Source organism: Panthera tigris, chromosome E1, assembly GCF_018350195.1.
Source record: "Panthera tigris isolate Pti1 chromosome E1, P.tigris_Pti1_mat1.1, whole genome shotgun sequence".
Classification (NCBI taxonomy): Eukaryota; Metazoa; Chordata; class Mammalia; order Carnivora; family Felidae; genus Panthera; species Panthera tigris.
The window spans coordinates 9119843-9225732 of record NC_056673.1 but is presented as its reverse complement, the minus strand read 5'-3'; the positions used below and the strand labels follow the sequence as shown (position 1 = coordinate 9225732).

Here is a 105890-nt window from a genome sequence, read left to right as displayed (position 1 = left end):
TGTCCCTCACAGTGGTCGGTAAAAAGAAAAAAAATTCCTTGGTAATAACTTTGATTACCCAGTGAAAGTTTTATCCCATATCTATAAGTTATAATGTCTTTTTGCCTGCAACTAATAAGAAGTGTGTGTTTGAGATACTTCAAGACAGTATAAACACCTTGCTCCTCAGTATAATTTCCCGCTGGTTCCCTAATGTTTAACATTCATGGATGATTCTTGCGTGATCCATTTTTACTATGATGATGGCAAAGCGATAATATTCCAACACTAGTAATTTCCTCAAGTTTACAAGTTGGCCCTTGATGTTGTCCTTTATGAGGGGGTCATTCCACATCTATCTGTGTGTCTATCTATTTTATAATCATCAGTATTAAATTATTTTTTTAAAGTCTCTTTTGAGGGAGAGAGAGAGCGAGCGTGAATGCCAGTGGGGGGAGGGACAGGCAGAGAGAGAGGGAGAGAGAGAGAGAGAGAGAAAGAGAGAGAATCCCAAGCAGGCTCTGCATTGTCAGTGCAGAGCCTGATGTGGGGTTCGAACTCACCAACCCGTGAGATCATGACCTGAGACTGAGCTGAAACCAAGAGTCGGATGCTTAACCGACTGAGCCACCCAGGCGCCCCTGTGGATATTGTGTATTTTACAAATTGAAGGTTCGTGGCAAATCTAATGATGCCATTTTTTTCCAACAGCATTTGTTCATCTTGTCGTCTCGGTGTCACATTTTGGTAATTCTTGCAATATTTCAAACCTTTTCATTGTGATATTTGTTATGGTGATCTGTGAGCAGTCATTTTGCTTTGCTGGAAGCTCAGGTGATGGTTAGCATTTTTAGTAATTAAGTATTTTCATATACTTTTAAAAGCTTATTTATTTTGTTTTGAGAGAGAGAGAGAGAGCTCGAGTTGGGGAGAGGGAGAGGGAGTGAGAATTCCTATCAGCGCAGAGCCTGATGCAGGGCTTGAACCCATGAACCGTGAGATCATGACCTGAACCAAGGTCAAGAGTCGGACGTCCGCTCAACCGACGCCTCACCCAGGTGGCCGGCAATAAGGTATTTTGAAATTAAGGTATATGCGTTGTTTTTTTAAGACATTATGCTATTGCACACTTCATAGGCTACATATAATATAAACATACTTGTATAGGCACTGGGAAACCAAAAAAATTCATGTGGCTGACTTTATTGCTGTGTCAGGAACAGAACCCACAATATCTCCAAGGTATGCCTGTACATGTTAACTTCATTTACATGTTATGATTTTTCATAGCCATGAAATTGCCGAATAACAATGCCAAGTACTTAACTAAAATTTCTGTTAAGGGGCACCTGGGGGGCTCTGTCGGTTAAGCGTCCAACTTCGGCTCAGGTCATGATCTTGTGGTTCGTGAGTTCAAGCCCCACGTCGGGTTCTGTACTGACAGCTCGGAGCCCGGAACCTGCTTCAAATTCTGTGTCTCCCTCTCTCTCTGCCCCTCCCCTGCTCATGCTCTCTTTCTCTCTCTCTCTCTCTCAAAAGTAAATAAACATAAAAAAAATTTTAAAAAAACACTTTTGCTAAATGGGGTGCCTGAGTGGCTCAGTCAGTTAAGCATCCAGCTTCGGCTCAGGTCATGATTTGTGGGTTTGAGCCCTGTGTCCGGCTCTGTGCTGACAGCTCAGAGCCTGAAGCCTGCTTCGGATTCTGTCTTCCTCCCTCTCTGCCCCTCTCCCACTCATGCTCTGTCTCTCTCAAAAATAAATAAAGCGTAAAAAAAAATTTAAAAAAATAACGATTGCGTTCTTTAAAAATGTTAATGACCTAAAAGACAAAGAAAGGTTGAATCCTTGTTCCAGGTTAAGAGCTAAAGGCATGATGCCTATATACAATATATGATCCTTAACTGGATCCTACGCGGGAGAAAAAATACTACGAAGGACATATTGGTTCCGTTTTTCAAAAGTGCAATACAAGCAGTACAGTGGATAAAAGTATTACATCCATGTTAAATTTATTGAAGTTGATAACTATACCATGGTTATGTAAAATAATATCCTTATTATTGGGAAATGCACAGTGAAGTGTGCAGAGGTAAGAAAGCATAATGCATGCATTTGCTGTCAAATGATTCAGAAAAAAATATGTATATAGAAAAAGGGTACATGATAACACAAAAAGAATAAAATGTTAAGAATAAGTGTATCGGGGCACCTGGGTGGCTCAGTTGGTTAAGTATCTGACTTCGGCTCAGGTCATGATCTCGCAGTTTGTGAGTTTGAGCCCCACATTGAGCTCTGTGCTGACAGCTCACAGCCTGGAGCCTGCTTCGGATTGTCTCCCTCTCTCTCTGCCCCTCCCCCACTCACCCTGTCTCTCTCTCTCTCTCTCTCAAAAATTAAAAAAAAAAAACATAAAATAAATAAATAAACGTTAAAAAAATTAAAACAAAAACGTTTGCAAAATGATTTGCCAATGATGCCTCAATGAAGCAGGGGAAATCACAGTTTTCAATTAAAAACATCAAGTCAATTGTTAACATGGTCTATATTAAGGTGTAACAAGATTACACATTTCAAAATAACCGTCTGGCCCTGGGTTAATATCAAGATGTTTTCCCACCAAGGACTTGCCCTTTTGAGTAAGTAAATGCGTGTCCTGAATACGATCCACATAGATGAGGGTGAAGGCTTGAACTACCTCCTCGCCTGTGTGTGGCTTACGACTTAGGACTTCTGAAGTGCGTCTTTCCAACTGGTCTCCCGGGAAAAGAAGGATGCAAGCCGTGAGGGTCCAGCAACATGCTTTGCAATACCCCATCTTACAAAACCTCGTCCTGGGGATGCTTCAACAATCCTGGGACCTCATACCCGGTCAGAGTGGCTGAAATGAACAAACCAGGAGACTATAGATGCTGGCGAGGATGTGAAGAAAGGGGAACCCTCTTGCACTGTTGGTGGGAATGCAAACTGGTGCAGTGTGGAGGTTCCTCAAAAAATTAAAAATAGAACTACTTTATGACCCAGCAATAGCACTACTAGGGATCTACCCAAAGGATCCAGGAGTGCTGATGCTTAGGGGCACGTGTACCCCAAAGTTTATAGCAGCACTTTCAACAATAGCCAAATGATGGAAAGAGCCTAAATGTCCATCAACTGATGAATGGATAAAGAAGGTGTGGTTTATACATACAATGGAATAGTACTTGGCAATGAGAAAGAAGGAAATCATGCCATTAGCCATAACATGGATGGAACTGGAAGGTACTATCCTGAGTGAAATAAATCAGTCAGAGAAAGACACACATCATATGTTTTCACTGATTTGTGGATCTTGAGAAACTTAACAGAAGACCACGGGGGAAGGGAAAGGGGAAAAAATAGTTACAAACAGAGAGGGAGGGAGGCAAACCATAAGAGACTCTTAAATACAGAGAAAAACTAAGGGTTGATGGGGGGTGGAGGAGAGGGGAAATGGGTGATGGGCATTGAGGAGGGCACTTGTTGGGATGAGCGCTGGGTGTTGTATGTAAGCCAATTTGACAATAAATTATATTGAAGCAAACAAACAAGTAATCCTGCACCTGCCGGAGTCTTCAACTGGAGCGCCACCTGGTGGTGATTGGACTCCGTTCCCCCTGGGAAGCTTCCTACCTTCTAAATTTTTTTTTTTTTTTAACGTTTATTTATTTTTGAGACAGAGAGAGACAGAGCATGAACGGGGGAGGGTCAGAGAGAGGGAGGCACAGAATCCGAAGCTGGCTCCAGGCTCCGAGCGGTCAGCACAGAGCCAGACACGGGGCTCGAACTCACGGACCGCGAGATCATGACCTGAGCCGAAGTCGGCCACTTAACCGACTGAGCCACCCAGGGGCCCCAGCTTCCCGCCTTCTAGAAGCGACCCTTGCCCAGCCACCTGAGAGCCAGATGCAGGCTCCTTTGGGACACTCTCTCCAGACCCTTTTTTCTCGACCACGACCCCGTCTCCCTTCTGGTCGCACACTGATAGCTGGCTGATGCTAACTAAAGAGGTGCGAAGTGTGGGCTGCTGCAAAGTGTGTGTGTGTGGGGGGGTGTCCCAGGGGCAGCCAGGGAGAGGGGAGCTGGTGAGTACTGGGGGGCTGGGTGGTAGCCATCAGCTCCCATGCTGGCTTCCCTTAGCCCCTTCCTTTCTGAATTGGTCGCTGCCTAGAGGAGCTGCACCGGTCTTCATGCTCCCCAACATCTCTGCCGTCCAGATTCTGCAAAAATTCCAAGGCAACCTTGCCATCGACACGCTCCAGGACAAGAGTCTGGATCCAGAGTTTCTCTCTCCCCTTCACTGGGGATGCCTGAATGATCTCTCTGCCTAGACTTGGGGGCGAGGGATGGGAGTGTCCACGCAGCTGAGAGTCGGCTGGGACTAGAGGAGGTGTCTTTTTGGCTTGGAAGGTGCGGGCGAGGAATTGAGGAATTTTCTCGAGTTCCTAGAAAGTGGGAGGTGCTCCTTTGGGCCCAGCCCTTTCTCACAACTCGGAAAGGTCTGAGGTTGGTGAGGATGTCCTTTGTGTGTTCTCATACCTGTTCTAGGAAGTGGGTGGGGGGGCTCTGCTCCATTTCTCACCCTCTGAGTCTCTCACAGAGCCATTGGCTCTCTCTGGGCCTCCCCAGGGAAGGTCGGCCTCCCCAGGAGATTCTGGTTCAAAGTCCCGGTGGTCAGAAGGCTGAGGGCAGTGGAGGGTCGCTGGCGATAATTGGGTCTGTGTGGCCCCGGGTCTGGATTTCAGGCCACGTGGAAATGGAGACTGGGAGCAGTTCTCATCACAAAGTGACCAGAAAGGTCGCGGCAGCTGTCCCTCACTCCCCTCCCCTCTCCCCACCCCCCTTTCGCTCCCTCACCGTGAGGGGAACTAGCAAACCATACATATTTTAAGGAATGATAGAAAACAAAGTCACTCTATGATTTTTATCTCACGCCGGTGCCTGTTTAGAACGCCCTCCAAAGCGAATACCGAGTTCCGTTTATTTCCAATCCAGATTCCTTGGAGCTCAAAAGCAGTTGGCTTAGGTCGTGTCAGGAGAGCATTCCTCTGGCTATTAAATAAGCAGTTCCCGAGTCCCAGGCTGGCTGGAGCTAAGTAAGCACCCTCACTGGGAGGGACCACGGGGCCACAAAATGGATCAAATACTGTGTGGAAATACTCTGCCATCTTTAAAGTTTCCTTTCCTTTCCTTTCCTTTCCTTTCCTTAAAAAAATTAAAAACAAAAATTTTTTAAGTTTATTTATTTTGAGAGAGAGCACGCAAGTCGGGGAGGGACAGAGAAGGAGAGAGGGAAAGAATCCCAATGCAGGACTCGAACTCAACTCACAAACTGTGAGATCCTGACCTGAGCTGAAGTCAGCGGCTTAACCGACTGAGCCACCCAGGTGCCCCTAGAGGAATTTAAAAAAAAAAAAAGAAAGAAAAAGAAAAAAAAATCCAATGTGTTGGGTCAGGTGGGACAAACCTTTGAAAGCAAGTGTAAGGCATTTTCCCCAACTTTGTCTTTCTACTCTTCTGTACCTTTTCTTTCTAGGAAATGATACTTTGCCCAGAAAAAAAAAATACTCTTGCCTCGGTTTTTCTAGAAGTTTACGCTGATTCTGTTTCCTCAATGTTGGACGAATAGGTACTTGTTCATCTGCAATAAATGAGCTGAGGGTTAAAACTGATGGCCGAAGATCTGCTTTTATAATACAAAAGGAGATTGTAATGGTCAAATGTTATCCAACAAGTAGACCTTTTAAAATTTGATTCATAAATGTACGAAAAGAGAATTTTGTTGATTCACATGAGAGACTTGAAGGGCATTGGGAAAATGCTGAGATTAATAAGGTTTGCACGGAACTAATTCTTAGGCTGTAATATCTACAAAAGAGATTCTTTGGGTGTAAAATTCTTGAAAGGAATCTAGGTGTTTCCAAGTTTTTGTTTGCGTTCAATTAAAATGCTAATTATAGGAGATTTAAGTGAACAGAAAGGTGTTTTCTGTCCTAGCCAAGGAGGTACGATCCATTTCAGACGTTCAAGTTAAAACTCATGTTGAGATGCGGGATCTCAAGTACTGATTTCGTGGTTGTTTACTGGCTCACAACAGCAAGGGGACAACACAGGAAAGGGGGAGAAAACATCACTGCAATAAAACCAGTACGAAGCCTGATGAGGGGCTCAAACCCACAACCCACAAGCCCATAGCCTAGGCCCGACTTAACCCGCTGAACCACCCAGGCACCCCTAGGGCAGTGGCTTCTAAACTCTGGAAATGGGGTTGAGACCTCCACCTTCAACCTGCCCTCTAGCTGATCAGTCTGAGAAAGGGCAGAGAGCAGGACCAAGCTAGCCACACTCCCAGTTGACTTGCTGAGTCTAATTTCAGTGAGGAAGAGGTGAAAGCAAGTGTTGTTTGTTTAAAAAAAAAAAAAAAAAAATTATGTTTCACACCCAGTGCAGAGCCCAATGTGGGGCTTAAACTCATGACCACTGAGATCAAGCCCTGAGCTGAGATCAAGAGTCAAGATGCTTAGCCCACGGAGCCACCCAGGCCTCCCACAATGCCCTCTCTTTAAAGAGAAGTGAAATTGCAGAAAAGGGAATCCCGGATGACAGACAAATCTGAGAAGATACCCCCCAAATGTAGGGAAAATGGGAAAACACAGGAAACACTTTTGAGAGATTACAGATGCAGAGTACAGAGAAGCATAAGTATCTGTCCACATGGTGCTAATTAGCCACCATATGGAAGGGTGGATGGCATTTATGGGAAAAGTCTAGAACAAAAAAGAACAGAAGCAAAGTGGAAAAACACAGCAGAAAACTTTACTAAAATGGCTGAATGAAACATATTTCTTAGAACTGTTTTAGTTTCCTCCATTCCTGGGCTAACGTCCTTGTTCTCCGTCACAGCGTCAAGGTCTTGAGCAATGCGATTTAATGAGAGGTTTTTGATCATAGGCTAGCCAACCTCATAGGTTAAAAAGAACTCATTGAAAGCTTATTTATTTATTTATTTATGGGAGTTGTTTCTTTTCCTATGTTTAAAAACAATTTACATTTCATTTTCTGATAACTAGTTTTGTCCTGTACCTGTTTTCTATTGTTGTTGGCCTTTAAAAAAAAAAAAAAAAAAAAAAAAAAAAAGCTCTTCTGGTGACAAGTTCTGTGACGGGGCGGTGACGGAGGGGGGGCGAGGTGCCCCTGGAAGTGGCCGGGGTGCCCTTCAGGGGAGTCCCCACCGAGCGGCGCCTCCTGCTGTCCCCAGACCAGCCCCCACGAGCTAGGAAAACGACACCGCTCCTCTCCTGAAGCTCAGGTCTCTGGCTTGTCTGCTGCAAGGGAATTAAGGAGCGGGATTTGACCGGGCGTCATGGAGGGGTCGGAATTACAAACACACCTCGTATTTCCTTGCGTTGGAGAGAAAACGGAGAGCCGTGACCCCGACGTGACTTGAACACGCAACCTTCTGATCTGGAGTCAGACGCGCTACCATTGCGCCACGAGGTCACCGGACTCCCGTGACTTTTGATCTTTTAAGACTCTTCCGTCCTACACCCCCCGGTCTCGTACCTGCCGGGTTCCTTTGCCCCCGCGGGGGGAGGGGGGGGGTGCCGCAGGGCGGACAGGGCGCAGGCGCAGGCGGAGGGCTGCACCCCGCGAGGCCCGGGGCTCCCCCGCCGCAAGGCCAGTATCCGCGGAGCCGCCGCCGCCGCCGCCGCCACCTGCCGGTCGTGGTGCTTGATCTCCGCCTGGGACAGGCTTCAGGGGCCCCAGAGCGGGCCGGGCTGCCGTCTCCGGGGGCCACCAGAGTTGGGGACCCGGCGGGGGCCCGGTCCCCGGGGGCCGGGCAGCTGGAAGGAAGCGGCCGCACAACCCGCAACCGGGTCAGCGACAAGAGGCGAGGGTTGGGAGGACGCTCGTCCCCACGGACAGGAGTAAAGGGAAAAAAAAAAACAAACCCGAGTGACTTTGGAACTTGGCATAGAGAATGCTCACGAGCCCCTCCCCCGCCCCCAGCTATAAAACGAAGTCTCAGTTTTGAAAATGTGGCTCTTCTAGAAAAGGGTAATAAAACTTGAAACCCATGATTTCTCGGATAGTATTTGGAAGTATTTCTTTCCATTTCCTTCTTCCCGGCTCCGCACAAATGCCCAACGTTTAAAGCTTGGTGACTGTTAAGTGCACCACCGTTTCAGAAAGCTGCACAAAACAAAGGTACGACTTAATGAATCATCATCGCCAAGAGGACACCCTGACCACCGCCAGCCAGGTCAAGAAACAGAAACTGCCCGCCACCCGCAAGGTCTGCGGGTGTCCCCAAACGCCCCGTCTCCCCGCGGCAGCAACCACTCTCCGCCTTTATGCTAATCACTTCCCGGCTTTTCTTTACACCCTTTGTCACCCAGGGGCGCCTGGGTGGCTCAGGCGGTTGAGCGTCTGATTGCAGCTCAGGTCACGAGCTCACCGTACGTGGGTTTGAGCCCCGCTCAGGGCTCTGTGCTGATGGCTCTGAGCCTGCTTCATTCAGATCCCGTGCCTCCGTCTCTCTCTGCCCCTCCCCTGCTTCTGCTCTCTCTGTCAAAAATAAAGATTAAAAAAAAAAAGTTTTTTATATTGTTATCACCCAAACGCGCATGCGTAAACACTACAGTTTCCTTTGGTTTGATGTTAAAGTCGCTTTTCATCGGCTGGTGGTTCCCCCTCCCTCCCTTTTCCCTTCACAGCGTCCCCCCAACCCCGATGAAATGACGTCGTGACCTCAGTACCTCCCAGTGTGTCTTATGACTTAGATCATTTACGTAACGTGGTTTCTGCTGTTTCTCCACCGTTGTGCTGTTTCTCTCTTTGTAATTAATAACCACTTGGGGGTAGAGGGGTCTGGGTGGCTCAGTCTGTTAAGCCGCCGACTTCAGCGCTGGGTATGATCTCACGGTTTCGAGAGTTCGAGCCCCAGGACTGGCTCTGTGCTCGCCAGCTCAGATCCTGTAGCCTGCTTTGGATTCTATGTCTCCCTCTCTCTCTGCCCCTCCCCCGCCCATGCTCTGTCTCTCAAAAATGAATAAACGTTAAAAAAAACCCCACAAAACTATTTGGGGTAAGTGCTCTGAAACCATGCAAAATATCCTCTTCCTCCTCCAACTTGCACCTGCTAATGTTTATCATCCATCTTGACTGCAGCAACGATTACTGTGGTGTTTGCCTCGTGGTGATTTTCTATTTCTTTTTTCCTTCTACATTTATCAGCATAATCCTTCCATAAGAAAGAGCTGGTTCTTCTCTCCCATTTACTTAATACATTATAGACTCCATTACTCTTTTGCATCAATACAGACTCATGGTTTATTTATTTTTTCTAATGTTTATTTTTTGACAGAGAGAGAGAGAGAGCAGGGGAGGGGCAGAGAGAGGGACAGAGAATCTGAAACAGGCTCCTCGCTGTCAGTGCAAAGCCTCACCAGGGGCTCGAGCCCACGACCCGTGAGATCATGACCTGGGCCGAAGTTGGTCACTTAACCTACTGAGCCACCCAGGCGCCCGGGGATTCTTTAATCCTATGGGTTCAATCCACAGAATATCATTTCTTATTTTGTTTCCAAAATTATTCCAGCTTTGGTCTTCATGAGCTCCTTCAGGTTGGCTCAGGAGTTTTTTTTGTTTGTTTGCTTGAGCACTTCGTTACTTTCCGGCACAAGATAAGCCAAGTTCATCTTGTAGGTTTCCCTTGTGGGTCCTGGAATCAACCATTTCTCCAAGGGGCCCTGGTTCTTGTTGGAGAGTGGTGTTTGAAATCAAGATCTGGGTGTTAGGTGTGCCCATTGAAGTTTGGAGTCATTTCCCTTTTCCTTATCTGTGACTTCTCTCTTTCACCCTGAGAAGCCCAGCTCTCATTAGTTATAATATATGTACTTGCTGTAAATATATATGCATATGTATGCCTGTGTATTTATGCATGTGTGCGTATGTGTGTGTTTCAGAATTACTAGTGTGTATACCTGTAAGAAAAGATTCATTGAAAGGATTACCTTCGGGCACCTGGGTGGCTCTGTCTGGTAAGCGTTGATCTCAGCTCAGGTCATGATCTCATAGTTCATGGGTTCAAGCCCGAGATCCGGCTTTGTGCTGCCAGCTCAGAACCTACAGCTTGCTTTGGATTCTGTGTCTCCGTCTCTCTCTGCCTCTCTCCCACTTATGTGCTCTCTCTCTCAAAAATGAATAAACATTAAAAAATAAAAAAAAAAAGATATACATACATTTACCATATGACCCAGCGATGTATATTATTTATACAATAAAAATGAAAATATGTTTACACAAAAACTTATACATGAGTGTTCATAGCAGATTTATTCATAGTAGTTCCAAAGTGGAAACAATCCAAATGTTCATCAATGGGTACATAAATAAATAGTGACATATTAATACAATGGGATGCCACTCATCAATAAAGGGGGATGAAATATTGACATACACAACATAAATAAATCTCAAAATTTAAGCTGAGTGAAAGAAAGTAGGCACAGAACAGTATATACAATGTAATTCCACTGGTATAAAATTCTCGTAAAGACAGTTCTCACATATAGTGACAGAAAGCAGATTAATGGTTTCTTGGAGTCAGGTGGGAAGAATTGTCTGGAAAGGGATATAGAACATTTTTGGGGTGATGAAAATGTTATATTTCTTGATTTTAGTGGTAGTTAAAGTGTGTATTTACCCCAACTCATCAAAATGTAAAGTTAAATTTAGTGCAACTTATTATATGTATAATTATGACTCAATAAAGGTGATAAAAACCTCTATTGGATGCAGTGAAATGGATTCGTATAGACAAATTTAGATTGTTAAATGAAAATATTAGCCAAAAAGAAAGGCTGGAAAACATCAATTATCTAAGACTTAAATTTCAAGACGCTAGAAAAAAAAACCCAGTGGATTAAATTCAAATAAAATAGAAAGACTCGTGTGTTTAATGGTCATTGATATTTCTCTTTTGTGAAATATTTGCAAGTTTTGCTCACTTGAATTAGGTTGTTTTTAGAAAAGAGCATGAACCACTGAAAAAGAAATCAATTATATAGTAGTTAAGAGGTGACCTTTTGAAAAGATTAATAAAGTGTTAAATCCCTAGAATGCCTAATCAAGAAAACAAAGAGACCTCACAGATTACCAATGCTGAGACAGAAAAGAGAATATCACTTTAGATTCTACTGATATTAAAAATATAACAAGCAGATATAAACTATTTAAAGCTAATAATTAGATATTTCAATGAAATGATATGGAGATTAAATATTTACCAAAAATGACACAAGAGACAGAAAATATCAATAGTCCTATGTCTATCAAAGGAATTGAATGTATAATTGAATTTTTTTCTACACAGGGACATCTGGGTGGCTCAGTTGGTTAGGCATCTGACTCGGTTTCGGCTCAGGTCATGAACTCATGAGTTCAAGCCCCGTGTTGGGCTCCATGCTGACAGTACACAGCCTGCTTGGGATTCTCTCGCTCCCTCCCTCTCTGCCCCTCCCCTGCTCACTCTGTCTCTCTCTCTCAAATAAATAAACTTAAAAAAATTTTTTTTAAATAAAAATAAAAAAATAAAACTTTCCTAAATAGAAAATTCCTAGCCCAGATGACTTTACTGATGATTTTTACAGAAAATATTTATGGGAAAAAGAATACCAAAACTAATAATGCACAGTCTTACGCAAACTCTTCTGGGGGACAAAAAAGGGAAGTGATTCCCAATTAATTTTATAAGACCAGCATTATTCTGATAGTAATCTCTGACAAAGCTACTACAAGAAAGGAAACATACAAAACAAGGACGTAGACATAAGATCCTATATAAAAACTTAAAAATCTAATTCAATAATATATATATATTTTAATTTTTTTAAATGCTTATTTTTAAAAAAAATTTTTTTTAACGTTTTTTATTTATTTTTGAGACAGAGAGAGACAGAGCATGAACGGGGGAGGAGCAGAGAGAGAGGGAGACACAGAATCGGAAGCAGGCTCCAGGCTCTGAACCATCAGCCCAGAGCCCGACGCGGGGCTCAAACTCACGGACCGCGAGATGGTGACCTGAGCTGAAGTCGGCCGCTTAACCGACTGAGACACCCAGGCGCCCCTTAAATGCTTATTTTTGAGCAAGGGAGGGGCAGAGAGAGAGGAAGACACAGAATCCGAAGCAGGCTCCAGGCTCTGAGCTGTCAGCACAGGGCCTGACGCGGGGCTCGAACCCACTGATGGTGAGATCATGGCCTGAGCCGAAGTTGGATGCTTAACAAACTGAGCCACCCAGGTGCCAATAATATATTAAAAAGATAATATACAATGACTAAATGGTATCTCTTCCAGGAATGGAAGATTGCCTTAACATTCAAAAATCAATCCATTGGACAAACTTTGAGAACATTACGCTAAGTGAAATAAGGCCAGTCACGAAAGAACAAAATTTATATGAGGTTCCTAATGTAGTCCAATTCAAAATAATTAAAATAGAACAGTAGTTTCCAGAGACTGAGGGGAGGGGGCACAGAGGATTATTGTGTAATGGGTATTGAGTTTCAGCTTAGAAAGATGAAAAGTTTTGGATAGGGATCATGGTGATGGTTGCACAATATGAATGCACTTAATTTCATTAAACTATATACTTAAAAATAGTTGAGGGGCGCCTGGGTGGCTCAGTCGGTTAAGCGGCCGACTTCAGCTCAGGTCACGATCTCGCGTCCATGAGTTCGAGCCCCGCGTCCGGCTCTGGGCTGATGGCTCGGCGGAGCCCGGAGCCTGCTTCCAATTCTGTGTCTCCCTCTCTCTCTGCCCCTCCCCTGTTCGTGCTCTCTCTCTGTCTCAAAAATAAATAAAACGTTAAAAAAAAAATAGTTGAGATGGTAAATTTTATGTTGTGTGCATTTCACAATTTTTTTAATTAAAAAAAATCAATCCATATAACTCAAGCACATTAACAGAATGAGAAAACCATATATCATCTCAATAGATGCAAAATATGTATTTAGTGAAATTTAACCCCTCCCCATGATAACAAATCTCAGCAAACTAAGATTGGAGGAAAATTTTCTTAATCTGATAGAAATTATCTACAAATTTACACCTCATGTCACACCTAATGGTAAAACGTCTAGGGTTTTCTTTTAGATTCTGGGAAAAACGCAGAGATGTCCACAATCACTACTTCTGGAGGCCCTGGCCAGTGCAAAAAAGCAAGAAAAAAAAATGGTATAAAAATTGGAGGGATGAAGTAAAAAATTTTACTTTATTGCAGATGACATTTTGTATACAAAGTCCAATAAGATAAACTTAATTATAATTAACAATTGAATTTATCAAGGTCACTGGATAGAAGGTCAGTTTGTAATATAATATGTTATAATAATTGTAATTATTATGTAGTTTTGTTCATTCCTTTGGGTATAATATGAATCTATTACATGTTATATATAATATTATAATACATATAATATACTATAACATGTAATATATAAAATATTTATATCATTTATACAGTTGCACCTTGAACAATGTGGATGTTAAGGGTATTGCCCCCCCAATCAAAAATCCACATATAACTTTTGACCTCCCAAGAACTTAACTAGTAATAGCCTACTGTTGACCGGAAGCCTTAATGATAACATTAACAGTTGATGAACACATATTTTGTATATTATACTATATACTATATCCTTGTAATAAAGTAAGCTAGAGAAAATTAAGTGTTAAGAAAATCATAAGAGAAAATACCTTTACAGAACTAAAATTACTGATACTGTAAGTTTACATGGTCTGTTTACAAGATGAATCATTTGTCAGTACCTGTTAATATTGTCTTATATGATACAAAACACTGTGATGCTATATGCTTTACTAACATATCTCAAAAGCGAAATGTGGAAAAAATGTACATTTATTTACAGGTATTACAAATCATGCACTGAAAACAAAAAAGCAGCAATATGATGGCTTTATTGGTAGCCCAGCATGATTGTTTCATGGTAGCTTAGCCTGTATATTACTGAATAAATTGTTATAAAATTCTTATGACATAGAGTATTACAGTCATATCCATGATACAGTATTGGAAACATTGTTACATTTTTTGGAAAATTACTTCCCTGTGATGATAGGCTGATACACAGGTTCTCCAGCAGGAATGTATTGTTTCAGGATTGATGGCTTTCACAGCTTTTTCTATAACAGCAATGGCATCTTCAGGGGTGTAATTCTTCCAGACTTTTATTCTGTTCTTGGCGGACTCTCCCATAGCTGACAATCCTTTCCATAGAGTACCATGTGCAATGAGCCTTAAAGGTCCTTGTGATCTAGATGTTGCTGTGTTTGGGGGAAAAAAGACCACTTAGACACCTTCAGTGTTGAACTCATGGGGTTCTGGATGGCCAGGGACATTGTCCAGTATCAAAAGAACTTAAGGGGTGCCTGGGTGGCTCAGTCGGTTAAGCGCTGACTTTGGTTCACGTCATGATCTCATGGTTTGTGAGCCCTGCGTTGGGCTCTGTGCTGATAGCTAGGAGCCTGGAGCCTGCTTTGGAGTCTGTGTCTCCCTCTCTCTGCTCCTTCCCCATTTGTGCTCTGTCTCTCAAAAATAAATAAACATTAAAAAAATTAAAAAAAAAAAAGAACTTAAAAAAATTTTTAAATGTTTTTATTTTTGAGAGAGACAGAGACAGAGCATGAGCTGGGGAGGGGCAGAGAGAGAGAGGGAGACACAGAATCTTGGGACACCGGGTGGCTCAGTCAGTTGAGCGTCAGGCTCAGGTCAGGATCTCGCGGTTTGTGAGTTCCAGCCCCCCGTCGGGCTCTGTGCTGACGGCTTGGAGCCTGGAGCCTGCTTCGGATTCTTGTGTCTCCCTCTCTCTCTCTCTCTCTCTGCGCCTCCCCAGCATGCACTCTCTCTCTCTCTCTCTCAAAAATAAATAAACATTAAAAAAAAAAAAAAAAAAAGAATCTTCAAAAGGCTCCAGGGTCCAGCTGTCAGCACAGAGCCCAATGCGGGGCTGGAACTCAGGAGCTGTGAGATCATGACCTGAGCTGAAGTTGGACGCTTCACTGACTGAGCCAGCCAGGTGTCCCTCTAAAGAACTTTAAAAGGAAGTTTCCTTAGTTGCAAGGCGTTTCCTGACTTCAGGGACAAAGTACTGTTGGAACCAGTAAAAGAAGTTTTTTTAAAAAAGGGGGAATCCAGACCTTCTTGCTGTACAACCAAAAGAATGGCAGCTGCTAAATAGCTTTTCAAAGGCTAGCAGCTTTGGGGTGTCTGGGTGGCTCAGTTGGTTAAGTATCCGACTTTGGCTCAGGTCATGATCTCAGGTTCGTGAGTTCGAGCCCCCTTTCGGGCTCTGTGCTGACAGCTCAGAGCCTGGAGCCTGCTTCGGATTCTGTGTCTCCTTCTCCCTTTGCCTCTTGCCTGCTCACACTTTCTCTCTCAAAAATAAACAAACATTAAAAAAAACAATAAAGGTTAGCAGTTTATAGGTAAGGGCAGTCCTGATCATGAACCCAACTACATTTGCCCAAAATGTAGTTAGCCTATCCTTTCATGCCTTAAATCCTGGTGCTCGATTCTCTTCCTAATAATGTGGATTCCCGCCCCTGCAGAATGGGGCACTTCTGTCTTTATTAAAAAGTTTCACTGACATTCTTTCTTCTCAATGATTTCATTAATGGTGTCTAGGAACTCATCTACTGCCTCTTGGTAGGCAGAAGCCACTTCTGTTGACATTTTAAAAGCCAAACCTCTAGAATGATCAAACCATCCACTGTTGGCATTAAATTCTCCAGCTTTAGATCCTTCACCTTCCTTTTTCTTTTAAAGTTGCCATATGGACTTGGCTTTTTCTCAAATCATAGTAGAGTCCATAGGTATGCCTTTCTTTTAACAATTCTACACCCACATAAAAGCTGCATTTTTGGGGTGCCTGGGTGGCTCAGTCGGTTAAGCATCTGACTCTTGATTTTGGCTCAGGTCATGATGTCATGAGTTTCAGCCCTGTATCGGGGGTCTGTGCTGACGGCACGGAACTTGCTTGGGATTCTCTCTCTCCCTCTCTCTGCCCCTCCCCTGTGCTCTCTCAAAATATTTTTTAAAAAAACGTTTATTTTCAGTAGGATAAAAAGGTATTTCACAAAAAGTGCAAAGTTCTCACACCAGCTGGCTTAGGGGCAGTGATGGCTTCATGAAAGTTTCTTTTCTTTTTTTTTTTTCTTTTTCTTTCTTTCTCTTTCTTTCTCTTTCTTCCTTCCTTCCTCTCCCTCCCTCCCCCCCTTTCTTTCTTTTTCCTTTCTCCTTCCTTCCTTCCTTCTGAGGATTATACTGGATTCATTTGTCTTGGAATGGCAGGCAACTGCAACTGTGGACCTTAATCACTGGTACGTATCAAGAAATTCAACTTTTTCTTATAATTTCATAACCTTTCTTTGCTTTTGGGGAGCACTGCCACATCATTAGTGGTGCTCCATATGGGTCCCCCGGTATTACTCCAGGTTTACAGTATTTCACTTAGACATGATGAAAAATATGTGAGAAGTAGGGCAGATGACTTTTTACGGTGATATACAACTTATTGGAGATGAACTGCTCAGTGACGATTAGTGTCACAGGCATTTTAAGTAGATACTCACTACACTGGGCTCAACTCAACAGCAACAGGAAGTGGCTATGAAATTATTACAGTAGTAAAGTATGTACTACAGTTAATTTTACACAGTTCTCATTTGCTGCTGCATCTTTTTGTTGACATTTGTCTTGAATGCAAATGGTGCTATGTATGGTCTGCTTGTGTGCAGAAGTTTTGATAAATTTTAACTTTTTACAATAGATTTGTGTATATTTTATGGTAGTGATACAATAGACTATTATCTACATATATTTTGTACACTTGTACCCTTTTCTTAAATTTTCAATTATTTCTAGGCTACATGGTTCACCTGTGAGTTTTTTAAATTGTTGCAAGTCTCTTAAAATTTTTTCCAACACATTTATTGGGGAAAAAAAAAACCCGTCTATTACATGGACCTGGACAGTTCAAACCCATATTGTTCAAGGACCAACTGTATGTATTTAATAAATATTAGCAAAAATCAGAAAACTAAAATAATAGCATTTATAACATCAAAACCCCAAATACATAGGACTAACTTAATAAAAATGTTCAAAACGTCTGCACTGAAAAAATACAAAAATTGCTGAGATTAAAAGATGTATATAAATGAAAAGCATGCTCACAGACTGGATGTCTCAATATTGTTAAAGTATGCATTCTTCCACAATTATGTATTTGATGTAATACTCATTAAAACCTCAACTTTTTGGTGTGGAGCAATTGAAAAAAAATCATTCAAAAATGCATGAAAATGCCAAGGATCTAGAATTGCAGTGGCAACTTTGAACAAGAACAAAATTAGAAGACATACACCACCAGACACCAAGACTTGCTATAAATCTGTTTACACTAAAAACATTTGGTGTTCCTTAGAATGTAACAGAATAATTTAGAAATAGACCCCCATATAATATAATCATTTGATTTATCATAAGAATACCACTACAACCCGAGGGGGAGGAGAGAATGTCTTTTCAATAAATGATGTTGAATACGTTGTATATTTGTTTGGAAAATATTAATTTGACCTCTACCCCAGACCACACATAAAAATTAACTTCAAATGGATTTGTAGACCTAAAAATTAAAAGTAAAATAGTAGAAATGTAGAAGAAAATGTAGGAAAATATCTTTTGTGACCTTGGATTACGAAAAGATTTCTTAAACTAGGCACAAAAAGCAGTAAGATTATTTTTTATTAAAATTAAAAACATCTGTTCATTGAAGGACATCATTTGGAGAGTGAAAAGGCAAGCTGGAGATGTTTGTGATATAAGTATCTAAAAAGTACCTTGTGGGGCACCTGCGTGGCTCAGTTGGTTGAGTGTCTGTCTTTGGCTCAGGTCATGACCTTGTGGTTTGCCAAGTTTGAAGCCCACATTGGGCTCACTGCTGTCAGTCTGTCAGGGCGGAGCCTGCTTCAGATCCTCTGTCCCCTTCACTCTACTCCTCCCCCGCTTGCACTCCCCCCCCCAAAAAAAAATATTAAAAAAGCACCTAAAAGGAGACTCAACATCATTAGCCATAAAGGAAATGCAAATTCAACCTATAATGAGATACTGCCATACATTAGAACCGGGCTTACCTCTCCATTGAAACTGCTCTTGTATTAAATTTTTTTTTTTTTTAACGTTTATTTATTTTTGAGAGAGACAGAGCATGAACGGGGGAGGTTCAGAGAGAGGGAGACACAGAATCTGAAACAGGCTCCAGGCTCTGAGCTGTCAGCACAGAGCCCGATGCAGGGCTCGAACTCACGGACCGCCAGATCATGACCCCAGCCGAAGTCGGCCGCTTAATGGGCTGAGCCACCCAGGCGTCCCGAAACTGCTCTTGTAAAGGTAGCCTGTGCCATCTCTGTCCCCTAACCCTGTGGACACTTTTCAGTTATGTCATTTGAACCTGCTGACGATGCTCCTCTTCTTGAAATGTTTGGCTCTAAAGCAGGGCAGAAGGTTTTATGTGTGGTGAGGGTTAGGAGGTAGAAAGAAGCAGCCGACAGAGTAGGCATCAAGTCATGTCAACTGTTTAACAGCAAGGTTTCTTAAGGATAGTATGTCAAGGTGTAACTCTAAACTTTCCAATCAGAAACCCATACATTACATCCAAAGGAGGTATGTCTCTCGGTAACAATTCATAAATTCCATTATTAAAATTCAATCAGAAATGGTCATTTTAACCAGTGTCAAATTATTTACTTGTAATGGGAGGTAGCTCCTATCATTTATCCAATATCTCCTCCCCAATATTGGATATATACATATTCCAACATTGTGGGAGGAGTACTGTGATTCTCTTTTCTTCAGCCTCCACTGAAGAATAGCTCATCATGTCTTGTCCTTTTTGGGTATCAGGTCCATGGTTTGTTATGGCCTTCTGATATCAGGGCCATAGCCTTTTGGTTCTCATCTTTGTTCCAGGACTCTTAGTATTTCCAGAACTCCCAAGACTTCCTTTTTTATGGACTCGGGTGTCTGGCTGTTTCCCCTCTCTCTATTCCATCATGGAATGTTCTATGAGGCTGTACATGGAACTTTTCATCACTGTGACCTTTTCTTTGGTGCCATGTTAAAGGTGGAGCTTCTCTTGAGGCTTGCAGTTTTCTGGTTTATAGCCTGAACATAAGTTCCAGATATTCTTGGGTACGTGTCTCATTTGTCTGAAATTACTACCTCTTCTAAATGAAACCGAGAGGGTGGGTGTAATGAGGTGCTGGGTAACTTGTTTGGAATCTATGCAGCATCAGAACAAATTCCCATGCTCTCAGATTCCTGACTGTCCCTACCCTGCCAATATATTAGGGTAATTCTTGGAACATAACAGGTGTCCAGTAAATTACCTTCACAAGTGAAATAGGTGTTTCCTGTTTATGTTAAATATCACATGCTTGTTGGGAAGAAAAGCTTATAAAATACCTATATAGAAGTACTGCATACTCCCCAACTCTAAAACAATCGAACTTTTTGGAGACCATCCTTCATTCATAGTTCTCAGAAGTTCATACAAATACAGTTTTACATAGAATTTTATGCCATACATGCTGCACTTACATTACAAAAAAATTTTTTTCCAGTCCTTTCCCCTACTTCTCTTCTCCCTTCCTTCAAGGTAACCAATAATAACAGCCTCGTATATATTCAGCCAAGTATATATACTTGTTTCCATGCTCATCACATACACATATATACATAAATGGGTATGATCATTTAACAAAAAATGAAGCTCTGTACACATAAAGCTCTGCAATAAAGCAATTAGTTATTAAAAATTGTGGAAATACCTTGAGATCAACTAGTGTAGATATAACTAACTTTAAAAATTACTCTCATGCTGTTCCATAGAATGGCCATATCACACTTTATTCAACCATTCCCCAATTAACGGGCATTCACTTAGTCTCCACTTGGTTTTCTACTTGGCCTCTACAAACAATACTTCAACAAAAATCCTGACTTATGTGTATTCTTATGCACTGATGCTGTTATTTCTGTGGGGAAGATCCCCAAAGTGAGACTGCTAGGTCAAAGTATTTTTATTTTAAAATGTTACTAAAATATTTGAATATATATTGCTTAATTGCTGGTGGAAATAGAAGTTGATATAACCGTTTGTGTTAAGAGTACATGGTTTCCCAAATCCCACTACCAAAAGATCTCTTAATTTTGCCAACTCCATTCAGTGGAGGTGACATCTCATTGGTTGTTTTAATTTGCATTTCCCTGAGTACTACCTTAGGTTCATAATATTTTCAGAGATTAATGGCAATTTGCTCTTCTATGACTAGCCATCTAGTTCAGACAGATTAAAGACTTTAATATAAAATATAAAATTAACAAAATCTTAGAAACAAATTTAGAACACTATGTATAACCGAGGTAAGATTAAGGAGACTCTTTTAACTAAAAGAGTAAATTAATCTAAAAAGGAAAATAAATATCTATGAAAAATTAAAATGTGGCAACTTCTTTTACCATATAAAAAAGCATAAAAACAAATGCTAGATTAAAAAATTTTCACACACACATGACAAAGGATTAATATTTCAAGTATATAAAGAGCACCTCCAGATTTATAAGACAAACCAATAGAAAAATAGGTAAAAAATTATAGGCAATTCATTGAAGATAATTTAAGTGAACAAAGTATGAAATCTGGGTGAAGGCTTTCATTTGTCCATTATTTTTCTCTACTGTGAATTTGCTTGTCACTTCTAAGATTTAATGTGAGTTTTCCACACTTTTATGTTTATAAAGTATCCCTTAAGTGTGTGTTTTCTGGTGAATTGCTCCTGAAAGTTTTCCCACATTCATAAAAGACACGGTTTATAAGATTCTCCTTGTAGAGCTGGCATCTGGATGAATGACTTGTTACTTTTTATATTAACTGAGTTTCTCTCTGATGTGTTCTTTGATGTACAGTAAGGCTTGAGCTACTCCTAAAGGCTTTTCCACATTCATGACATTTATAGGGTTTTTCTCCAGTATGCATCCTCAAATGTACAGTAAAATCTGAGTTGGTTCTGAAGGCTTTTCCACATTCTTCACATTTGTAGGGCCTTTCCCCAGTATGAATTCTCTGATGAAGAGTTAGCTGTGATAGAGTGATACAACCTTTTCCACATTCCTTACATGTATAGGGTTTTTCTCCAGTATGTGTTCTCCAATGCACTGTAAGGTAGGAACCCCTCCTGAAGGCTTTTCCACAGACATCGCATTTATAGGGTTTCTCTCCACTATGGATTTTCTGATGTTCTGTGACGTGTACCATCTGGCTAAATGCTTTCCCACAGTCATTACATTTAAATGGCTTCTCTCCAGTATGTGTTCTCTGATGGGTATTAAAGCCTGAGTTACTTGTGAAAACCTTCCCACACTCATTACATTTATAGGGTTTTTCTCCAGTATGCCTTCTTTGATGTACGGTAAGTTGCGAGGTGTTAGTGAAAGCCTTTTCACATTCATTACATTTATATGGTTTTTCCCCAGTATGGGTCCTTTGATGTACGATAAGGTAGGACTTAGTCCTGAAAGATTTCTCACAATCATAGCATTTATAAGGTTTCACTCCAGTATGGATTTTCTGATGCTCCTTGAGATTTACCATTTTGGTAAATGCCCTCTCACAGTCAGTACATTTATACGGTTTCTCTCCAGTATGAATCCTCTGATGCACAGTTAAGTGTGATTTTATTCTGAAAGACTCCCCACATTCATTACATAGATAAGGTTTTTCTTCAGTATGAATCCGCTGATGTATAATTAGGGATGAAGAACGCATGAAGGCCTTTCCACATTCATTACATTTATAAGGTTTCTCTCCTGTATGCATTCTGTGGTGTACGGTAAGGCATGAATAATTAATGAATGCTTTTCCACATTCGTTGCATTTATAGGGTTTTTCTCCTGTATGAATTCTTTGATGTTCTGTGAAATTTGCTATGCGATTGAATGCTTTCCCACATTCATTACATTCATAAGGTTTTTCCCCAGTATGAGTTCTTATATGTACAATAAGGCTGGAATTACTTCTATAGGCTTTCCCACATTCGTTACATCTAAAGGGTTTCTCTCCAGTATGAATTCTCTGATGAACATTAAAAATTGTGGTATTCTTGAAAGATTTCCCACATTCATTGCATTTATATGGTTTTTCTTCAGTATGGGTCTTCTGATGTACACTAAGATAGGACTTATTCCTAAAGGCTTTCCCACAATCATTGCATTTGTAGGGTTTCTCTCCACTGTGAGTCTCCTGATGTCTTGCGAGTTTTGATTTATCACTGAAAGCTTTCCCACATTCAGTACATTTATAGGGCTTCTCCCCGGTTTGAATTCTCTGGTGTTGATTAAGGCGAGCACACTGGCTAAAAGATTTTCCACAGACATTGCACTGATAAGGTTTCTCCTTAGTATGAATTCTCTGATGTACCATAAGCGATGAAGAAGCAATGAAGGCCTTTCCACATTCGTTACACTTATAGGGTTTTTCTCCAGTATGAATTTTTTTATGTTGACTGAGATATGAAGGCTGGCTGAACATTTTCCCACATTCGTTACATTCATAAGGTTTTTCTTTAGTGTGCGTTCTCTGATGTTGAATGAGTAACGACCTGTAACGAAAGGACTTTTCACAGGTACTACATTTATAGGGTTTTTCTTTATTATTGTATTTTTTTCCTAAAGTAAGTTCTGAAGTAGGCCTTACAGCTTTGCTGCCTTCTGTATCCTTGCAGATTTTCTTTCCTAGATGGGTATCTGTAATCAAATCTAAATTCTCAGTGAAATTTTCATGTGTTTGGCATTTGCTGTGGGGCCCTTCTGTGATAACTCCTGCTTCTGGAAAAACAGATCCAAATCTAAATCCTCTTTGACCAGTGGAAATTTTCTTGTGAGTAACTATTCTTCGACTCAAATGATTTTCCTGACTATTTTGCAATCTCAATATCCTTTCATTCCATTTCCATAATCCTCCCATTCTGGGGTTCCACAGACTGTTCTCTGTGAGTTTATCTATTATGGTCTCTTGTGATACATCTTCAGAAGTATTTTCTGTTGATACAACATTCTTGGCTGCAGGTTTGGTCTCCAGCTCTGGGGGAAGAAAGATAAAAATCAAATCAAATGACTCCTATTTCCTAAGTTAGGAAGATCTCAGTAAACAGGATAATAAAAGGGAAACCCGAGCTGATAATGAATACAAAGTTTTAACTGCTTCCAAACTGGCCTTATTTTCTAAGGAGGAGATAGGTTTGAGGGAGACTGGTTGAGCCAAGAACCAAAGTAACAAATTCAGAGTTTTTCCCCTACTAAACAAATTCATTTACGGTAACCCCCTAGAATCTAAGCCTCTCAAATACTTCTTTTCTCATTTCCTTTATAGTCAGCATTTATAGAGCATTCTTCATAGTCACGACTACTTCCTTTCTTTCCATTTACTCTATAAACCAGGCAGTTGTTTCCAACCATACTTTCTATTTGTTTTCATTCTTTGTTTGCTAGCTTTTTTGTATGACGGCTTTCTCAAATTTTCATGTGAGATCAGCTTATTCAAGTCTTTGTATGTACTTATTAATCAAATGTTTATGGAAAAAGACACTTTGATTCTTCAAAAAGTAGTCCGAACAGTAAGTTAGTAAAAAATGGTATTTATAGCTATTAATATTCTAAATAGTGATAATAATTATCACCAAGGGTAGTTTTGCAACCTTTTTATATCTTAACAACATTCCTGTATGTCTGTCAAAAATTGGATCAAAACTACTTATACCTTGAGTTTTAAAGTAAAAAACTATCCACAAAAGGTTTTGATCCAGTTTGTTTTTTTAAACATTGAGAAAAAATTGCCTATAAATGAGTTTGCAAATTTATAGAATTTGCAAATTTATAGTTTGCAAATTTATAGAGTTTGCAAATTTATAAATTTTTTTTAAGTTTATTTTGAGAGAGAGCATGAGTGGGGGAGGGGCAGAGAGAGAGGGAGAGCATCCCAAGCAGGTTCTGCACTGTCAGCACAGAGCCCAACGTGGGGCTCAAACTCATGAACTGCAAGTTTATGACCTGAGCTGAAACCAAAAGTCTGACGCTTAACACACTGAGCCATGCAGGCACCCACGTTTAGAAATTTAAAAGAACTATAATAGTAAAATTTTACATTGTATATACAAACAAGTTGTAAGACCACCACCCTGCAGTGTAATCTTTTTCAAAATAGGCCAAGTTTTAAGTTTAGGGCCACCAAAGAGGACAACTCTAGAACCCAGCTCTTTTAAATGTCTAATTGAATTAAGGTAACTGAGAACTGTTAGAACCTTTATCCTGGCAGCCTGCCAAAAGCAAACAATCCTCTATGAAAAAAAGATTACACAATCCAGAACCTCAAATTATTGTTATAGGTTTTCATATCAATGCTTGACAGTGAAAAATAATAGGCACACAAGGAGACAAAAGTCTAATTAGAAAAAAGTCAAGAGAAGAAACAGATCTAGAAGGAATCCAGACAGTTGAGGTCTCAGACATAAACTTACAAAATAATCATGATTAGTATATTCAAGAAAATAAGACAAGACCAGTAATCTCACCAAATAATTGGAAAGTATAAAATAAGAACCAAATGGTGATTCTAGAACTGGAAAATAACTCAAAGGATAGGCTGAAAAACACAGATTTGACACGTGAGTGTTAGCAAAATGGGAAACAGGTCAGTAGAAAATATGCATATTGAGGTACAGAATGATGAAAAACTTGAAAACTTAATTTCAAAAGACATTAGAGACACATGGGATAGAGTGATAAGGTCTATCACAGATGTGAAAGAGTCCCAGAAAGCTCGAAAGAGAAGTGAGAGAGAATGGGATGAAATCAAATTCAAAGAAATAATGCTGAAGCATTTTCCAGAACAGAATCAAAAATATCAAGCCATAGATTTTAGAAGCCAAATGATGTATGGAAACCAATTTGACAATAAACTTCATATATTGAAAAAAAATAAATAAATAAAAGAAAAGAAAAGAAAAGAAAAAAAGAAGCCAAATGAATTCTAAGTGGGAGAAATACAAGGAAAAAATAATGGAAACTAAAAGATTTTGGGGGCACTGGGGTGGCTCAGCCGGTTGAGTGGCTGACTTAGGCTCAGGTCAAGATCTCGCAGTTCCCCGTGTCAGGCTCTGTGCTGACAGCTGGGAGCCTGGAGCCTGCTTCGGATTCTGTGTCTCCCTCTCTCTCTGCCCCTCCCCTGCTCACGCTCTCACGCTCTCTCTCTCTCTCAAAAATGAATAAACATTAAAAAAAAAACAAAACAACTTTAAGAGTTCTATCAAGGAGCGCCAACAGATCAGAGGTTGCAAACTACAGCAAATCTGTCCCACTACATTTTCGTGTGGCCAGTGAGATAAGAATATACATTCTTAAATGGTTGAAAAATATATTAAAAGGATAATATATTGTGGCACATTAAACTATGAATTTCAAATTTCAGGGTCCCTAAATAAAGTTTTAGTGGAATATAACCACATTCTTTGGTTAACATTTTGTCTTTGGAGGCTTTTGCACTTACAATGGCCGAATGGAGTAGTTGCAACAGAGGTATTATGTCTCTACAAAGCCTAAAATATCTACTGTCTTGTCTTTTACAGAAAAAAGTTTACTGACTCCTGAATTAGACAGATGACTGACTTGTCAAGGGAGTCGATGTAAGACAGGAAATAACGGAATGATACCTTCCAAAATGCTGAAAGAATGTAAATGCCAACCTAGAAGTCTATTCTCTAAAAATGAAGACTAAAGATATTTTTAGACAAAAAAGAAAATGGAGGGAGTGTGACACTAGAAGATGTGGGTAAAATAAAATATTAAAGGGTACTCTTTAAACAGAAGAAAAATAATCCTAGATACAAGCTCAGAAATGAAGAGAAATAGGAGGAGAAAATATAGGCAAAAACATAGGCAAATCTAAATGAACACTGACGGAACAGAACATTAATAATGCTCTTATGAGATCTGACATATAGACACAGTTAAAATACATAATTTCAACAACATATAAATCAGGTTAAATGAAATAAGTGGTTGTAAGATTCTTGTGTTGTTTAGGAAGAAGGACAATTTACATTAGACTTCTGAATGAAGGATGCATGCTTTAATCTCAGAGTTAACCACTGCACAACTAATTTTGGAAATTTATAATTACCAAGTAAATAGAAAAATAAGATAATAAATCTAAATGCATGCATGGGGGAAAAAAGAGTACAGAACGTGCAAGACACTTGCACAGTTAGAGGATAGATTTAAACATTATGTAACTGAATTATATGTATAGGAACTAAATACTCCAAGAGATAACAGACTGTCAGATTGGTTAAAAGAAAAATCTAACAATATGCTACTTATCAGAGAAACAAAATACAAGGATATATAACAGATGACCGTGAACAGAATTAAAATGATATACGATAAAACAATAACCAGAAGAAAGATGCTGTAATAATATTAGGATGAGGCAAAACCAGTACAGAGATAAAGACACTTCATGAGGATAAAAGGTCCATTTTAACAGAAGGATGTAGCAGTCATAACTTTGTATTTACCTAATAGGACAGCTCCAAAATACATAAAGCAAAAATTAAAGCAACTAAAATAAGAAACAGACAAGTTTACAGTCTTACTGGGAGACTTTGAAAAACCTTAATAACTGACAGAATAAGCTGACAATCGGTAAGCACATAGATTTTAGCAACATAATATATTTGGTATAACTAAAACTGCACTTAATACCAATAGGCTACACATTTTCTCCAAGTGCACATACAAATGTTTTCAAAAATTGGCCGTGTGGTAACGCAAATTTTAAGAAACTTATAAAGACTGAAATCATCCATAGCATGTTTTCTGACCACAGGAAAAGTTAAGGTAACAAGAATACTCCCTGAACTCCAGAGTTCAGATATCTCGGTGTGTATTCTTTCTTTCATAGCAATTATAGTTCTTTGCATAAGTTCATAACAATCTGTTTTCCTGGGGCACCTGGGTGGTTCAGCTGGTTGAGTGCCTGATTCTTGATTTTGCCTCCGGTCATGATCTCACGGGTTTGTGGGCTTGAGCCCCGCACTGGGTTCCTCGCTGACAGTGTGGAGCCTGCTCGGGATTCTGTCTCTCTCCCTTCCTCTCTGCTCCTCCCCCACTCATTCTTTCTCTCTCAAAATAAATAAATAAACCTAAAAAAAAAAAAAAAAAAAAAAAAGAATACTAGAAAATCCCAGATGGTACAAGATGAAGAAAAATGCTTCCAAAGAGCACAAGGGACAAAGACATCACAATGGAAATTATCAAACGTTTTGAACTCAATAATTATGAAGCTGCTACATTAAAAAAAAAAAGATGTGATGTAGTCTGCTTTTCTTTTTTTGGTTTGTCAAGAAGAGTTTTCTCTTGTCTTTTAATGGGGTGTGATGCAGTCTAGATTGCCTTAAATAAGCTATAAAAAAAGAGTGGCTGAAGATCAACGATATAAGTACCCAACTCAGGAAGTTAAAAAAGATCAGCAAATGAAATGCTAAAAAGGTTAAAAATAATAAAAGTAATAATAGAGAAATCAAACACACAAAAAAGTTATTTTAAAAGCCAAATAAGATTGGGGCACTTTGGCTTAGGTCATGATCTCCTGGTTCGTGGGTTTGAGTCCCACATCAGGCTCCATACAGACTGAATAAGAAAACAGAGAGATTAAAAAAAAAATCAGTATCAGGAATGAAAAGGGAAACATTACTTCAGATCCACATAGACATTTAAAGGAGAGGACAGTATGCCAATAAATTTAAATTTTAGAGTAAATGGATCAATTCCCAGATACATATAATTTACTAAAACAGAAAGAAATAGGAAATGTTAATAGTCCTATAGCTACAGAAGGAATAGAAACTATAATTAAACTCCTTCCCTAATAAAAGCATGAGGTCAATGTGGCTTCCCTAGTGAAATCTATGTATCTTTTGTTTTTAATTTTAAGCTTTTTTATATGTATCTTTCCCTCTCTTACAACTCTTTCTTATCCTCACTATAAGCTGGTGGCCTCGCTTCATATTTTACTGAGAATTCAGAGCCTATTAAAATCGAATGCCTTGATCTTCTCACCACCATTTGACCTTTTATCTACGCCTGCCTTCTCCATCTTTCCTAGTGTTATAACAGAAAAGGTGGCCTCTCTGCCTATCAGTGGTGAAGCCCTCCTTCCTTTTCCTTTCTTGAGTTTATCCTCTTTAACCTCCTCAGACATGTGAACTCTTCAGTGATCCCACTGGTCTTCCAAAGTCAATTTCTCCCTCTCCATCAGGGTATCTTTCTTATTACTCAGTCATGCCATAAATACTCCCATCTTAAATACAAAACAAGAGTTTTTTCCCTCATTCCGCACTTTCCTGTAGCCACTGCCCCATCTCTCTTTCCCTCTTCATGGGGGGAGGGGGAAATCCTTCTCTAAAGAGTCGCCTAAAACTGTCTCCAATGTCTACTTTTCATTCACTCTTTTAAAAATATATAGTATTTTCAACAGTCAACGTTAACGAAAGGAACGGAAGATGATACATGGGTTGGAAGAGCCAATATTGTTAAAATGTCTATACTACCCAAAGCAGTCTACAGACTCAATGTAATCCCTGTCAAAATACCAACAACGTATTTCACAGAACTAGAATAATCCTCAAATTTGTATGGAACCACAGAAGACCAGAAATAGCCAAAGCAATCCTGAAAAAGAACAGAGCTGGGGGTATCTCAATCTCAGATTTCAAAATACATTACGATACAGGAGTAATCAAAACAGTATGTCACTGGCACATAAACAGACCTAGATCAATGGAACAGGATAGAGTCCAGAAATAAACCCATGGTTGTATGGTCAATGAATCTATAACAAAGGAGGCAAGAATATACAATGGGGAAAAGACAGTCTCTTCAACAAACAGTGCTGGGAAAACTGGACAGCTACGTGCAAAAGAACGAAACGGGACCGCTTTCTTACACCATGTACAAAAAATAAATTCAAAATGGATTAAAGACCTAAATGTGAGGCCTGAAGCCGAAACATTCCTAGAAGAAAATATAGGCAGTGATTTCTCTGACATCAGGCATAGAAACATTTTTCTAGATCTGTCTCCTCAGGCAAGGGTATCTAAGCAAAATTAAACTACCAAACTAAATACCAAACTAAAAAGCTTCTGCACAGCAAAGGAAACCACCAACAAAACAGAAAGGCAACTCACTGAATGGAAGAAGATTATTTGCAAATGACGTTATCTGATAAGGGGCTACTATCCAAAATACATAAAGAACTTGTACAACTCAACACCCAAAAGACCAATAATGTAATTTAAAATGGGCAGAAGACATGAAGAGATATTTTTCTAAAGACATCCAGATGGCCAACAGACACATGAAAAAATGCTCCACACCACTACTCATCAGGGAAATGCAAATTAAAACCACAATGAGATACCACTTTACACCTGGCAGAATGGCTAGAATAAAAAACACAATAAACAGCAAATGTTGGTGAGGATGTGAAGAAAAAGGAACCCTCACACACTGTTGGTGAGAATGCAAACCGGTACAGCTAATATGGAAAACAGTGTGGAGGTTCCTCAAAAAAATTAAAAACAGAAATACCATATGATCCAGTAATTCAACTACTAGGTATTTACTCACATAAAACAAAAAAACTAATTTGAAAAGATACACGCACCCCTATGTTTACTGCACCACTATTGACAATAACCAAGATATGGAAGTAGCCCAAGGGTCCATCAATAGATGAATGGATAAAGAAGATGAGGTATATACACCTCATTTGTATATTGTATATAGAATGCAATATTACTCAGTGATCAAAAAAGTGAAATCTTGCCATTTTCAACAATGCGGATGGACCCAGAGGGTATAATGCTAAGTGAAATAAGTCAGAGAAAGACATATACCATATGATTTCGCTCATTGTGTGACGTAAGAAACAAATGAATAAAGAAAAAAAGAGGCAAAAAACTCCCAGACTCCCAGAGAACACACTGGTGGTTGCTAGAGGGTAGGTGAGTGGGATGATGGAGGAAATAGATAAAGGGGGTTACGAATACACTTATCTTCACGAGCACTAAGAGGTGTACAGAATTGCTGAATCATAATACTGTGCACCTGAAATTCATATAAAACTGTATGTTGGGGCGCCTGGGTGACTCAGTCGGTTGAGTGTCCGACTTCGGCTCAGGTCATGATCTCGGTTCATGGGTTCGAGCCCCGCGTCGGGTTCTGGGCTGACGGCTCAGAGCCTGGAGCCTGCTTCCGATTCCGTGTCTCCCTCTCTCTCTGCCCCTCCCCCACTCATGCTGGCTCTCTCTTCCTCTCAAAAATAAAGAAACGTAATTAAAAAAAATAAAAAAAAAACTATATATTATAGTTGAACAAAAAAATACATAATATTGACATATGAAAAGAATACATGTCACACATACGTGAGTTATGCACGGCATCATGATAAAATGAATGTTCAAGTGAACTAGAATCCATTTCTTTTGTTCCATCTCCACTATTACTTTAATCAAAGTTATCACCTCTGCTCATACTATTGTAACAACCTCTTAACTGATTACCTGATTTAATGCCTTCAAGTCCAGTCTGCGCAGAGTTACTTCCTAAAAAGCCCTGATTAAAGTCTGTCAATGCCTTCACACTCTCTGATTAAAATCCAAACTCATTATCGTCACCTACAAAGCCCCGGATGGGCAAGCTGTTGCCTAGCTCTGATACCAGACTCCCTCTCACAGCAGCCTCCTTTTGAGTTCTAGAACACATTTCATTCTTTTCCGTGTCAGGTCCTTTGCCTGGTATGCTTCTCCTTTCCTCTTCCTTTGGCCGGTTGTTTCTGAATCTTCAAGGCTCAGCTTAAAAGCCCCTCTTCAGAAGCCTTCTGCCCACACTCTCTGAGGGAGGTACCCTCATCCCCATCCCAGTCACTCTTTCATATCTCATATCTCACCCAGTTTATCTCATAACTGAAGGTTGTTATATCTGCTATTTAGCTTGTTTTTATTTATATACTTGTCAACTTCTCAAAATATAATCTTCACGACGGCAGGGACCTGGTCCATCTTACTCATTGTTGTAGACCTAGTACCTAACCCAGTACGCAGGAAAGAGATGTCTGATAAATATCAATTAAATATATGAATAAATACTGTATTTAATTCTCAACTGATACCTAGTTTGTATTTTCAATTAGTTAAGAAACTGGAGGAGAACAGGAGGGTTCCCCCAAAGTTTTGGCAGGCTTGCAGGTTCACCTGCAAGTTAAAGAATGAATAAATAGGTTTAGCTTAAAAGAAATCAGTGGTGGGGGACCTGGTTGGCTCCGTCAGTTAAGCATGAGACTCTTGGTTTCAGCTCAGGTCATGATCTCACGGTCTGTGGGATCTAGTCCTTGTGTCAGGCTCTGTGCTGACAGTGCCTGCTTGGAATTCTCTCTCCCTCATTCTCTGCCCCTCCCCGACTCGTTTCTCTCTCTCTCTCTCTCAAAATAAATAAACTTTAAAAAAATCAGCAGAGGGGTGTCTGAGTGGCTTAGTAGGTTAAATGTCTGAATTTGGCTCAGGTCATGATCTCGCGGTTCGTGGGTTTGAGCCCCACACGGGGCTCTCTGCTATCAGCTCAGAGCTTGAAGCCTGCTTTGGATTCTGTGTCTCCTTCTCTCTCTGCCCTTCCCCCACTTGTGCTTTCTCTCTCTCAAAAATAAATAAATAAACATTAAAATCAGGGGTGACCCTTAACAAAGCATTTTTAGGAAGATTAATGAAAGAAGAGAGGTCAGATAATAGTTAAACAAATGAGAAAAATGTAAAGTTGACTGAGAGGATAGAACTGAAAGGGAGGTTTCATGCATGTTTGAGTGAAGGAATAATTATGAAAATCATGTCCTCAAGACAGCAACATCGGATGGGACAGGAACCAAAAGTAGAGAACAGAGAGAGAGGCAAAAAGAGAGAGCAGGCAAGGTGGGGGAGAGATGATACGCCTCCAAGTATTTCAGATGTTCTGCTCCAGCCATAACCTACTAACTTGCAATAAATCCGATCCTCCTGGTTCTTTTGAACTCACCTGGATAGGGGGTTCTTGCAATTTCCCTCACTACCACCCACGGTCCTTTGCCATCCTCCAGGTGAGATATCATGTCTGGTTTGGAAACTGCAAGCCCTTGTTAGAGAAGAACGAATAGGATTTGACTGTGTTTAGGAGTAAGAACTATTGCCAAACTCAGTCTCAGCTCTTAATCTTCTGTGCAGAGTGGCTATTACGGTAAGTTCTAGAGATGGACTGTCCAATACACTTTTCAGTACTCTCAGGTGGCCATTTAAATTTGAATTAGTTAAAACTATGTAAAATTTAAAATTCAGTTCTTCAGTTGTACTAGCCAGATTTCAAGCTGTTAGTAGCTTCGAGTGGCTAGTGTGTCCACATTGGACAGCACAGATACAGAACATTGCCATCACAGCAGAACATTCTATTGTACACTGGAGTTATAGAGAATTACAAACATTATCTCAAAGGAGTTCAACACGATGATCCCAGGTTTTCTGGGATGATAGAACATGGGAGTAATCTGAGTTTAGGAAGAAAATGAATGCATTTGTGTCTTTCTTTCTGGAGGTACTGATAACTATAGCCCTCATTTATAAAAGTGACCAGAAAAAACTTTAGTCCTAAATCTGGGGACTGTCAACAATCTCCAAGATTCCAACGAAATGTGTATTTCTTACTTTACAATGGGCAGACCCCTTAGTTAAGCACAAGGGATGGCAAGGCTCCCAGCAACACCCCCACAATATAAGAGTTTAATGCCTAAGCTCTAACCCCAAATTCATTTAAGTACTTTAAAGGTTCTCTATCTTCAGCAAACCCGGTCAAATAAACCCGGTCAGTAAACAAACAAAGATGTTATTCTTACCCAGGGAGACAAGATTCCTGTAATTCTCTAGCATCACGTCCTTGTGCAGGTTCCTCTGGGAAAGGTCCATCAACCTCCACTCTTCTAATGAGAAGTCTATAGCCACATCTTTAAATGTCACAGAATCCTAAAATAAATATACTACGATCACCTGGGGACTATATAAATAAGACCTGTTGGGCAGAATAACACATACAAAACTGGAGGAAACTTCCGGAACTCATGGCCACTAAATGACCACTGAAGTCAACCAGTTCAGCCCTTAAAGGATGAATCTCTCCAGTGACAAGAACTTAAAACCACAAGAGGAGTTTTACTCCTCCCGTGAAAATGTTCTTTTCACACTAATTCAAATCTGGCTTTCTCTAACTCTGAAATATTGGTCTTGCTACATTATCTGGAATCAAACAGCATGGTTTCCTCCTTCTCTAGAAAGTCTTAATATTGATAACAGCTAGTAGTTTCTACCCAAATAATCTTTTCTCCCTCAAAACCCTGGCTTATCTACAGGTATCTACAATATCAGCTCTTTCTCAGTTCCAAATCTATGGAATATGGCTTCATAAAAGATGCAGTTTATCAATCAGATTGCAGATACAGAATATCGTAAGCTCTCACTTTGAGCATGGAAATGGAGAGGACTGGAATAGAGGCTAGACTCTTTTGAATATTTCTTGTTTTTTACATTTTACTTTTGAACCATGTAAATGTATTATTATAAAAGAAAAATTTTCAATTTAAAAAGTCATTCCTAAAAATTAAAAGTAAAATGCAACCAGTTTGAAGTATATGCATTCATCAAAGAGAAATTATTTTAAGTAACTTTAAAACATAGCAATTTTTGTTCATCCTTTGTGAGATATACCCCAAGAAGAAAAAGAACTGCAAAAACTGTACGTTTTCAATAAATAGCCTGATTGTTGGTGGTAATGATGAAAATGGTATTTTGTAACTGCTATGTGTGTAGTGTTTGATAAAACAAATTATTACACTGCTGTCATTGAGAAGAAATAAATTTGGCAGGGGAGAAAGAAGATATAAATGTAATACTGGTGAGATTATACAATAATTCCATAGATCCAAATTTGAATTGGAAGTATCAGTATAAACTCATGAATTATTTTATTTTTTAGGAAAGAGAAATATTTTTCCTAGCTTCATCCACTGAAAAGTCCTAAAAATAAAAACAATAGCTAATAAAGTAACATTATGCAAGCTAGACTTTACCTCCCACTAAAAGGAATCAGGGCCCGGAACTTTCTGTGATACCAAAATGCAAACAAGCTATCAAACACTACTTGAAGAGTCTCCCCCTAGCTAATAATGGGACAATTTGAACATCAGTAAGAATAATAAATTACAATGGGTTTCAAAAATATACCTTTAAGCTTGTGATTTCATAATAATACTATAAAAATACTCATTGATCATTTTTGGAGGATGCCTTGAAACTGGCAAATAAAGAGAAAGAATTAACCTTTTGTCCTTTTCCCATGTAAAATATTATAATTTTTATGGTTATCAAGTGTGATCACATTGTTGATGAGGAGAGATTTCTCTTTATGGAAGGATTCCAGCTAATACATGAAAAGAAATAAAAGAATTAGAATATCATCATTTTGTAACCTTTAACGAATTAAAGGGTCATCAGTGGCTGCTAATGTATCAAAGAGGCCTCTCGACCAGGCATAGGTGCCTTCTGGTAGTATACACCAGATACATGAAATACTATTGTCAAAAACATTTTTAAAAGAGTCAAATTGGGGGGCGCCTGGGTGGCGCAGTCGGTTAAGCGTCCGACTTCAGCCAGGTCACGATCTCGCGGTCCGTGAGTTCGAGCCCCGCGTCAGGCTCTGGGCTGATGGCTCGGAGCCTGGAGCCTGTTTCCGATTCTGTGTCTCCCTCTCTCTCTGCCCCTCCCCCGTTCATGCTCTGTCTCTCTCTGTCCCAAAAATAAATAAAAAACGTTGAAAAAAAAAATTTAAAAAAAAAAAAAAAAAAAAAAGAGTCAAATTGGAATCTGATAAAGCCTCTAGATCTAACTAACAATACAGGGAACAGATGAACATGTTAAATATCCCCATGGAGACACAATAAATAAAATCCAAATTGTGTGAAATTCTAAATCAATGCTGTCCAAAGAAGTATATTGCAAGTCACATATGTAATGTAAGGTTTTCTAGTAGCCCCGTTAAGAAGAAAACAAGTGAGGGGCGCCTGGGTGGCTCAGCTGGTTAAGTGTCTGACTTTTGGTTTCAGCTCAGGTCACGATCTCACAGTTTGTGAGTTCAAGCCATGCACTGGGGACTCTCTCTCTCTCCCTCTCTCTGCCCCTCCCCTGCTCATGCTCTCTCTTTCTCTCTCTCAGAATAAAGTAAATAGATAAATAACATAAAAGAAAACAAGTGAAATTATTTTAAATAATATATTCAGACTAGTGCACATATAATTTCAATGTGCAATCAATGTAAAAATTATTAATGAGATTCTATCTTTTGTATTAAGTCTTTGAAGTGATGTGCATCTTAAATTGACAGCATATCTCAGTTTGGGTTAGTTACATTTCATGTGCTCAAAAGCCACATGTGGCTAGTGGCTACTGTATTGGACAACACAGTTCTAAAGTAGAAATAACGTGGTTTTTCAATGAATTATTACAAGGGGGAAAAACGGGGGGGACCTCTAGCCTAAAAGTGACCTAAGAGACGACATTAAGTAATCATAACATGTGAATCAATTGGGGAAACAAATACCAACTCCACATTTGATATTAAGGCTTTCTGCTGATTTTTTAGCTGTAACCATGATAGTATATGTAACATTAAAACACATCTTTTACAGATATATAATGAGATATTTATAGATAAATTATATAATGTCTTGTATACGCTTCAAAATAATTAGTGAGAGAGGGTAAGATTACAAATGAAACATGATTATTACCCATGGTCCAATAATTGTTGGGAGGCAGGCAACAGGCGCAAATGGATTCATGTATATGTATAGTGCATAATATTTGTCAGGCACTAATCTAATAAGGGCTTGTTACATAATGACTGAATCCTCACAATAAGGAAGGTGCTAATAAGAAAAGTGAGGCATGAACTAATATAACACTGTATGTTAACTCTACTGGAATTTAAATTAAGAACTTAATAAAAAATTAAATATATACCTTAGGGAACTAGAAAAGGAAGAGTGAACTAATTTATCTTTTTTAAAGGGACACTTCACCAAGGTAATGACCCTCCTGTTCATTTTTTTAATGTTTCTTCATTTTTGAGAGAGAGAAAGAGAGAAAGACAGAGAGAGAGAGAAGCAGAGCGTGAGCAGGGGAAGGACAGAGAGAGAGGGAGACACAGAATCCAAAGCAGGCTCCAGGCTCCGAGCTGTAAGCACAGAGCCCGATGTGGGGCTCAAACCCACGAACCGTGAGATCACGACCCACGTTGGCGCTCAACCAACTGAGCCACCCAGGTGCCCCAAACTAAAATTTTTTTTAAAGCAGAAGGAAATAATAAATATTAGAATCGAGATAAACCAAACAGAGAATAGAAAAACAATAGAGAAAATCAACTAATGCAAAAGTCAGTTCTTTGAAAAGATAACAATTACAAAGCCCTTAGGTAGACTAAGAAAAAAGAGAAGACTCAAATTACTAAAATCAGGAATGAAAAAGGAGACATTACTACTGACCTTACAGAAATAAAAGGATTATAAAAGAATATACTATGAACAACTGTATGCCAACAAATTAGAAAAATCTAGATAAAATGGGCAGATTCCTAGGAAGACACAAACTACCAAAACTGACTCAAGAAGACATAGAAAATATGAAAATTATAATTAAACTTCCCACGAATAAACACCCAGGTTCAAGTGGCTTCACTGAATTCCACCAGACATTTCAAGAAGAATTAACACCAATCTTTCACTAACTCTTCCAAAAAACACAAGGAAACATTCTCAACTCATTCTGTAAGGCCAGTATTACCAAAATAAGACAAATGTAGAATTTAAGGAAGAGCGAGACAGAATTAATTCAGTCTGATTCAGTTTGAAAACAGCAACAAAGAAAACATAATATATGCCATAGCCAAATGGGATTTATCCCATGTGTACAAAGTTCATTTAATATCTTAAAGTCAATCAAGGTAATACACCATATTAATAGAATAAAGAAAACCCACACAATGATGTTAATAGACCCAACAAAGTATGTGACAAAACCCAACAAACTAGAAATAGAAGCAAACTTCGTCAACATGATAGAGACCATCTATGAAAACCCAACTCAAACATCATACTTAATAGTGAATGGCCATATGCATTCCCTCTGTGATCATAAACCTCACAAAGATGTCCCCTCTCCTCACTTCTATTCAACATTATACTATAAGTTTTAGCAAGAAAAACTAGAGAAGAAAAAGAAATATCAGATTGGAAAGGAAGAAGTAAATTTCTATTTGGAAATGACATAATCTCCACTTACAGATGATATTATGTTGCATATAGAAAACCCAACAAAAGTCCACACACACCCATGCAAAAACAAAAACAAAAACAAAAACTAAAACCCTTCTAGAACTAAATAAACTAGTTCAGCAAGGTTCAGGACACAAGATCAATATACGTAAGTCAACCATTTCTATACACTAGCAATGAACATTCCAAAAAAGAAATTAAGAAAAAAATCCATTTAAAATAGCAAAAAGAATAAAACACTTAGGAATGAATTTAACAAAAGATATGCAAGACACGTACACTGAAAATGACAAAATATTACTGAAAGAAACTGAAGAATACCTAAATAAATGGGAAAATATTCCATATTCTTATTATAAAACTTAATATTAAGACTCTAATATTTCCCAAATTGATCAACAGATTCAATACACGTGCTATGAAAATTCTTTTTTTTTAATTAAAAAAAATTTTTTTAATGCTTATTTATTTTTGAGACACAGAGAGCAAGTGGGGAGGGGCAGAGAGAGAGGGAGACACAGAATCTGAAGGAGGTTCCAGGCTCTGAGCTGTCAGCACAGAGCCTGATGCGGGGCTCGAACCCACGGACCATCAGTTCATGACCTAAGCTCAGGTCGGACGCCCAACCGATGAAGCCACCCAGGCGCCCCTGAAAATTCTATTTGCACCTTTTGCAGATATGGAAATGTTAAATATTATCACTGAAAAACTGGTTTTACTAGAATTAAAGTTAAATAAAACTAAGTTCAGTACTTATCAACAGGATGTAGAATTTAAGAAAGAGCCACACAAAATTGCTCTTCTGTCAGGGATTTCCTGTCAGAAGAACAAAAATAAACCATATGAATTATTCACCAGGTCAAAAATAATGGCACTTTCCTACAGTTCATGACTCAACGTCTGAAACTATTAATATTTTTACCTTAAAAATTTTAAGTCTAAACTATCATATGTTAAAGGGCAATTTTAAGGATGATTGGCCCAGTACTAAATTAAAAAAAAAACAAAACCTATGTAAAAATTATGTGTACGACTGAGTGTCAGAATGTATTTTCTCCTAAAAGCAAAAAGAAAAGCCCAGTTTTACACAAAACATTCTTAGAATAAAACCAACTTTCAAAGTATAATTTAAAAAAACTTCAAAACGTAATTCTAAAAAAAAGGAGCTGAACTACATAATTAAAAAAAAAAAACAAACCACGATTATCTATAAGAGAGGAGGCAAGAATGGGAAAAAGACTGTCTCTTCAAAAAAAATGGTGTTGGGAAAACTGGACAGCTACATATAAAAGAATGAAACTGGACCACTTTCTTATACCATACACAAAAATAAAGAAAAACTGAATTAAAGACCTAAATAAATGTAAGACCTGAAACCATAAAACATAGGGCTTAGCAACAGTTTTCTGGATCTGTCTCCTGAGGCAAGAGAAACCAAAGCAAAAATAAACAACTGGGACTACAGGAAACTAAAAGTGTTTGCATAGCCAAAGAAACCATCAACACAAAAAGGCAACCTGCTGAGGGGCCCTGCCTCGTTCAGTCAGTGGAGCTTGTAACTCTTGACTTCAGATCGTGAGTTCAAGCCCCAGATTGAGCATAAAGTTTACCTGAAAAAATTAAAAAAAGAAAAAAGGCAACCTAATGAATGGGAGAAGGTATCTGCAAATGATTTATCTGATAAGGGGTTAATATCCAAAATCTAAAAAGAATTCACACAACTCAATAACAAAAAAACAAATAATCTAATTAAAAAGGGCATGTGACCTGAATGAACATTTTCCCAAAGAGAACATGTGAATGGTCAACAAAAAAAATGCAAATCAAAATCACAATGAGATACAGCTGTCAAAGTGGCTTTAAAATAAAAAAGACAAGAAATAATAAGAATTGGCAAGGGTGTGGAGAAAAGGAGTCACTTGTGTATACTGTTGGTGGGAATGCAAGCTGGTGTAGCTGCTATGGAAAACAGTGTGGAGGTTCCTCAAAAAATTCAAACTGGAATTACTATATGATCCAGTAATTCCACCGCTGGGTTGTTGCCCAAAGAAAATAAAAACACTCATTCAAAAAGATAAACGCATCCCTATAATTATTGTAGCATTAGTTACAATAGCTGAGATATAGAAGCAACACAAGTGTCTACTGATAGATAAATGGATAAAGAAGATGTGGCATGTACACACGTACACACACACACACACACACACACACACACTGAACTACTACTCAGACATAAGAAAGAAAAAAACAAAAACAAAACCTTGTCATTCCTGACAACATTGATGGACCTAGAGGTTATTATGCTAAGTGAAATAAATCAAAGATAAATATATGATTTCACTTATACGTGGAGTCTAAAAAAGAAAACAAACGAACAAACAAAAAACAGAAACAGACTCCTAAATACAGAGAACAAAATGGTGGTTGTTGGGGGGGGTGTGAGAGGATGGGTGAAATAGGTGAAGAGGATTAAGAGGTACAAACTTCAGGTTATAAAATAAACGACAGAGATGAAAAGTATAGCACAGAGAGTATAGTCGATAACATTGTAATAACTTTGTATGGTAACAGACAGTAACTACGCTTATTGCCACGAGCACGGTGTGATGTACAGAGTTATCCAATCACTATGCTGTACAACTGAAACTAATATAATACTGTATGTCAACTATACTTCAAAAAAATTTTTTTTTAAAACTTAACCCCTGTAATTCTAAAAGTACTGTCAACACATGCCAAAGATTTACTTAAGTCATTAATGAGAGATCAGCTGCCTGACAAACCTGGTTCAAAGGAGACACAAAAACAGCTGTCTACTGATTGCAGAAAAAAGAATGCTGGAATAAGACCGCAAAATTAGTTAGAAACCTGGTGAATGTCCTACAAGGACAATAAAACCATAAGTTTGGGGGTTATTTTTTCTCCAAGGTAAAATAACTTGCAAATTTTCAATGTTCTGGATATTAACCAACAGTAACTAGTACATCAAACAACGTAACTCTCCGGGCTATGTCAGGTGACCCTTACACAGGCTGGTTAGACAATGGTTCAATGCGACACTGAAAGGGCATACATTTACCTTTTGCCTTATTTCTAAGTTTTAGATAACTTTTCTTAACATATTTCATACATTTCTGACTTTGGTATTTTCTGGAAAAATCAGCTGAATTCTATACTCATGAATAAGAAAGTCAGCTTAACAATATAATGAAATAAAAAACCTAAACCAATTTAAACACACCTTAAATACCTCCACTGATGTTCATGTATTCTTGATATTTTTAATGGTGTTGAGTCTCACGATGCAAAGCAAGAGTCAGAGCATGTGATATAGGATACTTTATCGTCAGTAGTTACAATGTGACCTGCCACATTAGGGCTGCCACCAAGGGAAATGAAATCCGTCACACTGATGCGGCCAGCCCTGGGGTTACTACAGCTATCAAGCAAGATGATATTCACTGCAAACTTGCAAGGCACTAGGAACATTAAGAACCAGGCACAGTAAAAGAGGCACTTTATTCCCCTCATGTAACATGTGAGGCATTACCTTTTCCAATTCTGGTTCTTCAGCCTGAAGGTGAAGGTCTTCATCTGGCTCGGAAACTTCAGGATTCTGAAGGGATACAGGATACGATCACTCAGTGATAGGCTGCTGATGACTCACAGCAGAGCCTCAGGTACCAACGGTCCACTGTGGATGTGGCATACATGGGATGATCCCTTTTGTTGTTTGATTTAGGGCTGAAATTAACAGGGTGGCCCCTTTTATTGGTTAATTTAGCGCTGAAATTACCGTCCCATAGTAACATCCAATCATCTTCTTCAACTTTGTTTGAGACAATGACAAACACAAGACTGAGAAAGATACAACCGCATAGTTTTTAATGGAGGCTTCCAACAAAGAACCAATTGTAACAAAAAAATAGATTTATAGTAAGAGGCCTTCAGATCCTACACAATTTTCCCTTTTCATATAGAGTTGAAATGTATTTCTCAGAAAGTATCTATCTTAAGAATAGTATTCAAAACCTACTAACACTATGTACTTTGTACAGCTGAAGATCATTTCAGTGTTGTGGGGGGTCGGGGGAACGTCTTGTAGTTACTCAGGTAGCATTTCAGGGACTTCTCACTACATTATTTTCTTAACCTTATAAGCTGTATCCCTATGAGGGCCTGATTTTATAAATGAGATGGTATTTTACTACCTCTTTCGATTAGTACTTTTGATTTTAGGTTTTGTGTGTGCCATTTAAAAAAACTATGGGTAATAAAACTACTGAAAGTCCATTGAGAAAAACTGTTATCTTATTTCTCCCCTTCCAAGTTCTTATCTAAAAAATAAAAACATTCAGCTTCCAGAAAATTAATGATGTGAACATCAACCTCTGGTAATTAGGGATGGGTCTGGCCATGTCAATACTAGACAAATACTTCAGATATGCTGATCAAGTGTAACATTTTGGTTTTTATTTATCTTTTCAAGGGTATGTTTTAAGGACTGTTTACACGTTATACATCCTGGCTATAAAGAGTGAAAGGTCACTACTATAGGTTACCGCAGATCACGACTAGACAAACTATATTTGTTGGTATTACCTTTCTTCGGAATCTATTTCAAAAAGTCACTGCTAAGACACGGCTTGTACCTCACTGACACCCACCTCAAACATACACACATACATATATATACTTAAATGTCTTCAGGGAAGCATTAAAAGATTCAGCTTAAATATCTAATTTCCAGTACTATCTTCCATACTTTCCAGCTGGAATCACTAGCTCACCCCACTGTTCTCTTGCCCTTAAACTCCCTTCTCACCTGAAGTACCCTTATAAATACTTTACAACTTAAATCCCACTTGTGAGTACTACCTAAGTCTAACTGTCCTCATGAGCTTTCTGTGACCAGTTTTGCCCATACTAATGCCCATTTCTTTTCTTACATAGCACTCATCATGTTTATCATACAGCTAAGCATCATTAGCAAAATTCCTAGCAATAGATGCAGGAACTATCATTCACCTAAACAAATTATGTAACTATTTCTTTTGTAGGCCTTACCTCAATGAGACTGTAAGCACCCTACAGCCAAGCTCTGTGTCTTAAACATCTTCTTTCTCTCCATGTCATCTATTAAGCTTGGTCACTTCTTAATGGGTAGAAAAGAGGAGATCACTGAGAGTGGGCACAAGGGGAACGGTCCCTCTTAATTAAGAGGGTGTGGGTGTGTCTGTGTGTACATACTTTCCCCAAAATTTCCTAAGCAATATTTCCAATTTAAAATATTCGATTCTTTTACCCCACAAATAACTGAAATTTCCTGGGAACAATACAAATTTAACATCAAAAGTAAATTTCCTAGACTGTTTATAAAAAAATAGCAAAAGTATTTTTGAAAGATCATGTGTCTTGATATTTGGTTCCATATGTACAGTGAAACTTCTTACAGATTACAAGCTTCACTATAATAAACCCAATTTTCATGGGGGAAACCATCTGATTCAGTTACCAGAAGGGGTCTGGGTGAGATACAGAAGTCACAGAATTCAGGAAAAATAGACATGCTCTTAAACCAAGATGCAGGTCAGGACTAGAGGAAACCCCAACTTACCAGAGGTCCAACAGAAAAAACCACAGCAGCCATAATCTCTTCCTCTGTGTTCCCCTCTCTGCCGAGAGTGGGGTCCTGCAAAGACATGGCTGAGAAAGAGAAATAAGCAATAAAAATCAATCCTGCCTTGGAAATCTCAGAATTACCTAATTGGAATCCTGACATTACAAGGAAGCATGACTAAAGGACACAAGATTAACCCCCAATATCAGTGAGAAAAAAAAGATCCTTGCTCCTGGATATTGTGACATTTTAATACCAATAAATGTAGTCACAGCTAGTAGGCCAGACATTGTACAAGGATTTTTTAAAATACAAGTGGGATTCATTTCTGGGCTGCAGGGCTGGTTCAATATTCGCAAATCAATCAATGTGATACAGCACATTAACAGAAGAAAGGATAAAAACCATATGATCCTGTCAATAGATCCAGGAAAAGCATTTGACAAAATACAGCATCTTTCTTAATAAAAACCCTCAAGAAAGTCAGGAAAGAAGGAACATACCTTAACATCGTAAAAGCCATATATGAAAGACCCACAGCTAATATCATCCTTAATGGGGAAAAACTAAGAGCTTTCCCTCTGAGATCACAAACACGAGAGGAATGTCCGCTTTCGCCACTTTTGTTTAACATAGTGTTGGAAGTCCTAGCCTCAGCAATCAGACAACAAAATGAAATAAAAGGCATCCAGATTGGCAAAGGAGTTAAACTTTCACTTTTTGCAGATGACATGATATTCTTCATGCAAAACCCGAAAGACTCCACCCCAAAACTGCTAGAACTAATACATGAATTCAGCAAAGTCACAAGATATAAAATCGATGTACAGAAATCAAGTTGCATTTCTATTTGCCAATAATGAAGCAACAGAAAGAGATATCAAGGAACTGATCTCATTTACAATTGCACCGAGAACCATAAAATACTTAGGAATAAACCTAACCAAAGAGGTAAAAGATCTGTACACTGAAAACTATAGAAAGCTTATGCAAGAAACTGAAGACACAAAGAAATGGGAAAACATTCCATGGTCATGGATTGGAAGAACAAATATTGTTAAAATGTTGACACTACCCAAAGCAATCTACACATTCAATGCAATCCCAATCAAAATAGCACCAACATTCTTCTCAGAGCTAGAGCAAACAATCCTAAAATATGTATGAAACCACAGAAGACCCCAAATAGCCAAAGTAATGTTGAAAAAGAAAACTAAAGCTGGAGGCATCACAATCCTGGCTGGACCTCAGCCTGTACTACAAAGGTGAAATCATCAAGACAGTATGGTATTTGGCACAAAAACAGACACATGGGAAAGAACAGACCAATGGAATAGAACAGAGAACCCAGAATTGGACCCACAAATGTATGGCCAACTAATCTTCGACAAAGCATGAAAGAGTATCCAATAGAAAAAAAGTGTCTCTTTAGCAAATGGTGCTGGGAGAACTGGACAGTAACATGCAGAAGAATGAAACTGGACCACTTTCTTGCAATTCAAAATGGATGAAAGACCTAAATGCGAGACAAGAAACCATCAAAATCCTAGAAGAGAAAACAGGCAACAATCTCTTTGCCCTCAGCCGCAGCAACTTCTTAATTGACACATCTCCAAAGGTAAGGGAAATAAAAGCAAATTGAACTACTGGGACCTCATCAAGATAAAAAGCTTCTGCAGAGCAAAGGAAACAATCAACAAAATTAAAGGCAACCAACGGAATGGGAGAAGATATCTGTAAATGACATATCAGATAAAGGGTTAGTATCCAAAATCTATGAAGACTTACCAAACTCAACACCCGAAAAACAAATAATCCAGTGAAGAAATGGGCAAAAGACATGAATAGACACTTCTAAAAAGAAGACATCCAAATGGCCAACTGACACGTGAAAAAATGCTCAACATCACTCGTCATCAGGGAAATGCAAATCAAAATCACATTGAGATACCACCTCACACTAATGAGAGTGGCTACAATTAAAACCTTAGGAAACAACAGACATTGATGAGGATGTGGAGATAGGGGAACCCTCTTGCATTATTGGTGGGAATGCAAAGTAGTGCAGCCATTCTGGGAAACAGCATGCAGGTTCCTCAAAAAATTAAAAATAGAATTACCCTACAACCCAGCAATGCACTACTAGGAATTTACCCAAGGATACAGGAGTGATGATTCATAGGGCCACATGTATCCCAGTGTTTATAGCAGCACTATCAACAATAACCAAATTATGGAAAGAGACCACATGTCCATCAACTGATGAATGGATGAAGATGTGGTGTATATATATACACACACACACACAAACACACACACACACACAATGGAATACTACTTGGCAACGAAAAAGAATGAAATCTTGCCATTTGAAACAATGTGGATGAAACTGGAGGATATTATGCTAAATGAAGTAAGTCAGAGAAAGACAGATATCATATGTTTTCACTCATAGGAGGAGGTTGAGAAACTTAACAGAAGATCATGGGAGAAGGGAAGGAAAAAATAGCTACTAACAGAGAGGGACGTAAACCATGAGAGACTCTTAAATACAGAGAACAACCTGAGGGTTGATGGGGGTTGGGGACCCAGGAGGTGGGGAAAATGGGTGATTGAGGAGGGCATTTTTTGGGATGAGCACTGGGTATTGTAGGTAAATGATGAATCATGGAAATCTACTCCCAAAGCCAAGAGCATGCTGTACACACTGTATGTTAGCTAACTTGACAATAAAAAAAAAATAAAATAAAATATCTTTTCTTTTAAAAAAATATTTATTTACTTTTTATTGAGTAAACTCTACCCCCAACATTGGGCTTGAACTCATGACCCCGAGATCAAGAGTTGCATGCTGTACTGAGCCAGCCAGGTTCCCCTAAAAATACCTTTTTATTCAAACTTCACATCAACCCAATGGTAATTATATTCCCATTCCACTGTGAAGAAAATGAGGCTTAGAAAAACTACACTACTTACCTGAGGCCATATATGACCTCAAATCAGTCTAATTCCAATGCTCACACCTTTTCCACTAAATCAATTTGCTGTGTGATGTGAAAAAAAAATAATTCAATCTTCCTTTGCCACAATCATCGACTCATCTAAAAATGAACCACTTTGGGGCACCTGGGTGGCTCAATCGGCCTAAGTGTCCAACACTTGATTTCAGCTCAGGTCATAATCTTGTGGCTCATGAGCTTGAGCCCTGTATCAAGCTCTGCACTGATGGCACAGAGCCTGCTTGGGACTCTCTCTCTGCCCCTCAGCCGTTTGCTCTCTTTGTCTCTCTTGAAATGAATAGATACACTTAAATTTTTTTTTAAAAAGAATACGCATCCAAGAGCTTGTATTCACAAGCGTAGTCTGAAGAACAGCAGCATGAACATTACTGGGGAGGTTGTGAAAGATACAAAATCTGAGGTTCAACTACAGAACCTACTGAATCAGAATGAGCTTTTTCATAAGATCCCTAGTTGATTCATATGCCACACATGAAAGCTGAAGGCAATATGGATCTAAAAAAGATCATGCCAACAAATTAGACAAGCTAGAAGAAACAAGTAATTTCCTAAAACATGTGATCTACTAAGACAGAATCGTGAAGAGTGAGAAAATCTGACAGGCCGATTACTAGTAAGGAGATGGAATCAATAAATCAATAATAAAAAATCTCCCCCAAAAAACAAAGTCCAGTACTAGGTAGGTTCATTGCTGAATTCTATCAAACATTTAAGAAGAATTAATACCAACTGTTCTCAAACTCTTTGAAAAAACAGAGAGGAAAGAATACTTCCAAATTGATTTTACAAGGCTAGCATTACCTGGATTCCAAATCCAGGCAAGGACACAAGAAAAGAAAATTAGAGGTCAATAACCCTGTTGAACACAGATGCAAAATTCCTCAACAAAATAGTAGCAAACTCAATTCAACAATATAGCAAAAGGATCATACACAATGACCAACTGGGATTTATTCCAGTGATGCAAGGATGGTTCAATATCTGCAAGGCAATCAATGTGATACACCACATTAGCAAAATGAAGAATAAAAATCGTATGATCATCTCAACAGACGCAGAAAAAGCATTTGGCAAAATTCAACATCCATTATGATAAAAACTGTCAACAAAGGGGGTATAGAGAGGACATAATGCAACATAATAAAGGCAATATATGACAAGCCCACAGCTAACACACTTAATGGTGAAATGATAAAACTTTTTCTAAGATCAGGAACAGAGCAAGACAAGGATGTCCATTGTCATCATTTATATTCAGCATGATATTGGAAGATCTATACATAAGATTTAACCATAAGACACTAAATGGAAAAATACTCTGTGCTCGTGCATTGGAAGAACCAATATTGTCCAAAGAAATTTACAGATTTAATGCAATCCCTATAAAAATACCAACATTTTTCACAAAACTAGAATACCTAAAATTTCCTTAAATGTTTCTCAAAAATAGTACTGCATTTTCCCAACACACACACACACACACACACACACACACACACACACACACTCACAATAGTACTACATTTCCCAGCAATTTCACTTCTGGGCATTTACATACAGGAAGCAAAAACACTAATTCAAAAAGATATCCACACCCATGGGTTCACTGTAGCATTAATTACAAAAGCCAAGGAATGGAAGTGTTTGTTGACAGATGAATGGATAATGTGAGACACAGATACACGACTATTATTCATCCATAAAAAAAAAAAAGGAAATCTTGCCATTTGTGAAAACATGGATGCACCAAGAGAGCATTATGCTAGGTGAAACAAGTCAGACAGATGTAAACAAGTATGACCTCACTCTTATGTGGAATATAACAAAACAAAACAAAATCTAAACTTGAACTCATAGGTTCAGAAAACAGATTGGTGGTTGCCAGAGGCAGGGATCAACAGTGGCAAGAAGATGGTCAAAAGCTATAAACTTCCACTTATAAAATAAGCAAGTCCTGGAAATGTAATATATATAATGGTGACTAAAGTTCATAATAATACTGTATTGTATATTTTAAGTTGATAAGAGAGTAAATCTTAAAAGATGTGTGGTGATGGACGTTAACTAGATTTGTGGTGATCACTTTGCAATATATACACATATTGAACCATGCTGTATGGCATGTTGTATGCCTGAAACTAATATAATGTTATATGTCAATTACATCTCAATTAAAAAATGAAGTAATAAGTATATTTGTGGATTAAAAAAAGAATGAAAGAAACCTCTCACTACAAATACACACACACACTAAAACAGACCATTATGCCAGGATACATTCCAAAATATTCAAGCCACAATTCACAACAACAACAAAAAGAAAATGAAGACACCTAAATTTGGGACTGGCAGTGCAATTTAAACACACTGTTTGGTATGACAACATATAATAGCATTCATCAAAGCTGGTGGAAAGAAGAAAAATAGCACACATATTAGAATATAATAAAAAGAAAAAGAAACAATGAATATGGTTAACAGAGAAAGGCCACAGGTTTATGATGAGACAGAAAGGTACGAATAATAAAAAGTAAGAGAATACTTATCTACAAATATGACTTAGCTGACCTGTAGCCAATCAAAAAAACAAATACATGCAACCTGATGGCTAGATATATGACCATCCACTAAGCCAGCAGAGACACCTAGGCACCGTTTCCCTTCCCGGCCCCCTTCTTAAATTTTTTTCTTTTTTTAACGTTTTATTTATTTTTGAGACAGGGAGAGACAGAGCATGAACAGGGGAGGGTCAGAAAGAGGGAGACACAGAATCTGAAACAGGCTCCAGGCTCCGTGCTGTCAGCACAGAGCCCGATGCGGGGCTCGAACCCACGGACCGCGAGATCATGACCTGAGCCGAAGTCGGACGCCCAACCAACTGAGCCACCCAGGCGCCCCCCGGCCCCCTTCTTAAATGAGGATGTGACCTTGCTGATGCTGAGTCTGGTTCAAGAACCAGGTGTGCCTGATAAATGAGATTTCCTTACACCCAACGGTACAGATTGTTAATATAAATTCATCCAACATGGTAATAGCAGTTTCATGTATAAAAAAGGGCAGTGACATACCAAGTTCTGAAACCCTACTTTGTGCAAAATGTGTTACCAGCAGTTGCATGGACCCTCAGTTAGGGACTCTGTTATGATTAATAAGCATGCTCAGTGTCCTCCTGTCCTGAATGAACACCTTACTTCACATAAGATTGAGGAGCTTTGGCTTAATAAACAGCAGAACGTTATTAACCTAATCTTAAAGTTTGTGCCAATCAGCTCATCCGAAATGATACTTGCAATAATAACCAATATCTTCTGAAAAACAAGAACTGTATAAAGCATGGCTGTTATAAATTCTAGAGGTGAAATTAAAATAAATATGGAGTATACTGGAACATATTCAAAAGTTATTTTCAAGTATTCAAGGAGCATTTGCTAATATTAATCCTATACTAGACTACTGACAATAAAGAAAATCTCAATCAAAAACAAGAAACTGAATACATGACATTCTCTAACCATGATGTAGTAGAATTACAAACATAAGCCTGAAGGGAGGAAGGAAAAAACTCAATCACCAGGGAATGAAAATCAAATAAACCCTCCTGAATACCTATTAAGTCTAAGAGAGAACTTTAATTGCCAGTGAATTAGAAAGTGAGAGAATAATAGATTAAAAACTCACTGATTCCTGCCAAAACTTTAAAAAGATAAAATTTATATCCCTAAAGACATTCAACTAACATTAAAAAATGCTTTTAATGTTTATTTATATTTTGACAGGGAGAGAGACAGACAGAGACAGAGACAGAGACAGCACGAGCGGGGGAGGGGCAGAGAGATGGAGACAGAATCTGAAGGAGGCTCCAGGCTCCACATTGTCAGCACAGAACCCAACGTGGGGCTCGAACTCACGAATCTTGAGATCATGACCTGAGCTGAAGTTGGATGCTTAGCTGAGTGACCCAGGTGCCCCACAACTAACATGTTTTTAAAGAATAAAAATATTAAACATCTAACTAAATAAGAAAAATAATTTACAAGCAAACCATAAGGAAGAAATAATAAGGAAACTAATAAATTAGAAAACAAAACAGCTGAGAACGGAAGGAGGTGATTCTCTAAATAATGAACATATAAGCCACTGGCTAAAGAAGAAAAAATACCAATAAACCAAAAATAGAAACAAGAAAGGGGCTATAACATATAAATCATCTTAAAATTGTAGGTCAATAAAAATAAAATTTTCCAAAGAACAATTTTTGTTAAAAAATATTCTAAGACTGACTCAAGCAGCAGAAAACTTAGGTAGGCCAATGCAGTAGCGACTGCTAATTGCCTTTCAACATCCAGTCTCCCCTTCTCCTTGACAAAGGTTTGAAATCTCAGCTGGCCACAAGGCCACCCAACTACAGACATTTCCCAGCCACCTTGCAGGCAGGTGTGCCCAGGTCACTAAATTATAACAAACGGGATTTGAATAAAAGGGTTGATATCACATCTTTTTTTTTTTTTTTAAAAGAGTTTTAGTTTATTTTTTTAAAGTTTACTTATTTATCTTGAGAGAGAGAGAGCATACGTGTGTCAGCAGGGGAGGGGCAGAGGGAGAAGGAGAGCGAGAATCCCAAGCAGGCTCTGCACTACCAGCACGGAGCCCAGCAAGGAGCCCAACATGGACCCCAATGAGGAACACAATGAAGGGCTCGAACACCCGAACTGTGAGATCATGACTTGAGCCGAAATCAAGAGTCTGACGCTTAACCAAATGAGCCACCCAAGTGCCCCCAGGTGACATCACATCTTTCCCAGGGAGCTGTCTGTCCTCCAGTTCTTTGTTTCCTACCCCCCCACCCCCTGCAAAAGGCTTGCAATGCAACAGTATGAAAGTGAGCCAGCTTCTACCATAGGAAAGACAACAGCCCCTAGGAGGTGCTGAAGCAAAATGAGGAATGGAACCTGGGTTTCTAGATGACCTAATGCCATAGAGCTGCCTACCCCTACCCACCCTTATCACTGCCAGTCACCTGAAAACTCAGACTTTTATGAGAAAGAAATAGTCTTTCTTGGGGTGCCTGGGTGGCTCAGTCAGTTGAACATCTTACTCTTGATGTAACAAAAAAAATTTTTTTTTAACATTTATTATTAAGAGACAGAGAAACACAGAGCGTGAGCAGGGGAGGGGTAGAGAGAGGAGGAGACATAGAATCCGAAGCAGGCTCTAGGCTATGAGCTGTCAGCACGGAGCCCGACGTGGGGTTCGAACTCACAAACTGTGAGATCATGACCTGAGCCGACGTCGATCACCTGACCAACTGAGCCACCCAGGCGCCCCTGACTCTTGATTTTTATAGTTAAGTCTCAGAGTTAATAAAAGTGCTTTTCCCATACTTCAGTGTTTCTCTACCTTATTTTAGGTCATGGGTTCCTTTGCAAATCTAATGAAAATGATTTTTTCCCCAGAAAACTCCTACATATAATTAGAAAACTCCCACATCTTAAATCTGAGGATACAAAAAGCTCATTAAAAAGGAAATTCTGGGGGCACCTGGGTGGCTCAGTTGGTTGAGCATCTCACTCTTGATTTCAGTTCAGGTCATGATCTCAAGATTCGCAGGACTGAGCCCCGAATAAGGCTCTGTGCTCCCAGTGCCTGGGATTCTTCCTCTCCCTCTCTGCCCCTCCCCTGCTCATGCTCTCTCTCCAGGTAAGAGAAGAAAAACAAGGAAATTCTGGGACGCCTGGCTGGTTCAGTCGGTAGAGTGTGTGACTCTTGATCACAGGGTCGAGAGTTCAAGCCCCACCTTGGGTGTAGAGATCACTGAAATAAAATCTTAAAAAAAAAAAAGGAAATTCCTCAGCTCCATCCAAGATCTGATCACCATCTCTAGGTATGAGACACAGAAATCTACATTGTCAACAAGCACCTCAAACATTTACCTTGATAAATATTGTTCTAAAGCAAACTAATTCCTCAACCCCAAATTAAATACTCTTCTTTTTAAAAATTTTTTTCAACGTTTGTTTGTTTATTTATTTAGAGAGACAGAGCATGAGTGGGGAGGGGCAGAGCGAGAGAGAGGGAGACACAGAATTCCAAGCAGGCTCCAGGCTTTGAGTTGTCAGCTCAGAGCCCGATGCAGGCCTCTGCGGGGCTCAAATTCACGAATAGTGAGATCATGACCCGAGCCTGAAGTAGGATGCAAAACCGACTGAGCCACCCAGGCATCCCATCAATTTTTAAAGATTAATGAACTCCTCCTTGGCAATATGCCATATAGATAATGCTAGTCAAATACGTTTAATACCAAACTGGGCAATAAGCATCTGTTTAAATTTTATAATCAGAATAGCCAACGCTATTTAATCGAGATCAGCTTGATCTCTATCGTGTACAAAACGCATAGAGAAAAAGACAGCAAGTCAACAAACGGAAGCCCACTGTGACCTCGGAGACCTGGGCCTGTGATGTTTACACTCCTACTTTTCTACACTTTCCAAGTAGACAATAAGAAGTATTTGCATATACATAGGAGTTTGGTGTAGTAATAAAGTTCCAGAGTGTCCACCTCCCCCCGGTTCTAACCTTGGCTTAGCTACTGGAGAAATGTGTCCATTGGCAAAATCATTTGAGCACACGTTATTAGCGAATGAGGCTTACCGCCCTGTTTCTCCTTTCACCTCGGCCATTATGCAGAAGATATCTAATCCAGGCCAACACTTCTCCATAGTCGTAATCGCCTAGATATTTTTTTTTCTGGATAGTGTCCCTGTCTGTCTTCCCAAGCACCGCGGAAGTATCAAAGACGTGAAAAATGTCACTTGCTGTGGGTCCTCAGCTAGCTTTGTTATTTTAAAATAACGAAGGGGGGGGCACCTGGGTGGCTCAGTCGGTTAAGCGTCTGACTTCAGCTCAGGTCATGATCTCGCGGTTCGTGAGTTCGAGCCCCATGTCGGGCTCTGTGCTGACAGCTCGGAGCCTGGAGCCTGCTTCGGATTCTGGGTCTCCCTCTGTCTCTGCCCCTCACCTGATCACGCTCCATCTCTCTCTCTCTCTCTCTCTCTCTCTCTCTCTCTCTCTCAAAAATAAATAAACATAAAAAAAAATAAATAAAATAAAATAAAATAAAATAAAATAAAATAAAATAAAATAAAATAAAATAAAATAAAATAAAATAACGAAGGGGTCCATGGTCTTGTTGAGAACTTCAGCGCCACGGACCAATCCAGCATTTCCCAGTCAAAGCAATAATGCCATTATCAGGTCTGGGAGAGACAGGTGATTTGAAAGTGATTACGTGAAATGCCATAAAATGAGACGGGGCGGGGAAGCTGCCTCGGTTACCGAAAGGACAGGAGTTCATCCACCTGTCAGGCCATCAGGTGTGAAATCGTTCCATCCCTGCGGGTTCAGAAGCCAGGACGGAGACTGTCCTTCCTCCAGCCTCGCCCTTTTTCCCTAAGTGCCCATCCGGGGTCCCCCCACTTCCTCCATCAAAGGCGCGGGACTGGGAAGAGGCGGAAGGTCAGGTCAGAGGCCAGCAGGCCCTAGTCGAACCCTACTAAGCCTACGGCCGCGCCCCGTGCTCCCCAACCCCAGCGCCGCGCCCGCCGCCGAGGGCACCGCCGGCCCCGGAGCCAAGCGTGGGGGAGACCGCGCCGACAGCCAGGCAGGAGGCCCAGCCCCAGTCGCCTCTCGGGTGGGCGTGTCGGCTCAGGGACGGGGGCTCTGGAGGGAACGGCCCCGCCCCGGACGCCGCCAGGAGCCCAGCGCCGAGGGAGGGGCGGCGGGGAACCGGGGCCCGGCGCCCGGGGCAACGAGTACCTGGCTGCCGAACTGAGGACAACTGAGGGCACTCGCAGAGCAGGGCGGGAACGCTTCCAGCAATGGCGCTGGCTTGGCGGGGCCGGCCGCCAGGCAAGACAATGCGCCTGCGCGGCCGGGTCGCCAGAACTCCAGCGCCCAGAATCCTCAGCGCCAGAGCTTTTTTTTTTTTTTTTTTCCATTTTCCCCCTCCCCCCTTTTCTCTCTTGTCTGCGTTTAAGCGGGAATGGGCTGTGTTTGTCGACAATTTGGGTGACCTAAAAAAAATCCAATCAAATCGAACAAACTTGTATTGAGAGGCCGCGACTACCTGTCAAGCGCTACCATCAGGTACGAGCGACGCAAAAAAGAATGACGCCAGCTCTTGCCACTGACCATTTCAGGGTGGCTGAAGGCCTAGTCATTGATAGAAGATACGGGCCTTTTGTCAATTAGCGAAAACCTCGGATGCCGCTGGAGTTGGTGAGCGCGTGTGCACCCTTTTGCTTGTCTTTCACGTTCTTGACTGAAGAAGCGATGATGCCTTCCTTATAATCTCTGGCTCTTTGAACTAGAGCTTTCTTCCTCAGCGCATCCAAATCGTAATAGTAAAATAACAAAAACAAAAGTTTAACTAATATTGAGATTGATGTTAATCTAAATAGACATTTATTTTTCCAAGTTTTTATATTGAGGTTATTATATCTCAGATTATAATATATATAGTATAAGGCGTGTTTTCCTTTGCCTCAATTCCGTGGTGTTAATGCTCGGAGGCCATATTTTCTATAGTGAAACAGACTCCATTGGGGCTGTAGAGCAGTTTCCCTCAATGACACCGTTTCCTTCCTAACCCGCCCCTACGCTCTGTGACTTGGATTCTCTGCTGCTTTGTTTATGTGTGAGGCCCACCAGGGTGGGCCCCTGCCTATGGGGATCTGCAGGGAAATATAAATCTCCGTGAAGCAACCCTGTAAAGGGGGGCTCTTGGGATCGCAAAGAGCCAATGGACACCTTTGGAGGAAACATGACATAACCCAGGGACTCTTGAACTGTGAAAGGAAAAAAAATATAAGCGGGAGATCAAACTACTAGAGATAATAAATATGATAGCTGAAATGAAAAAAAAAAAAAAATTGGATGAAGAGCAGATTCGACGCTGCAAAAGAGAAGAATCACGCATGCAAAGGCATAAAAATAGAAACTGCCCAGAATGAAACACAGAGAGAAAATGGAGAATGAATGGAGCACCGGAGAGTTATAGTGTAATTAGAATCCTAGAAGGAAAGGAGAGAGTGAGGGATGACTGAATATGTTTGTTTCCCCCCTTTTTTTAATTTAAATTTTAGTTAGAATAATGACTAGATACTTTCAAAGTTTGATGAAAATTATAACCCCACACATCCAAGAAGCTCAGTGAAATTCAAAGATGTGAAAAAATCACACGAAGGCACATCATAATCAAATTGTTACAAACCACTAATAAAGGAAAATCTTAAAAACAGAGGAGAAAAGGTCTGTATTTACTGGGTTCTAAGATAATTACTTTTCACCAGGAAAAAAAAAAAAGAAAAGAAAAGGAAGAAAGAAAAAAAGCAAGCAAGCCAGAGGACAATGGAGCACTTTTAAAGTACTGAAAGAAAGAAGAGGGGTACCTGGGTGGCTCAGTCCCTTAAGCTTCTGACTTTGTGGTTCATGAGTTTGAGCCCTGGGTCAGGCTTGGTGCTGATAGCCTAGAGCCTGGAGCCTGCTTCAGATTCTGTGTCTCTCCCTCTCTCTGCCTCTCCCCAACTCGTTCTCTCTCTCTCTCAAAAATAAATAAAAACATTAAAAAAAAGGAAAAAGAAAAAAAAAACCCTGTCAGCCCAGAAATTTATACCCATTAAAATAGTGTCATATATGAAGGTGAACAGATAATGGGCTGAGATGGAATAGGCATGCTTCTCCCTGTATCCCCCATTAATTATAGCTAAAAACCCTTGATATTGTATAGATAAAACAAATATAAGAAGACTCTGAAATTTGGACCAAAGGCAGGCCAGCTAGGGATCGTGCAACGTGAAGAAAGACACAGTGGTAACTTTTCTACATTTTTGTTTTGCCTCATATACTCTGGCCTGGGTGCTTGGAGAAGCTGGCAACACAATATGCCAGTGGGTGCAGATTAAAAAAAGGCTCTGAGAAGAGCCGGTCTCTCTCCAGCCAAAGGACCAAGAAAAGGATAGTCTAGAATGACAGAAAACCTTTAAGAAAATAACCTCTACTCCAGCCAAACACCACAGAAAAAACTGTGGACCCATCTCATCCCCAACAGCAAAGATTGCAATGAGGGACTCTTCTGTCCCTGCAAGGATAATGTCAGAGAAGACAGTATGGGGAGCTGGGACTTTCATTTGCACCCAGCTGGTAGTATTGACAGTGTCAGTGACAGCTATGTGGTAGGTGAGAGAATGCCTCTTCCATCCTCAACGAGGTGTTGTTAATGGTGGTGGTCTAATAGGGAGCCTGAAATTCTACCTCTGCCCAGCAGTAACAAATTCCCCTCCCCAGAGCTGTCAAAAGAAGCTGAGTATCTTGGACTTCCATTCCCACCTAATGCTAACAGCTCAGTGGTGAACTTCCTTCTCCCACCAGAGTGATGTCAGGAGAAGCCTGCTAAATCACAAGATTCACATAAAAATCCAGAGTATCCTAGTACTCAAAAGTGTCTCCAAATTTGACTAAAGACCTACATCTCCAGATTCAAGAATCTAAGAAAATGCCAGCAGGATAAACACAAAGATATGCAGTCTAATAAGACAGCTAATAATCAAACTTCTGAGAACTAAAAAAGATGAAGAAAAATCCTGGGAGCAGCAAGAGAAAAAGGATACCATATCAGCAACAGAAAAATAATTCAAATGATAGTGGACTTCTTATCAGGAAACATGGAGGCCAGAAGTAGGTGAAACAACGTTTCTCAAGTGCTGAAAGAAAATAACTGTAAATCCAGAATCTGAGTTTAATCAGTGACCATGCAGCAAAAATTCTTCCCATCATGTTTCTCCCTTTGTACTGCAATTTAAAGGTACATTGGAACAAGAAAACATATTGTTAGATATAAAATGTGATAGCATTCTTCCTGAAGATGAACCAAAAACTATTTGATGACGACACTCAATAATTTAAAGCAGAGAAACTGGAAGAGAAGCTAAAAGTGAAAGAATGAGAAGCATCATGGGTTAAAATAGATGATCTAGAAAAAAAAAAAAAATTCCCAGTATGTAGTAGATAGTCAAGCAAGTGCCTTCTGGTCGCAATGGCGACAGAAGGTCTTTATTTGAAGATGTGCAGACACTAAGTGCATGAAGAGGTTTGCCAGGCACAGAAGGATCAGAAGGACTGTCCTCTCTTGCACCTTGGCAGTGGCAGAGCTGCTCAGAATACGCATAGCTGAGAAAACCTCGGATGCTCGTTTCAGAGACGATGAGCTGGGTTCCCAGGAGGGGCATTAGTTTTTCATGGTGGAACCCATCAGGGCATGGGGATGCATTTTTTTTTCCTGGATTCTGTAGAAAATACTTACGTTTCTGGTGCCATACAAATCCATTCCACTTGAAAGTCAAAGCTTTCTCCATCCCAGTTCCAGGAAGTACAAATGTCTGCAGTAGCTCAAGATTGGGCATTCAAACGATAGTGAATTATCAGATTCCATTTTCATAAATATTTCATCACATTTTTTGGGTGGTGGTGTCATCATAACCCCAGCGTATTCGTAACTAAAAATATTTCACATAATTAGAGCTATAGAAAAGCAACCTGGTCATCATCTACACGTTCCACCAAAATGGAATTTTTGGCCACTTAAAATAGGTGGTTCTATGATATCAATATTTTTCAAAGGTACATTTTAAAAAGTACTACACATATAAGACTTTACAACCTTAAAGTTCTTTCCAGGTGATTGTTACCAGCATTAAAAAAAAAATGATAGAGGGGCGCCTGGGTGGCGCAGTCGGTTAAGCGTCCGACTTCAGCCAGGTCACGATCTCGCGGTCCGTGAGTTCGAGCCCCGCGTCAGGCTCTGGGCTGATGGCTCGGAGCCTGGAGCCCGTTTCCGATTCTGTGTCTCCCTCTCTCTCTGTCCCTCCCCCGTTCATGCTCTGTCTCTCTCTGTCCCAAAAATAAATAAAAAACGTTGAAAAAAAATTAAAAAAAAAATGATAGAAATCGTTCTTTGCTTTTGCATTCTAACATGACTCATTGGAAAAAGTGACATGGCAATTGTCACTGTTCTTTTCTAGGGCATTTCCTTACTTTTGTTAGTGATTTACATGTATACATGTTCACCTTCTTTTATGTATATCCAAAGTCTTGTTTCCAAGTCTTTTGTATAGCACCAGGATTTCAAAAATAGAGTGGGAGAAATTTATTCTAAAAATATTGTTCTGTACTTTGACTGGAATTGGGATTAAAAATTGTGTGTGTGTTTTTAATGTTTTTTATTATTTATTTATTTTTAAGACAGAGAGAGACAGAGTATGAGCAGGGGAGGGGCAGAGAGAGGGAGGCACAGAATCTGAAGCAGGCTCCAGGATCCGAGCTGTCAGCACAGAGCCCGATGTGGGGCTTGAACCCACAGACTGTGAGATCATGACCTGAGCCAAAGTCAGATGCTTAACCAACTGAGCCACCCAGGCACCCCTAAAAATTGTGTTTTTAGGGGTGCCTGGGTGGCTCAGTTGGTTAAGTGTCAGACTTTTGACTCCAGCTCAGGTCATGATCTCAGGATTGTGAGATTGAGCCCCACGTCAAGCCCCACATTGGGCTCAACACAGAACCTGCTTGAGATTCTCTCTCTCTCTCCCTCTGCCTCTCTCCCCCACTCTCTCTAAATAAATAAATGTTTAAAAATTATATTTATATATATTTTTTAAAGCTTATTTTGAGAGAGAGACAGAGCAGGGGAGGGGCAGAGAGAGAGGGAGACAGAGAATCCCAAGAAGACTCCATGCTGCCAGCATGCTGCCCGATATGGGGCTTGAACCTACAAACTGTGAGACCATGACCTGAGGCAAGGTCAAGAGTCAGACACTTAACTGACTGAGCCACCCAGTCAACCAACCATGTTTTTATATTTTTATTTGAAGATTTTTTTTCTTACTCAGCTTTGTTGTTGTCAAACTTAATGAACAAGACTCTTGAACATAATAAAAAATAGTGTCTAACCATTCCACATTTTTGTAGAGGGTTAGAATGAGATCATTTTAAGTTAAATTAGTTCTTGGCCAGGGCACCTGGGTGGCTCAGTCGGTTAAGCATCTGACTTCAGCTCAGGTCACAATCTCGCGGTCCGTGAGTTCGAGCCCTGCGACCGGCTCTGGGCTGATGGCTCAGAGCCTGGAGCCTGCTTCCGATTCTGTGTCTCCCTCTCTCTCTGCCCCTCCCCTGTTCATGCTCTGTCTCTGTCTCAAAAATAAATAAACGTTAAAAAAAATTAAAAAAAAATAAATTAGTTCTTGGCCTAATGCAAACTACAGCTGCCTTTAGGCATAATGTAACAAAAAAAATCTTGTATGTGCTGGGCATTACCACGATGTTCAGTTATTGACTTAATATGGTTCTTAAGAGCTTAGAGAAAGCAATACTAAAGATGATTTTATTTATTTATTTTTTTAATGTTTATTTTTGAGAGAGAGAGAAACAGAGCATGAGTGGGGGAGTGGCAGAGAGGGAGACACAGAATCCGAAGCAGGCTGCAGGCTCTGAGCTGTCAGCACAGAGCCTGATGTGGGGCTCAAACTCACAAACTGCGAGATCATGACCTGAGCTAAAGTCAGATACCTAACCAACTGAGCCACCCAGGTGCCCCAAGATTCACTTATTCTTAACATCTTATTCTTTTTGTGTTATCATGTACCCTCTCTATATATACATATTTTTTTTCTGAATCATTTGAGAGCAAATTGCATGCATTATGCTTTTTTACCTCTGCACACTTCACTGTGCATTTCCCAATAATAAGGATATTATTTTACATAACCATGGTATAGTTATCAACTTCAATAAATTTAACATGGATGTAATACTTTTATCCACTCTACTGCTTGTATTGCACTTTTGAAAAACGGAACCAATACGTCCTTCGTAGTATTTTTTCTCCTGCGTAGGATCCAGTTAAGGATAATATATTGTATATAGTCATCACGTCTTTAGTTCTTAACCTGGAACAGGGATTCAACCTTTCTTTGTCTTTTATGTCAGTAACATTTTAATTTTTTTTTTTAACATTTATTTACTTTTGAGACAGAGAGAAACAGAGCATGAACGGGGGAGGGTCACAGAGAGAGAGAGGGAGACACAGAATTTGAAACAGGCTCCAGGCTCTGAGCAGTCAGCACAGAGCCCGATGCGGGGCTCGAACTCACAGATCGTGAGATCATGACCTGAGCCGAAGTCGGATGCTTAACCGACTGAGCCACCCAGTTGCCCCTATGTCAGTAACATTTTTAAAGAATGCAATCTTTAAAAAAATTTTTTTAACCTTTATTTATTTTTGAGATACAGACAGAGCATGAGTGGGAGAGGGGCAGAGTGGGAGGGAGACAGAATCTGAAGCAGACTCCAGGCTCTGAGCTGTCACCACAGAGCCCAACATGGGGCTTGAACGCACAAACCATGAGATCATGACCTGAGCTGAAGTCGGGCACTTAACTGGCTAAGCCACCCAGGTGCCCCAATCTTTTGTTGCCAATAGTCCTCATTTTGAGGTTTGTTGAATGTTTCCTCATGATTGGATTCCAGTTATGCATTCTCTAATATTACATAAATTATGTTGTGTCCCCATGGTATCACATCTGAGGCACACAACTGCCACCTGCCACTTGTTCAATATATTAATTTTGATCATGTAATCAGGGTGCTTCCCATATAGTAGTATAAAATTATTAGTATATAATTTTTTTCCTTGCAATTGCCAATTGTAACAAGCAATTTATGGAGAAGATACTTTAATACTATGCAAATATCCTGTTCCTCATCACACTTTCCCCTTTTGGATTTACCATCCATTGATGATTCTTGTCTGACCAATCTTGATTGTCATGGCTGCAAAATGATGATTTTCCAGTTTCACATTTACCAGTTTGCATTGGGCATTCTACTGCAAGCAAGGGCCTCTACTCTCCCTTGTTTATTTACCTCTTTCTTCCTTCCTCCCTCCCTTCTTTCCTTTCTTCCTTCCTTCCTATCTGAGAGAGAGAGAGGAGAGAGAGAGAGAGAGAGCAAGTGGAGGAGGGGCAGAGACAGAGGGAAAGAGAGAGAATCCCAAGCAGGCTCTACACAGTCAGCCCAGAGCCTGATGCAGGTTCACCAACTGTGAGATCATGACCTGAACCAAAATCAAGAGTCAGATGCTTAACCTATTGAGCCACCCAGGCGCCCCTATTTACTTACTTCTTATCAATGTGAACGCAAGCACTATTTTTTCCTGACGGTTCAATAATTCATTACTGTCTTGTTTTGGTACTCAATTTGTCCCAGACTTGGTTAGTGAGGGCCATGCCAAGCCGGCTCCTTTGCCTTTCTGACCTACTCTCACCATTTTTTGAGTCCTACTTTATTTTCTGGAATAAGATGTTCCAGACTCTTCTTGTAACTACCTTCCTTCAGACTTGGAACCAGCCATTTCTCTGAGGAACCCTGGTTCTTTTTTTTTTTTTCCTTTTCTCGTGGAGAATGGTATCAAATCAAGCTCTGAGCTCACTGCAACTTGGGTGTCATTGTTTCTAGCCCCTTTCAGTGGACAGAGCTAAGATATATATGTACGTATACATCTATATATAACAATATATTTTCCCATGTTAAGAAGGTATAAAAGGGATGTGTAGCTAAGGAGGCCAAATATGGATGTTTGTGAATTTTGCTTATCTGATAAATTGCTTGTGTATAACAGAGAGTTCTCAATCATCTATTTCCTAGGTAATTTGGTTAGCAAAGTTGTGATTAATGTAAGTGGTTAAAAGACTATATTGGAATAATAATGGCAACAAAACTGTGCAGAAAAATAGTTAACATGGCAAGTGCAAGACTGCTATTTTTAGAAAGTCCTGCTGACAAGGTAGACCCTTGGCTGGCATCTGGGGCTTCTGACTTGGGGATGGTTCCCACCGTTCCCAGAGCTGATAAGAGTGGTCGCTGTGCCTAAACTATGTGTATAAACACTGTGGTTTATGCTGAACACCTGTTTTCCTTCTAGGAGTCTGTAGTTTTGGTACGTGCTAGACAGAGGGTGCCAATAAAAACGAAGGGTACTGGGGCACCTGGGTCGCTCAGTTGGTTAAGCGTCTGACTCCTGATTTCGACTCGGGTCATGATCTCTTGGTTTGTGGGATCAAGCCCCCGTTGGGCTCCATGCTGACAGCACAGAGCCTGCTTGGGACTCTCTTTCTCCCTCTGTTCCTCCCCTACGCACACTCTCACTCTCAAAATATAAATAAACTTAAAAAATATTTTTAAAAAACCACCTTGGGTACTGAGATTCTAGTGAACTCCCTTGGTAAACGATATTTCACATGTTATCACGACTCACTGCAGGGGGTATTGGGCATGTCCTGTGTGACTCTAGTGCCAAGAGAACTTTTTGGAAGCTTATACCTTGTTTTCTCCAGACTTTGTCCCACGCACCTTTTCCCTTTACCAATTTTGCTTTGTATCCTTTTACTGTAATAAATCACAGCCACGAGTATGGCAATATGCTGAACCCTGTTAATCCTTCTAGCCAATCATTGAGGCTGGGGGTCATGTTGGGGACCCCCCCCCCAGACATATATAAAAGAGAATGGGATGTTGCTTCTGTTTTTCAAGAGAAAAAGTAATTTTTCCTTTTAAAAAAATGTTTAATGCTTATTTATTTTTGAGAGAGAGAGAGGGAGAGAGAGTGAGTGGGAGAGGGGCAGAGAGGGAGACAGAATCCAAAGCAGGATCCGGGCTCTGACGTGTCAGTACAGAGCCTGACTCGAACCCACGAACTGCAAGAACATGACCTGAGCCGAAGTCAGAAGCTTAAATGACTGAGCCACCCAGCTGCCCCACAAATACTTTTTTCTTAGAGTCTCGTTGTTCTAGGATGTGAAAAGATAGTAAGAGACAAAATTAGAGTGGATACAGTAAGTTTTAGAAGGTCTGAGGAAAAGTGAACTTTGTTTGTTGTACTTTATAATGGCTGCAAATACTGAAAAGAAGCAATAAAACATGTTAAAATTTTGACAAAAACTGGCTTGATTTTGATGGGTTTATTCATTATATGTTTGCAAAATCTTTGATTCTATTTTTTTAAGTAAACTCTACCCCCAATGTGGGACTCAAAGTGAGATCAAGAGTCACATGCTCCATTGACCGAACCAGCCAGGTGCCCCCAAAATCTTTAACTCTAAATATTATATTTATATAACATCAGAGTTTGGCTATATCCTTGTGTCAGTGATAGTCCGCTCTTAACAAGAGGAGGTGAAAAATCATTCTTAACTTTCTGCATAATCTGTCCACGTACTACAGATTCAGTCTCTCACCAGAATTATGTTTTGTGCTTTGTGCTAACTTTGTCATACTCTTGATTTAAAAAAAAATAAACAGGCCCCAAATAGTCCCTTACCTAGGAGCCTGTGATATGGCACCCACAAAAGGAGAAATGCGAGAAATAGTTAAGTTTGTTTGGTATGTTTCATATTTATTAATTAGCTGAGAATTATTGTTGACAGCTGCTCAGCTTATGGGAAGAGATACCAAATAAAAGAGAATATAAGCCTTCTTGAGACTAACTTGATACAAATATATTATTAAGGTAAGTATATTTCAGAGGTTGTACACTTTATTTATGGTTGAAGTCCCTGGAGATGGTCCTCATGGCCCTTAATATGTTCTTAACCTCTGGGGAAACACTGATCAACCCCTTCTTGAAAGACTCATGTATTATACACCAAGAAAGGATTTTATTCTCCTCTATTGAGATATTGTTGGTTACTGTAATAAATTAAGCAGGGCTAGCCAGTCTGATTCTGAATAAGTGGTTTATGTTTTCCTTTCTTCCTTGTCTGAAGGTTCTTCTATAAGCTACAAGCCAGGAACGGAGTCTTTAAAAAAAGAAGGAAGATGTAAACATTCGGTGGAAATAACCTCACCGGATATCAGCTATCGCTGCTTCAAAGAACAGACTCATGGGTGGGTGCACACTTCCAAGCCAAAGCTGACATTGCTTAGAGAACTGTCAGATTTCCGGGATTCTGTTTTTTTGGTTTTTTTTTTGTCTGGAAGCAGATTACTTCATGAGATCAGACTGTTAACCGACGATTCAGTGGAGGACAAAGAGTTAATTGAGGAGGAATGAATGACCTGTTAGATGAAATATACTTGTGATTATCTGTTTAGAGCATTTTGGTAATTTAAAAAATATTCTATCTGATAGACATATGAGGAAGCCCTTTCTCTTCTTGATCTGTCTCTAACGCTCAATTTAGTAGACTGCCTTTGCAAATGGAAATAAAATATCCCTTAAAGTGTGAAAATTTAAAGCTTAAATGGGATTTTGTTCTCATTATCACTCAGAATTAAGGAGCATATACTTTTATGGAGTCTATTTTCTTTTCATAACAATGCAGTTATTTGTATAGAGTAACAACAAAAAGCATTTGTCCTCCTTTTTACCAAGATAAAACTGAACAAATCAATTATGTAAATACAGCTTTGGAGTTATATTTAAGAATCTATCCTGCTCAGCCATGAGCAGTCCACCATTAAGGAAGAATGTTTTATTTCATATATAGAATCAATACCTAGAGAAGCCGTCTAGGAAATGTCTATGGTACCTATGCTATGGCTTTCAAGATCCCAGCCCTACAAGTCGAAAAGAAGGTCACTCTCCGGTAGAACAGGAGCCGTAACAGATCTGGGGAACCGCAAAAGGAGAGAAATTCATCCATATTTACAGGTATTACAGGTGGAACTTGGTGGAGATGAATCCATTGGGTTTAGTTTTCTAGCCCTGGAACAGAAGAACAAATAAAAGCAATCTTTAAAAAAATCTCCAGGGGCACCTGGGTGGCTCAGTCGGTTAAGCATCTGACTTCGCCTCAGGTCATGATCTCAAGGTTTGCGGGTTCGAGCCCCGCGTTGGGCTCGGTGCTGATAGCTCAGAGCCTGGACCCTGCTCCCGATTCTGTCTCCCTCTCTCTCTGCCTTTCCCTTACTCACTCTGTCTCTCTTTCTCTCTCAAAAATAAACAAACATTTAAAAACATTAGAAAAATCTCTAGAATGATGGAAACCATTGAAGATGGAACCCAAAATTCCTTATAAAGTCTCCAGTGAGAAATGTGTTTTCTGGACTTAGTTGCTCAGAACCAGACGGCCTGAGACTTGCTGGCATCATAACAAAGTGCCCTATAGCTGTACCATGTAAATGAAACCGAGTAACAAAACCACAATGAATCTGTTTTTTTTTTTTTTTTTTTAATAAAAAAAAATCTGTAGAGAACATCTATGAACACAGGGCAGACTGTTAAGAAAATTTTATCCAAAACTTGGAAACAAGGCAAAAGTCTGGTTACATGTGAACATCAAAATGCAACTTTATCTGAAAAGCCCATTTAAAGGTGATTTGGCTCTTCAGGGGACGCCTGGATGGCTCAGTTGGTTGAATGTCTGACTTTGGCTCAGGTCATGATCTTGAGGTTGGTGAGATCAAGCCGCACATTGGGCTCACTGCTGTCAGTGCTGAGCCCGCTTCAGATCCTCTGTCCCCCTTTCTCTCTGTCCCTCACCTGCTCATGCTCTCTCTCTCTCAAAAATAAACAAACATTAAAAAAAGAAGAGGCTATCTGACTCCTTGGGGTAGTATAACTTTGTTTGACTTACTATTTACTATTGATTAGGGTCTAACTCTGTGAAGCCATTTGCTGCCCTGTTAAAAACAAAAGCACGGGGCGCCTGGGTGGCGTAGTCGGTTGAGCGTCCGACTTCAGCCAGGTCACGATCTCGCGGTCCGTGAGTTCGAGCCCCGCGTCAGGCTCTGGGCTGATGGCTCGGAGCCTGGAGCCTGTTTCCGATTCTGTGTCTCCCTCTCTCTCTGCCCCTCCCCCGTTCATGCTCTGTCTCTCTCTGTCCCAAAAATAAATAAAAAACGTTGAAAAAAAAAATTAAAAAAAAAAAAAACAAAAGCAAAACCCTTGATAAGTTGCAAAGGATTTCTACTTGGTAGAAAAGATGACCTCAGAGTTTGTGGTTTTATTGCCCTGTACGACACTGGCCAGTTTTGTATCTCATTTAGCAAGCTTATCCCAGCATGCTTTCCTTCACTGACCGTTTATGCACAGTCTCTGGTATCCATCTTTGAACCAGCATTATTAGCCAGGTAGTTCCCTCATTAATGAGCCCAATAAATCTTTGTCACGGGCTTACTATAGAACAGTCATACTTTTAACTTAAAAACAAAAATTTAACATATCCTGTCTCCCAGGAGGAAGAAAAGAGCAAAATGTAATGCTTCTATTTCCGTACTGGATAACGTACACCGGTTTTGTTCCAAGAGTGGGATAATAAAAATACAAATAATGTCTAAAGGAGTGTGTGTGTATCTGTATCTTTAAGAGCCCTTAATCATAGCTTTGAAACCTAGACGAGCAATGGAAGAACATGAATAACCCTACTCAGAAGGGTGGGACGGGGAGAAAGGTTAATCTAGAGTCACTGTCTCTTTCCCACATTACCGCTGCACAACCTCTGAACTTGCTCCTGGCCATCAATTTCACCCCTCTCCAGTGCATTGGCCACACCACAGTCATGGGAATCTCTCACATATGAACTCTCACTTGCTAAACATAGCAATTGAAAGCCTCTTCCCTCCCTTCCATATCCATACTCCAGAATCAACTCCAAATGATATTACAAGACCCTTCAAGATCTGCCTGTTGATGGTCATTACGTCCTCAGTTACCGCCAGTGCTACTCTTCGTCTCTAAGCTCTAGGCACAACGTGCTAAACCACACATAGTTCCTGAAATACGCCATTCTCCACCTCACACATGGCTCCCTCTGCCTGCAATGTCATGCCTTCCCACTTAACTTCTTCAGCATGTGATTCCCTTTCCTTGAGATTCAGCTGCGGTGACATCTTCCTGGCTTTTTGGATGCCAACTTCTCCGACCAAGAAAGGCTGGGTCTCTTACACACGTCTGTATGACAGCTCTTATCACACCACATTGTGATCGCTTGTTGACTTGGCCAAGTCTCTTAGCTAAAAGCAGAGTCTGTGTCTGACTCCTCATTTTATCCCTGACACCTAGCACATACTAGGCCTAGCATATAGTGCCTGGCACCTAGAACAGTTGCTCCAAAGTCCTTGCTGAACAATCCTGGGTGTAGATATTGGGAGCAATGGTAAAAGATAGGAGACCAAAGGCTCAATGAACATGGGGAAATGAGCAGAGAGTCAGAGATGGCAGCAAAAGGTAAGAAATGGTACATAGTCAGAGGCTCAGAGAAGGTGTTTACATATGAGGGGTGATGAGGAAGGCTTAAAACACACAAGGATGCCATGCCACCTTCTACTAATCCTACGACGAGTGGAGAGCAGGAGAGTGGGCTTCCTTTCCAGGAAAGTGTTGCAAAGGAGATAGTTTTTCCTGGTCCTCACTTGAGGTTGGATTGGGGTACATGACCTGTTCAGGGAAATAAAACGTGAGTGGAAATGAAATGTGTCAGTGCAAGACCCTTTAGATCCTTCCTCTCCTTCTAGCATGGCAAAAGCAGTGTTTGAGATGATGGCTGCTTCATCAGCTTGGCTTTCTGAATGATTATAATGAGGAGAACCTTCCTGCCAGCCCACACTGAATAGGTCACACAAGCAAGCATCGAGAATGGGTGTTCTAGTGAGTAGGCGAAAACAATGATACTGCTGTGGTTTGCTAACCTCACAATCCAGTTATACGATGGGGAGGGGGGGAATCGGGGAGAGCTTTCTCTGATCTCAGTGCAGGGGGACAATATCACATACCACATCCTCTCTCTCTCTTCTTAGCATTCCTACTGCTTGAGAGTGTCTGGAAGTAGATGTAGTCAGTCTCTACCCCCACCAGGTAAACCTTAGATTTCCCTCTCCCTCAGTTGTGCCTGTCACATACGATAGAATGGGACTTAAGCTGAGTTGTTACATATACATGGCTCTAAACATAAAAGGAGATGTAATTAAGGACTTACAAACTAAGAGGCTAAAATCCACTTAAATCTGTCCTTTTCTGTGGGGGCATGAAAGATTTTTGTTTCAACATTTATGTCCACGTGTACATGAGGTCCTTTGAAATAAGATCCCTGGAGGTAAAAAGCCAAGTTCTTCCACCCTTCTGAGATGCCATAAATTTGAGGGAAACTACAGATCCCGAAGAGGACAAATCCATGTTCACACTACTTGTTTTCTCGCTCTACCTCCTTCCAGGTCTATAGTAGGCATAATGCCCTCATCCTGTACTTAGTAAGTTAAGCCCATGTCCCTGGACTGGGTGGGCCTAGATCCTGAGATAGTGGATTTTATTTTCTGCTCAGCACACATTCCCTTCTCCCCTTCTGGTAACAGAGACCTTGTGGGAAACCCATGCTACCATTTTGGATAAGGCTAAATTCCACCCTACCTCGCCCCATGTCAGAATACCCAATTCTTTTGGCCATAGTGATTGGTTCAATGGGTCCGTGATCCAAGCCATTCAACCATAATCTACCTTGCAACTTTGAATGGCCCCACAGACAATAAAATATTTTCTTTGGCATCAACAGCTGCCAGGGTAACTCAAGCCAAAAGCTGCCAATGGCCATCTCTGCCGTTCTGTCTGCCTGAGAATAAAACGAATCTGGAGCACGATCTGATGACATCTTTGAACCCCTGGATGCAGTCATATCTTATGTCTAGCCCTTAAACTCATTAATCATGGTAGCCCTTTTGTTTATGCTTGCTTGAAATGGGTTTTCACTGATTAGAGTCCTGGATAGTTCAGTAGGTTTAAGTCACTATAACATGAGTTGCATGGGTCAATAAAATTGGGAATTGAGTTCCACTCCACGTAAAATAGCCACATTTTTGCTATGGCAAAAGTAACATATCACCTCGGGAACATAACTATTGATGAGCAAAGACTCTTTGCCAACCCACGATAGACAGATAGGACAAGTTAGCATTAAAAATTGGCACTCTGGGGGTGCCTGGGTGGCTCAGGTCCATGCAGACAGCTCGGAGCCTGGAGCCTGCTTTGGATTCTCTGTCTTCCTCTGTCTGTCCCTCCACTGCTTGTGCTCTCTCTCAAAAATAAATAAACGTTAAAAAAAAAAAAAAAGAACTGGCACTCTGGGGGCACCTGGGCGGCTCAGTCGGTTAAGCATCTGACTCTTGATTTCAGCTAAGGTCATGATCTCATAGTTCATGGGATCAAGCCCCAAGTAGGTCTCTGTACTGACACCATGGAGCCTGCTTGGGATTCTATCTCAAAATAATAAACTTTTTTTTTTTTTTTTTTTTTTTTTTTAAACAAAATTGGCAGGGCACTTGGGTGCCTCGGTTGGTTGGGCATCTGACTTCGGTTCAGGTCACAATCTCACAGTTCGTGGGTTCGAGCCCCACATCGGGCTCTGTGCTGACAGCTCGGAGCCTGGAGCCTGCTTCGGATTCTGTGTCTCCCTCTCTCTCACCCCTCCCCTGCTCATGCTCTGTCTCTGTCTCTCAAAAATAAACAAACATTAAAAAAAACAAAACAAAAAAACCAGAATTGGCACTCTGGTGAGAAGTCCATGCTTACTGTATATATACCAGAGCCTGACATCAAAGAATAGACCATTTTCATAACAATGTAACTCTGCAACACGTTTATAGCTTACAAAGCATTTTCACATATTCAACACTCACAGAAATCCTATGAAGTCAATGTTGTAAATATTTTTAGGTTTTGGCCTTTTTTTATCAGTGTGTCACTGATCTTTGAAGAACAGCTCTTTTGGGGACACAGATGGAGACTTGTTCATACTGAAGGTTACTACCAATTGCAGTGGACCTGTTTGTTTTACCATCCTTGGATTTCTCTTAGGGAAGCAGCCCTTTCCCACCGCAGTGCAAGTTGAGTGGGATGGGCCTCACCCTCCCCTGCTCCGCGGTTTTACAGGGACTCGGCCTGCTCAATGACAAGATTGCAATTCAAAGCAGCAAATGGCTCGGTGATCAATCAGCATGATCTCAAGCAAAGCCGAGAAGTAGCCTTGTGGATTTTGCCGGAGCTATTTAGAAGTATTCCTCTTGGGATTGCAAATGTTTCGAACCATACTAACTTGGGATTTCCAGTAGATGTATTTGTCATCACCGGAGAAGATAGAATATAGTCCACACAGAAAAAAACAAAAAACAAAAAACAAAAAAACAACAGAGCAGAGATGGGAGTCTTTGACCAAGCAATGCCTGAGTCTCTGGTTTCAACCCTTCAATTCCCCAGACACGGGAACTTTTCTGACATGGTAGTAACGTTTATGGGTGAATTGGCAGGAGTGAGGGAGAGTAAAGTATGCACATTTTATGTACAGTCTACTCAATCTAAGGGCAGACTATCTGTTTTATGGACTAACAGAGGCTACCACTGTGAAAAATGTAAAGAACAATTCAATGAAAACATCTGATTTTTTGAGGGCGTTAATTGGAACTAGAAGGTAATCCACAGATGTCATTTTATATGTATTACCAGAGGGGCACATGCTTTCCCCTTGCCAATAAAGCCTATGGTGAGAGATAGCTCATGTGGTTCTGGATTCCAAGACTGCCCTGTTGGGGCCTAAAAAGAATCAGGTAAAGGAAAGGACAAAGCAGGGACAAAGAGCTTCCTGTTGAGTCCTGTTGCAATATTAAAAAGTAAAAACTCACCTAGGAAAACAAAGTTATTAGAAACTTTCAATAGACAATTGAACTGGTTAATTGCCAACGAATTTGAGTACTGTTTGGTGTTCTTATAAAGTACTATTGTTTTTATTCTTTGGGTGGTTACACTCTCCTCCCAAAAGCCAGACATAGTTTAAGATTTATGCTAAATCGGTCTATCTGATCTTGTCTAGTTGTAACTGTACTTTCTATAGGTACTCTTGCTAAATGAGTGGTCCCTTTTTTCTCCATTACCCCCTGCTAAGTGAGTGGAGCCTGCACTTGGCTTGAGGACTCAACACCAGTTGGTAGAAACGACCTTTCTCTACTCTTTAACCTTCTTGCAGATCCATGGGCCGTGGAGGGAATTCCCCCATCCCCTGTCTGACAAGTGGTGGAGCCCAGATGAACAATTAGAAGCGTGATCGGTTTCCTGAAGGATTTTACGGTAGGTCTTTCTTTGCCTCTTAAAATATGCTTAAATTAGGAAAACTTAGAAGCAATTTACAAAAGTTTCTGACAATATATGTATATATATAAACAACATCTTTATTGACAGTGGACTCGTAAGAGCAGTCAATTTGGTTTTATACGTAACCAAAAACACTTGAAAAATGGAACATTAAAACTTCCAACAATCACACTGGAGTACAAACAACACAGGTCGAACATCGAGCATAAACAGAACAAATACTGAAATGTAAAGGATCAGAGTTCTCAGCAAAACGAACTTAGAGCACGTCTCTCAATGCTGTTGAAACTGTAAATAGATTACAAACTTGAGTCTTTGGAACTGTCAGATAGTTCCCAGTAGAGTGGTATGCAGAAGGGAAAAAAGCAGATTCCCCAAGGTCTCAAGGAGGCTCTGTAGGCAGCAGCACCAGATGGAAGGAAGAATAGAGAAGCCCCTTCTCTATGATGAGCTAGACAGTAGGATGGTCACAGTTCTTGACCGGTAAACAAGAGGTGTCAGATACATTCATTCTTAAGTAATTTCTGCTTGATTGATGCTTAGCCACTTATTATATAGACTGAGTTTTTATCTCCCCAAATTTATCTTGAAACCTAATCCCCAGAGTGATAGTATTAGGAGGTGGGATCTTTGGAAGGTCATGAGGGCAGAATTCTTCTGAATAGGGTTAGTGCCCTTAGAAAAGAGGCCCCAGAGAGCCCTCTTGCCCTTTTACCAGAAAACACAGCAAAAAGATGGTTGTCCCAGAACCAGGAAGGAGGCCCTCGCTGGACATTGAACGTGCTGAGGCCTTGATCCTGGACTTCCCAGTCTCCAGGACTGTGAGAATGTTGTTTATAAGCCACTCAGTCTACGGCGAGTTATTTGGTTAGCAGCCCAAATGGACTGACATTTCATTAAAAAAAATAAAAAGTAAATATATATATACACACATATATATACATATGCGTATATATATGCACATATATATACATACGTGTGTATATATATATATATATTTACAAACATACATATACATATAGAGGTTTTCCACATAATTTATCATGTGCCAGGTCTTTTACATGCATTCTTATCTAATCCTCACAATCTTATGAGAGAAGGACTTATTCCCATTTTACAGATAAAGACACTGAGACTCAGTAAGGTCACATAAATGCTAAGTGAAGGTGGCAGAATTCAATCCCAACTTTGAAAATCCCACGTGGGTCTTATTTTGTTAGTCAAATTTAGGCCCCCAAATTAGGACCTTATTTTCACTCAAGTGTTGGGCACGCTGAGAAATATTAGGCATTTTAGGCTTGTGGGGGACATACAATCTCTACGGCAACTGCTTGACTCTGCCGTTGTAGCACCAACAAACATAAACAAACGAGTGTGGTCAAGATCCAACTAAGCCTTGTGTTTGGAGAAATAGGCAGAAGGCTGGACTTGGTCCACGGGTCCAGGCCACACTCTGTCAGTTCCTACTTTAGACCATGAATATGGAGCACTGAGGTGGTGAAAAGATTAAGCGCCTTTCCCTTGTTCCTGTGCCAGCCCCCTATTCTGACCTCTCAGACCTTGAGCCTTCCCATGAGCCTCCACCCTTTTTTTTTTTTTAAATTTTTTTTTTTAACGTTTTTTAATTTATTTTTGAGACAGGGAGAGACAGAGCATGAACAGGGGAGGGTCAGAGAGAGGGAGACACAGAATCGGAAACAGGGAGCCTCCACCCTTTCAACGTATCTTTTGTTCTTTCCAAAACCTCTTTCCAGCCCTTTCGGCCCCATAGCCTATTGTTTTGATTTTCATTGCTGCTGGATTTAACTCCTGCATCCTTAACCATCTTGTTTGCTCTCCACTATCACTTCTTTAAACTCTATTCCTCTACCTTTTTTCAATAATACAACAAAGGTTTACAGAGAAGGAATTACAGTAACAAGGATAGGGTGGAGAAGGCAAGAGCACGGACTGGTTGCTGAAATGTTCATAAAGGATAGAATTTAGAAGAGAAAAGAAATCTGTCACTACTTTCCTTCTACCTTTTCTATGATTTTCTTGTCATACAATAGAGTAACAATAAAAACTGACATTTGCATAGCGTTTGGCTAAATATTTATTTCAACTTTTGCTTTTCCAATCCCACTGCTGGTTTTTGGTCACCCAAGTAACTTATGTTATCATTGTGGTTTCATGTCTTTTCTACCTTCTTTAAAAAAAAATTTTTTTTTAATGTATGTTTATTTTTGAGACAATGCGAGAGACAGAGTGCAAGCAGCAGAGGGGCAGACACAGAATCTGAAGCGGGCTCCAGGCTCTGAGCCGTCAGCCCAGAGCCCGACGCAGGGCTCGAACTCACGAACCGTGAGATCGTGACCTGAGCCGAAGTCAGACGCTTAACCGACTGAGCCACTCAGGCACCCCTCTACCTTCTTTAGGGCTCTGGGATGTAGCAAAGACCAACACACATATAGGGAGAACAGTAATAACAACAAAAAGTGTGGACAGGCTTTTAAGAGCCAGAGAAATGGCAACCTCTTCTTCATGGAGGGAGGCTGCTTATCCTCCAATGAGTCACTGCCTTGTGAACTAATTTCCATATCTGACAGGAAGGTGTGTCCTTGTGTCTCACAGTTGCTTCAATTATTCTTCTTGACTGGGACCCTAAATATAATAACACATCGAACTCATCAACTTTTCAGACCCTCAACATCCCAGGGGCCTTTTCTCAATGCGACATAGTTTACAGAAAGCAGAATAATGTAAAGAAATGAAATCTTCACGTGAGTATAAAAACAAACAAACAAACAAACAAACAAACAAACCAGGATTCCTTCAATGCCAAAGATGAGAAAAGAGGCATTTGACTGAAAACTACAGTTAAGAGGTTGACCCATTCTCAACTTCAGGGTAATTCCAAGGAAGTAGAAAAAGAAGATCTACACAGTAGAGGGTAACAATTATCTAAACTGATGACCAGCATAATCTTAAATGAATGTGACTTGGAACCTGCTGTAAATACATTCTATTTATGTGCATCAAATGAGACAGTAGCCTTTGGGGCAAGGAGAGGATCCAAAGCATATTTCAACTTTTAACCTTTAAGTTTTATAGCTAATATAAAAGAAATGACCCTCTCTGGAGAAATGACACTACCTGTATTATCTGGAGATCTACTTTGGATCCAAAGAGGAACAACTCTGTGCCTTCCTGATGATAAAGATATGGGTCCTCTGCCTAAGTTAACAAACAAGAATTTCCGTACAGAATGAGAAGCTATAAACAGGGCTTTGATGTGACAAAGAGAGGGAGGGCCCAGATCTCACCACAATTATATTGCTATCCACTCCCAAGGATTTCTTGAATTTCCACGAAAGGGTATTTGGTGGGGGTGGGGGGGAAGGGGATCAAAATTTGAGATCCCTAGCTAGAAGCTTTCATACTGATTCAATCAGTAGATAGAAGGAACATTCTGTTTATGGCTCAAAACTACGTATTATGCAAGTAAAACCAGATGCATACACGATTGGTCCTCCAGCAGCATTTTATGGGTATTCCACCTAAATGCTCAGGTATTTAACACAGTGATAAAACCAACTTACATTTCTTCACATTCAGTAATTTTTCAGAGTTGCTCTTCAGTATGAATTCTTTGATGTCTGATGAGGGATGAACTGCACTTAAAGCTTTTCCCACATTCGTCACACCTGTAAGGCTTCTCTCCAGTATGAGTTCTCTGGTGTTGAATAAGAGCTGAGGAATGAATGAAGGCTTTCCCACATTCATTACATTTGTACGGTTTCTTTCCAATATGAATTCTTTGATGTTTAGCAAAATTTGAGCTCCGGCTGAAGGTTTTCCCACATTCGTTACACTCATAGGGTTTCTCTCCAGTATGGATTCTCTGATGCTGAACAAGATGTGTGCTCTGACTAAAGGTTTTTCCACATTCGCTACATTCATATGGCTTTTCTCCAGTATGAACTCTCTGATGTTTAGTAAGGGATGAGCAGTGGCTAAAGGCTTTCCCACATTCCTGACATTTGTAGGGTTTCTCTCCAGTATGAGTTCTTTGATGTTTAATAAGAGCTGAGGAATGAATGAAAGCTTTATCACATTCATTACATTCATACGGCTTCACTCCAGTATGAATCAACTGATGCTGTACCAGATGTGTACTTCGATTAAAACCTTTTCCGCATTCATTGCATTCATACGGTCTCTCCCCAATGTGAATTCTCTGATGTATCGCGAGGGATGAGCTTTCTGTGAAGGCCTTCTTGCATTCACTGCATTCAAAGAGAATTCTGGTATGAGTTCTCTGATGTTTAGTTAAATTAGCTCTGTGGCTAAAAGATTTCCCACATTCATTACAGCTATAGGGTTTCTCTCCAGTATGGACTCTCTGGTGTCGAATAAGCACCGAATGGTAAGTGAAGAGCTCCCCGCAATCGTTACATTTATGAGGTTTTTTCTCTTTACAGGTTCTTTGCTTTTTCATTAAGTTTGATTTCGGTTTCAACCTCTTTCCAAGTGTATGGAAGGCATAGGATCCTTTGGGAACTCTGTCTTGAGTGAGAAGAACAGACTTCTGACCAAAGTTTTTCCAATATACGTCATGCTCATGAGCTCCTTCTTCGGGGAGTGAATTCACATGGGTGAACATTTCTCTCAAGGGTCTCTCCTGATTTCCTTGCTGATTCTCTAACCAATTTTCACATTCAAGAGTTGTTTCCAAGCTGGAGTCATAGACACCGTTTCCTGTCAGTCTGTCTATTACTGTGGCTTGGCATGATTCTTCTTTGGAAATATCTTGCGCTGAAGTTGAATCTTTGCCCTCGGGTTTAGCCTCCAGGTCTGAAAGAAATTGGAAATGCAAATTTCCTTCGTTTTCAGTGCTCAACAAAAAGCAGTTCTGTAATAGCTAATGAAGATGAAACGCATGCTTTCGAGGAGTAGGTGGATTTGACTTTCATAAGATGATTTGCAAAGAGAAGCAAATGAAAGGAAACAAATGCACAGACGTGGAGAGAATGAGGAGACCTTATCCAGGACAGTCAAAAGGGGATAAAGATGACCAGAAATACAGGAGGAGAGATTCAGATATGGAGCAATAATACATCACTGGATGAGCAGGTACTGAGCACACTAGATCAGCAGAGGGGAGAAAAATTCTTACTGAACATCGACTTCTGTAATAAATACACGGTTATCACTTTAGTGTAGAGGACGGTCATGACGCCTAGGTTTCCAGACACCCAGTCCTACTCGTGTCCAAATATGCGTCCCATTTCCAGTCTAATCTTCCCTAACAATGCTTTTATAATACACCTCTGATCAAAAATCTATGATCGCCCAAAGATATAATGGCAAATATATGAAATTATACTTACACAAGACTCCTCATTATAACACTAGTTGAGACAGCAAAAGACTGGTAAATCTTAATATCCTACCTATACAACAGAGAACTCATTAAACACATGATGATATAGACATACAACTGGAAAATCTTAATATTCTACTGTAGAGAACTCATTAAATACGCTATGATGTAGGCATAAAATGGAGTACTAGGCGACTTTTTAAAAAGTCAGAAAGGTTTCCATATATAGGTATGAAGTTCTCTCCAGGATAGAGTAAATAATTAAAAAAAAAAAACCCAGCAGGCTGCAAGTAAGGGTGTATAGTTTGCTACTTTTTGTGTAGGAAAAAAGGGGGAGGGGTAGGGAGATACAAATATACATACATATTTAGTTATATCTTCAAAAACCAAGGACAGATTAATGAAATACTAGTAAAAATGGTTGCCTATGGGGAAAGTATCAGAATAGAAGAGGGCAGGGATGGAAGCTAGATCTCTTTATTTTATTTTTTTTAACGTGTATTTATTTTTGAGATAGAGAGAGACAGAGCATGAACGGGGGAGGGTCAGAGAGAGAGGGAGACACAGAATCGGAAGCAGGCTCCAGGCTCTGAGCCATCAGCCCAGAGCCCGACGCGGGGCTCGAACTCACGGACCGTGAGATTGTGACCTGAGCTGAAGTCGGAGACTTAACCAACAGAGCCACCCAGGCGTCCCTTTTTTTTTTATTTTAGAGACAGAGAGACAGAGAGAGAGAGAGAGAGTGCACATGAGTGGGGGAGAGGGGCAGAGGGAGAGAGAGAATCTTAAACAGGCTCCATGCTTGGCACAGAGCCCGACATGGGGCTCAATCCCATGACCCTGGAAAATCAAGAGCTAGTCAACTGACTGAGCCCCCCAGGTGCCCGTGTAATTGTTATTTTTTTTTCTATTATTATTTTTTTAATGTTTATTTACTTTTGATAGAGATAGAGTGTGTGTGTGGGGGGGAGGGGTTGCAGACAGAGAAGGAGATACAGAATCTTAAGCAGGCTCCAGGCTCCGAGCTATCAGCACAGAGCCTGATGTGGGGCTCAAACCCAAAAACCGTGAGATCGTGACCTGAGCTAGAGTCAGACGCTTAACCCACTGAGCCACCGAAGTGCCCCTATTTTTTTTCCCTAAAGTTTATTTATTTTGAGAGAGACAGAGACAGTGTGAGTGGGGGAGGGGCAGAGAGAGAGAGTGAGAGAGAGAGAGAGAATCCCAAGCAGGCTCTGCCCTGCCTGCTGCGCAGGGCCTGATGCGGGGCTTGAACTCATGAAACTGTGAGATCACGACCTAAGCCAAAACCAAGAGTCGAACGCTTAACTGACTGAGCCACCCAGGCGTCCCCTATTTTTGTTATTTTTAAATGAATAACTTAATAGTTTAAATTGCTTTCAGTTTCATTTCTAATACAGGAAGTATTGGTAAATATAAACCACATAAACAAAAGCTCGTGAGGGTCGTCAATAATCTTAAACTGGATCCTTTGACGCCAGATTACCTAACTAAGAACTGCTAAGAGTACAGAAACAGGGAGAGTATGTGTGAGATAAGGTTGGAATGATGACGAAAAGCCAGACTTTACAAGACTTTGTTGACCTCAAGGAATTTGATTGTTTTCTAAGAGCAACAGGAAGACACTTCAATGTTTCAAGCAAAAAGATGACACCATCAGATTTGTATTTTGAAAACATCACTCTCACTGTAATATAAAGAATGGTGGAAATCTATGGGGGCAAAGGTAGAACTGAGATTATCTGGGTAGTCCAGGCAAACAAAAGGGAGACGGAGGGATGCTAAGAATGAAGAAATATATACAATAAAATTAGATCAATGCAGTGACAAATTGGAAAAGGAGAGAGAGGGAAGGGTAGAAACCGTTCACAGATTTCTGGCTTGTGCAATTTGATAAGACAGCGGGTGTCGTTAAGACAATGATTGGAAAAGGATTCTCCTGGGTGGATGGAGAATTTGGGCATATATCAGGCAACCAGTTTCAAACGTGCTGTATTGAGGCGTCTTAAACATAAGCAAATAAAGACATCAAATAGTTACACAAATGTTTAGAACAGTTGGCCCAAGGAGAGGTCTAGGCTGGAAATACAAATTTGGGATTCATCTAGATAGTGATATCATTTGGTTGTGGGAGAAAATAGAGGCTGCAAACAGGTGGCCAGTGGGACAAATCTGACCCTCAGACTTACTGTATTTGGCCCACCCTATTTATACAGATTTTTTTAAGTTTTATGTGTTTATTTTTAGAGAGAGTGGGAGGGAGGGGCAGAGAGAAAGACAGAGAGACAGAGAGAATCCCAAGCAGGCTCCAGACTGTCAGCACAGACCCTAACAAGCGGGGATTGAACTCACGAACTGCAAGATCATGACTTGAGTCAAAATCAAGAGTTGGATTGACTTCAAATTCTTTTTAAATGTTTTTATTTATTTTTGAGAGAGAGAGAGAGAGCGCACAAACATGGGAAGGACAGAGAGAGAGAGAGGGAGTCACAGAATCTGAAGCAGGCTCCAGGCTCCGAGCTGTCAGCACAGAGCCCAAAATGGGGCTCATACGTGTAAACCACAAGATCATGACCTGAGCTAAAGTCGAACACCTAACCGACTAAACCACCTAGACGCCCCAAGAGTTCGATAGACTTTTTTTTAATGTTTTATTTACTTTTGAGAGAGAGAGAGTGAGCACAAGTGAGCGGGGGAGGGGCAGAGAGGTAGACACAGAATTCCAAACAGGCTCCAGGCTCTGACCTGTCAACACAGAGCCCAACGTGGGGCTCGAACTCAAAAACCCTGAGATCATGACCTGAGCTGAAGTCAGATGTTTAACCAACTGAGCCACCTAGGTGCCCCAAGAGTTGGATTGATCTTTTTTTTTAATGTTTTATTTACTTTTGAGAGAGAGTGAGAGAGAGAGAGAGAGAGCAGGGGAGGGGCAGAGAGAGAGGGAGACACAGAATCTGAAGAAGGGTCTAGGCTCTGAGCTGTCAGCACAGAGCTTGACTCAGGGCTCGAACTCCCAAATCGCGAGATCATGAACCGAAGTCGGACGCTTAACCAACTGAGCCACCCACGTTCCCCAAGAGTTGGATTGATTTTAACCGACTGAGCTACCCAAGCACGCCAGAGAGAGATCTTTCCAAGCACTAATCAAAAATTGGAAAATTTAGGAGCACCTGGGTGGCTCAGTCAGTTAAACATCTGACTTCAGCTTGGGTCGTGATCTCAAGGCTCGTAGGTTCGAGCCCCTCATCAGGCTCTGTGCTGACAGTTCAGAGCCTGGAGCCTGCTTTGCATTCTGTGTCTCCCCCCCCCCCCTCTCTGCCCCTCCCCTGCTTATTCCATCTCAAAGATAAATAAACTTAAAAAAAAACTGGAATATTTAGAAGATTGTAATACATTAAATTTGTACATTAAAAAGCACCCAAAACTGAAGAACAAAACCTAGAAAAAACGTCTGACAAGGATTAAATGCCTCATGTATGAAGAGTTCTTGTAGCTCATTTAGAAAATGGCAAGATCTCCTGTAAAAAAAGGGAGAAGGGTTACAAATAAGCAAGGCTCAAAAAGTGATATGCCTACATGGGGAAAAGATGAATCTATAATCACAGGGGAAGATTTTAGAACTCTCAGTATTCCAAAGAATAAGAGGATTTAAAAAAGGATATTAAGACAAGATTTCCTTTTGGAGATATACACACTATCAAGTATAATTAAAATAATTATTGTGATAATTAAAACAGATTATTGCAGCATGGACAGATAAGTAAGACCAGAGATCCTAGAAACAGACCCAAGTATATATGGGACCAGAGTTTACCAGAGTTAGGGTTACAAATCTGTGACAAAATATAGATTTTTCAATAAAAAGATGCTGAATTATCAGTTTTAAACATGGGAAAAGATAAAAGTAGTTCCTTATTCACACAGTATGCAAACCCCGAGTATCTACCTGCAAGATAAAACTTGAACATTTTAGAATAAAGTATAGATTATGTTCCTGGCGCTGGAATAAGAATTCAGAAAAAGCATAAAGTATATAAAAAAAATAATAAAAGATAGGGCACCTGGGTGGCTCAGTTGGTTAAGTGCCTGAGGCTTGATTTCAGCTTAGGTTACGATCTCGTGGTTTGTGAGTTTGAGCTCCACGGCTGGCTCCGTGCTGACAGCATGGAGTCTCCTTGGGATTCCCTTTCTCTCCCTCACTCTCTGCACCCCTCCCTCAAAATAAATAAATAAACTTAAAAAAAAGATAAATCTGTTAACAATAAAATTTTAAAATTCTGCACGCGTAAGACACCATAAAATAGAATAAGCCGTAGAGAAAAAGAACCAATATTTTTTTTCTCACTGATTCGTAATGGTACCTGTCATATATCAGTATCTAAAATATGTAAAGAACTCCAACAAATCAAGAAAAAGGTGTGAATGGCCCAATTTCAAAAAAAAAAAATAAGGCAAAGAATGTAAGTACGTAATTTACAAAAGAGGAAACCTGAGTAGCTAATGAAACATATGAATTACTAAAACTCGTAACCAGAGAACCATAAATTAAAAAACATGAAATTTCATTTCACACCCATCAGACTGACACAAATTACTACATCTGATAGCATCACCTGTTGGCCCGGATGAAGGTAGGACCTTGGCAGTTCCTAACGAAGCCAAACATGTGATACTTGAAGATTCAGTCCATCTTATCCTGGTTACGTACCTAAACCAAATCTCAAGACGAATATAAAGACTCAATAAAAGGATGATCATTGCAACTCTCTTGTTAACAGCAGAGAAATTAAACTGTTCAGTTCACGTACACAATGGACTTACTCCACAGCAGTTCAAATGAACACAATTCACATGTATTAACATAGGTACTATCAAAATACAGTGTGAAGCTGTAAGAGAATTGGATTACAAAATAAAAAGTACAACATAATACTATGCACACATAATTATTACTATTTTTTTTTTTTTTTAAATCTTAGGGAGAGAGAGAGTGTGTGAGCGGGGGAGAGGGACAGAGTAGGAGAGAGGAAACACTCAACAGAGCCTGACACGGGGCTGGATCCCATGACTCTGGGATCGTGACCTAACCAAAGTCAAGACTGAGACACTTAACTGACTGAGCCACCCAGGCACCCCTACAATTGTTCTTTGACGTGTATATGTATATATGTGAGTAACTACACACACACACACACACACACACACACACACACACACACACTAGAATGATTCACCCCAACTAGTTACTTCTAGGGACAGAGCGAATAAAAGGACTTTAAATCTGTCCCATTTTTTACTTCTTAAAAAGATATCACACACCTGTAAGAATGGCTAAAATGAAGCAGACGGACAATATTAAGTGCTGGTGAGGATGTGGGGCAGCTCACATCCTCTGCTAGTGGGAGGGTAACTATAATTAAGACAATGACTTTGGAAGCCTATTTGGTGCCATCTACCAAAATACCGGCCCCAGGATCCAACAATTCTACCTGTGTGTTTGTCCAACAGAAATGCATATACCGACATACCTTGTTTCATTCCACTTAATTGTGCTTCGCAGATACTGCCTTGTGTTTTGCTTTTTACAGATGGAAGGTTTGTAGCAACCCTGCATCAAATAAGTACATCAATGCCATTTTTCCAGCAGCATTTGCCCACTTGGTGCCGCTGGGTCACATTTTGGTAATTCTTGCGGTATTTCAAACTTTCTCTTTAGTGTTGTATTTGTTATGGCGATCTGCGATCAGTGATTACGGTTTCCTGAAGGCTCATATGACAGGAGTTTTAGACAACATTTTTTAATTAAGGTATGCGTGTTGTTTGGTTTTTAGACATAATGCTATTGTACCCTGTAGCGTAATATAAACATAGCTTTTACATGCAACGGAAAACCAAAAAATTCATTTCACTTCCTCTACTGCAACACTTGCTTTACTCTGGTGGTCTGGAACCAAACCCACAGTATCTCCAAGACATGCCTGCATGGGTTCACCGGAAGACACGTAAAAGAATTTACAGGGCAGTCTTCATTTAGCCCCAACCTGGAAACTACCCACACGCCCATCTCAAGAGAACGGATAAACTGGTATATTGACATAATGAAAGATGGCACAACAAAGAGAATGAACTATAAGTACATGCGAGAACATGGATGTATCTCACGGTCGTGTTCAGTGAAGAAAGCCGGACATTGGAATATACAATAGGATTCTGTCTAAATGAAGTTCAAGAACAAGTTCTATGGTGTTAGAAGTTGGGATAAGGTCACCCTTGGAAGGAATGAAGGGACAAGGGTGCTTCCGGGCTGGTGAGGTTGCTTCTTCATCTGGGCAGTAGTCACATGAATGTGTTCATTTGCGAAAATTCAAAGAACTGTACAGTTATATTTTTATTTTGCATTGCAAAATAAAGAAACAAAGGCCAAAGAAGCAAAGTATTGGCACATGTCTGGTTTTGACCGTGAACACGTGTGTTATTTTATTTTCTCAACTGTTATACTATTTAAAAAGCTGTATAATTTAAAATAAGATATTAAAAAAATAAAAGCGCGTAGGTATTGCCAGTATTCTTTTTTAAGCACAGAAAAGTGTCACTTTTTCGCTGTCCTGTGGCGTTACTGTTTCTGAAGACTCCCATACATCTGACTCACCTGAATAGCTGCTTTTGGGGGCTTTTCTCTCAAGCATCAGTGGTTCTTTTCCGCTCTCCAAATTGTAGTTCTCAGATTTGGAAACTGGAAGCCCTGCTCACAGAAAGAAAGAGAGAGAGAACGAGAGGAAGGAAGGAAGGAAGGAAGGAAGGAAGGAAGGAAGGAAAGAAGGGAAAGGGAAAGGGAAAGGGAAAGGGAAAGGGAAAGGAAAGGGAAAGGAAAGGGAAAGAAAGAACAACAACAAAAAGAAACAGGACTTAACTATTTGTGATGGGCACAAAGGTCTATTCTAGAGCACAGTCCCAACCCCTTGATCTACAAAGATAGGATATTAAAAGAAGATCAGAAATAAGGGAGGATGGACCTTGAATGGAACTCAAAATATCTGCAGCAAGAGTCTGGGTCTCGTAAGGAGTTTACATGCACTGGAAAAGGCAAATGTATCTGCCGGTCAAAAAGAAGAGAATTTCTCAGGGCACCTGGCTGGCTGGCTGGCTCAGTGGGGAAAGCACATGACTCTTGACCTGAGGGTCATGAGTTCAAGCCCCACGTTGGGTGTAGCGCTTACTTAAAAAAGAAGACAATTTCTCTTTATTTTTCTATTGAGGAAGTTCCAGAGAGACACCGCAGGTGAGTCCTTAGCTTAGGGAAGAGGTAGAGAAAGTGGGACCTCAGTGGCAGCACCAAAAAGTTGTGCCCTGTGGCGACTAGAGTTTTTGTCTCCTTTTTAATAGTTTTCCCCTTTCATCCTTCTTCATTTATCAGAACCCACTTTCTTAGGGAATTTATTACACAAGCGCAAAATTAATTCAAGGCAAAAAGTATTAAATTAGAAAATGATGGCAACAAATTATTGATACAAATAGAACTTCTGAATGTTCATGTGTAAATATCACTGGGAGACGATAACATAGTTCCTTCTACCCCCGAAAGAACACATACATGGGGGAGTACCCATTCGCACATTCCCACACCCACACACCCTTCACGGAAGTGAGCATAAGATCCACACTGGCCAGAGAGTAATTTCTCTCTCTGAGAGACTTATGCCACCTTAGAGCTGCCGATGGCCATCTTTGCCGCATGGGGAGAGCCTGAGAATAAAGCTAATATAGGGCAAAGCCAAGCCACGTGATTAAAACAAAATAAAGGAGATATCTGACAATATTTATAATTTCCTGAACCAACATTCTTATGCTCTTTAAGTTAGTGTGAAATAGGTTTCTGTCATTTGAATCCAAAGAATTTTGATACAAAACAAGCACAGACATTTCACCAAGAACCAAGGGCAGAAACAGATTTTCTCTGGGCCCAAAGGGATCAATACTTCATGATTTCTGAATGCAAAAGTGAATGCTTTGTTAAGCGAGTTCACTTTCAATAAAGTAATGACGTCCCCAAAGCAGATTCGAGTCACAATGAGAACCCATCCTTACAAAGCGACACCAGGTTCCTATAGTTGTCCAGCATCACCTCCCTTTGGGCAGGATCCAGCTTCCCCCACTCCTCTGGGGTAAAGTCCATGGCCACATCCTTGAATGTCACTGATGCCTAAGACACAAACATACTTTTGTTCACATCTTTCACTCAACAGACTCAATTTCACCCCCCAATTTCTGATGGCCCCAGAGTAGATGTGTAAAATACATGCGTGAGGGAAACGGTTGTGATAAATGACAAGCCTTGTCATGTATTCAAATTCGGAATACTCCAAAGTCACTGGGTATCACCTATGTCCTGGATTCAATATGAGAACCGAAAGAAGACAGACTGTGGTTTGTCCATTGAGACCACAGTTCTTCTGGGAAATGAAGAGCTGAAACATGAACCAGTGAGTCAACAATGCAATTTGGCAGAGTAAACAAAAAAAGAGCAGAGGAAAAATGATGCATGTCTGCATAATTCTCCTGGTGAGTCCTCAATAAAAACTCAAAGAATTAACCTAGCCAATCAGAAGATGAATTGAAATGCAAAACTTGCAAAGGAAGAAGTTATGGAATGAAAAGATTGGCAAAAGGCACCAAATCCAGGTAGGCATGGAATTCAAGGCAAAAAGCATTAAATTGGAAACTACCAGCAACAAACTGAAGGCACAGATATAACTTATAAACGTTGTAAATATCATAGGATTAAGTTTATATAACACAAAATATATAAAAGCTGTAATAACTTATTATAAGTGAGATAAATGTTAACTTTCAGAGAATCTGAATGGAGAGTATATGAGAACTCTTTTTACAACATTTCTTTAAGTCTAAAATTATTTCAAAATAACATTTCCAAAGTGGAAATGATCTGAGATTTAAATAACAAGAATTAAAAAAAAAATAACAAGAATCGTCCTTGAAAAATAAAATGAAATATAAAAAAATCATTAAGTAGCCACTAAACAGACAAGATATTATGAGTAAAAAATGAACCTGGTCCTATAATCTGCATATATATAGCTGAAATGACACTCAACGGGAATTAATTTCCAGATTAAAAGAAAAAAAAAAACCAGAAAAATGCCAACTATTGCACAAAAGGCAGGAAACAATACAAAAGAACAAAGCATAGCAAACAGAATTATAAAAATCACGTGGTAAAAATCTGAAACATAACAAGTAATTAATACGAATTAGTTAATTTACCTCATAAAAAGGTGGGGTTTTTTTGTTTTTGTTGTTTTTAAATGTTGCATCCTCTTGACAGAAAGGGCTCTCAAAAAAAAAAAAAAAAAAAAATCCAAAGTTGGGATGAGAGGGAAGTGAAATATACACCACACTGTTATCCTCAGCAGGGAGAAGTGGGGGACTGAATCGGGGAAAGTAATATTACCTTTATCTTTATAAATGTCTGTGCTGTTCACCTGGTTACAGCGAGCAAGAATTAAAACTTTAATCTTTTAAGAAATCTAGTAAGTTAAAGACAAAAAATAGCCCAGGAAAATTCTAGTAAGAAAGTTGCAAAGTTGGCATCAAGCAAAATCTAATGCATTGCAAAAGACATTTTTTTAAAAAAAAAATTCCATAAAAGGTTTAATCCACCCGGAAGTGATAACAATCCTGAATCCATTATCAAAGTGTGGAAATATATAAAGCGCTCACCTTTCCCTTGGTACCTATACCCCGATTCTCCTCTGGCTGCTATGCTTGGCTACTTTTAGTATAGTTCAGGTGGTATTAATTCCATCCCTGACTCATGGGTGGGACATATATTTATAAGGGTATGTGCAGGTATATCCCCTAGGTCTAACCAGTTGGAAAATTACCATCAGATCTGGCCAATAACGATGCCAGAATGTGCCTAGTGCCCATTAAAGAGTTAATTCCAGGACTTGTTGGAACGAGTAGGAGAGAAAATGCCTTTTTTTTCTCTGGTCTTCAACACGGGAAGATGTAAGCCTAAATATGTTAGGAGCCAGCACTAGGAAAAAAAGTCTGCTTGACAGCGAAACCCAATGAGAGAGGGAAAAAAAGGTCACTGAAATGGATAGAGTAAGTTCTAATAATACTGTTTGAACTGTATACCAAGCTTGGATGTTTCACTTATGTTAGTCAATAACTCTTTTTGCTTAAGCCAGTTTTGAGTTTTCATGAGCTGCATCTTAAAACTTCTTTTTTTATTTTTAAAATTTTTTTTTATTTTTTCATCTTAAAACTTCTTGACTAATACATGCTTTGAGATTCATGTAAGGCAGTGGAGAAACCAAGGGAGACAAGCAAGTATATAGAAGGATCGTGAGAAGGGGTGCTCAGCCCGAAGAGCGTGTGACTCTTGATCTCGGGGTAGTGAGTTCGAGACCCATGTTTGGTGTAGAGATTGCTTAGATAAATAAAAAACTAAAAAACTTTAAGGAAAAAAAAAAAAAAGGATCCTGAGAAGTCACTTTTCAAACAGTACGAATGTGCCAGTGTCTACTTTTTCGCTTCGGATTATAGTAGCAAAAAGAAAGGCTAATTGAGGTATGCCACACACATCATGGGGAGCTCTGTCTTCTCCCCAACTTTTCAAAATACAAATAGTTAAGAGACTAATACACTGTTTGCCCACACAGTCCAACCACCACTCGAATTCAACAATTCTTAGTATTTTCCCTAGTGAAGGGGGGCGGATGGGGAAGTAAGCTGCAGACGTAACACTTCACCTCTAAAATACTTCAACATTCATCAATTTGGAGGGCTGGATTCTAATTCTTTAAATTAAGCCTTCAGGGGCGCCTGGGTGGCTCAGTCGGTTAAGTGTCCGACTTCAGCTCAGGTCATGATCACGCGGTCTAGGAGTTCAAGCCCCGCGTCAGGCTCTGTGCTGACGGCTCAGAGCCTGGAGCCTGTTTCAGATTCTGTGTCTCCCTCTCTCTCTGACCCTCCCCCATTCATGCTCTCTCTCTCTCTCTGTCTCAAAAATAAATAAACGTTAAAAAAAATTTAAAAAAAAATAAATTAAGCCTTCAGGGGGTGCCTGGGTGGCTCAGTCTGTTGAGCAACCGACCTTGACTCAGGTCATGATCTCACGGTGGGGCTCTGTGCTGTCAGCTCAGAGCCTGGAGCCTGCTTCGGATTCTCTGTCTCCCTCTCTCTCTCTCTCTGCCCCTACCCGGCTCACACTTTGTCTCTCTCTCTCAGATATAAATAAACGTTTAAAAATAAAATAAGTTCCCTAAGTTACCAAGCACAGAAAGAGCATAAACAGTCCAAGAAGGACAATGCTCCTCCTATGCCTGTTGAATGACAATAAATACTAGCTGGAGAGGGTACTCGGGGTAACTAGAAGACATTTTCTACGGAGTGCATTAGATACCCAAGCAAGTCTCTTAGAACTGGAATCCAGGTCTCTACTCGAGCTCTAGCGGACAACAAAAGCCCACCCTAAAAACAAGGGGGTACGTGTGTACTCTGAGAAATCAGGCGGCGTTTTCAATAATCGGTAGGGACTCCCACTCACCTGGGATCTAGCTGTGAGTCGCAGAGCTGCCACTTCCCCCTCTTCTGTGCTCCGCTCTTGGGAAAGGGGAGCATCCTGGGAAGACAGAGCTAAGGGCAAGAAAGCAGTGATGATGGGGCCTGGATCCATCTTGTGACTCCGATCAGCCAAATTCCCCCCCACCCCCACCATACGAATGAAGCTCCCTACCAGCACCGTAACAGAAGGGAGCCCCAAACCCCCCAGGATCCCAGCGTCACGGCCAATGTCCAGAAGCATTGCTACAATTATAACACATTCTGGAAGATGGCACTCTCTGATCTGGAAAGCAAAATAAGTCCGTTTGCTCCCTGAGCCGAACGTCCCTATCAGAAAAACAGACTCGACCGGTTTTCAAAAAGCATCCTGCAAGCTTACTTGAAAACCGGAGACTGCTGCATCCCATCTCCAAATAATTATCGTTTAGTTGAGTCTGCGGTGAGATCTAGAAATCTAACAAGCACCCGGGCATGTAATTCTGATGTAGGAAGCCAAACTTCAACAAAGACTGTTCTGGTAGCACTGGAAGTCAGTCACGGACTTCCAGGCCTGTTTTCTCCTGTATAACACAAAAATCCCTTGCTTTTTGAAATCATAGGGCTGTTGTCCAGACAAAAAGGCATAAAAGGTATGGGAAATACTTTTTGCCAAGCAGAAAGCTAAGTTCTCAGACCGATGATTGAGGCTAGGATGGCATAATCATCTGGGAAGAAGAAGGTGGGAGAAAAAGTAATCGAGGCTATGTTCACGCCTTAGAAGCTAACATTCCGCTCGGACTTTGGGGGTGGCTTTGAAGGGTCCATTGTGCGCCCAGCTGGAGAGGAAAGGGGGATGGATCCCACACCAAGCCCTCCCTGCTCACTCAAAGAGGCCATCCGTCCCCCAGACAAAGGAGACGGACAGCACTCTCAACCAAGAGCCACCTCCTGTACAGGCCAACTGATTTCCCTTCAGGAGGAAGGAATTTGGCCCTTCCACAACACAAGTTCAAATACTTCTGCAACTCTCACCTCTCTTCTCGTGCACATCGGTCTCCATGATCACCACCTGCTCCCGGTTCCAATCTCCCCCGCCAGTTCAGACTTCTCCGGGCCGAACAGTGAGAAGCCTCCGTGGCCTCGTCGTCCTCCCTCCTGCCTTCCCTCGGGGGGCTCCGCTGAAAGGTTTCGATCTGGTCGGGTCGGGTTTCTTCCTCACTCTCGAGCCTGGCTCGGTACCGCGAGGCTGGAACCTGGAAACCCGGGGAGAGCATCCCTGAGGCTGGGTGCCAGGTGCCTGTCCCTGCAGCTCGCAGCTGTCCCTGGGGGCACCGAGCGGCTGCACGGGTCCAGCCAAGGTAGCAGGCGCGCAGACAAACCCCGCCACGCTCCGGCCTCTCCCCGAAGCCCCGCGACTGCCCCGCGCCCCGCCCGTCGCGCCCCCGCCCGCACCGCGCTCGCACCCGCGTCCCGGGGAGGCGGCACCGCGGGAGGCATTCGGGCCGGAGCGCGAAGGGATGGGGCTCATGATCCTCCCTCGAGGCCCCTTCCACAAACGCGCACTCCAGCCCCGACTCGGCACGAAAGGATGCCCCAGGGGCCACCATCTAGGCTGGGCGGAGAAGAGCGGCAGGCGAGCGTCCAACTCACCTCCCATCCCGGGCCTGACAAAGGCTACGAACTTCTTGGGCCAGCTCGGAGTCGCGCATGCGTAAGAAGGAGCGGGGGGGGGGGGGGGGGGGGGCAAGGCTGGCAGGCCTCAGCCAGCCCCGGAACTACGAATCCCAGAAGCCTCTGGGCGCTGCCGGACTCCTTTTCTCAGCAGGTGGGAGCACACGTGGCGCGGCTGGGAGACTCGAAGGAGCTGTGGTCTCCTTTCCTCTCGCGAGAGTATCGGGCCGCAACGCTCGTGTCGGATTCACCCCGGGGAGAGCGCGGAAGCCGAGAGACGGAGCCGCGTCGGCGGGTACCCGCGCTTTGTCTCCTCGTGGGACCGCCGCGCAGTGCTTAGGGCCGCTCAGGACTTCAACCCTGACGACTCAGCTGTCAGATTATATGAGGGCATGTGGCTTTCCCCGTATTTTTGTCCTCCCAAGCTCCTCCTTTGCCTTCAAACAATGTGAAAGGTGTATTTTGGGGAACAGCGGGTTGTATCCCCAAACCGCTGTTCGTGCATCCATAGACGGCTTGTGATGCAGAGCACTGACTTCTGTGAGATAGAGGAGTTGAAAAGACTCGGCCAGTTTCAACAAGTGGGAGCAGCAGATTCTTTGAAGCCATAACAATTAATTGAAATTTATCAAAAGAGGTTGTTTGCCCAAGGGAGGGTGGTTAGTCTTTGACTGTATTCTTTCACTAGCCTCTAACTAACCAAACTCTAAAGCCTCTAAACTGCCTTTCCTCATCTCGACGAATGACTTTCATTCGTCGTTTGCCCACAAACCCCTCTGCAAAAGCCAGAAGCAGAATATGCTCAACTCTTCTTTTTCACGGTCTATCTCCAAGTCCCTAACTCAAGTTTTCTTTCCCACCAGTGTATTCTGCTCACTTGCTGGTCAGGGATCATTCTAAAGCAAGAATATAACGTTACTTTACTGCCAAAATCTTTTGAAATGGTTTTCAAAAACTTTGGGGAAAAATGATTTTTAGTCCCCACAAGAAGGCACCCCTTCTCTGGCCCCGTTATCCGGCGTAGCTCCCATCATTCACACCCTTGTGTAATCCGTCTTGAGTGTGGGTAGGACCGGTGACTCACTGTTAAACAATTGCACACGACAAAGGTGATGTGATTCTAATGCTTCTTGCTAGGAGACTCCTTGCTGGCTTTGATATAAAAAGGATTGATATTGGGGGGTACCCACATGACAAGGAACTGTGGGTGGCCAGCAAGAACCCAAACGCTGCCAACAACCCCCTGGTGCTTGGAAGTGGATCATTTCTAGGATAGTCTTCACACGAGAACCTAGCCCTGGCTGACACCTTAATAGCTGGCTGCTGAGGACCCAGTTAAGCTGTGCTCAGACCTCACCTGAAGACAGTATGAGATGATAAATGCATGCTGTTTTGAGCCACTAAATGTATAGCAATGTTGTCATGCAAAGAAAAGCTAACTAATACAGCATCCTAACTTAAATGTTTCGCTCCTTTCCCCAAACCCAACCTGGATATCCTGTGGCAGGAGGGAGGTTGTTGGATTGAGAGACTACTGAAAAATTGATTGGAAGACTAATGGCTACAGTTGGTCCTAGGGTGTGTGTGTGTGTGTGTGTGTGTGTGTGTGTGTGTGTGTGTGTGTAGGTGGGGACAGAATGGCAGCAGCAGTGGAAGACAGATGCCAAAAGGAGACTGCAGGTAGGTGCTATAGGGAGTGGGGCTGCTTTTTAGTTTTTTTTTTGTTTTTTGTTTTTTGTTTTCTGGTCCTTTCCATCTACTCTCACATTGAGCTGGGTAATTCCTTGCCTACTCCTTCACCATTTCACAGGGTAGCCTTAGAGCTGGGCTGGGAGAAGAGTGGATACTGATAGATGCAAGTATATTCATCTCAAAGGATTTTATTCAGCTTTCTCCCAGCCCGACACACACACACACACACACACACACACACACACACACACACACACAGTGAGCCAGCTGATTATTGTAAAAAAAGAGGTAGAGATAGGTCCTCTGAGGGATAAGGTAATCTGTTAGGGAGAGGGTGGTATATGGGGAGTGATCTTGCCCAAATGTTACCGCAATAGATTCTCTGCTTTAAAAATAACTCAAATCCCCCTAAGTGCCCCTTGCCATCTCCACAGACAAACATATGATCTACAGCTTGTGTCCTTCCTGGTAAGTTGAAGAGGATAAAGGAAACACTCCAGGGCTTGGTTCTCTTCCCTCCCTGTTATTATTCGGCTTATAACCTGTTGGGCCCACGGCGGGGGGGCGGGGAGATATCTGAAGAATTTTATTGCTATAAAAAGAAAATAAACTGATCAATTTATAACATATAAAGCAGAAATCAAGTGTTGGATGCTTAACCGACAACCACCCAGGTGCCCCAATAAGCAGCAATTTTAATAAGCAAAGGAACTTATATACCAGCTTGTCTTGAGTGCTGCAAGACAAGTTTATCTCTGCACCCACCCACCAGAATCTTTAAAGTTTATAAAGAGGCCTTAACTGGGTTCAGTCACATATTCAGTCCACATGGTCTCAATAACACATTACTCTCTAAAGGCTGCATCCCCAAAATGACCCTTACTGTGGCAATGGTGGGCAGAATATATATTTCCAAGAACAAGGGAGGGGGCAAGGAGCCTCCCATTGTTTGGGTCTAACTCACAGCTCGACTGGCAGTCACTCTTGATTATCTCTTCCACAATAAATAACAAGAAACTCTAAAAACTCCCAGAGACAAAACAGATCACCTACAAAACAAAGTTTGATGCTAAATCCCCAGTGTCAAAAACAGCACCTGGAATTGTGTGGCCCTTCAATAAATAATAATTGCATAAATAAATCTGATTATTCAATCATAGTACTGACTGCAGAAGAAAGTGTAATGGTGTTTTCAAATTGGAAAAGATAAAACTTAGAATTTTAGTTAAGTACCATGTAAGTGAGGCAAAATAAAGATGCTCTTATGCATATAGGACCTTGGAAATATTCTTGGACGAAGTATTTCTGCAAGAAGAAAAAATTCAAGAAGATGCTTCAAGATATAAATAAAGAGAAATAATTAGCCAAGGGTTTATCATCATCTTGGAAAGAATTTAGTAAAGAGTTTATCATCATCTTAACCAAGGAACAGAGGTAGTAAGACAGGGTGACACCAACTACGTGTACCCAACGATCCAGTACTAAAATTTTAATACCATTGGGGATGAGGGTGGGAAGTAGAAATGCAAAAGTGAGGTAATTAAGTTACTTGTCTTGCTAGAGGGAGAATACACATATTCACAAGCTTAATAAATGGATGGAATTGGGGGAAAAACACAGGTGTGAGTTTTAATAAGTTAGGTACAAGTACCATGAGAGTAAAAGTAGATGTAACATTCAAACCAGAAGAAAATAATTGATTATTTAATGGAAACCCAGACAAGAGGAAAACAAGAAACAACAATAAAGTATGATCAAGGGAAAACATTGAATAAGACTTATTATAGAATTTATCACAATAAATGTAAATGAGTCACACCCATCCGTCAAAAGGCAGAGAATCTCTGTTTGAATTAAAAACAAACAAAAAACTAACGTGAACCCCAAGATGCAGCAATATATTTTTTACAAAAGATACACTGGAAACTAAACAACAGGGAAGTATTAAAAACAAAGTGATGGCAAAGGATATACCAGGCAAAGAACTAAAAGAATACCTAGGTAAAATGTTATTATTAATAAAATTAGACTCAAGATAAAAACAACATAATGGACAAAAGAGGGACCTTATATACTTATAAAGCTCATGAGAAGTATAATCTATTGTATTGGCCTATATTTCTACTCTTTCCATTGTTCTTCTTTTCTGATGCTCTGTGAGTCCTTCCTTTATCATGTCTTTTTGTTGTTGTTTTTGTTGTTGTTGTTGTTGTTTTTGTTGTTGTTGTTAGAAATTCTCTTAGCCATTCTTTAAGGGTAGGTCTGCTAAGTGACAAATTCTCATTGTTACCATTCATCTGAGAATGTCTGGAATGCCTCTTCCTTCCTGAAGGATAGTTTCTTTGGGTATTCAACTCATGGTTGGCAATTCTTTCCTTTCAAATTGACACACTTGAAAATGTACCATTTCCTTCTGGCTTTTATGGTTTCAAATATGAGAAACCTGCTGTCATTCAGTGGTGTGCCCCTATAGGTAATGTGACATTTCTCTGCTGCTTTCAAGATTTCTTCTGTGCATTTAGTTTGCAGAATTCTAATTATGATGTGTCTTGTTCAAGATTTATTTATGTTTATTTATTTGGGATTTGTTCAGCTCCTTGAATCTGTAAATTTATGTCTTTTACCAGGTTTTGGAACTTGTCTGCCATTATTTCCTTAAATACTCTTTCAGCTTCACTCTGTCTTTCCTCTTCTTTGGGGACTCATGTTAACATTGCTTAATCTTTTGTCATTATCCCAACAGGTCCCTGAGGCTCTGTTCATTTTTTTTTTTTTTTCAGTGTATTTTTCTGTTTTTCAGATTGAGTTCATTCTATTGATCTGTACCTAAGTTCATAGATCCTATCATCTCTCATCTCCACTCTACTATTGAGCCTATCCAGTGAGGTTTTTATTTCAGTATTTGTATTTTTTAGTTTTATAATGTTCATTTGTTTCTGTATAACCTCTTTTCTTTGCCACGATTTAAAATTTTTAAATTTGTTTTGAGAGAATTTGTAAATTCTTACTGAAATATTTTTTTCAAACGATGGCTCCTTTAAATCCCTGTTGGATGAATCAAACATCTGATTCTTCTCAGCGCTGACATTGTCAACTGTCTCTTCTCCTTCAGGTTGTGATTGTCCTGGTTCTTGGTATGATGAGTGATTTTGTATTGATTCCTGGATATTCTGTCGATTACGTTAGGAGACTCTGGGTCCTATTTAAATCTTCTGTTTTAGACCGCTGTCACCCTGTTTAGGTTTAGCATACAAGTCTTGGCCTACTTTTGTGGGCTGTGATTTCAATAAGCATTTAACATTCAGAGCCTTTGTGATACTATTTCGGTCTGCTTGGTTTATCGGATCCGGCTGGGGCTCCCGCTGGTCCTTGCTGGTGCTGCCCGAGTGGGTAGAAAGAGCTTCCGCAGGCTGGGCTAAGGTGGGGAAAGGGGTCTCCAGCTCACGGGGGAAAAGAGTGCTTCCTGGTTTGGGCCCTTCATGTGGTGGCATTCCCCTGCTGGTCCAACCACCTGGTGTCTCCAGATGTGAGTGTGGACGTGTGTTGGGTGTGGAGGTGGAGATTCCCAGGGCTGGCTGGGACAGAGAGTGCTTTCTGGGCCAGCTGATTGTCTTGGTCAGATCCCCCAGGATGTGCAGATTAAAGCCTGTTTTCTCTCTGTGCATGAGAGGGGTCTCAGGCTTGGGGGAACATGGAAGCTTCTCAATCAGTTGTAGTGGTGGGATCCCCCTTGCCAGTGCCATTTCTTCTAAGTGACACTTCCCTCCTACTTCAGCTCTAGGCGGGGGAGGGGAGTTTCAGGTCCAAGGGACAAAGAGGCTTCCTGGCTGTGTGATTGTGACAGGCCTCCCCCCTCCCCACTTGCAGGTGTTCCCCATACAGCTGGTGTTCTGGATGGGTGAGGAGGGTCAGGCTTATAGGCAAAGAGAATGCTTTCCCTGGTTCTTACTGTCAGTGGGCCTTCCAATAAGTTCCCTCTCCAGTGCTATCAGGCTCCTCTGGTATTGTAGGTAGGGCCTCTATTTGATCTGGGAGAAGAATGAGCCTACCCGGGCCACCTTCTCATGCTAGGTTTGGGTTGTGAGTTGCTCTGCCACGGTGGGGTTCCTCTAGTCCTGAGGTCTGTCTCTCTACCCAGTCCATCCTCCTCTTTCTACCTATCAGAGCTCTCGTTTGTTATTTCCAGCACTTATAATGAACTCAGCAGGAAGGATCAGGGAGAAATCAGTCTACGTATCCTCTTGTCTGAACCCATTATATACCTATAAAAAATGAATGAGAGATCAAGTAGATAGAATGACTGACAGAAAAGTCAGTAATGGTAGTAGGAAAGTTTTACATAACCCCTGAGAAAGTATACACCGAGCAGACAAGAGGAAGGAGAGCTATAGAAGTTTTAATAACAGGATTAAGAAGCCCAAGATAATAGATTCACAGCAACTTGTCATGCAACAAACAGATACACATTCTATTCTAGCATACATGCATTATTCAGAAAAACTAACTATATGCTCAAATACAGAAGATGCCTCAATGAAATTAGGTATCAGGGATGCCTGGGTGGCTCAGTCAGTTAAGCATCTGGCTCTTTTTTTTTTTTTTTAATATATATTTTTTAAGTTTATTTGTTTTGAGAGAGACAGAGATAGCGTGAGTGGGGGAGGGGCAGAGAGAGAGAGAATCCCAAGCAGGCTCTGCACCATCAGCATGGAGCCGGATGCGGGGTTCAAACTCATGAAACTGTGAGATCATGACCTGAGCCAAAACCAAGAGTCAGATGCTTAACCAACTGAGCCACCTGACTCTTGACCTCAACTCAGGTTTTGATCTCAGACTCGTGAGTTCAAGCCCTGATTTGGGCTCCATGCTGGGTGTGGAGTCTCCTTAAAAAAAAAAAAAAATTCAAAATAAATAAATAAACAAAATGAGTATCAGATATCTATGTCACTACATATATTATAGATAATTGAAATACAATGCAAGACACATATGTAATTGAAAATTTTCTAATAGTCATATTTTTTAAGGTTTTTTTTTAAGAGGCAAAATGCATTAAATAAATATACTTATTTAATTCAATATATCCAGGGGCACCTGGGTGGCTCAGTGGGTTGAGCATCCGACTTCAACTCAGGTCATGGTCTCGCGGTTCATGAATTCATGCCCCACATTGGGCTCGCTACTGTCGGCCTGTCAGCGCAGAGCCTGCTTTGGATCATCTGTCCCCCCCCTCTCTCTGTCCTTTCCCCACTTACGCTCTCTCTCTCAAAACATAAATAAAAAAATTTTTTTTAAATAATTCAACATATCCACTATATTTAACTTTTAATCAGTATCAAACTTATTAATAAGACACTTCACATTTTTGTCCTAAGTCTTCTAAATCTGTTGTGTATTGTATGCTGAGAGCACGCCTCAATTTAGATTAAGCACATTTTAAGTTCTCTGTACCCACATGTGGCTGTTGGCTATCATATTGGATAGCACAGATCCATCTTCTTTGTATGTGATAAAATAGAAATAAAAATTGAAAAGGGAGCTAAAAATTCTCTACTTCTGAATATTAAGAGCAAAATAAAATATACTACTAATAAATTTTGGGTTAAAGAGAAAATAATGGAAAAAATAAAGAAATACATAGAACTGAATCACACCGAAAATTTTCATTCAAATATTGGAGGACATAACTAGAAGGATACTTGAAAGGATACACATATAATTTTTTTAGAGATTTTTTTAAAGTAATCTCTATACCCAACGTGGGGTTTGAACTCACAAACCTGAGACCAAGAGTTGCAAGCTCTACCAACTGAGTCAGTCAGGAACCCCCAGAGATACACATATAATTTTCAACACATTTTAGAAAACTTAAAAACAAGTGGGCTAAGGAGTGTGTTCAAGGAGCTAAAAAGAAGGATGGATTAAGCCAAAGAAATAAGAAATACAGAAATAATAAAGTTAAAATAAATGAACTACTAGATCCCAAAACCAGTAGTGAAAATTATCAAAACCTAAAGCTGGTAGGGTGCCTACCTGACTCAGTTCAAAGAGTGTGCAACTCTTGATCTCAGGGTTGTGAATTATGGCCCCATGTTGGCTGTAGCGATTACTTAAAAACAATTAATTAATAAAAAAAAAAAACCCTAAAACTGGTTTGGTGAATACATTAATAAGTTACACAAATCTCCAGAGAGAACGATGAATCTAAAAAAGAAAGCGGGGGTGCCTGGGTGGTTCAATCTGTTAAACGTCCAGCTCTATTTCAGCTGAGTCATGATCTCATTGTGAGATTGAGCCCTGTGTAGGGCTGAGAGCTGACAATGCGGAGCCTGCTTGGGATTCTGTCTCTGCCCCTCCCCCGGTTTTGTGCACATGCTCTGTCTCTCTAAATAAACAAACAAACAAGCTTTAAAAAAAGGAATAAAAAAGAAAGCAGACAGATGAAATTAAGCAGCAGAAATAGAGACACAACAGAAATTATTAAACGATACATTTGAAAACATAAAGTAGATAAATTTAGGAAAGTATAAAATGAAAAAATATCAGTACACAATTAAATTGGAAACTTTAGGAAATCAATTACCATGAAAGAAATTGAAATAAGAGACCATATTGCAAATTCTACCCAACTTTCAAGGAACAAATCTCTATCTTGAACAAGATGTTCTAAAAACAGGAAAATAAAGAGACAAAGCTGCCGTATTTGTTTTAGTGACTCAGGATCACCTTCGTTCTTAAAATGGATAAGGACACTATGTGGAACACAAAAATTATAAACTAATTCAACTTTTCGATATAGATGCAAAAATCCTATATCTATGGTAACTTAAGGCAACTGAATTTGGCTGGTACCATGATCAAATAGGGTTTAACATCAGGAAATCTAGCTATGCCATTTGCTACATTAATGGACTCTAAAGGATAAGAATAAAATGATTACATGATTAAATAAAACGATGAAATCAACAGAAGCCGAAACTTCATTTGGTGAAGTTCATTATCTATAAATGATTAGGTTAAAAACTCAGATAAGCTTCCTTAACTTGGTAAAATCTATTTACCAAAAGCCCAGAGCAACTGTGAATTTAACACAGATGCTTAGGAGTAGTCCCTTCAGCCTGGGAGGGAATGAGACGAGAATGTTAGCACTGTTGATGTTAAATATAGAAGAGGGAGTACAGTACTCTCCAGTATAGGAAGTGGGGGGGGGAGGGGGAGAGGGGCTGGTTAGGATGCGGGAAGAGACAAAATTTGAATGGCAATTACTTATATACGTAGAAGTTGAAATCACAGACCCTAGAGCCAGACTGCCAGGTTTTAAATTTAAAATCTTGACTCTGCTGCATACTGTCTGACCTCAGGCACATTACTTAACCTCTCTATACCTCATTTCTCTTTTTGTAAAGTGAGGACAATAAATAATACGTACTTCCCTGATGGTTGTGAAGATAAATGAGTTATACAGGTGAGGGTTAAATGGGTTCATATGTATTTTATTTAGTTCTTTGCGGATGATGTAGTAGGATACGAATATCTACAGAGAAAACCTGAAAGAAGCAACAAATCCTTAAAACCGTAAAAAATCGGTTAGCCAAGTTTCTAGATTCAGTTGGTTTACTGATACCAGTAACATTCCTCTACACCAACTGTCACAGAAAGAAACATACCGGTCACAGAATGTCAAGCTGGGTAGTAGGTACACAGGCATGTTTTACTATTATTTGAAGCAGTATGCATTCGTGTGCATGTGTCATATTTATATCATAAGCTTTTAAAAGGGAGTTCTTGGGGCGCCTGGGTGGCTCAGTCGGTTAAGCATCCGACTTCGGCTCAGGTCATGATCTCACAGTCTGTGGGTTCAAGCCCCGCGTCGGGCTCTGTGCTGACAGCTCAGAGCCTGGAGCCTGCTTCCGATTCTGTGTCTCCCTCTCTCTCTCTGTCCCTCCCCTGCTCATGCTCTGTCTCTCTCTCTGCCGCAAAAATAAATAAAAACATTAAAAAAATTTTTTTTTAAAGGGAGTTCTTTTTTCTCCTATTTTCTAACAACCTAAAAATAATTTGTGGAAGTCAGGGGTTCTGTCATTTAGATAAATCTTTGCTCTACAAAATTTGCTTTCCCAATGCATTATACATTTATATTACATTTATTTGGTGGGGGGGGGCTAATTAATGAATTTGCAGAAGAAAGAGATCATGATGCCAATATATCCATCTATATAAACCTATGTGTGTATATAATATAAATATTAAAATCTACCAAAAGTGTCAGATCTTATAACCATGAAGATATGCTATTATACCATCTTACAATCGATAATCCCAAATTGCTGCTCTTGCCTTCTGTTCTTGTATTCCCTCCTTCAAGGTCACCCCAGGCATTTCTGGGAGTGCACAGTGAGGTTCTAGAAGCTACACGGGCATAAACCAGACTTGGGGGTTCACCTCATTCTCCTGTTCATGCTCTGGCTCCCCTGGAGAACATTCACGGCCTGCTCAAATGTTGAAGGAGACTCATTATTGCCAGTCGTAAAGAAAACCACGGACCATTCTACTATTCTACCTCTTGGTACTCCCAAGTTGCCAATCTTCACAGTGTTTAGAAGGTACTAAGTTCATGAAGACGTGGGGAAGGATGGCTTTTTCTTTGCCGGTCAGCTGGATGTGGAGGGGTTCTCCTGCTGATTGATTTTATATAAAGCCTCTCAACGAGACAGGTTTTCTTTTTTTTTTTAAGATAGAGAAATCTTTTTTTTCCCCATATATATTTATTTTGAGAAAGAAAGAGAGTGCATGAGCATAAGCTGGGAAGGGGCGGGGAGAGAGGGGGAGAGAGAGAGAGAGAGAGAAAGAGAGAGACCCAAGCAGGCTCTCTGCCAGCACAGAGCCTGATACAGGGGTTGATCTCACGCCTGTGAAATCTTCACCTGCTCTGAAATTAAGAGTCAGATGCCTAACTGATTAAGCCACCCAGGTGCCCCAGAACAGTATTTTGACTCCTGGCCTTTACCATCTAATCGCTAGATCCCGGGGACCATTCTATCCCACTGCATTTTATTCAGGTTCCTCTCTTCCCAAAGCTTTTTCCTTCCCTTTACTGTTGGAAAATAAAATTTCCTACACAAATCAATTTAGCTAATATTTACTGAACATTTTTTACATGCCAGGAATCATGCTAAGAGCTCTGTCTTATTGCATTCATTCCTAATAACAAACGGCTAAGTTGGATGCTATTATCTCCGTCTTACAGATGAGAAAACCCAGACGTAGAAAGATTTATTAATGGTAGCGGCCCACATTCAAATGCAAGCTTTCAGATTCTACAACCCCGGCTCTTAAAGACTCAGTAGTGCCTCTATTCCCAAAAATAGTCTCTGGGAGGCAGCTGAAGGGGACTCTACATGAGCTATAGCTCAACCAGACCAAGTGCTTTGATATTTTAATAGTCTATATAATTATATCTTCATCAGAAAATGATAATCTCTTCTCATTTAGGCAGAACATAGTGAACATATCACAGGATTTGTGGATTAAATGGTACCTGGTTCTTGGCTTGAATGTCTTTTTCCACTGGTGTGACTTTGGACTATTTACTGTAACTCCCTGAGCCTCCACTTTTTTTGTCTTTAAAAGGAGATGATGAGGGGCCCCTGGGTGGCTCAGTCAGTTAAGTGTCTGACTCTTGATTTCGTGATCTCATGGTTCTGGAGTCCGAGCCCCATAACGGGCTGTCTTGTAGCATGGAGCCAGCTTCAGATCCCCTGTCCCCCTGTCCCTCTGCCTTTCCCTTGCTTGTGCTCTCTCTCAAAAATAAACATTAAAAAAAAAAAAAAAGGAAATATTTCCTATCTTTATTTTTTAAAATTTTGTAATGTTTATTTATTTTTGAGAGAAAGAGAGACAGAGTACTAGTGAGGAAGGGGCAGAGAGAGACAGAGACACAGAATCCGAAGCAGGCTCCACGCTCTGAGCTGTCAGCACGGAGCCCGATACCGGCTCGAATCCACAAACTGTGAGCTCTTGACCTGAGCCAAATCAGGCACTTAACCGACTGAGCCACCCAGGCACCTCAGCCCTATCTTTGAAATGGGAACGTTCCGGGGCACCCAGCTGGCTTGGTTGGAAGAGCATGTGACTCTTGATCTCAGGGTTGTGAGTTTGAGCCCCATATAGGGTGTAGAGATTATTCAAATAAATAAAACTTAAAAAAAAAAAAGGAACATTCTTCTTAGAGTAATAAGATAATACATATATATATATGTATATATATATAAAGCAATAAGATAATATATATATATATAAAGCATGGTGAACTGAGCACTTGGAAAGCAGCCATTAAGTATTAATTTCTTTCTTCTTTTCCTATCTGGGAAATAAGTAAACCGTAAGCTACTATACGTCACTATATTTCTTCCAGATAGATTTCTTTTGTAAAATAGGACTCAGGATGATGAAGATAGTCTTACCCAAGACTCTGTATGTTGTTCCTAATAAAACAATTTTTGGCTGTAAACTACCAGTGAAAATTAAAAAAAAAAACCAAACAATTCCATGCTATGCTAGTTGCAACTTGCAATACGGATTGTTTTTCCTCCTGGGGTGTGTATGCACAGGTGCTCTGTAGAACACAAAAATAATCTACAATGAAATACAATACTTCCCTTTGGGAAAATACTAAAAGCTGCTGCCGAGGGCTCTATAATTTATGTAATGATTTTTGTGTAGCTGTATTAAAATATATTATATTTTCTTAATAATATTCGTACCATGACCATATTTGAAATATTTTTCTTTTTGAGAAGGGAGAGACCAGGACAGATTCTTCCTACACGTAATGCACTCTAGTGTTTTTCTTCTTTTGTGTTCTATATCCCTCTAAAAAGGCTGGCGGGGTGGCACTAAACTGATTACAAGAACCCTTAGTGGTATGAACTCTGCATTTTATTCTGCAATGGGAAGCCAACTAAAAATTCTCCGAGTATCGGAGAGAGATGATCAGACCTGCTTTATTTTTTAACTTAATGTATACTTCATTTATACTTTTTGAGAGGGAGAGGAAGAGAGAGAATCTTCAGCAGCCTCCATGCCCAGCGTGGAGCCCAACATGGGGCTCGATCTCATGACCGTGAGATCACGACCTGAGCTGAAATCAAGAGTCAGATGCTTCACCGACTGAACCACCCAGGCACTCCCAAATATCATTTAAAAGAATTTTTTTTAACATTTATTTATTTTTGAAAGACAGAGAGAGAGAGAGAGCACTAGTGGGTGAGAGGGAGACACAGAATTTGAAGCAGGCTCCAGACTCTGAGCTGTCAGCACAGAGCCCAACATGGGGCTTGAACCCACAAACTGTGAGATCATGACCTGAGCCAAAGTCGGACGCTTAACCGAATGAACCACCCAGGTGCACCACCCCCCCCCCCCACCAAGTATCATTTTTAAATGTTTGATATAATGCCTACTTCTCAAATTCTAAGAATAAAAACAAACATGTCTTAGCCTGTTTTGCTGTAACAGGATACAACAGGTCACTTACGGACAATAGAAATTGATTTCTCACGGTTCTGGAGGCTGGAAGTTCATGATCAGGGTGCTGGTGTGGTTGAGTTCTGGTGACAGTCCTCTTCCAGGCTGCAGACTGTGGACTTCTTGCTGTGTCCTCACATGGTGGAAGGGGCCAATGTTGTACGATGCCTGTCACAAGCTCAACAAAAATACCTAGGTGTTAACCTAATAAAGAATGCCCAGGACAATACAGATATTTCTTAAGTGTCTACTTCAGATACAACATTGGTCAAAACGGAGGAGCTTCCCTTTGGAGAGGAGAGAGGAAGGTAGTAAACAGATAACCATAAATGTATGTCAAGTAGAGATAAGTATCATTAAGAAAGTATAACGGCGGGGGCGGGGTCACCTGGGTGGCTCAGTTGGTTGAGCGACCGATTTGATTTCAGCTCAGGTCATGAGCTCAAAGTTTGTGAGTCCCAGCCCCGAGTTGGGCTCTGTGCTGGTGGCAGGGAGCCTACTTGGGATTCTCTCTCTCTCTGCCCCTCCCCCACGCAGGCTTTCTCTCTCTCTCTCTCTCAAAATAAATAAACTTAAAAAAAAAAAAGGAATTATAAAGGTAGATCAGGGAGATAGTGAATGACATTCTAGGGCTCCCCTTTAACTGGTGTTAAAGGGGACATTCAAACAGGATTTGCAAAAGGTGAGGGAGTGGGAGCTATGTGGGTATCTGGGGCTAAGTGTGGCATGTTAATGAATAGCCAGGAGGCTGGCGTGCATTGAGGACGGGGGTGGAGGGTAAAGTAGTGATAAGAGACACGGGAGAGAGATGTGAGGTTGGAGATTGGATCACGACAGCAATAATTTGAAACTTTATTGATATGACCCACAGAACACACACACACACACGCACACACACACCATCATAATCAAATACGCACGTACACAGAACACTGCATTGAACAAGACATATTCTTACTACACGTAATGGACTCTAGTGTTTTTCTTCTTTTGTGTTCTATATCACTCTCTAAAAATGCTGGTGGTGTGGCACTAAACTGATTACAAGAACCCTTAGTAGTATGAACTTTGGATTTTATTCTGCAACGGGAAGCCGACTAAAAATTTTCTGAGTATAGGAGAGATATGATCAAACCCGCTTTATTTTTTAACTTAATTTATACTGTTAAAATTTATGGAAATTTCAAACACACGAAAGTTGAGGCAATAGCTTAATAAGCCCTCATTTATCTGTCATCCACTGTCAACAATTTTCAACAATTTTCCATTCTTGTTGCATCCATCAGGTCACACATTTAAAACGGACCATTAGACAACCGGGGGCTTTGGGATTTGGGGGTGGAGATAGTGTGGGGATGGGAGAGTCCAGCTGGTAGAGTGTTCCGTGGGATCTCCCTACTGAATCCCAAATTGTAGGGGTGCCTGGGTCGCTCAGTTGGTAAAGCATCTGGCTCTTGGTTTTGGCACAGGTCATGATCTCACGGTTCATGGGTTTGAGCCCCACGTCCGGCTCTGTGCTGACAGTGCTGAGCCTGCTTGGGATTCTCTCTCTCTCTCTCTCTCTCTCTCTCTCTGCCCCTCCCCTGCTCTCTCCCTGTCTTTCTCTCAAAGTAAACCAACATTAAAAAAACAACCCTCCCCCAAAATAATAGAGGCCTCAGCATTTCTTCTGAAATCCCAGCACAAGTATGTCATGGTTTGCTTTTTTTACAGGATTTTTGTGGATTCCCACTGTATTCTGGGTAGAAAAGAGCTTAGAAAGACAGGATCCAGGGCATAGATATGAAGACCGAATAGGCTGTATTTACATAGAGATTCTCCTCCTCTGTGGAAGCGGGGTGGGTGGTAAAGGCGGTGGTAAGCCTAAGGGTTTGTTCTAGAAGTTGGAGTATTCACCTTCTCAGCACCTTCTGCTTCTGGAAGTGACAACGAAGACACCAACAGCTCAACCAGCTTCAGTCTTGTCCCAGTAGAACCGAGTAGAAGCACATTCTGATGGGCCTATCGTGGAGAGGTTGGCTGTAGAATTTACCCCCAAGAAACTAAATTAACTGCATCTGTATACATATCAAATCAATCAACCAACGGATCTAGAGGACTGTCATGCCTATGAAAGTGGCTAGCAGACAGGAACTAACGGGGACAATGCTGCACATCTCCGGACAGGGACATGTAAACGTCATGGTGCTAAGAACAGCCTTACACGTTAGATTTGTTCCTCGCCCGGGGAGGGTCCCACTTCTCCACGTATCAGAATACTACACTTGGGTGACAGGAACCCTAAAGGCCGTCAAACGACCGCGTGCTCTGGGCTGAGGATGTGGGAGCGTCGGAACCACTGAAGATCTGGCCACAGAATGCGAGAGCACGGGGTATCCGCCCGGATTCCGGTAATGACGCGGAACCTCACGCGTGGGACTGCTGTGTCGGGTTTTCTGAAGCAGGGCTGCAGCTCCACTCATTCTATGACAAGTGACCAAAGGGACCAGCCCACCGGACGAGACCTCTGCTCTCCGGATGCACCCCGACCCGCCCCCAAATACTCTCGACAGTCATAGATGGCTTAGTAGACGCCCGCAATGGTTCCTGTCCACTTTTCCCGGGGCCGCCAACGTTAACCTCCCTTCTTA

The 105890-nt window shown here is 40.6% G+C and overlaps 2 protein-coding genes, 2 long non-coding RNA genes and 1 other non-coding gene across 13 annotated transcripts; 1 reads left to right on the top strand and 4 right to left on the bottom strand.

The window, feature by feature from the left end:
- Positions 1 to 7424: 7424 nt before the first annotated feature.
- On the bottom strand, positions 7425 to 7496 carry TRNAW-CCA. The gene has a single exon. It is a non-coding gene; the product is annotated as a tRNA-Trp (tRNA).
- A 13234-nt stretch (positions 7497 to 20730) lies between these two features.
- On the bottom strand, positions 20731 to 54133 carry ZNF624 (zinc finger protein 624). 5 transcript variants are annotated; one of them, XM_042965568.1, is made up of 7 exons: positions 43215 to 43303; positions 42665 to 42752; positions 41148 to 41213; positions 34587 to 34686; positions 33110 to 33236; positions 32263 to 32358; positions 20731 to 23223 (listed from the first exon to the last, which is right to left on the bottom strand). In XM_042965568.1, exons 4-7 carry the CDS (start codon positions 34602 to 34604, stop codon positions 21008 to 21010), a joined length of 2457 nt encoding a protein of 818 aa, XP_042821502.1. In that variant the 5' UTR covers positions 34605 to 34686; positions 41148 to 41213; positions 42665 to 42752; positions 43215 to 43303; the 3' UTR covers positions 20731 to 21007. The 5 variants fall into 5 exon arrangements, with proteins under 5 accessions (XP_042821502.1, XP_042821501.1, XP_042821503.1 ...); XM_042965567.1 differs by lacking the exons at positions 34587 to 34686; positions 42665 to 42752 and adding an exon at positions 54053 to 54133; XM_042965569.1 differs by lacking the exons at positions 32263 to 32358; positions 33110 to 33236; positions 34587 to 34686.
- A 96-nt stretch (positions 54134 to 54229) lies between these two features.
- On the top strand, positions 54230 to 64572 carry LOC122233433. Its single transcript, XR_006210978.1, has 2 exons — positions 54230 to 54382; positions 64108 to 64572. It is a non-coding gene; the product is annotated as an uncharacterized LOC122233433 (long non-coding RNA).
- On the bottom strand, positions 63717 to 89534 carry ZNF286A (zinc finger protein 286A). Of its 5 annotated transcripts, none has more exons than XM_042965575.1 (6): positions 89404 to 89534; positions 88376 to 88464; positions 84886 to 85000; positions 83450 to 83542; positions 74996 to 76250; positions 63717 to 65048 (listed from the first exon to the last, which is right to left on the bottom strand). In XM_042965575.1, exons 1-5 carry the CDS (start codon positions 89429 to 89431, stop codon positions 75019 to 75021), a joined length of 1557 nt encoding a protein of 518 aa, XP_042821509.1. In that variant the 5' UTR covers positions 89432 to 89534; the 3' UTR covers positions 63717 to 65048; positions 74996 to 75018. The 5 variants fall into 5 exon arrangements, with proteins under 5 accessions (XP_042821509.1, XP_042821510.1, XP_042821511.1 ...); XM_042965576.1 differs by lacking the exon at positions 63717 to 65048 and adding an exon at positions 66226 to 67721; XM_042965577.1 differs by lacking the exons at positions 63717 to 65048; positions 89404 to 89534 and adding an exon at positions 88565 to 88639 and having other exon boundaries at positions 73774 to 76250.
- Positions 89535 to 89539: 5 nt separating this feature from the next.
- Positions 89540 to 105328, bottom strand: LOC122233434. Its single transcript, XR_006210979.1, has 3 exons — positions 105157 to 105328; positions 103271 to 103438; positions 89540 to 89624 (listed from the first exon to the last, which is right to left on the bottom strand). It is a non-coding gene; the product is annotated as an uncharacterized LOC122233434 (long non-coding RNA).
- Between the last annotated feature and the right edge of the window lie 562 nt (positions 105329 to 105890).

Excerpts from the sequence above, each read along its gene's own strand:
- ZNF286A (XM_042965575.1), bottom strand. The coding sequence starts at position 89,431 with ATGGAGACCGATGTGCACGAGAAGAGAG. Across the intron at positions 85,001-88,375 it reads GACTCACAGCTAGATCCCAG|GCATCAGTGACATTCAAGGA; the intron begins GTGAGTGGGAGT and ends TTTGTGTCTTAG. Across the intron at positions 83,543-84,885 it reads TAGGAACCTGGTGTCGCTTT|GGCTTCCAGTTTCCAAATCT; the intron begins GTAAGGATGGGT and ends TTCTGTGAGCAG.
- ZNF624 (XM_042965567.1), bottom strand. The coding sequence starts at position 43,301 with ATGTCTTTGCAGGACCCCACTCTCGGCAGAGAGGGGAACACAGAGGAA. Across the intron at positions 41,214-43,214 it reads TTTTTTCTGTTGGACCTCTG|AATCCTGAAGTTTCCGAGCC; the intron begins GTAAGTTGGGGT and ends GTATCCCTTCAG. Across the intron at positions 32,359-33,109 it reads CAGGAATCTTGTCTCCCTGG|GGCTTGCAGTTTCCAAACCA; the intron begins GTAAGAATAACA and ends TTCTCTAACAAG.